General features: G+C 41.3%; 7 protein-coding genes and 1 long non-coding RNA gene across 17 annotated transcripts; 4 read left to right on the forward strand and 4 right to left on the reverse strand.

Annotated features, from left to right (window-relative positions):
* Positions 1–16750: 16750 nt before the first annotated feature.
* cdx1a (caudal type homeobox 1a) lies at positions 16751–23684 on the reverse strand. Of its 4 annotated transcripts, none has more exons than XM_037779652.1 (4): positions 23537–23684; positions 22992–23468; positions 21052–21200; positions 16751–17356 (listed from the first exon to the last, which is right to left on the reverse strand). In XM_037779652.1, exons 2-4 carry the CDS (start codon positions 23320–23322, stop codon positions 17171–17173), a joined length of 666 nt encoding a protein of 221 aa, XP_037635580.1. In that variant the 5' UTR covers positions 23323–23468; positions 23537–23684; the 3' UTR covers positions 16751–17170. The 4 variants fall into 4 exon arrangements, with proteins under 4 accessions (XP_037635580.1, XP_037635582.1, XP_037635581.1 ...); XM_037779654.1 differs by having other exon boundaries at positions 23548–23674; XM_037779653.1 differs by having other exon boundaries at positions 22992–23478; positions 23537–23668.
* Positions 23685–30133: 6449 nt separating this feature from the next.
* pdgfrb (platelet-derived growth factor receptor, beta polypeptide) lies at positions 30134–58654 on the forward strand. 4 transcript variants are annotated; one of them, XM_037779559.1, is made up of 23 exons: positions 30134–30720; positions 40780–40857; positions 41344–41667; positions 42824–43081; positions 43679–43809; positions 44525–44690; positions 45553–45733; positions 47518–47633; positions 48482–48605; positions 48744–48955; positions 49181–49275; positions 49420–49552; positions 50080–50184; positions 50466–50576; positions 52337–52493; positions 52613–52779; positions 53182–53297; positions 54001–54123; positions 54339–54450; positions 55114–55213; positions 55293–55398; positions 55707–55996; positions 57806–57956. In XM_037779559.1, the coding sequence occupies exons 2-23, from the start codon at positions 40809–40811 to the stop codon at positions 57954–57956; spliced, it is 3327 nt and encodes a 1108-aa protein (XP_037635487.1). In that variant the 5' UTR covers positions 30134–30720; positions 40780–40808. The 4 variants fall into 4 exon arrangements, with proteins under 4 accessions (XP_037635487.1, XP_037635489.1, XP_037635490.1 ...); XM_037779561.1 differs by having other exon boundaries at positions 41347–41667; XM_037779562.1 differs by having other exon boundaries at positions 40783–40857; positions 41347–41667.
* LOC119494065 lies at positions 57161–67273 on the reverse strand. 2 transcript variants are annotated; one of them, XR_005208093.1, is made up of 4 exons: positions 67119–67273; positions 61307–61404; positions 57799–57983; positions 57161–57290 (listed from the first exon to the last, which is right to left on the reverse strand). It is a non-coding gene; the product is annotated as an uncharacterized LOC119494065 (long non-coding RNA). The 2 variants fall into 2 exon arrangements; XR_005208094.1 differs by having other exon boundaries at positions 61271–61404.
* Positions 60570–72521, forward strand: csf1ra (colony stimulating factor 1 receptor, a). 2 transcript variants are annotated; one of them, XM_037779571.1, is made up of 22 exons: positions 60570–60957; positions 61241–61346; positions 62820–63101; positions 63258–63545; positions 63632–63768; positions 63850–64015; positions 64109–64310; positions 64605–64720; positions 64810–64921; positions 65028–65227; positions 65519–65610; positions 65738–65864; positions 65967–66071; positions 66157–66267; positions 66405–66567; positions 66678–66763; positions 66873–66976; positions 67938–68060; positions 68182–68293; positions 68993–69092; positions 70195–70306; positions 70635–72521. In XM_037779571.1, the coding sequence occupies exons 2-22, from the start codon at positions 61295–61297 to the stop codon at positions 70788–70790; spliced, it is 2946 nt and encodes a 981-aa protein (XP_037635499.1). In that variant the 5' UTR covers positions 60570–60957; positions 61241–61294; the 3' UTR covers positions 70791–72521. The 2 variants fall into 2 exon arrangements, with proteins under 2 accessions (XP_037635499.1, XP_037635501.1); XM_037779573.1 differs by lacking the exon at positions 60570–60957 and having other exon boundaries at positions 61222–61346.
* A 2480-nt stretch (positions 72522–75001) lies between these two features.
* On the reverse strand, positions 75002–86740 carry hmgxb3 (HMG box domain containing 3). The gene is made up of 21 exons (XM_037779538.1): positions 86480–86740; positions 84810–84968; positions 83990–84164; positions 82773–83261; positions 82538–82645; positions 82252–82386; positions 81905–82149; positions 81538–81650; positions 81367–81453; positions 81077–81159; positions 80701–80811; positions 80421–80561; positions 79889–80196; positions 79654–79781; positions 78975–79106; positions 78641–78825; positions 78176–78398; positions 77706–77839; positions 76950–77069; positions 76512–76721; positions 75002–75895 (listed from the first exon to the last, which is right to left on the reverse strand). The coding sequence occupies exons 2-21, from the start codon at positions 84947–84949 to the stop codon at positions 75299–75301; spliced, it is 3864 nt and encodes a 1287-aa protein (XP_037635466.1). The 5' UTR covers positions 84950–84968; positions 86480–86740; the 3' UTR covers positions 75002–75298.
* Positions 86741–87532: 792 nt separating this feature from the next.
* On the forward strand, positions 87533–88994 carry LOC119494055 (SLC35A4 upstream open reading frame protein). 2 transcript variants are annotated; one of them, XM_037779682.1, is made up of 3 exons: positions 87533–87601; positions 87901–87999; positions 88769–88994. In XM_037779682.1, exons 1-3 carry the CDS (start codon positions 87587–87589, stop codon positions 88964–88966), a joined length of 312 nt encoding a protein of 103 aa, XP_037635610.1. In that variant the 5' UTR covers positions 87533–87586; the 3' UTR covers positions 88967–88994. The 2 variants fall into 2 exon arrangements, with proteins under 2 accessions (XP_037635610.1, XP_037635609.1); XM_037779681.1 differs by lacking the exon at positions 87533–87601 and having other exon boundaries at positions 87805–87999.
* A 303-nt stretch (positions 88995–89297) lies between these two features.
* Positions 89298–90905, forward strand: slc35a4 (solute carrier family 35 member A4). The gene has a single exon (XM_037779635.1). The coding sequence runs from the start codon at positions 89538–89540 to the stop codon at positions 90513–90515; it is 978 nt and encodes a 325-aa protein (XP_037635563.1). The 5' UTR covers positions 89298–89537; the 3' UTR covers positions 90516–90905.
* A 60-nt stretch (positions 90906–90965) lies between these two features.
* LOC119494904 lies at positions 90966–92248 on the reverse strand. The gene is made up of 3 exons (XM_037781128.1): positions 92014–92248; positions 91202–91346; positions 90966–91039 (listed from the first exon to the last, which is right to left on the reverse strand). Exons 1-3 carry the CDS (start codon positions 92116–92118, stop codon positions 90966–90968), a joined length of 324 nt encoding a protein of 107 aa, XP_037637056.1. The 5' UTR covers positions 92119–92248.
* Between the last annotated feature and the right edge of the window lie 10594 nt (positions 92249–102842).

The raw sequence follows: 102842 nt of genomic DNA on the forward strand, positions 1-102842 counted from the left end.
GAGATGAAGGTGTCCTGCTACTCTAAGGGAGGGGACAGTCTTCAGTACAGCTGGACTCTGGATGGACGCACACTGACGGACGCTGAGCTCCTCTCTGGAAATCCTGAGACTAACAGCATCACTCTGAAACAACACGTCTCAGGACTCCTGGTCTGCTCAGTCAGGAACAACGTCAGCAGGATGTCTACCTGTGGTGAGGGAGAACATGACGATAAATAAACAACTTCATAATTATACTGATCAATAACTGTACATCAGTCATTGATCTGTTTCTTTCCAACAGGTTTCACATTAATTGAGTGCACCTTATCCAATAAGTTGCACTTATCACGCTGGGTCCTTTCAGGCAATAATTCCCTGTGTGAGTCAACAGCCTCGACCCCCATCACTGAGGCCTCCACTGCAGGTAAGAAGAGTGACATCAAACTGTTGCTTCCTCCAGCAGAGAGTGAAAACTAACTCTACTGCAACACAGCCCTAAGTTGACATGTGATCTTTGTATCTCTATCTGAGCAGATCACTCCCTGCTCATATGTGGAGTGCGAGCAGCTGTGGTGACTCTCGCATTAATCGGGATCGCGGTTTATTTTGCTTGGAAGAAGAAGAAAGACAAGAAGGCCGTCCGTCGACAGATGGAACAAGAGAATTCTGTTGTGATGGTTGACATGAGAAGTGCTGTTGCACGTTAACTTTGTGAAACCAACAACTTAGACTCTCCGACACTCGGTCACTTCAGTTGTTGATCGGTGAAAGTACGATCCTTTAAGTAGAATTAACTCAAGTGGAAAGAGTGTCTTGTTGTGAAATGTTCAGAGCACCAGTGATAAAACATTCAGGGGACCACAGCTCCACAGTGATAGTGTGAATACATTATATATAATGATATTGTCATATTAGCAGTGCAACTCATTTTGATGCCTTTTGGAAATTATTGTACTGTAGATTTCTACATCGTCGTTCTCTGGTGAAAACAATGAATCTCCAAATGTGACTTTAATTTTCCAGGTAAATTGAAGGATTAAGTGTTTCTTTGTATGTCGAGAACATTCTCCTACTTCTTCACGTGAATCAGATATTTAAAACACTTTTAGATGAGAAATGCATCGTCACAAACCTGCAAAGTTGATGTTTTGGAGATAATTGACTTAGTAGCTTTGCATAGTTTAACATTTTTGGGGTCTCGCCTTCAAAGCATGTTTTTAACATTGTGTATTTAAGCCCAAACTGTTAGGTAAGTAACAGTTGTTTATATTCACCTTTAAATATAACTCTGTTTAGTTTTCAGCCTGGATATAAGAGACATTTGTGTTTTCATGTTAAAGTTAAAGAGACTTCATGGTTGTTTTTAGAACCTAAAGTAGATATAAATGTTTTGTGTATATAGAAATGATGTAGCAGAGTTGAAAGTTGTAGTCACAGTAAAAATACTTTGCTTAGTAGCTTTGCATATTTTCAAAATGGTGATTTTGCATTCAAAGCATGTTTTTGTTAACAGTGTATTAAAGTATAGATAGATGAGTGTTTTATCTCTTAAAGAATAAGTTATGTAAATAACAGTTTTGTGTTTTTGTCATCTGATTAAATAAATATAGGTCTGTTTTGTTCCCATGTTCACAATAAAGCAAAACCTTTCAAAAGCATTCAATGAGCACATTCATTTAGTGGCTTTCTAGTTTTGTTATTATGGTAAAGAGTGGTGGGGACAGGAAGTTGAAGTGGACTAGCCGACAACGCCACCGGGGGACTTGCAGGAAATACTAAACAACACCTTGAATACTTTTCTGGTAAATGGATGAGACACACAGATTAGTTACTGAGGAGGCAGAGATGCGTTTGCAAAAGAAAATCAAATATTTTATTGGAATTAAACAAAGAAAAAGCACTAAATAAAAAGATGGGACTGGAGCTGTAGGGAAAGAAAAGATGATTATGGGGTTATTAAAATGGTTCTTTATTTTAACAATATCTAAAAAGGCCTAAAATTAAATTTATAATCTAATGTGACCAAAATATTACAGCTGCCAGTCCAAAACTAGACTAAACTTAAAGCTGAGGCCGCTGTTGGAGAGGCAGACTACACTGAGGAGGGTGCTACCACTTACTCACCTCGGGTGCAACACAGCAAACCTCACAGTAAAACTATGGTGCAGTCTATTAGTGTCCCAGTGCTCTTTAACTCAACATGCAATAGGTGGAGGTACCTCACTGTGGGTGACCAGCCTCCCAACAAAGATAAAAAAAACTAACACAAAAAGAATTAAACAATCAAACAGAATAAACACAAACAACCCAGCTGGTTAAAAAGCAAAATAACTCCAGCCAACTAATAAACAAAATGGTCGAAGCCAATACTCAAATCAACAAAACAGTATAAACAAACCAAACTAATAAACTAGGGCAAAAAGAACAATTACTCAAACAAAAAGTATTTCTAAAAGGGACAAAACAATGCGTATAAATAAATAAATAACCTGATCATAAATAAGGGGGCAGAAACAGCAGCAGTGTAACTTCGGTCAGCCTAAAATGAAAAACAATCAATAAAACAATAATACTGCAACTTAACGCTAGTGATGTTACGTGCTGTGTCGAGACTTAGGAGCATGTGTCGAGTAATCCAGGTAGTTTCCTGTGAAGCGCGTATCGAGGCTCGTATCGTTTCAGACAAATGACGTCATTGAAGACGCCTGAAGCCGAAATACAGTTGAGAACTTATTATTCCTGAGTAAAAACAAATAATGTCTCCCATCTATCATTTTCCTTTAGTTACACATTCACTGCCCTCTGCCCGGTTAAACCACTGCCACACATCTGGAATATATGTCCCCTTTTCTTACTCTTTGACCAACAGGTGGTTTCGTGTTCACATGAAGTCCAGATGAAGCCTCTGAAATTAACCCTTTTCAAACCAATTTACTGGAGAGCTTCAGTGCTTCATGAAGCTTCATCCCACCATCACTACTCAACGCTACTCAATACTGAGCCCCCCCTACATCACAAAGAATTGTTCAGCAGAAGCAGTCGAACCATGCATGGACCAGGGTAAGGAATGTGTCACAGGTCAAAGTTATAAACCAAAAAGAGCAAAGATCTCACTAAACACATGATTTAAAAGACAGTTTTAACCAGCAGATTCACAAACCTGCAGCAACACTGACTCTACAACAGCATGCCAGGCAGAAAGCGAGAGGACTTAACAGGCCCCCAGGTGTCTTATATAGCCTGGAATGATTAGTGGGTTGGTGGAGGAGGAGTCAGGTAAGAGGCTGCGTTCAAGAACTGCAGACACTATTAGGAGGAACCAAAAAAAATGCACCTTACTACATTATCAAAACCTGTCAATCAATCAGTCATGTGTCATCAGTCAATTTAGGTAAGCTACCCTTTGGTGGATCACAGACTGTACCTTTAATTACTGCTGAGAACTGAATAAAGCTTCCAGAGTCATCATCAGTATTTATTACTCTAGTTCAGGGGTCAGCAACCTGCAGCTCTTTAGCTCCTCTCCAGTGGCTTTGACAAAAACATATATGGAAATGAATAACGGTTATTTTTTAACATCATTGCTGTCGGCCTAAAGTGTTTCTTACATTCTCCAATTGTAAAAAAATATGCAGCCTATACACCGAATAAGAATTATCATCATTTCAATCTAAAATGTGCGTCATAGCCTATGTTTGTCTTCGGCCCGGCGCCTTATCCTCTAATTTTGCCGAACCTTAATAGCTTAATAGGCTAGCTACGGATTCCAAATCCCAAAAAAGACAAGTCTTTGAGTAATTTAATAGTAACTGGACAAATTCGACAACAAAAAAAGTAAAATTGAAAGACATTTTCAGAACAAGCACACTGCATTTGCCGAACAGCCAGAAGGAGCTTCCAGCCAAATGTCCTGAGATGTTTCTTCAATGTCCTGCCTCTCATTTGGACTCTGGTCCTCACTGCATTACACTATAAACTGTGTTACCTTCATTATGAGGCTCAGATGTGTTTTGCGGCTCCAGACAGAGTTCTTTAATTTTCTTTGGCCTAAAAAGGCTCTTTTGATAGTAAAGGTTGCTGACCCCTGCTCTAGTACATGTGAGGTTTCCCTCTAGTGGTTCACAGGCGTTACTGTGGCTTATTGATAATTCTGTACTCAGTTAAACTCTCTGTTGACAACATGTAAACATCAATAAATAAATAATCATATAGCTTGTTACTAAAACTGTCTCACTAGATATTGAGTGGAACAATGTGACTGTTTATTGCTGCAAGTGTAATGTCAGAGAAGTCTTTTAATATCAAGTCACCAGTGGAGGGCGACAGAGTCTGGAGAGAGAGAGAGAGAGAGAGAGAGGATGACATGAGGAATTGTTCAGGTGTAGAGGTGATTGATTTTTAGACCACAGTGTGCATGTACATATTTGAGTTCAAGATTCAAGATGCTTATTGTCACACCGGTTATACAAGTACAATCGTGTGAAATGCTTTTTGCTGGAAAGCTCCATTAAAGTTACTGTATATAAAATAAATAAAAGGAAATACTAAAGGCAAGACAAACGCATATTAAGAACATATATATACAGTATAAGGAGGCATTGAGATAAATATAAAAGCATATAAATATATATATTTGGGAGCAGTGAGATTATAAAAGTATTGCACTTCTTTATTGCACCTTTGTGAGTACCTTGGGATGGCCTTTTGTTGGCCTTATTATTATATTTACTGTACATCTGACAAAAGACAGAACACTTTTGTCATAGGAATAAAGAGTATAGGACATTTTAAGTGGTCTTACAGGTTTAGTTTTGCAAAGACTTTAAGTAGAATAAATGCAGGAAACAAAAGCATTAATTGGCCAATAATACAGTCAGATGCTCTATAATGCTGTTCTACCACTGAGGCTGATAAATGTATATATAATATCACTGTTACTGCAGTATTCAAGTATTCAAAATCACATGATCAAAACTCATGTTCATTACATTGATTCAATTTGCTGCAAACTGTGTTTTCACTATAACCGTTTAACCTTCAGTGTCGTCTGTGTTTATCTGAATATTCTCTTTTAAAGTTGAACTGAACATTTTGTCAATCCAATAACACAATATTCTGGATGTTTTTCATGTAACTTTATACACATTTCTTTGTAATTTAGAATAGTTTGTGTATACATCTGAAGACTTCACTGTCTAATCAGAGTTTAAAATCTATAGTTTGGTGTATGTAAATATTTTGAATGTGCTCAACATGCTCTCATGATGACGACGACCTGCTGCCGGGTTAGAGGCAGTTTGAGAGGTTGAGGAAATGTCTTGATTAAATGATTAATATGCTTATTTTCTCAGAAATGATGAGATCATGGAGTGGTGACATATTCCTGCTGTCAGTCTCAAATCCTGTTTCAGTGTAAAGGAGGAGTGTGTCCCTCTCTTCCACTCCGTCCATCACATACTGAGGTCGTCTCGTTGGAGACTAAAAAGGGGAAGTGAAACCGATATCACTTCCTTTTTTCTCCTCACTGCCTATAAAAAGATGAATACAACAGCACTCTGGTCGGCTCAAAGTGTTCACACCATCTCCTCCGAGGCTGATAACGGGAACACATTTCAGGCTCATGTTTTTGTACTTTTTGGGGTGAAGTTAGGGTGAAAAGTGTGTCTGGGGAGCTGCTGACTGACTGACTGACTGACTGACTGACCAGGTCAACAGAGCTGAACACTGAGGAGACATGGAAGCTGTGGTTGGACTGTTAGTGATGATACTCGGAGTCTCTCATGGTGAGCTGTTTAACTTTATTTTATTGATTTTTTGCAGAATATCTTCTCATAGCTATGGTTTCAAGTATAGGGGACAGTGGGGGGTGGGCTGGGGACAGTTGACCTTTTTACTAAGTTAGAAAAGAAACTATGACATTCACCGCTCGTCCACACCCTCTTCACTTTCAACCTCAAAGTAGAGCCCTTCTGACTCTTCCTCACATTTTATTCACAGTTTTAAAATATACATGAGAGTAAACGTCGGGCTCTTTTGTTATTTTTCTTCTACCACAGCTGTTTTTTAATTATGCCACATATGAAAACAGGAAACATATCGTTGGAAAGTTTATTTTATGGCCTATCAGTTGATACTGTCTGAACTTTTGTTGGTAGTTTTAGCACAGGAGTCCAACGTGTGTCTGCTCTCCCCGGGACGGTTGGGATTGTTTGTAGTTCCTACTTCGTTACAAATCAACTAAAAGCAGACAAAAACAAGACGTTTTACTAATTGAATCTGACCCACTGAGTGAATGTTTACTCAAGTAGCAGCCAGTCGGACACCCTTTTTTTATCTCATTAATTTATGAAAATATAATAATTTTACAAATGTTTTCTTTTTCTCAGAGAAATGTTTGAACAAGTGACATTGTAAATATAAGGTTTTATAATTTTTTTCAATTTAAATGATATTATTTTTAGCCCAGAACAAAGTGTCCGAACCGTCCAGAGGAGGCAGAATTTTAGGGAAAATGCTCTCCTTGTACATTTAACAAAACTGATTGGATGCTTGTAAATTGGATTAGACCATGGTGCAGATGAATTTAGGAATATGTATTTGATTTGTCTCTTTTATTTTATTTAATTTAATTTTTTGCATTTTATTTGTATACTAGGATTCTGTAGATTTTTTAAATATATTAATTTATGTCTTTTATTTATTTATTATTATTTTTAAGATAATATTATTTTTGCATATAGGAATTTGATTTGTGGACCAAAATGTGACAATGTTCATTTACAAAATTGTGCTTTTCACTTTTGGGTTTGGCTCTAAAAACTTGATAACTTGTTAGCAGACATCTGTATCTGTTCAGGGATCAAATTATTTTCATTACTCTTCAAGTAGTCTGTGAGTAACGGAAGTTAATGTGGTGACCCCAGCAGGCTGGAGACGCCGGTTGGTCCTGAATAAATTACCACTTTTATTGATAAACTAAGATATAACAATCTATTGTATAAAACTGAACTTTTATGACATTCAGTAGCTTTAAAGAAAATGTAGTTATTTCTAATAGCATGATTGTGCAATTATAGTAAGCATTATAATTATCATCCCTGAAAGTTCAGATATTTAATTAATCCTATGAACCCTGATTTTCCCCTTATAGTCAATTGAAAGTTTAAGATAAAACATGTTATATCATGCTTTTACTGTATTTTTATTCTCAATATGTGCATCATTTTATACATTTTCCCTGAATACAGCCTGAAATATAATTTGTTGTCTCTGCAGAAAGTTTGGATCTCCACTATAATTTAAATTAAAGTTGAGTTGGATGAGGTTAACTACTAAATAATAAAATGTAGTATACATCAATACACATCTGTTAGCTGACGCTCTGTTTTGCAGTCCCAGGCCTGTGTAACGCTCAGCTACACAACAATAAACAGCTGTTTGCATAATGTGGTCTGAGAGGAGACACAGCTGCACCAAACCTACTATTATTTGCTTTAGATTATATTTACATATGCCCTAAAACACTTGTTCTTTTTTTCCAAAATGTTCAGGTGTGGAGACCTACTGTGATGGCAGACAGGATGGAGCTCAGTGTTATGGAGCTTTAGGAGGAACTGTGGTCGTCCAGCTGATGGACAGCGCTTTAGAAATACCTATATACCACTGGTTAAAAAACATCACAAAGATACTTGATGGGAGAAAGAATACCATTGTGACTAATCTGACAGGAACCAGATTCTCCTTTACTCCCAGTGATGGAACATTCAGGATCAATAAGCTGAGCCGGACTGATGGAGGTGAATATAAACTTCAAACCTTTGATTCAGCTGGACAGAGTTCAGAGCGTCGGATTCTACAGTTGACCATTCAAGGTAAATAACTCATTTTTTAACTACTGGTGAATTTAGTAATATTGATAGACGTCATATTCTATTGCTAAACTATCTCATATTCTACATATATCTGTATCTATGTCTGGCCTGTTCTGTAGTAGAAACTGTACAGAATGATTCTGTTAATATGAAAAAGTCACCTGAGTGTGTTTCCTTCAGCTCCTGTGTCCCCTGTCCTGCTGTTCACTGAGTGTCTGTCCCAGGGAGAGATGAAGGTGTCCTGCATCGCTGAGGGAGGGGACAGTCTTCAGTACAGCTGGACTCTGGATGGACGCACACTGACGGACGCTGAGCTCCTCTCTGGAAATCCTGAGACTAACAGCATCACTCTGAAACAACACGTCTCAGGACTCCTGGTCTGCTCAGTCAGGAACAACGTCAGCAGTGTCTCAGATAGAGAGAAGATATCTACCTGTGGTGAGTGAGGACATGAGTAGTCTGATTATTGTGATGATTAACTGTACATCAGACATTAATCTGTGTCTTTCCAACAGGCTACAAATACATCAACTGCACCTCAGAGAATGGGACGCACATATCACAGTGGGTGTTTGCAGCCAATAATACTCTGTGTAATGAGTCAACAACAACTCTTGCTCCTACCACGAATACAGAACCCTCCTCTGCTGGTAAGGAGACTGGCATCACAGAGTCTATTAGCCCCTGTACTAATATCACATCCTCCAATCAAACTGTGACTCCCCTCCCCAGAGATGACCCATGGTACATTAGTAAGTGAAAACTAACTCTCCTGCAGTGGATTCATTCAAGTCATTTCCCCCCTTTTCTTTACCCGTCTCCATAAAAACACCTGAAGTGTTGACTGAAGATCTGTGTGTCTCTTGTGTCTTTCTTTACTGAAAACAGACAACTGGCCAATAATGGCTGGTGTACTCTCTGCACTGGTGCTTCTGGTAGTGGTCGGTGTGGCTGTCATCATCCGCGCTCAGAAGAAAAAGCAAGGTGGCAGAGGTAAAAAAAAAAAGAAAACTTCCTTTTTCCTGACCCATCATTGCATTCACAGTTTACTTCTCTATTTATAGATTTAACAAATAGATTCACATTTCGGGAAATACACTTTATTTTCTCTCTAGCACTCTGCAAAACTCAGTGTTTTATTCTAACTCTCGGCAAGAAAAATACTTCTCTTTTAACAGTCCACTGTACCAACACTTAGCGGTGGAAGAAGTATTCAGATCCTTTAAAAGTAAAAGTAAAAGTAGTAATACTAATAATAATATCTTTTTTTTTCACTAAGTGTTATGTTTGATTACTATTACCCAGAAGTCAATGTACTAATCATGCACACTCATGCACATTTGCTTATTCACATCATGCACACTTCCTCTTTTTCTTTGCTATATTGTATTGTTATTGTTGTTATTATATATATCTTGTTCTGTTTGTCATCACTATTATTATCTCTGTATATTAATCTTGTCTCTAGGTGGAAGCCCAGTGGGTTTTTCGCCTCTTCCTACACTTTATATTATTATTATTTTTTTGTTTGTTATGTTTGTGTAGTCTTAATTAGTGCAAAATATATAAACATAAACATACCACAGTCACAAGTCCTGCATTGAAAATGTTACTAAAAGTACAATCAGTAAAATGTACTCAAAGTATTAAAAGTATTCAGTGCAGAAACATGTCTGTTGTTGTACTGTTATACCTTTAGATTATTATTACTCATGCATGAGTGTAAAAGCAGAATTGTACTATAGTTGGTTAATGTGGAGCTCATTTTAAGTGAAGTAAAGTAGAACAAAGTGACATAAAAGTAAACTCAAGTAAAGTTGTTTTTTTTAATATAAAACAGTCACGAAACAGGTATATGGTGACAGTAGTACATGAGACAGGTAACCTGAAATAAATCCTGTTCCTCCGGTGTCCTCCGGTGCTCTTAACGGCATCTGCAAGATTTCACAGACCGGAGGAAAACAAGCAGTAAGAGCTGATCTGAGGTCTGCTCTCCGTCTGCCGTCTATGAGAGCCGCCTGTCAATCACTCATGAACTCCGACCAAACGGTCAAACTAGGCAGCGCTGATCAAATATGAATCAATATTCTGTTACGTTAATGTCTATTTCTCTCCTCAGATGTTTTCAGAATCATCTTGTAGTGCACGGTTTAGCTGGAAAATGAGAACGTTTGTGACCCGGCCGCCATTGTGAAATCTGGTGAAGGAACGCCAAGTTCTGGTCACATGATCAGAGCACAGCCAATAGGAACGCTCTCTCAAATGAAATGACCTGTGATTGGTCAAAGTCTCCCGTCACGGGCTAGATGTTCTAAAGCCTGAAAACAGAGCCATGAGGAGGAGCAGAAGTCTAGTTATCTCTCAGAACACTTGAATTACAATATGCTGAAAGGTTATTATGGAGTTTTCTTGCCAAATGATGCCAAATATTTATACTGCCTTCTGCCACTTGAGTAAATGTCAATTCAATTCAAATCAAACTTTATTGCAGACTCAAGGTCCAGATAAGAAAAAAGAAAAAACAACAATTACATATAATACATTGCAATACAGGAAGCATTATAAAAAGTCATGATTAAAAGACATTAAAAATATAAATATTAATATAAATATATACATACATCAATGCTTTACATATAAAGAACTATACCAGTGCCTCCACAGCTGTGATTGGTACCGTGTAGTGCTAAATCTTATAGACAAGATGATGTCATTCTCAGAGTGATTTAACCGGCATATAAATGTGTACATGAGATTCCTTAATACAGTTTGAAAAGTATTCATGTCTGCAGACACAAACATTTCCCTTGCACTGCAACATCTTGGTCTTTTTAGTAATATTCTCATTGCATCACAATCACATGTCACATTCCACAAACACTGAGTATAACTAGTCACTATGTATTATGATATGTTTGTGACACTTATTCTGTTCACTGCAGCACCAGAAGAAGACGACCAGGAGTTAACCTACGCTGATGTCAATATCCTGCAGCGGCCCGGGAGGCAGGTGCAGCAGAGGGCGGAGACTGAGGTGGAGTACGGCCAGATCAGGTTTTCAGAGCGACCCCGGCGGCAGACTGTTGAACCACCAGCAGATGACTGTGTGTACGCCATGGTCCGTAAGGACAGGTGATTCACAGAGAGTGCACCACTGGAGGCAGATGTTTGTCTTTCACAAATATCTCATATCACTCTTAGATATTATTATTATTTTCCACCGCTTTTACTGTTTTGCTGGGTTATGACTGGACTCTGAGGTATCACCTCAGTTTTGTAGAATATTTAACATTTTCTTAAGGAAATATATATATATTTTTAAAGTATTCTAATTACAGTATTACATTACATTATTATTACAATCCTCCCTTTATCTTGTTTTTACTTGTTTCTAATTTATGAGCATACACTTTTTTTTTCTATGAGCAATACTCTAATGTGCTCTGTGAAGATGTCATCAGTACGTTCATGTTGGTCTCCGTTTACATGTCATCTAAAATGGCTACTTTTCAAAGTGATGAAGTTTGCATTTACTTAGATTAAGAATGTATTTATCAACCAGGTGGATTAGTTGAGGGGGCAGAGTATATGTTACTTTAGTAGTGTAGATTTATTGTGTGCGAGTCGATCTCATATTTGACCCTGCATATCTTCCTTTGTCTCTCTTGAACATAAGATAAAGTCAGTCTCGTTTCTCAGGAAGTTAACCACATATTTGTTTCCATGACGTAAACACTTCTGCTTCTTTTCAGGCGTGTGCATTTCATTCTTACAAAATCGGTTTATCATTTGCAGAGGGGGATTTTTAAGACCAACTTTATTACACTTGTGTTCTTAATACAATGATAAATATGAGTGGGTTGTGTAGTTTTGTCTATTTTAATAGATGCAGACACATATACTGTAGCATACAGTCTAATTACATTATACAACTACAGTACATGCAGTTGTTTCCTAATAAAGAGAGTTAGCAGCAAAGGAGGAACACCTTTTAAAAGAGGATGTTGCTCTCTTTCTTTTTCTCCTTTACTGAAACCAGGGGAGAACTGAGAGAGACGAATTTGGCGTGAGGAACTAACAAGTTGTCTCACTGTGAGCACGCAATGTGTTTATCATTTAACACCATCGGTTTGACACGTTTCCTATGTAATTGTGGCTTCGCTTGAACGCACTCGCTGCTGACATTGATATTTCATGATCTCGTATTAACCAGTTGGTCAATTGTCAAAAAGGTTTATCGTTAGAAAACAAACACTTGCTTGGAATCGAATTGAACTAAATGCATTTTGAGGACTAGATCAAGTAGATCAATATGAAATCTATAGCCAATTTCTTTGCCATGAGCCGGTGACAGAGGGATAAAACACAGAAGACATTCAATGATAGAATGTAAGCTCACACAGGACCAGTAACTCTCAGTAACGTTCTGCTTAAAAGAGTGATTTAATCATATAAAACAACATAATATAACATTTTAACAGATTCAGAGTCAGTCAGACGTAAAGAGACAATGATACACAAGAAAATGTAAGTTTTTAAGTATTGGCTACGACCCTGTACTCTCACTGCTCGGTGTTTTCTGCATCAATGTCTCAGCATGAACTATTAAGAATGTGAGACCACAGACATCATATACAGTACCCATTAGATTCCTGTAAGATACTCTATTAACTAATGTAAATCTCCCTCAGACTCTTGGTTTTCATGCCTCTTCTAAAAGATCCAGTCTGGATCCACGCACAAAACGTAACAATAAACACGGACAGAAACAAATAGTGATCATTTCTATATCAATATACTGTAAACACCCCGTGTTTATTTCCAATTCTTGAAGAAAACTTTCTCGCATGCTTCCACAGTTCAACGGAGAATTAAAAAACAGAGCAAAGTCTTGATGAATTGAAGTAAATGGGGCGTTTAATGACAGCAAAACTATATCAAAACATCTGTTTTTACAAGCTCTCACTGAACTCATGCAGTATAAACCAAGCCTTATTATAATACTTCCACACAAACAGTCTCACGTTTTCACAGGCGTGAAGTGTTTCAAATAGTACGGATTTAGTGGAGATGCCTGTGTTTGGAAAAGTAGTGAGCATACGTGAGCATAAATGAGAATTGGATTATACTGCAGGAGTTGCGTAATGTTTTGATCTAGTTTTTGTGGTTGTTAAATGCGGCCCCCATTTAAATTCACCAAGACTTGTCTCCGTTTGTGGATTCTCTGTCGAACTGTGGATGCAAAAACAAAGTTTTCTCAGAGAATTCAAAGTAACACGGGGTGGCTAACTGATATACAAATGATCATTTTGTTGGGGGAAGTATTCCTTTAAGCTGTTATCAGATGCTATTGCATCTGTTGGTATGGGTGTGGACTGTGTCAGGAAGTGTACAGCCAGACCTTTGATCCTCAGGGCACCCTTCTTTTCTCAGCTTAGTATCACCCTCTGAAACACTCAAGGACCTCTTTGTATGAAATAACTTTTTACAGTGTGATTTTATTATTTATGCTAACTTCGTTTTTACATGAAATATATAAAGAAGCATCCATTATCAACAAGATTTTCCAATGTTAATTTTGTATATATATATATATATATATATATATGTATGTATATTCAGTGCAACCGTGCAATTTTTTAGCTGTTTACTTGCTGTGCATTTAATAAAGAGAGAAGTTACATGATTGGTTTGGTTTGATAGCTTGAGGTTAAAGGTCGGACTACCAATCAGCTGATCAGCTGAGCCATAAAATTGCTGTTTATGGTTCATGATAGTTGTCCTCAAACAACCACCTGAGATCCCTTTTTTTAAAGTTGAACCCTCTCGTTGAAACTCAGTTGAACTTCTGACTGACATACTGAGCAAATAATTGACAACACAGGAAAAGTGCAATGAAGCTGCTCCAACAATCCGGTATCCTTTATAGCACATCTGATCAGTCAGTCCTTCGTTCAACACAATAATCATAATGGTACCAAATTGTTCAGTGTTGTTGAAGCTGGCAGCCCTTTTAATACTTATATAATATGGAAATCTAAAGAGATTATACTGTTGCACCTCAGCTCTTGATAGGTTTGGTTGAACACACAATTAAACATTTATTTTTTTCCTCATAAAAACCAGGTGATTTTTATCATTGTCGTGACACATTCATGTGATGTTACTCTGCCGTGCCAAATTTATTGAACTATAAAAACCAAGACTGATGGCTGGTTTCAATTCTTCAATCCTGGGCACGTCAGATATCCTTCAGATATCCTTCATCCGCCAAATATGTGTAAAGAAAGTAAATACTTTAAGATTGTTCAGTACATGTTCAGTATTTGTACAGTACATCTCTACTGCGCAACAGTGTGAATGTAAAGAAGTGTATTAAGGTTTCTTTGAAAAGATCATCCTGTAATGTGACTATATTATTGTATAGTACAAAACGGAGGTCATCTCAGGTTATAATTTCATTAAATCTGTGTATTATTTAAGTCATTTTGAGGGCAGGTAAAGCTTTAAACCATCAGTTCACTCCTCACTAGCAGCATGAACTTATTAAGAAGCCTTTCTCTTAAATGTATGTTGTCTGAGTAAGAGGAAAGGAAGGAAATGTGGCAAATGTGGCAATGTAAATTTAGTACCGAGCAGTCGGCCGAGGATTTTCAAAATAAACCACTGTACCACCAACGTTGTGCAACTATCTGTCAATCAAAGTGTGCAGTAAAAGATTTCCCGTTTTCTCTTTCAACATACATCTCACTAGTGTGCTTGTATTTAGTAAGTTTAAGCTGATGTTGGTTTTGCCGCACATTATATTAAAAGCATGCTCAGTGCATACTGTTTGTTTATCGATGTGGTTTGTGTTTTCTGTTCAGCAGCACAGAGCGTCTGCTTTCACTGCACCACAATCGTCTGAAACATTTTTAGGGAAAACTGAGTATGGGTTAAAGGGACTGTTTGTAACTTCTTACTCGTATAAATCAATCTGGGTCGGTGTAACATGCACTCGGTCGTGTGGCTACGCTGTTCAGACTCAGACTCCACAAAGTTGTATCTAGTGAAGCCCGTCTGTTAAACAGTGTTGGCCGCGGTCGGAGGACGCGGGGGAGACCGTAGCTTTGGTCTCCAGGGCCGGGATCTCTGCTGTACTCTGCTCCTCTGCCTGCCTTCACTCACACACCGCGCTCGTTCTCACTCGCTCTCTCGCTCCACCTCTCACGTGCATGCTGCTCACTCCACACTGCAGAAGAGTTAGTTTAGCTCTGAGAATATCTAGTGAATGTACAGTGGACGTTTGTGCAGAAATAACTGCTGCAGCTCCTCCAGACCAACAGAGGTTTCCCGTGTCTTGTGAAGTGACGGGGCTCCGCAGAGAGAAACGTTATCGTCTCCGACCTAAACTCCGGTGTCTCCCCTGTTCCCTCCGGCCGCGGTCGGGAGGCTGAGGCAGGTTAAGCCAACACTAGGATCAGCATCGATTCATGGAGAGACTTCGTCTGGTCAGCTAACATTACTGCCAAGTAACAGAAAACAAAAAACAAAAACCACATCGATAAACCTACAGTATGCACTGAGCATGCTTTTTATATAATGTGCAGCAAAACCAACATTAAACTTACTAAATACAAGCACACTAGTGAGATGTATGTTGAAAGAGAAAACAGGGGAATTCTTTTACTGCACACTTTGACTGACAGATAGTTGCACAACGTTGGTGGTACAGTGGTTTATTTTGAAAATCCTCGGCCGACTGCTCGGTACTAAATTTACATTGCCACATTTGCCACATTTCCTTCCTCTTTAAAGTGTCTTACAAACAAGAGCAGTCTGAAAGCGTGTGAACATTTCATGTACAGTGTCCACTAACATTTCATACATACTATGAGTCCCAGAAGGCGAGATAAGCAGTGACTTTTTTCACTTATACAATACTGTGATAAAGCTGAATGTGTGTATTTAGCGTTACAGTGTCGGTCGACAGTCGTGGGTCATGAGGCAGCTCTTTTTAAGGATGTGGCTAAACTCTGCTGTCTGAACATGTTAGCCACACGGTCATTTTTAAAACACGTTTTTGTTCTCAGTTCCTTGCTGTTATCACAATGTTAGAACTAAACTGAAAATAATATTATATAAAAATATATTTTAAGTCCAAGTTTCTAAATGGAAAATGACAAATGAGTGTTTTCATATCAAAATCACCCTGCTTTTATTTCCTTTTTTTCTTTTTTGACATTTCTGTGTGTTCACTGTTACGCCATACACAGCTGCCTTCCTGCCTTTCTAAAACCCACTGGTTTATACTTTTTAATGATCTATTCCCATAATAAATCCTGCATTAATATTTCAACAGAAAGAACATTAAATGAACATCTTGTTTAATGTTTTATCCCCCGTTCTTTCCTTCGTAGTAACAAACTCTTTGCTCTATTTATATTTGCTGTAAATTCAAATGCTAATAAAAAGATGAATTAGCATCATTTTCACTGTGCAATATCATATTTCCACTTGTGCAATTATGTTAATCGTCTGTTTATTGTCAATATTGTTCCTATTTGTTATATTTGCTTCTATTTAAATTGTTCATATTTTATATGTCTTGTCTACTTTTGATTTGCTTTTTGCACCGTGTTGTATCTTGATTTTTGATTTTTACTGATGCTTCTTGTTTCTGCACTATATACCCTCTTTGCTGCTGTAAACTGCAAATGTCCCCACTGTGGGGACTAATAAAGGAATATCTTATCAGATCTTATCTACTTACGTTTTTTTACATGTTTGCAGAATCTGCATTCATTTTTATTTTTAGACCGAGTGTGATTTTGAGACGCATTTCCTCCTGCAGTTCCTGTACGTCAAATGGGGTTATGGTTAGACCTTTTTTTCTTACTCACAAAGCAGACTGTAAATAGACAGTGTCACTTTTATCCAACAAGATTCAGACGAATTTCAACATTAAAGAAACGTCAAAGAAAGAAGGACTACTGAAATGCTTTTTCATTGTGGCTTTAAACAACTATTCTTGAAGAAGGAACTCAAGTTATCCAGTCACTCTTTGTCCTTTAAATCAGTATCTTGGTGCTGAAAATGATCCATATACATATATTAAAACATTAAAGTCCTGTGATTGGCAAATGCCCATCAGAGATGATCAGTGCAACAGACATGTTTCAGTGCTTGTCATTGTGAAAGGCAGGAGGAGGTGCAGCATTAAAACATCATGTTGATGTGAATCATCTTCATTCATTCTGTGGTATATAAAAAACAAAAAAAATAATGCTATGTACATATTTCACGCTGTATCAGTCTTCCATAATGAAGTCCCCCCCTTAGTATTCTTCCGATATCGTATCAGACAAAATGTTGCTGCTGGGGCTGGTGTTGATGTGGGTGTCAGCGGGTCCACCCAGCGCCGGTGGGGTGGGTGTTGTTGTGGAGGCCTGCTGAGAGTTCTGCAGCTTCTTCCTGGTTATCTTCCTCTCTTTAGCACGTCTGTTCTGAAACCAGATCTTCACCTGAGATAGCAACATCAGAAACATATTTATTAGGTATACGGGCTCTTAAATATTGATCAGAAACAGCAAACTGTGATGCATCATCCGTTCTCATGCTTTTGAGCCTTTTCTGTTATCAAGTGGATGACGACTTTTTTTTGTGTACATTGTCTCGCTCTCTGCATCACGTACTTCTGCTTAAGTTGAGCAATTTCCTTCTTTCCCAGAATGGATTAGTTGCACTCAACTGTGGGTTCGACAAGCAGAATGAGTAGTGAGATAACAACAATAGCATCATGACATGAGAGCGAGAATGAGGGATTCACCATTAACACTACTTATGCGAGACGTTTTATGGCCACATAGCATAATGGTTTATAGAGGTTTCTGCTGTTTCTTTCTAAAGAAGGTTTCTCCCAACGGGATTGTTGAAGAACGTTCTGTTAATGTGTGCTGCGTTAAAGCTGCAGTAGGCAGTATATGTTTTTGGCATCATTGGGCAAAAATCCCATAATAACCTTTCAGCATATTAAAATTCAAGTGTTCTGAGAGATAACTAAACTTCTGCTCCTCCTCATGGCTCTGTTTTCAGGCTTTAGAAAAGACTTTGACCAATCACAGGTCATTTCATTGAGAGAGCGTTCCTATTGGCTGTGCTCCGGTCATGTGACCAGAACTTGACGTTCCTTTAACAGATTTCACAATGGCGGCGGCGTCACAAACGTTCTCATGTTACAGCTAAACCGTGCACTACAAGATGATTCTGAAAACATCTGAGGAGAGAAATAGGCATTAACGTAACATCATATTGATTCATATTTGATCAGCGCTGCCTAGTTTGACCGTTTGGTCGGAGTTCAGAGTGATTGACAGCCGGCTCTCATAGACGGCAGCTGGACAGCAGACCTCAGATCAGCTCTTACTGCTTGTTATCCTCCGGTCTGTGAAATCTTACAGATGCCGTTAGGAGCACCGGAGGACACCGGAATTATTTCAGGTTACCTGTCTCATGTACTACTGTCACGATATAGTGACCGTTTTATAAAAAAAAAAAAAATATTTTAATCATATTTGCACCAAACTCGCCTGGATTTTAGGTACTTTACTTGAGTTTACTTTTACATCACTTTGTTCTACTTTACTTCACTTAAAATGAGCTCCATATTAACCAACTATAGTAAAATTCTGCTTTTACATTCATGCATGAGTAATAATAATCTAAAGGTATAACAGTACAACAACAGACATGTTTCTGCACTGAATACTTTTAATACTTTGAGTACATTTTACTGATTGTACTTTTAGTAACATTTTCAATGCAGGACTTGTGACTGTGGTATGTTTATGTTTATATATTTTGCACTAATTAAGACTACACAAACATAACAAACAAAAAAATAAATAATAATATACAGTGCAGCAAGAGGAGAAAAACCCACTGGGCTTATCTGAAGCCTAGAGACTAGAAATAATATGACTACATAATAGTGATGACAAACAGAACAAGATATATATAATAACAACAATAACAATACAATATAGCAAAAAAAAAAGAGGAAGTGTGCATGATGTGAATAAGCAAATGTGCATGTGTGTGCATGATTAGTACATTGACTTCTGGGTAATAGTAATCAAACATAACACTTAGTGAAAAAAAAGATATTATTAGTATTACTACTTTTACTTTTACTTCTAAAGGATCTGAATACTTTCTCCAGCGCTGAGTGTTTGTACAGTGGACTGTTAAAAGAGAAGTATTTTGATGTTTTATGGCCACATAGCATAATGGTTTATAGAGGTTTCTGCTGTTTCTTTCTAAAGAAGGTTTCTCCCAACGGGATTGTTGAAGAACGTTCTGTTAATGTGTGCTGCGTTAAAGTTGCAGTAGGCAGTATATTTTTGGCATCATTGGGCAAAAATCCCATAATAACCTTTCAGCATATTGTAATTCAAGTGTTCTGAGAGAAAACTAAACTTCTGCTCCTCCTCATGGCTCTGTTTTCAGGCTTTAGAAAAAGGTTGTGTGACCGGAACTTGGTGTTCCTTCAACAGATTCCACAATGGCGGCGGCGTCACAAACTTTCTCATTTTACAGCTAAACAGTGCACTACAAGATGATTGCTTGTTTTCCTCCAGTCTATGAAATCTTACAGATGCCGTTAGGAGCACCGGAGGAAACCAGAGGACACATGATTTTTTTCAGGTTACCTGTTTCATGTACTACTGTCACGATATAGCGACCGTTTTATAAAAATAACTTTTTTTAATCATATTTGCTCCAATCTCACCTACTGATGCTTTAACTATATCCATGACAATAAGAAAAATACAGCACCAAGCAACTACATGGACCTGAGGTTCTGTACCAATAGCTGTATTTGAGTTTAAGTTGCTCCTCTCACCTCACAAAAACATATAAACAGAAACAAGAAGGGTCAATCAAAATAAGCCAGTGGGTGTCTAAGATATCATTCCTGAAAAGAAGGAGCTCTTTCTTGCAGTTCCTTTGAGTTATTTGCAGTCTATTTCTCAATGTTTTCTGGGCCCAGTCATTAAAGTGTGACTATGTGACCTTATGTGAAAGAAGAACTAGCACATTATATGTCATATCTTCATAAACACGCCCCTTGCTCAATCCAGTACTCTCTGGGGTTTTGGTGCTATACAGCCTTAGAAGAGGCCTGTGCTACGAAGCAGGATTTGGCGTTAGCGAGGTAACTTCAGGGTTAACCCTTCAGAGCAGGTTGTGTTCCGGATAAGAGATCAACTCATATAAAAGCACCGCCTACTGACCAATCAGAGCTCGGTGCGCAGATCGTATGATAATATTACACACATACGAAGAGCCATAATCAGACTGAAAACAACACAGTTTAAACTGATAAATGCAAGAAGGACAGCTGGATTTATGCTGTGGGTGATTAACGCTTTGAATTATGTTTTTATATTTATTTTTTTGACTTGGTCTTGAGTCCGTTTCACACCGCCGGACGCTGCTGAAAGAAGGTTGAAATAGTCATAGACGCCACATCTTTCTTACTTGGCATGAGGAAGTGTAATCCATTTACCATAACACATCTAAAAGCTATTTATATCTAGACGACTATATCTGACTTTTGAGTTTTCCGTTATATTAATAAGTCTGTTAATTTACGCATTCACACATCAGGAGTTTTTTCTTTTGCCAGCTGTCCTTCCTGCATCTGGCAGCTTCAACTGTGTTACTTTTAGTCTGAATTAAGTGTTTAACTTCTTCCTATTTGTCTGATATAGTTTACTCTTCCTTTGTAAAATGTGCCGCTCTGCCTGTCTGTCTGTAGTCTGTGGACTTGTCCATGTCTGTGATTGGTCAGATGCTGCAAACACCGCCTCGTACATGTGAATGCGCTCAGACTGAGAAACCCTGGGTTGATTTACCGAGTTGATAACCAGCGTCGTGGGACCGTTTAGTGTGATCTCGGTTGTCAGGGTTAGTGAAGCCAGAAGGTGCCAGCCAGCCTGGCTGATGGTGCGTTTACAAATATCCTGAGATTGCAAACTTGTGTCCACGGTGGCCGCTGTTCAGCAAGATTCCTTAACTCCACTTACTAGTATTTACTGGAGCTTTTAGCTGCGTCTCACTGTATTCCTCAGCAGATGGAGTCAGGAAGATCATAACGGTGTATCTACACTTGCTTTCCTTTCTAACCACTAACTTTAATTGGCTCCAGCCTCACCTGTCTCTCGGAGAGGCCCAGTGCCAGCGACAGCTCGGACTTCCTCCTCATGGTGATGTAACGGTTGAACTGAAACTCCTTCTCCAGCTCCAGGCGTTGCTGGTCAGTGTACACCACCCTGTACTTGTCCTTAGTGCGAGTCTTCAATCCTGAATCACACAAAAAACAACACCTGATTTAGTTAAACAACTTAATACCAGTTTCGGTGATTGACTGACTGAGTGACTGATTTAGGGATTAAATAGGTGTGTTAAACATGATTATGTTGATGTCAGTGAGTCACGTGCACCGTGAGCTGTGTGCAAACAGATGACTAATTTGAAGACGTCTGGTGCCACGTTCAAGTTCAGGCGCCACTTAAAGCCTCATCAACTCTATTAATCACGCTAACTATAACTAATGTAAAGACTCCCCGCTGCATTGCATCAGCGGGTCTCCTTATCACTGTGAGTGGTGTTTACATAGGTGTTTACACAGGCAGCTATTCATGTTCACACAGGGTGAGCCAAAGTTATTGATTTGAAGTCTTGACCATGTGACAGCATCGATCGAGGCGGACCAACACACACACACACAGAGAGACATAAGAAAGGCCCGAGGGTTCGACCTTAACAGGAGACTCGGTGTGACTCCTGCAGACTTCCTCTAGTGCCCCGCGTTATCTAGGCAGGCTGTCACCCTTTAGCACCCACCCAGTGGACAGAGAGGGTGGGGAATGACATGTCTGCCGCCACTGTTAGCTTTGCATTGACATCTCAAGCCGTGCTGGCGGAAGGGAGAGGTTGAAATAAGCTTGATGAATGTGTGTGTCTGACTTTACTCTGTGTCGAAACTGTTCCTGTCCATGAATATGTGTTTTACCATATCTGTCATCTGTAACACCCACACGACGCCTGCGGTTTAACTTGTCATAGTCATCTTGTGACTGAACCAAGGAAGTTACGTTCATTTGAGCATCCTCAAGTGTTTTATCTAGATGGCCGAGTCAAGTCGATTTATTTGCCTCAGTGGCCTTTATAATCTGTGCAATCTGATATACGACACCCTGGATACATCGGATGAGGAAAAACTCCCCCCCCAATAAACCCTTTTGAAAAGAGCAACAGAGGAGGGATCCCCCTTCCAGGACAGACAGATGTGCAATAGATGTCGTGTGTACAGAGTAACAACATAATGAAAATACAACATAACACAGCATGGATAAGAGATAAGAGATTTTAAAAATAAATTATAATTCTTTATCATATCTTAACATAGACTATTTATCATAGGTCAATGTTGGGTTTAATCTTCAGCCTATAACAGGGGTCTGCAACCTCCAGAGCCTCCTGAGGCTCTTTAGCTCCTCTCCAGTGGCTCCCTGTGGATCTTTTTAAAAATGGAAATGAATAACTGTTTGTTGTTAACATTTTCATTTTTATGTATGACAGAGTATTAGGGCCACATTGGGGGAAAAAAAATAAATCAGAGATTTTGAGAATAAAGTCATAATATTATAAAGTAGTAATTTTACGTGTTATTTTCTTTTTTTCTTGTAAAGTTATGACTTTATTCTCGTCATATTACGACTTTTTCTCTTGTAATATTTTCACTTTATTCTGGAAATCTCAGATGTTTTTTCCTTCAATGTGGACCTAATACTCCGTAGTACATTGTCTCTTTGGCCCTCACTGCATTAGACTTATATACTATATACTTAGACTATAAACTGTGTTACCTTCATCATTTATTTATTTATATATATTTATATATATTTATATATTTATATATATTTATATATATTTATATATATAAATATATATTTATATATATATATATTTTTGTTTGTTTTGCCTGAAATGTCTCTTTTGACAGTAAAGGTTGTGACCCCTGACCCCTGACCTATAATGATATTAACCCTATGGTGACCTCTGTGGATGTCTCCAGTGTGTGAAGCCCACCTGAGACGGCCGGTCTGATGGGTTCATGGTTTCTCCTCCTGGAGCTGAAGGGGTCCTGACCGGTCATGTAGTTGAACGCTCCTCCAGCAGCAGTAACCGGAGGACCGCTGAGCTCCGGGGAGGAGAAGCTGAGCTGCCCGGCGGAGGGGCTCGATCCCGGGAAGCCGTACGGATACTCCTCCCGGGGAGCGTACACGGAGCTCCAGGACGAGTCACCGACTCCCGGGACGTGATGAGGATAACCGGTGAAGTCATACGGAGCCGGGAAGTACTGACTGTTCAGAGACAGCGTCTGAGCCGGGTGTCTGGAGGACTGTGAGTTGGGGTACATCCTCAGGTGTCCTGGTCCGACAGGTAAGGTGACTCTCAGGTAGATCCGACTATAGCTGGATCATGTTATTAGGCCTCCTTGTTTATCTCCAGCAGCCTCTCTCTTTCTGTTTCCACTCCAGTCGAAGGTCTACCTGAGCGGTGAGACTACACACACCTTTATAGATTTACTGCCGAGGAGAGTTCAAAAGTATCATCATGACGTCACGCCTTACCTGAGACCCACCTGCAGCTGCCTACCTGCTGCTCGTCTTGAGGCGACGTGAGGGCATTGACCCTGATTCACCCAGCATGCCCTGCTGGATCAGTTTGATCAGGCCATCATGTCAGGTGTGTGTGGGTGTTTGTATGTACGTGTGCGCGCGCACGTGCACGTAGATGTGATGGGCTCATGTGACATCCAGCACAGAGATTGTAAAATCAAGATATGAGCTCAGTGGTGAGTTTATTAAACATTATGCAGAACCATAATGTAAAACATATTCACAATCTTAAGTTAAAGTATTAGTAACATGAAAAGTAAAAGTATTCATTAGATCAACAGGTCAGTAAGCCAGGAGTATATAAATACTGAGGTCATGAGTCCAAATGAGTCCCATGCAGATTTATTATTACATTTAACTTCTCAATTGTGTTTTCTGTAAATGCATTATCTCCACATTAAAGCGACTCTATGTAAGAATCAGAAATGTCTTGTTAACAGCGACACCTGTGGCCGTTAAGTCAACGAAAGTCAGCGTCCTGTTGCTCGCGCTTGTGCTCGCTCTACATAGACATGAACGAGCATCACTCAACACAGTGAGGAGACACACGTCAGCTAAAAGCACAATATCACTCTATAATTCAGCTGCTTGGCAGTAATGTTTTGGTCGGAGACGATAACTTTTTTCGCTGCGGAGCCCCGTCACTTCACAAGACACGGGAAACCTCTGTTGGTCTGGAGGAGCTGCAGCAGTTATTTCTGCACAAACGTCCACTGAACATTCACTAGATATTCTCAGAGCTAAACTAACTCTTCTGCAGTGTGGAGTGAGCAGCATGCACGTGAGAGGTGGAGCGAGAGAGCGAGTGAGAAGGAGCGCGGTGTGTGAGTGAAGGCAGGCAGAGGAGCAGAGAACCGCAGAGACTCCGGCCCTGGAGACCAAAGCTACGGTCTCCCCCGCGTCCTCCGACCACGGCCAACACCGTTTTGCAGGACGGGCTTCACTAGATACAACCAAGAGGTTTTGATTTATCCACAATGATTTATACGTGTAAGAAGTTACAAACAGTACCTTTAAGATTTAAATGTTGTTTTTGTACACTGCCATTTAAAGTATTTACACTATAGGAATATCAGAACCAGCCTTAAGAAACCCAACATGTGACATTATTTTGTAATAGTAGAATATAAACTTGAATTCACAGAAATATTAGAGAGAATGTGACTTTCTTGCCCTCAATGGGACCTATACTGTCAGTGGTATATACATTGTATTTAGTATTAGTATTATTAGATTATTATACTGAGACATGACTGTGTGGGCAGAATCTTCATGTTGTAGCTATATTGAGGTTGAGGGGATTTTGATGAATCTATATACAGATGGGTAGTTTAAAATGAGCTAATCATATATTTGAAATGTAAAATGTCAGTCTATAGTAGTAGTAACTGTAACTGTCAGATAAATGTGGTGGTATGAAGAGCACAATATTTTCCAGTGAAATGTAGAAATATGAAGGGAAACGGAATAACATGAAAATAATGTCATCTTAACTGTAGGTAGTTGAATAAAAGGCCAAATGTTCCGTGTTCATCGAGAATAGGTGTTATGGATGAAATTGAACCTCTTATTTGTTTATCTTAAACAACATAGCAAACTTCCTCTTATTCCCAATCAAACAGGTTCATTTCAGTAAGATATCTTTTGAGTTATTTTCCTTCAGATAATTGTTCAAATTGCAGGAAGACAATTGTAATATGATTTTATGACGTGACAGTGAGGTGGGGAAACACATGGGTGAAAAACAGACACCAGTGAGCTTATAATTATCTTTATTTCCCTTTTATACAAACCCTATCTTCAGTACTATCTGTACTGTGTAATCGGCTACAGATGCGTGGCAAATAAGTTAAAATTCAAGTTTAAAGTGATGTTAAAGTTGTGTAGGTTGACGTAGTCCGTGCTTAAAACCGCCACATGAGGGCAGCAAAAACCTAAATAATGCACAGTGATTCACCAGGTCTGGAGTCTGCTGACATACAAACCTGCAGTTTCCAAACATAATGATCAATATGGGCTTATTGTATACATTCAGTTGATGTGCTCACGATATCAAAGTATGCTCCACATGTTGAGCTCATCTTTCTGTGTCCGAGTCTACCAAGTATTCATAAAAGATTCATGTTGGTGTCTTGGTCAGAACACTCATTATCAGCTGGTAGCATAAATCAGGCACATGTTAATGGAGAGGCCTGAACATTATGGAAAGTGCAACATCAAAACACATATCGCAAAATGATTGACATACACTAATAGATCACGGCCGACTTGGATAAAAATAATGTGGTTTTTAGCACTTACAGTATACATTAGAGCATGTGTTGATTTGCACACTGGACTTTTAAAGATTTACTGGCACTAACTTCTTCAAACATTCAGAAGAGTTTAAATTTAAAGCATTTGTCTGCAGCTGTGAGTCAATATTATTTATCTAAAGGACGGCTTACTGTAGAGAATGAGATTCAGTTTAAAACAATGCTGCACAAACAGCGTTCCCGCTGGTCTCCTTGTAGTCGTTCAAGTTCATTGAGGGGGAACTAATAAGAGGCCACCAATTCTAAAAGCTCACATGTGTTAGAGAGAGAGAGCTGCTGTAAAGGTGCCCAGACACACCCAGAGCTTTTATCTTCCACAGTCTAAGAGCCATTACAGCAAAGCGTACTAAACACGTACAGCATGTCTGGAAGATTCTGCTTCACGTGACAGTCAAAACATCGAAATGTGGAGAATGATATAAAATGCTGTGCAAGAAACATCTTTTATCCTGATAAACTAAACAACGGAATAGTGGCTAATAAAAGAGTGGTCATTAAGTTGAGTAGTTTACTCAGTACGACAAATCACCAGCCCAGTTCCAGTTTTATTAGATCATATGAGGCGGTCTGTATACCCACTCTGTCCGTCTGTGTTGCCACATTAACGACACAAACTTTAGTATAAGTGAGGACTATGTTGCGTGACTGAATCAGGTCACTGTTCAGGATGCACAAAAACGTTTTGTACATTTTTTTTTAGCTTTAAAAAAAAAAAGAAAGTTGAATCAGATTCTGTTTAGTCTGAATGCAACCCAACCACACACACAAAAAAACAGATAAAAAAAGTAGCACATGTATCTTTAACTTATGCATCTGTTGACTGTCCCCAATTTTGTGTTTCTCTTTTTTTTAAAGTATATTTGTTTCTGCATTTTATTAGACAGTATGCAGCAGAGAGCTGACAGGAAATGAGACAGAGAGGAATGACCTCAAACCAGACTCAAAACCAGGAATGTTGTGATTACATGCTCACCTTTAGTTTCTTCAATTTCTCATGTTGGGCTTGGTTTAATCTCTTTTATGATGTTCTGACTGTAGGTAATTGAAATATTCATCATTGTTTAATCGGCCAATTATTTAATTATTGACGTTTATTAGAAACATCCCAGTGTTTTCTGAGTTTCAGATTTGGACCTGAACATCTGAATCAAGTCTTTAGGAGCCACCGACTATTACATCCTTTATCGGTACAATCTATTATGGATCTATCTGACTCCAGACCTACTGTTGTATGGCTCCATCCATCTTCATCTATCAGAGGTATGTTGGGTTCAGCTCTGCTGTTTCCTGCTTCTAGCTCCCCCCATCAGGGGCCTCTGCCTGCCAGACACAGATAACTTTAAGCTTTATCTGAAATCCAGCAAAACACAAATACAGGACTGTGTCCCATTCCCTCTCCCTCAAACCCATCCACTGCCAGTCTCTTCTTGTCCCACCAGCTGCCCTTGACTTTCCGTCCAGTCCCAGTCACCTGACCTTTCCCGTGTGTTAAAGCGTGGTAGGGACAGTAAGTTGGAAGTAGACAACACCACCATGGGGACTTGCACCCCAGGAAACACTAAACACCTTGAATACTGTTCGGGTAAATGGAAAATGGATAAGACACAGATTAGTTACAGAGGAGGCAGAGACGCGTTTGCAAAAGAAGTCAAATATTTTATTGGAATTAATCAAAGAAAAGCACAAAATAAGAAGATGAGACTGGAGCTGTAGGGAAAGAAAAGATGATTAAACAGATTCAAAATTACACAAACTAATATGGGGTTATTAAAATTGTTCTTTATTTTAACAATATCTAAAAAGGCTCAATACTAAATTTAAAATCTAAATGTCACCTTAAAATATTAAAGCTGCCAGTCCAAAACTAAACCAAGCTGAGGCCGCTGTTGGAAAGGCAGACTACACTGAGGAGGGTGCTACCACTTACTCACCTCAGGTGCAACACAGCAAACCTCACAGCACAACTATGGTGCAGTCTATTAGTGTCCCAGTGCTCTTTAACTCAACATGCAATAGGTGGAGGTACCTCACCGTGGGTGACCAGCCTCCCAACAAAGAGACTCTCAGCTTCTGAAAGAACAAACTAATACACAGAATTAAACAGCCAAACAGAATAAACACAAACCAAACTAATAAACTACAAAACAATTACTCAAACAGAAGTATTTTAAAAGGGACAAAAACAATGAGTATAGGTAAGGGGGCAAAGGTCAGCCTAAAATGAAACAAATGTTAACAGGGCTAACAATGCTGCAACTTAACGCTATACTCGATACTGAGCCACCCTCCATCACAAAGAATTGTTCAGCAGAATCAGTCGAAGCATGGGCCAGGGTGAGGTTAAGGGTCACACGGTCAAAGCTAAAACCAAAAGAGCAAAGATCTCACTAAACACATGATTTAAAAGACAAACAGCGGTTTCACAAACCTGCAGCAGCACCGACTCTACAACAGCCTGCCAGGCAGAAAAGAAGGACTTAACAGGCTCACAGGTGTTTTATATAGCCTGGCCTGATTAGTGTGTTGGTGGAGGAGGAGTCAGGTAAGGGGCTGCGTTCAAGAACTGCAGACTCTTACCACTCCCGCTCACCTGTTCCCACTTTTTCCACAGCCATTGACACAACCCAGATCAGCAGTGATGAGAAACCACTCTGTAGCTGTTCTGATAGGTCGGACAGGCTCGGTATTGTTGTGGCAGAATGATTCAGAGTCCAGTTTATCACGTTGGTTGGCCGCTTTGTCCGGCTGTATGAATAAACAAGGATATAAAGCCATAGACACCCTCTTGTATTCTCCTTCTCCACCACTCCATTGTAACAACATGCTGCAATTATAGATGATAACAAAATGCCACATTAGACATAATATCTGTTTAGTTAAAGATGCAGCATGTATGCACATGTTATCTCTAGCTGATACAGGATTGTGTGCATTGCTTAGGATAGGATAGGATAGGATAGGATAGGATAGGATAGGATGGCACTTTATAAGACAGGGCATACAATAAATATAAGTTAAAAAATACCCAAGCGATAAGAGCACTAGTAAGAGTTATATGTTATAATAAAAATAAATAAATATGTGCATTATAAGTTATGTGCACTGGTATGCATCAGCATGATGTTAATGCTGTGTATTATTGCTGCACAATTGAGGTAAATAAAGTCAGTCACTTAACTGTTTTTGTTTTCTTTATATTGTTGCACTGTGGTTGCATATTGTTGAGCGATTATTTTATGCACAAGACGGTGAAATATTAGGACATCGCAACCTGTTAACCTCTCCCTTCATTTACCTTTCCGTCACTTTTAACCCCTATATTATCTCTCTGTCTCCATATCTATCTATATATCTATGTAAATATCTCTTGTAAACATTTTAATTGACATTGCAAGCACTATAACGTACAAAAAAATAGATTCGCTGGGCTGAGGCGGTGGAATTTGGGGGCAGATTTATTGCAAGAAGGTGTTGATTACACAGTTAGAAATAGATGGATGTGAAGGTGGGACGGTCCTGTGTGGTGTTGCTCCCCTCCTATCTAATAACTGGGGCTTCGCTGGCTCTCTAATTACTGCTGGAGCAGGGCTTTTAGATTTATCCTCACAATTAGAGGAGAACATGGTTACTGTCCAATTTAGCCCCTGTTCCCTCCTCCTCCTCCTCTTCCTCCTCCCTCCCCCCGTCTGCCCCCTTGTTAGAGAGAAAAGGCCTTCGTCAGCTGCAGGGTTGCGTTATGAATTTCAAGCCATCCCCCTTCATATCCTGGGAAAGGAAGAAATTAGGGAGAGAGCCAATGTCGACGGTGTGTGTGTCTGAAAGGGAGGAAGGGGGGTGAGGACAGAGAGAGGATTATTTAATGTGGGATGAATATAAAAAAGAGAGGAAATTAAAAAAAAGACAAGAAAAATGTGTTCACACGAGCTAAACGTACGTGTTTATCCTCTTTTACACCTGATTCGAGCAGTGTGGAAGTTATTTTCCTGAGAAACTGAGATGTTTGTTTCCAAAGCAGGCCACCCTGAGCTCTGCCAAAAAACCCTTTGCACCGCTTGGACCTCTCACTCTTTCTCTCTCTCTCTCTCTCTCTCTCTTCCTTTTTATTGTGTTTGTTGTTTTATGAAGGGGTTAGATGCAGTCCAGATTGCCAATAGAGACTGTCTCAGTTCACCTCCAGTTGCTCGCCACTCCATTCATAAACAAATCAGCCCGAGACCTCTGAGCCGCTACCGAAGAACAACAAGCAGAACTCAACCTGTAGTTTGAAGTTTTTCCTCCCTCTGTCTTTTCTCCTTCTCCTTTTATTTTTTTTTTTTCAAACTTCCCTCTATTGCTTCTTTTGCTCAACTCCCACTCACTATTCCCTCCCTCCTTTCCCTCTCCAACCCACTCTTACTCTACTTCGCCAGGGCTCCCTCCTCTGTGTGAATCTGTCAGGGAGGCAGTGTGTGTGTGTGTGTGTGTGTGTGTGTGCGCATGTCTCCATTGGGAACACTTCTTTTAAACTTACAGCACTTCTTTTGGGAGCGGTGGGCAGGCTTTTTTCCAGAGTGTGAGAGAGGAGACCCCCGTGGTGCTGTGATTTGACTAAACAAACAGCCGGGCTCAGAGCCGGTACCTCCTCCAGTGGACTCCCGGGACAGCAGAGATTAACCTCAGACTCTGAACATCTGAGGGATCTATACATCTGAGGCAGCAGCCCCCCGTAGAGACACTCTCTCCTCTGATTTCAGAAGGAGGAGACTGACCGGTGGCCGGCAACCTCCTCGGACAGAGAGAGGGAAGAAGACCTGTCTGTATGCTTCTAGGACCACTCTGAAGGTAAGACGTCTCACTTCTCTGTCAAGGATTTTTAGTCACGGCTGCTTGGCAGCTGTTGACAGATGTGAAGATGAACTGTACGAAGTGGGGAAGATTCACTTAGCCAGCATGGGATAGCCCGCTGTGACAGATTCAATTTCATAGCAGTCTGTCAGAGAGCGAGAGGATGCATCTCATCCTTCCCCACAACACTGGTTCATATAATTTTGATTCGAAACTGATAAAATAATCAGATTTAACACCTCAGTGTCTGGTTTTGTTGTGTGATGTTGTTGCTGATTAGTTAGATGTTATGTGTATGTGTTGGTGGTGTTTGTCACCCACATACTTGCATGTGTACACACCAGGGATTACAATGTGAAAGAGTGTGAGCAACCTGTTCAAACATCAGCATGGTGACGGCTTGCATCTCTGCACATAGACACCTTTTCATTCTTTACACTTTAACAATGTTTATCTTCTCGCTAAGAGAATGACGAGGTATCCCAGGGTCTCACACACACACACACACACACACTGGGCTTTATAGCACAAGCTGTTTGTATGTGCTCCACTTTGTGCTCCACTGCTAAAGGGGCTTGTTTATACAGCTCTCTTCTTCAGTCACCCTGAGTGAACCGGCGGTCCTCACCGCTACACCATCAGTCTCTTTCCTCCCTCCTGTGAATGGCCCTAACAGAATCTATCTTCTCTGCATTGCCACACGGAGAAGCTCATTGAAAAAGTGCGATGACTGTGCGTTGATATCAGACCTGGCATCGGTCGCTGTCACCAGCATCCTCTGGATGGATCTGCTTTTAGTGATAACACATTGAATTTACAACTTAATGCCTCCAGCTCATAAAGCCGTGGTTCGAGTCTCGTCTGAGGAACGCAGAGCCCGGCAGACATAAACAGTCAGTTGAATCATCTCCTCTCATTCATCACCGGAGAAGCTTTAAGTACCTGGAATGAGTTACATTACAGCAATGTGAGCTATTTCATGGAGGACACGTGTGGCATGCATGTCTTTTCACTCTAATCCGCCATATGTTTTGCACCTGAAAGTCCCCCCCCCCCCCTCACTTCCCTGCTATGTACAACTGTTTAGTTGTTGGGTTGGTTAACTGCACATCCATCTTCTTTATACAGATGACCTTTCTGATATGGGGGCATCTGAATTAGCATCAGCTGCAATCAAAACAACGTTGGCATGTGTTTTGAGTCTCCTCCTCTTCAGTCAGGAGTTTCCTTTTGAAGTTTCTGATCTTTGGCTCTGTGGATATTTTGGTCTAAAGTACTGTTGTTGCAGATGAGCTGATGGAAAATTGCAGGCATGTCATAGTTTTACCATCAACGGTGCTAGACTGTTTTGCATTCATGTCATAGTTTTACCATCACTCAGATGTCTCCTGCTGAACATTTCATAGCAACAACTGTTAAAAACACTCTGACAAATCTTTAAAGCATGGATTTGTAAAACATAGTGAAGTTTCATTTGTCTCCTGACGAATGGGGATTTCTCCCCCCCGTGTGCGTCAGGCTGCTGGTATGTACTGGTATGTACTGGTATGCACCGCAGCACTGCTCTTCTCCCCGGCCCCCTGATGCAGCGCGGCCCCGTCGGCTCCACTCCCCTGGCCCAGACCTAATCCTTCGTCATCAGCTGTTTCCTGGCTCTCATGCATGCCAGTCGCTCTGAGAAGAAAATGTGCTTCACATTATGACCATGCAGAAAAACATGCCAGGAGGAGTCTGATTCAGGCTCGTATGTGTTCCGATGTGTAACAGCCATTACAAAAAACCCACATTGATCCCATTCTGTCTGTCCTCTTGATGATTTATCCTCCGTGATCCGAACACACAGCTGTTCAGCCGTCGGGGCTCTGAAACACTAGTGTGACGTTCTGGATGGAAGTATAGAGTTTGATTCAGAGTCATATTATCACATGATTATTGTTTTTTTTTTTTAAATATTTAAATATAGCAGTCTCTGACTCAGTCATTTGTTGGGTGATTCATTATTCATCTTTCATACTTTTGAGCTGAGCTGTTTCTTTGGAAGTCCATCAGTCTCATGCCCTCGCCGTGCCTTTAGGTCACTGCTATACTTTAACGTTGTACTTAGAATCTTATCTGACTCCTATAGCATTAATGATCAGAACTAAGTGGTGCTGCGATACAGCATCCTGTACGGCTGCCCGTCCATCTGGCCTCCCCCCTCGTTCCCTCCTCTCTCTCCCTCCCTCCCACTCACACAGAGCTGACAGGCAGCTGCATCTCATCTGCAGCCAGAGAGCAGCCACTCCTACAGGACGACTCCTGGAGGAAATATCTGAGTTATAATGCCAAAACTTTTAGAAGGAAAATCAGCCTTAAAATGCAAAGAGGTCATTTTCAAACATGTAATAGAGAAGCTGCACAAACATATCGGCACAGTGGTGGATATGGCATACATCTCCACTACATTGAAATCATGTTTATTCCACTACATGTACTGTATGGGACGACAATAGTTACGTCTTTTATCACATTAATAAACCAAACGCCTGTTTATGTTTCCAATCCACCGTCAAGCTCAGCTGATCAAACCACAGCTGAGTTTTTGAGTGTTGAACTCTTATAACTGATATATAATGGTGTTTTTTCCCACCCATTAACTTGAGTGCAGCTTGTTTAGTCATAAATATTTAATGATATAGAGAAATACATAACAACCAGCACCTTTTAAGATCACTAATTAACATTGTTTTATCCTCTTTGTGCTAAGCTAAGCTATAACTGGCTGCTGCTTCATGTTATCAATCAAACATGAGAGTTTCCATCTTCTCATGTAACTCTCAGCAAGAAAGCAAATAAGTTTCCCAAAATGTCGAACTATTCCTCCTACACGTTTTGAAACAATTTTCAGAGGCTTTAAAGGGACTGTATGTAAGTTTTTACACGTAATTGTTTTTTTATTGCCAATGTGTGAACAGGTTGTAACCTAACATAAAAAACAAGACCTTCCACGACATCTATGGGTTTCTTTCCTCTAACAGCCTGCAGTGAACTGCTTTAATTTGAAGAATGCAGGCTGTTTTTTTCTGGCAAAATCCAATGTATTTAACGCTAGATCTAACGCCTACAAACGACCAGCCCCCCACCTCAACTCAGACTCCAACACAAACTCCACGGAAGCACCAAAAACACAACAACAAAGTTATATCTAGTGAAGCCCGTCTTGCAAAACAGCGTCTCGCCTTACCGTTTTGACCGATGCTTGCGTCTACGTAGTGTGAGCGTGAGCGTGAGCAACAAGACGTTGACTGTCGTTGACATAACGCGCACAGGTGTCACTGTTAATCAATTTCTGATTCTTATTCTTCTTTTTTTACATTACTACCTTTACCCAAGTAAAGGATTTGACTTCGTATTCCACCGCTGTATGTGTTTAACATCAGAAAGATATTACAATCTCTCTGAATTCACTGCATAAGGAAAGCAGGAAGTTTTGGTCTCCATCAGCTTCTTTTAAAGCAAATACTCTTTCTCTTCTCTGGAGTTTGTGCTGTCCTCAGTCCAACAAAAACATGCTGGAATTGGTGATACAGTGCAGTCAAGACAGGAGGACGAAAGAAAAACAGCCTTTGCTTTCACAAGATACGAATATTCCTCACAATGGAAAATGGAGACCAGTTTGGATTTCTCTCAGTTTGTCTCATGAAGCTGCTTTCAGAGAAAGTTGTAACATCATTGAGCTTTACGGGGATATTTATCTTATGTCAAAGATAACAAAACCAAAAAGTGCACACGTTGTATGAATTATCACGCAGATTGATGCTTCTCTGTCACTCTTTCCCCTCCTCTTTCCCCTTCCTTCCGACATTATCGTGTTGAGGGAAACGAGTGGAATTTAAAGCCAGTCGGTCGTAATTGTATTCAGCTGTTTCTGTTTCTTGTGTAGGTGTGTCAGAGTGGAGGGGCTGGAAGTGTGTGTGTAGGCGTCCTCCATTTCTCACGGGGCAGGTCGGGGGGCTTATACCTTCAAGTGTTGGTGTGATGGCCGGTGTGCAGGAAAAAGAGGAGGGAGAGGAGGAGAAAACGTGGGCGGATGTGGCGCTGCTTATGCTAGCAGATATATCTGATATCCCTGTATTCCCTATATGAGCAGTTTGAACTGGGGCTGGGGCAGCGCATACACACAATTACAGCCTAACTGGTTGTAACCTAAAGATTTACTGCTCAAGAAAATGGACTTCAATGACAACAGCTGCTTTAGTTTTTGACATCTTAATCATGTTCTCCCTCATTTAGGTTCATTAAACTGATATCAAACACAAGCCACATCTGAGGCTGTCGTTCTACAACCGTCAGTTTTACCCAGAAGCCGCCACTACAAACAGCATTTACAACTCTGTTTGAGAGGAAGCAAACCAAAATCCACCGTATCCCAAACATGTGTTGCCTCAGAGTGAGTGCAGAGTCACTTTGGTTGCTGAGGTGAGACCACTCACAGTCACTGAGTCCCGACGCTGAACGCTGAATAGGATGACACCAGAGGGGGGTTTATGAGCGGGAATAACAGTAAGGGGATTTTTTGCACCAGAATCTGATCTTGCAAACTTGAGATGGCTTTAGTGCAGCTTCAAGCTCGAAAGTTGCAGCATACAAGCTGTTTTTTTTTGCTGATACAGAAGTTTTCAAAGCCCTGTGTCCAGCTGTGCAACTTCTTGTTGGGGGTCAGTCTAACTATAACTATTTCTGTCAGTCACTGCAGCCATCGCAATAAAGATTTAAGACCTATTTTCAGCCTCAATCTGTTCTGCAAATACTTACTCAACATTTGCCAAAACTATTACAGACACGTTTCTGTAGTGTAGAAATATGTGACACGTTTCTATTTTGGTGGTGTGCGTTTTTAATTTGCTTGTGGTGACGAAACTACAGAGAATTATCACCTGACTTTGCAGCTCCCCTCAGAGCGTTATTTAGCATCTTTAAGATCATGGAAACAGAATTAGCAAATACATCACAAGTTCGTACATGAAGCATGTGACATGACGTCATCAAATGCTGCGGTGTCTTCTTCTGCGATAGTTTAATTAATTCGACTGGAAGATTTAGGGCCACTAGCTGTTTATCTTGATGTAGCTGACTCCTTATGCATAGACTGTATGTATAAGAAGTGGACGTAGTCACCGTGACGTCACCCACTGGTTGGTGGACTGCAAGTTCAGCATTTTGGCCGTCACCATCTTGTTTTTTTGCAAGTGACACTAGAGGATGGAGCTAAGTGCCACAGAACGCTGAATAAGACATTTTTAGACGACCAAAATGTTATGATTAACTTTAAAGTTGTAAGACAAAAACACGGACAACTCCCAGACCGGACAACGCCGTGGTAGCGACCTGTCAATCACGTGGTAGCCACCAAACCCATAAAGCATCCCCTGCTTTATGGTCTATCTGACTCTTAATGGGACCATAATTTACTAAATGAACATCATGCTGTATTGAAGAAGACTTGAAACTAGAGATTGAGACCATAAACTCATGTTTACAATGTTTACTGAGGTAATAAATCAAGTGAGAAGTAGGCTCATTTTCTCATAGACTTCTATACAATCAGACTTCTTTTAGCGACCAGAGGAGTCGCCCCCTGCTGGCTGTTGGAGAGAATGCAGGTTTAAGGCACTCCGGCACTGGCTTGAAGCATTTATTTTGGATTTTCTGTTAAAATTTACGTCACATTTGGATGGAAACTTGTGTTAAGTTCACAGCTGGTTTCCACACTGCCCCCCAAAGTGGCAAGGAAATCCATTATTGCAGCTTTAAACATGGTCGTGGAGAGTGTTTCAATAAAACAGATTTGTGTGGCACTGATATTTCTGCATAAACAAAGATGTCCGAGGGCCTCAGTGTAACTTTCTTCCTCTCTTCTTTTACAATATGAAAGATGGATTATTATGATACAAACACAGGCTCCATAAGCAGACTGCACATATTTCCTGTTTACAGTATAACTCACACTCTGACAGCATGTTGATGACACGTGTCTGCTCTCCCGGCTGAAACCGCCTTTTTACTCAAGAGCCCGCAGTCTATCCGTCACTATTACAGCTCTGGTAATGTACAGTATGTGTATTCACCATGTTGGGGGTGGCTGCAGTGCATTGTGGGTCTGCTGCCGAGGGACCAGAAGGTTTTCCTCAGGGTCGGGGGGGTTGGTCTGTTCAAGACGAGTGATAAAAATGGAGGTTTGTTTTGACAAAGACACACGGGGTCATTTTCTTCCCACAGAGCTCGCCAGCCAAAGTCCAGCTGTCCAGAGATACGTCATGAAAAACCTGACATCCCTCTAAAAACTAAAAAAGAAGAGTACATTTATTCTGCGCTGCAGCTATTCCGGTGACACGATGGAGCACATGTCCTAATAAAGCGTTCGGTGTCAGTGACGGTCTCGTCTTATCTGAGCTGTAATTGTTTGCGTTGGAAAGAAGCGACCTCTAAATTGGAGATGTTTGTTTTGCAGATCACATCTTCCTGTACGGAGTAAACATCAGTGTGCGTCTGTGGCGTCTCCCTCCGCCGTCTCACTCCCTGCTTTGATGTGGTGTTTCCCATAAAGTGTGTTCTGTACGTCTGCGTGCCTCCTTTGTCGTCTTTTCCACTGTCTGGTGCTGTGTGCATGTGTTCTTGTGGTGTGTCACACTTTGTCATCACTTTAATTGGTCTGTTGATTGTTTTTTCTTTGTTCTTGTTTTTTCCTCATTCCTGATTTCCTGATTGGGAGTTTAAGTCTTTTTTTTCTGTGCTTATTTAAAGCAGTTTGTCCTCTTCTCATTGTGGTGTCTCTTGTTGTCTCCGTGACTATTTGGTTAATGTTTGCGGTGGTCTGCTGTGTCATTGATGCATCACAGCCTTACACCCACACACGGCCAGAAAATTTCCCCGTACAGGAAGTCGGAGCTCTCCAGCTGCACTTTGGCAGGCTTTTTGGACATCTTTCTCTCTTTTATTATAGATCCCCCCCCCTCCTCTCTCCTTTTCTTTTTCTAAATGCAACCCCCTTGAGACTCACTCGAGCAAACATTTGGCTGCAAATGCGGTTCACAAAGCAGTTCCCACCTCATCGAGGACTGCTTCATCACTGCCAGATGTTTAACTAAAACACGCAGCTATACAGTATACATATAGATAATCCTGCAGAAGTGGGATTACAGGCTGCCGTGGGGTTTTTGCGTGGGCCTCGTGTGTCCCGCTGAGCATTCTTCCTCATTAGCTGGTGACACTTTTTGAGTGTAGCAGCGTTTGTTTATGAAAACCAGGAGGGGGTCAATCAGCCACCAAATTCCCAGCATCTGTGGGAAAACTTATACAGTGTGGGATAACAGTTTATTCGCCACGGTGATTACGGCGCCATCGCTTACATAAACACGGTTTTGTTTTTTTGACCTCCACGATCATTGCGGGAACGCGAGTATCTCATTTCGAAAGATTAAAAAGACAACAATAAACATCTGTGTTAGAAAAATGTTTTTCAGATCCCTTAAATCATCTTTTAAGACCCTCCACGAGATCCTCAGATTGAGAGCCACTTCACTGGATGGATGTCATGGATGTTTCTGACAGTAAATTGCCTCAAACACCACTCGGTTGTCTCCATGATTCAAACTAAGAGCTACTTTTTGTTTTAGGGGTCCAACTGCTACCAAGTGTTTTTATTATTAAGTGGGAAACAAAGTCACTGAAACGTTGCCAAACCTTTTCTGGCAGATTCACTGGTGTCCTGACCCCTTTTAACACTTCACTGTGTGTATATTCCCTTTCTTCCATGACAGAGATTAGCACAAAAACAGCAATGTTTTCAACTGAAGTGTCTCCTCGCACCAAGACTACGACTTTGATATTAGTGTTGCATGTTCTTAAATCTTGAATAAATCTTGTTCTAGTGTTTTTGAAGTGGTCTTCTGGCTCCCTTTGGCCCTCTGATCCTAGTCAGCACATCCTATCTTGAGGGTCAGCATAACATAAAACCTCATCGTGTTGCAGTAGCCAAACATTATTTTTCCGTCCTTTTCCAAAGAACCCCCAAAATTAGATTTGAACACACCGAGATTCTTGTTCAGCTTTCTGCTGATGTAAAGCCATACCCTGCAGTAGCCCTAATGTGGCTTGTTTTAACAGAAATAGCCTCAGCAGCCGGTCACGATAACATTTCTTAGTCCTCCTCTTCCATGCTGCCAAGTGACACATGCCTTTGGCGTCACCGCGTTTGGCTGTTGTCGCTCAAAGTCATCGCCGCTGACACTGTGGTCACTGCTTCTCGTAAGAGCGCTGATGTATGGCTTCCTCAGTGGATGGTCCCCTTGTTGACGGTTGCTCGGGGGCCCCCAAGGGATGAGGTCCCGCCGTCATCACCACCAGCAGCAGGGTCCCAAGGGTATCAGCGGTCCTGGGAAAGTTCCAGAGGAACACTGTGGGAACGTGAACTGTACGCAGCGACCAGTGACACAGAGGGGGAGAGGTCTGTGTGTGTGTGGATGTAGGAGACGGTGGGGTTGTGATACAGCGTGTGTGCATTACGTGCTACTAAGGGTGTGTGAATGTGCACATGTGTGTGAACTCTCTCTCTGCGTCTGCTTCTCCTTCACCCCTTTTTATTAGAACCAGGAGGCCGGGGAGGAAATGGACCAGTCATGTTTTTGGAGCAACTCAAGAGCTCTTCGTTTTGGGAGCGGAAGTGCCAAAGGCAGTTAATTTACAGAGACAACGTGTATCTGTGGTTTGAGTAACGGGGATTGAGTTAGTCATGGAACTTCTTGGACATCACCACGACCACAACCACCACTGCCAAAGTGATCTTTCATCTCTTTTATGTCTCAAAATATAGCAAATAAAAAATATTGATACACTTATAGATACAGTCTGAAAGGTGTAAAACTCCCACTGAGATAAGATGGAGAAATGTAATATGTTCTATTACATAATGCGTAAAGATAGTCCAGTTTCTTAAAATAGAGATTGTAAAACGGGATTGCATTATGGAGTAAAAAAGTTAAATGGGGTTAAGATTTCTCAAGATACATTTCACAATCTTTCCATTGCCTCCCTCCCTCCCTCACTTCCTCCTCCACCCTCGCTCTTCCCAAGCCTCGCTCTTCCGCCCTCTCTCTCTCTCTCTCTCTTTCCCACCGTCTTGCGTATGCAGGCCTGTGATCCATCCTTAACTGTTTCCAGACGTCTGTGTGCTGCAAGGCTTAACCCCCATCCCAAACATAATAACAAACCATTCCATCCCGTCCTCAATCTTTCCTTCTGCCTTCTCACCAACACGCTTAATGTTCAGTCTGGGAGGATGGTACAGTTTTAGTATTATTCACCTTTGACCCCAATAGCTCTAAATAACGATAATATTATGTTGGTGTACAACATGATATCCTATTAGTATTACACAACCAAAGCAACCTTTCAAAACTCCTCAGTACTCTCCTGTGTCAGCAGCTTGTGTGAATGCCCTCATTTTCACTTTTGTTTACACCAAAACCAATTAATGGCTCAGCAGCACGGCGGCTCTGGAATAGCTTGGACGCAGCATTGTTGCCAGAGAGAGAGAGAGCGTGTTGCAAAAGCTGCACACAGTGACCTGTTTGTCAGCGGGCAGAATGCCGGTGAACCGGGAACAAAAACAGCCGGACATTGTCGCTCTGTCCCGGTGCAGCGAGGCGTCAAATAACCTCCATGAGCGAGCTGCATCTGCACCTCTCTGTGTGTGCCGGCCAGAAAACCATTAAAGAAAAGCAGCCTGACAACGCACTAAATAATTTTCTTTTCCTTAAGTATGAGCAGAGCATTTTTCTATGATTGGAAGCAGATTTTTTTGACATGCAATGTGATTTATTTTCTAAACTCTTATGCTCATGAGGGCAGGAATCAATCCATCATGATATGAAGCCAATATGAATGCAAACTAGCTTTGCCAGCTGAATTTTACTGAATATTTTGTGGACAGAATGATCTGTGTTTCTTCATGCAATGCGTTGGCATAGTATTATATTGTATAGTTTATCGGCATTGTTATCCCTTCTGTTTGTCCAGCAGAACCAAGTGCATTGAAGGCGTCCACAATGAGGAGGGTGATGGCATCCACGCTCCATCTGACAGTCACAGTTACAGGTGAGAACTCAATTTCAATAAAAGGAACACGGGTTTCTTTTGCCGGGGAAGCGAAGAGCATGATGCCAAACTAATAGGGAGAGATCTTTACACTTCTATCCAAATGAAACTTTATACGACTGAAAGGGTCACACACTAAAGACTTGCAGTCATGACAAAGTTGCACTTACTGAGGGGGTAGGATATTTCCAGAGGTTTCATTTAGTGTATATACAGTTACTTGAAGTATAGACACTTACTCTATTGGATTATTTATGAGCCGTCCAGCCTGTGAGATAACAATACTTTGATGTACTGATGCATTCAAACTGACCTCTGCCATTTAAAATACATCTATCACTGACGAGGCATCATTACCCTCCCACATAGCCACTCCAGACAACTCATATCCTTCATCATGTAGAGATAGGACAGGATCTGGCATGTATTGTTGATTTAACCTTTGACCTCCGACCTGACCTTTTTTCTTGTTGTGCCAACCACCAGCAGCAGCTCTCCTGTGTTTCTGCACCGAGCTGAACTGTCTGGAGATCACACCCGACGACAGAGAGCTCGTCCTGGTCGAGGGCTCCTCCTTAACCCTCACCTGCTCCGGCTCAGGGGACCCGACGTGGACGTTCAAGAGGGACGACGTGCCCTACTTCCAAGCAGAACAAGTTCAAAGCGGCGGTCAGAGCTACCAGATCGTGCAGAGCAGCGACACATCCAGCGTTTTGACCTTGTGGAACGTGAGCTGGAAGCACACGGGGGTGTATCAGTGCGTCGATCGACTCACTGGAGAATCTGAGGAGGTGGCTGTTTTTGTCCCAGGTGAGGCCTGGTTTGTCATTTAAAGGGACTCTATGTAAGAATCAGAAATTGCTTGTTAACAGCGACACCTGTGGCCGTTAAGTCAACGAAAGTCAGCGTCCTGTTGCTCGCGCTTGTGCTCGCGCTACATCGACATGAACGAGCATCGCTCAAAACAGTGAGACGACACACGTCAGCTAAAAGTACAATATCACTCTATATTTCAGCTGCTTGGCAGTAATGTTAGCTGACCAGACGAGGGTCTCTCCATGAATCAATGCTGATCCTAGTGTTGGCTTTTCCTGCCTCAGCCTCCTGACCGCGGTCGGAGGGAACAGGGGAGACACCGGAGTTTTGGTCGGAGACGATAACGTTTCTCTCTGCGGAGCCCCGTCACTTCACAAGACACGGGAAACCTCTGTTGGTCTGGAGGAGCTGCAGCAGTTATTTCTGCACAAACGTCCACTGTACATTCACTAGATATTCTCAGAGCTAAACTAACTCTTCTGCAGTGTGGAGTGAGCAGCATGCACGTGAGAGTGGAGCGAGAGAGCGAGTGAGAACGAGTGCGGTGTGTGAGTGAAGGCAGGCAGAGGAGCAGAGTACAGCAGAGACTCCGGTCCTGGAGACCAAAGCTACGGTCTCCTCTGCGTCCTCCGACCGCGGCCAACACCGTTTAACAGACGGGCTTCACTAAATAGAACTTTGCGGTTTTGGTGCTTCCGTGTAGTTTGTGTTGGAGTCTGAGTCTGAACAGCGTAGCCACACGCGAGCGCGCATGGGACACCGACCCGGATTGATTTATACGTGTAAGAAGTTACAAACAGTCCCTTTAACATTGGTAACAATGTTGACATAAGTGACAAAATAAAGTACATTTAGAGAAGTCACTTATTGAGTGAGGTATTGATGCACATTATCCCACAATGCAATGCACAGCTGAAAAAAAAATGTGAACGGTGGTGAGAGAGCACCACAACAAAAATAAGTATTAAATCATTGGGAAAACATTTTGCTTTAAAGTTCATCTGAGACCTTATTATATCATTTTCTGTTAGTATAAAGTGCTAATGTCATGTATACTAACTGTAAAAACAGGATACTATAAAGATGAGTGATAGAGCTGTACACAGCACCACCATTTAGATATTAAAACAAGTTGTGTTTGTGTCCACAGACCCTGATGTGTGGTTCATAGAGAGCTCCCACGGCATGGTGACAAAGACCAGCGAGGAGACCACCATCCCCTGTGTGGTCACCAATCCCAACATCAACGTCACCCTGTACGAGAGGGACACCGAGCTGCCCATCAGGGGGCTATACGTTCCCAGCGAGGGGTACAAGGCCCCGCTGGAGGACAGGACCTACATGTGCCGGGGAGAGCTGAACGAGGAGGTGAAAGAGTCGCAGGCCTTCTACGTCTACAGCATTGTCGGTAGGTGTTACGTCTTATCCCAAAATAAGAAATGTGGTCATTATCGACTCACCCGTGTGTGTGTTGAAACGCCGGAGAACTCAACAATGACACACTCAGAGTCGACCCCTTTAATTCAATCTCAGCCGACACCCAAACTATTAAAGTTAATGAGTCTATCTTTTTAAAGTGTCATAAAAAAATACCCATAAAATGTTCATCACATCTCTTCACACAGCTTATGCAGCATAATCTACAAGTTCGGTAGCCAAGTCCAGAAGTATAATTCATTCTCATATTATCACATATGCTTTGGTCACCATACAACTCTCTGGTGGAGGTCTTGTGTGTGCAGAGAGAGGAGATAATAAGGTAAATACTGGACTTTTTGGTGTCAGAGTGCAATAATCTGGCTAAAAAAACACATTAAAAAGTGCTGCTGCACAAGCTGTAACACTGATGAGATTAAAATATTCATGTCAGGGTTTATTTTTGAACTATTCTGTGACTGATTAGTAGTGAAGGAGACTTTTTTCTTACATATTGTTTTGATAAATCACATCATCGCCACCTCCTCCTCCTTCTCCTCAAACTCTCTCTCTTCTCTTCCCGTCCCAGTCCCGGAGGCCATCGACGCCTACGTCAATGCGTCAAAGACTGTCCTGAAGCAGGGCGAACCGCTGACGGTCAACTGCACGGTGCACGGAGTGGAGCTGGTGTATTTCTCCTGGGATATCCCCAACAGAGAGGTGAGTAGGAGTGGAGCAAGAACAAGCGCTTTTGTTCAGCTTTTTCCCCCTGCGTGATCACTCTCAAGGCCTCATGGCCGAGCCCAAATCGCATCAAGATGTAGAGACACACCTCAATTCTTTATCCCGCTGTGAAACTCTACTGATAACATGCGTTGTTGGTATTGTAATAATGATGAAGGAGGAAAAACTCACCTACGCATGCCATCAAGGGGAAGATAAATATCCTTTTTCAAATAAAAAATGACTTACTCCCATACACACTTTTCTCTGCTTTATTAGTCAACGTTTTGGTCAACAAGGACCTTCATCAGGACATTAAAAAGATAAAATGGTGGTGTGTGTTCTTTTAAACACCAAATCAATGTGATTGGATGATTGGAAGTGTCTGCCATCCCTATTGGTTGAGGAAGTGACATCATCACATGTCAAACAAAGAACATCAAACATGCATCACTATTGAAGGAAAACATTAATAATCTTACCATAAGTTATCAGGGCACATGATCATAAGTATATAAAATGACACATTAAAAACATTGCTTGGTCAATTTACTAACAGCAACTCAAACTACAAGATCAAGCTCTGTTATCCAAAAGGCTTCTCGAAGATAAATATCCTGACACATTTCATGAAGCCTCGTTATGCAGATGATATCATATTCAACACGATAATAAAAATGTCACCTCCTCGTCGTTCCCCTCTCTCTTCAAGGTCGTCGAGGTCGAGCCGCTGACAGACGTCCTGTCCGCCATGCACATGCGCTCCTGCCTCATCTTCCCTCGTGCCACGGTGGCCCACAGCGGAAGCTACGTGTGCCATGTCCACGAGAGCGTCCAAGACCAGATGGCCTCTGCCAGCGTCAACATCACAGTGCTCGGTTAGACTAACCCACACACACACACGCACGCACATACACGCACACACACACACACACACACACACACACACACACACACACACACACACAGAACTAAAACAAACTGATGCTGGACAGATTATTATTGTGTTTCGCTGTCAGAGGGAAGACTGCTTATTATGTAAACCTTTACAACTCAAGGTGAAAGAGGTGATCCTTTTTGAAGGAAATGAAGACGACTTCTATTTATTTCTGTTCAAAGTGTGAAATAAACCGTTCGCATGGTGTGGATGCCTTAAATAACTTCATACTGGGGGATACGTCAAGTTTATATTTAGACTTTTTTTGGGAATAAACTCCAAATACACAAGAAATAACGTCAATAAGCCCAACAACGCAGTGGATTTGTGATCTTCTTGAGCAGCAACTTGAGGGCCGATAGAAGCAGGATTCATCGTGCTGAACTTCTCTTCCTCGGTCGCTTGACAGTCGCTGAATGCGTTCTGGTTGGTGAATGCTTATTCTATCTGCAGCGAGGTGTGTTATGTTTATAAAATCCTTGAATAACTTGAACCGCCACGCTCCATGGAGACTAGGACAGTTTAGTAGCTCTCAGTGGAAAAGACAGATAGTGTCTGGCAACAGAAGGTCAGCAACCGACCGGCAGCAGCAGCAGCACGGTACTGTCTCCAGCCTGAAGTAATATAATCAATTATATATAATTAGGCTATAATCAATCATTTTTATATTTTATATAACAATGTATCGCATGACCACTTGTATATGAAAGAGGTCGCTTGTAGTGAGGTAATTTTATAATAACATTTGTGCAGACGATCGTGCGCATTATGTTGCTGATGATATTATTTTCTTTCCTCCTCAGAACGAGGCTTCGTGGACGTGAAGGCCGCTCAGCAACAGAACATTTCAGCCAAGCTGCAGGAGAACGTGGAGCTGAGGGTGGAGATAGAAGCCTACCCTCCCCCTCAGGTCCGCTGGAGCAAAGACGGCGCCACCATCAAGGGAGACAAAACCATCATAACCAGAGCAGAGCACGAGATCAGGTGAGACATACCAACCAAAGCCCATTAAAAAACAAAAACACCCTACATACCATAAAGCAATTGAAGATATTTAAATAATTAGCTCCTGACCTCTGTTAGGGTGACGTCCAGCTCTTGTCAGTCATCACCAGATAAGGCCTCCGCAGAGAGAAACACAATCCTCTCTGGAGGGCAGGACTCCAATCATTCATCACACGGGAACCCTAAACACAGAATACCTGTCACAACTCACAAATGTCTGTCAGTAAAAAGGCCAAACAACGTGGTAATTGCAGGATCGTGTTTTCACATTTTTGCCAACACACATTAAAAATCAAAAAGACAAAGTGAAATATCGTCGATGTGCTCGATGCACAGATGGAGAAACAAGCCTTCTGTTAACAAACACCACCGAGCCCCTCTCCCCACTCTATTCTTTATAGTAAACTTAATACTGAATTTAAACAAAAATAAATTAGTGAACAGTACATGACGACATCGGGTGTTTCTTTTCTTAAAGCTGAAGTTGGCAGATTGGAGCAAATATGATTTAAAAATATTTATTTTTATAAAACGGTCGCTATATCGTGACAGTAGAACATGAAACAGGTAACCTGAAATAAATCATATTCCTCTGTGTCCTCCGGTGCTCCTAACGGCATCTGCAAGATTTCACAGACCGGAGGAAAACAAGCAGTAAGAGTTGATCTGATCTGATCAGCTGCCGTCTATGAGAGCCGGCTGTAAATCACTCACGAACTCCGACCAAACGGTCAAACTAGGCAGCGCTGATCAAATATGAATCAATATTCTGTTACATTAATGCCTATTCCTCTCCTCACGTTATCAGATCATCTTATAGTGCACGGTTTAGCTGTAAAATTAGAAAGTTTGTGACGCCGCCGCCATTGTGAAATCTGGTGAAGGAATGCCAAGTTCCGGTCAAATGACCGGAGGTCAGCCAATAGGAACGCTCTCTCAATGAAATGACCTGTGATTGGTCAAAGTCTCCCGTCTAAAGCTTGAAAACAGAGCCATGAGGAGGATCAGAAGTCTAGTTATCTCTCAGAACACTTGAATTACAATATGCTGAAAGGTTATTATGGGATTTTTGCCCAATGATGCCAAAAAAATACTGCCTACTGCAGCTTTAAATATCCCGCTGAGTTCCCTGGAAATAAATCGCGAACTGATTTTGTACTCCCAGAAGGAGTGGAGATACGTCACCAGATAAAGAGAGCATGATTCATTTTGTACAAGATAAGAAGGGTGATATGCAGCCTGTAGAGAATCTTGTACTCCCTTTGTTTCCCGTAAAAGTAGATATAATCAACTCTTTGGCCTCCTGAAAAACATCTTTGAAATATTCATTACTCAAATCTCTCATCCCTTTGTGACAAATATTTGTTAGCTCATACATATTGTCATCATCAGCGTGATCCAACAAGCCGTAATGCCAGTTTAAATACTTCAGGTGAGACACAGACACCAATCAGGAAAAGGGAACTACATAATTACCTAATGGTAATCATCTGTGGCTGCACCGTCACGACACATCAGCTCAACAGAGGAGTGGCCAAAAAACAGTCAAAGACAACCAACAATATAATGAAAGAAGTATATATACATATCTTGAAAAGCCCACATGGCAAAAGCCACTCCATAAAATAGTGACACACTCATCGATAACACATAATTGATATACATTTTCTACTGAGGAAAGACATAAATGAATTCAATGCAAAAGAGCAGTGAATAGTCATATATATATATCTTACCTTTTGTACACGTGTCTTGTACCTCAGGTATGTCACTATGCTCACCTTGGTGAGGGTGAGGACGGAGCAGAAGGGCCTCTACAGCGTCCTCGTCACAAACGGAGATGACACGAAGGAAGTGACCTTTGACCTGGAGGTCCAAGGTGAGAGGCTGTTTCTTAGACTGCAGTCTTGGGTTGCGTTCGAAAAGTCAAAAAATTACGTCCTAACGTCTTTTTCCTAACCTTGATCTCGATGGAAAACGTCATGAGGTCAAGGAAAGATGAGAAGGAGAATTCAGAAGGACTTCGGGAAAGACAATCTCCGACTGTTCTTTCACTGTAAGCTCTGTAATTATGATGCGACGGCGGCGGATGTTGGAAGATGGACTACAAAAGGTGCTGCTTCCTTCGTGCGTTGTTCAATAGGTCTTTCAATGACAGACTCCTTCACCCGTGGTGTGTGAAAGAGAGATACCACAGGTCCTCCTGCTGCTGTAACAGTCTACATCAACATATAATAAAGGTTATCTGACCTAACGTGGACAAGCGGTGAAAAATATCACCTCATTGCCGAGGTTGGACCTGAAATAAACAAACGAATATATGATAAATATTGAGTTGATTGTTGGAGTTATGGAGAAGGTGTAGGTCGCTTTAAATGCTGCGGCCGCAAGGAATTGTGGGACGTTATTCTCTCGTTTCCTTTGGTAAAGGATGCTCCAGTGTATCCTCTGTTAAAGGAGATAATAAAGGAAGCATTGAAGCTCCTTTCCGTAACATTTAGAGGATTCAAACAGCTCTTATCACGGCTGCTGCTGAGGTACTTCGGGGTCATTTCACTCCGTTAGGAACCTTCCTGAGAGAAAAGGACTATTCGAACGCAACCCTGGTCTTGAAGGAGAGACAATTTGAAAGTAATGTTTTTGCATAAGAAAAATCAGGTGACAGACTTTTGTTTTTATGCATGTCAGTAATGATTAATGGCCTGCTGCACCCCCCCCCGTGTGTAGTTCCCTCTCAGATTAAAGCGCTGACTGACCACCACCTCCCTGGGAAGAGACACTTGGTGACCTGCGTAGCCGAGGGGGTCCCAACCCCGACCATCCAGTGGTACAGCTGTGACAGCATGCACCAGTAAGTCGCCCATTCATCACTGAACTGTCACATAACACCCCCCCGCCCGGTGTTTGATCGTACACAGAAACAGATTTGACTTTCAAATTCTGTGTGTGTCTGCTTTGACCGCTGATCTCGTGTCCTCTCTGTCTGCAGGTGCAGCAACCAGACGGCGGTGTGGCAGCCGCTGACACCGGCGCCAGAGGTGCTGAGCATCCAGACCAACGTCAGCTACAGCGAGACTCTTAAAACCAGCCGGGTGGAGAGCAAGGTGACCTTCCACAAGCCCCAGCAGGTCACAGTGCGCTGCGAGACCAGCAACCGAGCGGGACTCCTCGACAGGAGAGACGTCAAACTGGTGTCCAGCAGTAGGTGTCACAAGAAAATCTCCCATTGTAGTTTATATTCCAGAGCCATTTGAAGGACATGTCTGACATTATAGTGTCTGTATGTTTACCATAGATCTGTCTAAGTATAACTTTCTTTAGAAAATCATCGCCAACATGTTTATAAAGTGAAGATTTATGTGAGACAACTTGGTTAAATGTTCTGTTTGAATTCACAACCTTTCCTTCATCTCTTGCCTGTTGCAGCGCTGTACTCCCAGGTGGCAGTATTGGCTGCTGTTTTAGCCTTGGTGGTCCTCATTATCATATCTATCATCATCCTCATCTTTGTGTGGAGGAAGGTGAGAAACATTTCTTTCTTTTAGTCCCTCTCTTCACAATCATATGTAAATAAAAAGTATAGTGAATCAAAATGTAGAAAAGAAGCCTTTTTGTGTTTGTTTTGGTGTTTCAGTTTCGTTCTCGTTGTGTGTTTTTGTTCTCAGAAACCTCGCTATGAGATCAGGTGGAAGGTGATAGAGTCGGTGAGCCAGGACGGTCATGAGTACATCTATGTGGACCCCATCCACCTGCCTTATGACCTGGCCTGGGAAATGCAGCGAGACAACCTGGTGCTCGGTGAGTCAGAATGGAGAGCTGTGAAGCCCAATGAGACACTTTATATGAAATATGGCTGTAAGAATGAACTAAAAAATAAAAGACATAAAGGTTGTTAGTTGCAACTAAAATGTGTCTGTATCACTTGTTAATATCAGACTTTAAGAGCAGAGAAAGGATTACGTAGCACCAGGTGACTGTGGTGCTGTGGGTGGTTTGGGTCGTCTGAGCGTAGTCGAGGCCAGAATACTAAGTGAGCTTTGTTAGACTTGTCTTCTTGGCTCTAATCCCACCTCGTCTTCAAAGCTCTTTGTTTCTGATGATGTGTCGTCGGTAGTCAGCTGCTCATTACAAACAGGAAGCTTCCACGTTAGACCACTTCTTAAGAAATGTCCTCTGGACCATCTGTTAGAAGCTGCTCGAGCCGGTTACCAGAGAAATGGGTTGATATTTTACTGAGCAGAGACGGTCGTCCCCCCGTCTCTGTTCAGGTCTCACCATGTGCTCCATTCACACTCCGTCCCACTGAGCCTCTCTTTGTGTTTCAGGTCGCACTCTTGGATCAGGAGCCTTTGGCAGGGTGGTCGAGGCAACTGCTTACGGTCTCACGCATTCCCAGTCCAGCACTAAAGTGGCCGTGAAAATGCTGAAATGTAAGACATACGATGTAAAGAACACAGTGGAAAGCCGTGTGCGTATTTGTGTGGACCACAGCAGAGCCCCCCCCCTGCATACATTTATTGTGACACCAGTGCCGTATTCCTGCAGCAGCCTGCTGAGCTGTAGTTTGGTTGCCAGCCTGGTTTGAGTTTCAGCCAACAGGTCATTGAGCAGTTTGGCAAGGAGGCAGTGTGTCCTGGTCTCAGTACGTTTAGTCCTCCTGTTCTCATACTGCCCTACACCTTTATTTACCTCTCTCTCTGTCACCATCCAGCTACAGCCAGGAGGAGTGAGACTCAGGCTCTGATGTCAGAGTTGAAGATCATGAGTCACCTGGGTCCTCACCTCAACATCGTCAACCTGCTGGGAGCTTGCACCAAACATGGTGAGCATCACATCACAGTGAGCACCAGAGCTACGCCAACACCTGTGATAGTTTATGCATTAACAGTATCTTAGATCAGCTGTGAGCATTTTCTTCAGTTGGCTGAGGTGCCTACTTTTGCAAAAACACATTTTTTTCCATTAAAACGCTCTGAAAAAGCGAAGTCCCGTCTCTTCACAGTGAAGATAGTTTAGCATGCTCTTAAATGTTACTGTAAAAACTCATATGCTCAGTATAAAATATAAATAGATTTACATTTGATTTCTTCCTCTGATTAAGTAACAGACATTTCTTACTTCTTAGAGAAGAATGCGAGACAGTTAAGATTTCATGCAAAGGGTTCAAACATTCACGTGTCTTCAGAGGTTGTTGCACACCTATGCATGATCTCAACTATTTATAACACGTTTATTTATTAACCACAGTTATGTAAAGGTCAGTGTTAGATTTAATAGCAACACACAGAATGTTTACTTCAACAATTATATGTGGCAAAGAGTGGTGGGGACAGAAAGTTGGAAGTAGATGAGCAGACAACGCCACCGTGGGGACTGCTTGCACACCAGGAAACACTAAACACCTCGAATACCGTTCTGGTAAATGGATAAGACACACAGATTAGTTACGGAGGAGGCAGGGCGAGTTTGCAAAAGAAGTCAAACCTTAACTTAGGCCTATACAATATTATTTAGGTGACTAATGTATAAACTTAATTAAATAAAATGTCATTCTCATATGTAATGTTCATTCTATATAGTATTAATTTAGTCCCGATAACCTCTCCTGTATATATATATCTCTAACTTGTGATTCCACCCGTATATATAAAAATTATAAATTTTCACTTAGTCCCATATGCATATAGCTCTATGTACATAACCTCTCTGTGTATATAGATATAAATGTTACTCCACCTTTATATACTATTTTATTCTTTATAATACTGTTATACACATTTTTTTTTTATCAGCGTGTATCTTATAGATAAACTCTTATTCATCATAATATAACACATGTTGATTCTTTGCACCTTAACTACAACCTGTATATATGTATATGTACTGTACATATACTGCATATATATATATCTTTATTTGTATATTTCATTTCATTTCAAAATGTATTTCGAACATGTAGAATACAAAAAAAAAGAAAGAAAAAGAGAAATATCATACCAACAAGTGGACAGCCAGAAATAAATAGTATTTACATACAATGAAAAGCATAAGAAAAAGAAATTGTCAAACACTTGATGCTTTGATTTACATATTCGAAAAGAAGTGAGAAGAAGTACAATGTATTTAATCCCACCCCTTCTCCATAAGTCATTCATTAATAATAAACCAGCTTCCTTATTGAGCCATACATATACTCTAATTCAATTTTATTAAATTTGTCTAAATATAATTATCTTTTATCTCTGTCATACAGAAATATAAATTAATTACTGATATAATTATCCTTGTAAAAATATACATGTGTTATATATTGTCTTAATCAGCACTTTACTAGTTTGCACTCTGCATTTTGTTGTACTTGTACTTGTACTATGTGCAACGACAATAAATCTAATCTAATTTAAATAACCCCCTTTTTTTAAGTTCATATTACTGTAAAGGCTTTCATAAATATTTAACTAACTTCATCTAGATTAATATGTGCTTTTTTAGTGTATATTTTTGCTTGTATGAAAAGTAAATGTGCCGTGCCAATAGTGAAATCAATGTTTTTATTTTGATTTCTCTCCTTCCACCAATCAGGCCCTCTGTATCTGGTGACCGAGTACTGTCGCTATGGCGACCTGGTGGACTACCTGCACAGGAACAAGCACAGCCTCCTGCAGAGCTACGCTGAGAAGAACCAGGACGACGGCTGCCTCATCTCTGGAGGAAGCACTCCGCTCAGCCAGAGGAAAGGGTGAGAAAAAGAACACACAAACCAATGTGTAGAGATAGAAACAGACGTCTTCCTCACATAAAGTTTGATATGATGAAGACACGTGACTAAATATGGATTCATGTGGTGTATCCCTCCAGCTACGTGTCCTTCGGCAGTGAGAGTGATGGAGGATACATGGACATGAGTAAAGACGAGCCCACCATCTACATGCCTATGCAGGAGCAGATGGACTCCATCAAGTACGCCGACATCCAGCCGTCTCCGTACGAGTCTCCCTACCAGCACGACGTCTACCAGGAACAAGGTTTGATTTGTGTGTTGATATGAATCTGTAGACTTCGGTTGTGTGGAGAATTCAGTACACAGGAAACAAGGAAGGATGATAAACACTGGTAGTGCAGTATGATGCGAGGCCAACCAATAATGCATGTCACGAACACATGAATTGTTTTCGCCTCTTAAATCAATACATCAGTTCGCATTCTCTCTGCTCTTTGATCAAAAAGGACTCACAAATGTCACAGCATATGAAGGGCATGAGCTTAATTTCAGCCCATGCAGTCACAGGACATCTGTTGGAGTTCCCCCAACAACAGCAACACAATGTCTTCATTCATGAGATGCTCCCCACCTTCTTCTTCTTCCTTTCCTCTTCTTCTTCTTCTTCTCATTGTTTGGTCATCTCACCTTGTCATCGTGTGTTCAGGTGACGGAGGCAGATTGGACCTGGCCATCAGCGACTCTTCCGCTCTCACCTACGAAGATCTGTTGGGCTTCAGCTACCAAGTGGCAAAGGGGATGGAGTTCCTCGCCTCCAAGAATGTAGGATATTAAAAAAATAATGTTGCATGAGATGTAGCTGCTGATATTCACTGGATTCTGTGAGTTTGTTTACATTTAAAGGGATAGTTCCACATTTTGGGAAATCTCTCAGTTTAGTTTAGCACAGGGGTCAGCGACCTTTACTATCAAAAGAGACATTTTAGGCAAAGAAAAAAACTAAAATCTGTCTGGAGCTGCAAAACATTTGATCATTGTGATGAAGGTAACACAGTTTATAGTCCAAGTATATAATATATAAGTTTAATGCAGTGAGGGCCAAAGAGACAATGTACTACGGAGTATTAGGGCCACATTGAGGGAAAAAACATCTGAGATTTACAGAATAAAGTCAGAATATTACGAGAAAAAAAGTTGTAATATTACGAGAATAAAGTCATAACTTTATGAGAAAAAAAGGCGTAATATTACGAGAAAAAAGTCGTAATATTACGAGAATAAAGTCATAACTTTACGAGAAAAAAAGAAAATAACACGTAAAATTCCTACTTTATAATACTATGACTTTATTCTCGTAATCTCAGATTTATTTTTCTTCCTCAATGTGACCCTCTCTGAAGACAACAAAAAGCCACCTAGCACCTCCACAACTCACTAATTAACACTTTTATATCTTGTTTGTTTAATCTGTACAAAGACTGAAATGTGAAAGCAACTATTTTAATAGAATTTAATTCCACCACAGTGCGTCCATCGTGACCTCGCTGCCAGGAACGTGTTGATCTGCGAGGGCAAACTGGTGAAGATCTGTGACTTCGGCCTGGCCAGAGACATCATGCACGATTCCAACTACATCTCTAAAGGCAGCGTAAGTATCAAATCAGAAAGGATAAAAAAATATATATATATATTGTTCCTATAAAGTTTGACAGCGACAAAAGCGAAATGAATGTAATGTAATTTAGCTAAATATCACAATGCAAATAAAATCATTAGTGGGGCCGCAGTGGAAGCAAATATAAGTGCAAACTGGACTCTTTAAATCTAATATCTAATATGTAATGTCTCATTTCTTTCATTCAGACCTTCCTGCCCCTGAAGTGGATGGCACCAGAGAGTATTTTCCATAATTTGTACACCACCCTGAGCGATGTGTGGTCATATGGCATTCTTCTTTGGGAGATTTTCACACTTGGTCAGTAAAAAAAAATAAAAATGTACGCACATTAACACGCATAAAAAAGCCAATAACCCGAACTGGTTTACACATTAGAGGGATTAATCTTCTATATCACATTGTACAGTTTTTAACCCTTCTTGAAGCCACACAATCATTCCCGGACTCCCCCCTGCATTCTACTAAACTGTAAATTATGTGTTTCAAGGTGTCTGAAATGACAATGAATGCAAAGCAAATTTCAAATTCCACGTCTGATTGAAAGCCCATACCAGTTTGTTCGAAGACCCGTACGACGTCTCTCAACCTCATTAGGCACAGTCAAGCTTTGAAATCAGCATTTCCTCCTTTTTTTTTTTTTTAAACCCCCCCTTCTTGCCACGTTTTTTTGGGACCTACCATGAAAACAAAGGACACAATTTATTTCGTTCTTAAACTTAAGCCCAAGTGGTGAAAAAAAACAACTCACAATCCAGCCTCTGTAAGAGATAACCAAAGATTCTCTGTGCTTCCCCGTCTTAATCTGACTTTCACTGGACCTTTTAGAACAGTTTTTTCTGGGTCAGAACAACAACATCAGTTGGGTGTGATCTTCCCGGAAAATAAATGTGCATGACTTCAGATTTATGGTTCAAGATAGACGTCTAGACTGTGCATTAACTTATGAAATGCATTCTGCAGGAGGAACCCCCTACCCTGATCTGCCCATGAACGAGTTGTTCTACAGCGCTCTGAAGAGAGGCTACCGCATGGCCAAACCTGCCCACGCCTCTGATGAAGTGTGAGTGTGACCTCTCCACTAATGTCACCTCTCCAGTAACTCAGACATGAACATGAAATGAATTGTATTTGTGTTGCAGTTATGACATCATGAAGAAGTGCTGGGATGAGACGTTTGAGAAAAGGCCTGAGTTCTCCTTCCTGGTCCACAGTGTTGGGAACATGCTGGCAGACAGCTATAAAAAGGTACTTTGTTTATGTATTATTATATAACTATGTGCTTGGACTCTATTCCACACATTTGGGTGAGTTTATCTACCAATTCATCCGTCCACTCGACCACTCAGAGTCAGCCTATCTGCCCCCTAGTGGCTGCTTGGAGGAGACTTGCAAAATAAACTTCAGTTCACAGTTTGATTCCTCACTGATTCTTAAAGTAGAAAGTTTTTATCAGCTGTGATGTAAAATCTTTGCTGCTCAATGTTTCCTATCTTTAACCTCAAGCACACATCTGCTGATGAATTCCTCACCAACTATTGTCCCCTCGGCAACAGAAATACAGCCAAGTGAACGACAACTTCCTGAAGAGTGACCACCCGGCAGTCGCCCGCACCAAACCCAGACTGTCCTCGCCCTTTCCCATCGCCAACCCGGCGTTCGGCTCCCCACCGCCCCCCCTCTACGTCCCCCCGGACCCCTACAGCCAGAGCCCGAGCCCCTCAGAGTTTGGACCGGAGGCAGACACGCAGGAAGTCATAACTTCATACAACGAATACATCATCCCCATCCCAGACCCCAAGCCGGAGGACGTATTCACTGACGTGCCGTCAGAAAGCCCTGCAAGGTACAGAGCTGCTGCACATGTTTGCCAAATGCTGGCATTACAAGACAGATGAGGATGTATTTGCTTTACAAGAGCAGTTTTTTTTTTCCACCACACACCCACTCATCCAGATGTTGAGCTGAGACAATAGCTGCATTATGGAGGCAGATATAAACATGCAGCCGAGCAAAGGTTGGCCAAATAAATGTTTAACTGCACAAAAATCCAGATATATTTACAAATGTAATCACAGTTTTAGAAGAGGATTTAGTTGTTGTTTAGTAGAAGTCAGTTTAGGGAGTATTAGCAGATTCCAACCCTTTGTTTTGAATCTTGGCAGTGGGGCGATAGTTTTGTTTTACATTTCTGGATCATAGATTTGAGTTTAAACATTGTGGTTTTGGTTTGAGGTGTTTGGCCCGCTTGAGCGATAGAGCAGCAGCGTTGGACACATCAGGCAGCAGCTTCAAAATAAAATAAGAAATATTCACTACATAGTTCAATCAATTTGGGATGCACCGATATCGGATCAGATATGGGGCCAATACTAACTTAAACAGCTGGATCAGGTATCAACAATGACAATCTCCATCGATCCGTTATCTGTAACTGCTTATCCCATTCGGGGTCGGGGGGTTGGAGCTGATCCCAGCTGATATTGGGCGAAAGTGGAGTACACCCTGGACAGTCTACCAGACTATCACAGGACTGACACATAGAGACAGACAACCATTCACACTCACATTCACACCTACGGGACATTTAGAGTCAACAATGAACCTGCATGTCTTTGGACTGTGGGAGGAAACCGGAGAACCCGGAGAGAAGCCACGCTGACACGGGAGAGAACATGCAAACTCTACACAGAAGGGCCTCGAGCCGGATTTGAACCTGCGACCCTCTACCGTGCAGCCCACAATGACAATCTATTCAATTCAATTCTATGTTGATATATATTATATACATTATATACCTCGATTTGAATTGTAATTCCTCTTTATTTTGAAGATTTTGTTACCAAGTTGCTGGTGCATGATTTATTATTCTAATAATAACAACTCAATAAATGTATATCTATGTATTTATTTGTTACACTTTGTTTTTACAAAGTTAGGAAAATAAAGTTTAAGTCAAGCCTGATGTTTCCTTACACATAAAATAATGATTTCAGTCACTTCCACACAGTGAGGTATACAGTTTATTAATTAAACACTGGTATCGGATCGGTACTCGGTATTAGCCGATACCCAAAGCCCAGGTATCTGTATCGGTGTCGGTATCTGGACTGGGACTGAAATGTTGGATCGGTGCATCCCTCCAATCAATAACAGGATTATTCAACAGTCATCCTAATAATTGTCTTAAAACTTGCACAGTTATGGCTAGAGATGTAGAAATTAATTAATTAGTAGATTGACCAATAATTAGTTGATTATCAAAATAATTATTTGATGATGATGATCAAAAGATGCATCCCTATTTATGGCCTTTCAAAGTTTCATCTCTAGTCGGCCGGCTTATATAAAGTCTTCTAACCAGTAGTTTAGTACACGTGTATGAGTACACAGGGAGTACACAACATTTCTCATGAAATTCTGAAATACTTTTGTTACTCTGAAGTTTACAAAGCATTTAAATGTTCTAAGTGATTTCATTTTTTGAGTTGTGATTTGCAGTTGCTGGAAGGAAGAAGTGAAAATTGAGGGAAGATGTCAGACTTTATTATTAAAGTGAATAAACACAGACTGCGGGTGCGTGTCTCTCTAAGACTCCTGTGACCGAGTGCACAATGTGAAGTTGTGTTTTGTTTTGTGTCGTCCCACCCCTCAGCTCTCTGGCTCTGGAGGAGGAGGAGACGGACTCCATGTCGCAGGACGATGCCGACACTCTCCCAGAAGAGGACAGGCTGGAGGAGACCAGCGAGAGAGACGCTCTGCTCGGCTCCTCCGGGACGCCCGAGGTAGAAGACAGCTTCTTGTAGCCGCCCGGAGAAAACATCCTCTTTTTTCTGGGAGTTGAAAAAAGGGAAGTAAACTAGAATGTAGCATAAACGGAGACTGAGAAGGAAATCTTTCTGTTTCCACTAAGCACTCGGAGCCCTTCTTTTGAGTTTTGTATCAAACTTAGTACCTCTGACACTAAACTGCGTACAAATAATGAGCATGATGTTATCATAGAAGCTCTTCATAATATGAATACGGTACTCTCCTCGCTCTCTAAAGACAAGTAAAGATGTATTTTCTAGAGATAATATGTGCTTTCTTTCTTAGACACATTTAGCCAGAATGTCCCTGTTCACAACCAGCGTAGATTTTTAGAAAAAGTTTTAATAACACAAAATGATCAACACGACGATATAAAGAAATATACTGTCCAAACAAGAACAATATTCACAGGAATCATTATAGCATTATGTCCTAAACCATGATCAGCCATGGAAAGGAAGCAATTGAACTTAAAGGTGTTTTTGATAACATTCAGCCCACCCCCCCCTCCCGTTTCATTGCATTTACTTCACAACAAGTCGTTGCCAGACACTGACCAATCAATCTCAGACATTTATCCGTTTTTTTCCGCACTAACCATGGATGTATTAAAAGCAGGGACGCACCGATACCACTTTTCTTCAGACCGAGTACAAGTACTTACATTTGGGTACTCTCCGATACCGAGTACCGATACGAGTACTTCTCTGTACCAAAAGACCCTCGTTAACAGCCAGCTGGAGGGTGTGAGCGACACATGGCAGGCTGGGGAGTACCGCATACGAGGTCGGCTTGGAAAGGCTCGGGGCGAAGGTGGCTCGCGGCCGCAGCTTTACAGCGCTCCCCGCCCGGATCTCGCTGCACCATGGACAAAGGGCTCGCTGCACCCTCTCTCCCCGCCAGGGACGGGGCCCCCTGCTCCCGGTGCGACTGTCGATGGTGGCGGACTGTCCTCAGTGCGCCCCAACCGCGTCGTGCCGCCAGATCGGAGCTCGGCCCACGGAAAATGGCGCTAGGGGTCTGCGGCGATGAATCCAACCCACCCGACCTGTCTTGAAACATGGACCAAGGAGTCTAACGCGTGCGCGAGTCAGAGGATACATGCAAAACCCCGTGGCGCAATGAAAGTGAGGGCCGGTGCGCGCCGGCTGAGGTGGGATCCCGGCCCAGCGGGGTCATGACAGTTTGGCGCTCCAGCCTCGGTCTGGATCTCACTCACATGAACGGAGGAAGGGAAATAACTCTGGATTCAGCTATTAGTGCGTTTTACAACTTTAAAAACTGTTTTTTTTTAAATAAGGGCTATTAGAGCGTTCGTACTGGGGAGTTGATTCACCTAAAAAAAAAAAAATTATCCGCCGAGTGACAGACATCTCTTTCCCAATGTAAGTCTGTGGGGAGTCTTTTTGGGCCCGATGGCATCACGTGACGGACACGGAAGTTGCAGTACCGCCGTTTGGCCGCTACGAAAGTCCAGATCGACGATCGGGTTAATTTTAAAATGATTAATACACAATCATAATAATTATTTCAGGAAAAGACATACTTTTATGTGGCACTTTTCCAAAAAGAAAAAAATATTTGTCTACATAAAAATGTTATCAAAAGACCTTTAAACTTTATGTTGCATTTTTCTTTAAGTGCGACCAACAGCTGTATTATAATATTTTTGTAAAATGTTATTTCCAGGACATGAAAGATTCTACGTGCACTGTTTTACTACGACAAATACTTTCTTTTCATTTAGTCAGACGTTTCCTGTTTTCTTTTTTTTTTGGTGAGAATTATATGAAATGTCATTTTGTGAATTTTGAATACTTGTTTTGTATAGGTTTAATTCATAGATCTGTGCCAGATTTGCACTTTATTTAGAACAATGTGGATATTCATAAAAGAAGATTATAAATATACTCTAAAAATAATGATCTAGTGTTCAACTGAGACTCAACTTTGGACTTAAACATGTGACAGTAAATCAGTTTCTGTGGTGACAGGTGACCGTCTCAAAGTGAAAAGATACTAAACACAGCGTATCACTGCCTGCACACATGAGTGCCTTTGTATATAGACTGACTGATCTTTGCCTCGCAGCTATTGTTGCTCGCCGATTACGGAGCGTTTTAGCCGATATGAAGGGCTACTGTACTCAAGGAGATAAATAGCCATTTATATTACATGTAAAAAAAGATTATGCTTTTAGTCTTCTGCTGCGTTGTATAGCATTCACTCACACAATGTTTCCTACTGTCAGTACACTATAGCATTGACAAATAGTCCACCGTTTAAAACCAACATGTCGTTTTTTTCTGTAGCAATTATGCACAAGATCACTGTATCACAAGCTATGGTACCAAAGCTCCTCTTAACGTTTACAAATGTATTTTTTTATATGTGCCATTTTATATATGTTGTAAATGTGACAATAAATGTGTATTATCATAGTAACACTGAGTCCTGCATCAATGTTTTCATACTTATGTTATTACTTAAATATTGACACCCTCAGTGCCCTTTTTTCTGATTCCTAGGTCAGATTTCAAAGAGCCCCTTTGACTCTCCTTCCCGCTCCCCATAAATCCAAGCTTGAGAAGCCTGGCAGCCACGGTCCGGCAGTGGTGGTGGAGGTGATTAGTCTCACCTCAACAGATATCTCGGTAGAATCGGGGCCTTTCTGTGGCAAATTGGAACTGCTTCATTAATTTGTTGAGCGTGATGTGCTGATCCGCCTCCTCCACGCACACACACACACACACACACACACAGTTCCCTCCACCCTCCACCACTTGCTGTCTGAGAGATTTCATGTTTGCTGTGTGACTTCAGTGACTGTAAACAAGCAGAAGGGAGAAGAAGAAGAAGGGCAGAGGCAAACAGAAAGGGAAGAAGGGACGCTTATGTTGCCAGCTCTGGATGCTGGAAACATCAAACCCAGTGATTATATATAAATATATAAACATATATACCCCTCCTCTGTTAACCTGAAGACATCTGCAGCAGGTGAGTACTTCTGGAATAAACGAGTGATGCTTCCATAATGTGTAATACTGTATTTTTGAAGTTGAAGTGACTCATCGATTCCCTTCATTGTAATCATGAAAACGCTTCCTCAAAGTATTTTGTGCTGTTTCCTGATTTTTAATGTATACTTAAGAAGATTGCATGTAGAGTATGCAGTTTTTTATGGGCTGCTCTGACCAGTCAGAAAAGAGAAGTGGATGAGGGGGATGAGTGATAACACAACTTCAGAGGTGGTTTTAACTAATTTCTCCCAACGCCACAGATCCAAAGAAGAGCACATCAGCATTCAAACCTGCAGGTGAGGAGTTGATCCAGGATGCAGTCCTACCTCGCTCTGCTGCTGGGGATCGTGGCCTCTGCTGCTTCAGGTAAGACGGCTAAATCTGTCTGGTTGCTTTTTGAACAGCTACTGTAGATTTAAACAATCTGAAATGAAACAATGAGGCAGACAAAGCACACAGAAGTGATTTTTCTTAATCATGTTCATGTTGATTTGAAAGATGTAAAGTCAAGATGTAGGATGTCAAAAGCTCTAAAATGTTTGGATTAAATCAATGTTTTGAACACAATGACAACAAGATATATATTCTCTCTCTGCACCACAACTGATGTGTATGAAATGTATAAAAATACATACTCTATATAACATGACTTCTATTATTGTATTACGCTCTAATTCTAACTCGCACATTTCATGGCATAAACTCGTGGTCCGTGCAGCGGAGAGCTGAGAAACACTGCATGCTTCTCCGTCTGAGATCTAACACACGCCTTCTTTCTCTGCTTTTTTTTCCATTTTGGGTTCAACACATATGAATATCACCCGCCAAGCATTGGAAATTGCAATTTCATGTGTTTGCATTTGAGCACATAAAAGCTTCTGTTGTTTGGTTTAAATAATGGCTGAATGAATCAGTTTGGCTTTCTGGCGCGTTACTGTATGAGGTGTGATTGGGGTCATTTTACGGTTGGATGAACTCTTTGAAGGAAATGCAACTGTTTACGCTGATGATCAGGAGGTTTAGAGCTAAAGTGCTGATTAGTTTCATTCCTAGTTCTCTACATTATCTGGTGTGTTGTGGTGAATAAAAAAAAAATTGCTGAGTGTGGAATCTCAGTTCTGCTTCGAGCTTCATAACACACCGTCCAAACCTCTAAATTGACACTTTTATAACCTTTACCGAAAGTGTAGAGTGAACACGAAATGAGAGGAAAGTCAGGTCAGTCCCTCTGGTGTTTTTTACAGAAGTCGTCCAAACACCCCAAAAACAATCTCAGATGCGACGAATTGTCCAGTTGGGCTTCTACAATTTTCCAAATCCTGAACAAGCAGTCCTCAAAGGGAGCTCTGTTCTTCATCACTAAACCGTCTACGCTCCCTGAGGGTCGGGGTCTTTTAGAGCTCCCTCAAAGATTCCCGAAAGATATGACTCCTTTTTTCCATGCTTATGATCTCTTATTTGTGGTGTTGAACATGAGGGCCCAAAGTAAAAAAAATTACATCAGTTACAGATTTGGAGTTTTTCATATTTACAGTTTCTTACATCTCCGGAGCGACATTTAAAAAGAAAGCAGAAGTGAGAACGGTCGAGGGATGTTATCCGAGTCCTCAATGTGTTTCCTGAATTCATGAAATTACTTCAAAAATAGATCTGAATCACGGCGCCGGCGAGACAACTCTGGGTTCTCAAAACAGAAACAAAGTCTGGATTATCAACAGTGGAACACATAATAGAACAAACATACTCTCTGAAAGTCTATCTATGATTCATTTGTTCTCACTGTGCCTAAAGAGTCAATAAATGCATTCATTAGTTTATATTTTCTTTGTTCCTTCTCAGCGGAATGGAGGCGTCCGGTGATCAAGTTCAACTCTGTGGTGGTGGCGGGTTCGGAGGTGGTGGTCCGACCCGGGACCCTTCTGGATCTGAGGTGTGAGGGTGACGGGCCCGTGAGCTGGAAAACCAGGCTAGCCAAACACAAACGCTTCGTGTCTAGGGGCAGCGGGAATGTCCGGACCTTCAGGGTGGAACGTCCCTCCGCGGAGTTCACCGGAACATACAAGTGTGTTTACACTGCTGGGTCACCGCAGCTGACCTCCTCAGTGCATGTGTACGTTAAAGGTGAGCTCGGATAAATGAGAACAGAACAGTAGGACGAGCTTCCTAATGTTGACTTGGATGGATCATCGTCCACACTGTGTCTGTGATTAGACTTCCCTCCCAGTGTAGATCTCACATTATTCTCTATAATCTGATGAATCTGTTTTTCTTTATCAGATCCAAACCGCTTGTTCTGGACCAGCAGCACGTCCCTGCGGGTGGTGAGGAAGGAAGGTGAGGACTACCTGTTGCCCTGCCTGCTGACCAACCCAGCGGCCACAGACCTGGGCCTCCGTATGGACAACGGCACCTCCGTGCCGCCGGGGATGAACTTCACAGTTTACCGCCAACGCGGTATTCTCATCCACAGGCTCCACCCCGGCTTCAACGCCGACTACGTCTGCACGGCCAAGGTCAACGGAGTGGAGAGGACCTCCAAGGCCTTCTCCATCAACGTCATTCAGAGTGAGGCCGCTTGGTCGTCAGGAATGATCACCCCATATAGAGTCATTGTAGTGATACTCATTTATGATTTTCTCTTCTTGCTCCAGAGCTTCGATTCCCTCCGTATGTCCTCTTGGAGACAGAAGAATACGTGCGCATCGTTGGGGAGGAACTCAAGATTCGCTGCACGACACACAACCCCAACTTCAATTACAATGTCACCTGGCAATACACCACCAAGTCGGTCAGTATTCATGAGGCGTTTTAGGAGTTTTTCTCAATAGTCGTCACGATTTCAACTCTGATTTCCTCTTTTTGTCTTCAGAAACCAACGATAGAGGAGAGGGTTCGCTCCAGTGGAGAGAACCGCCTGGACATACAGAGCATCCTGACCATCCCTGCTGTGAACCTCACAGACACGGGAAACATTTCCTGCACCGGCACCAATGAAGCCGGGCTGAACAGTTCGACGACGTACCTGCTGGTTGTAGGTGAGCCACAGAAACAATCACTCCTATTAAAAAAAGCCTGCATGGAGCATTATCAACCACTAAACGCAAACTGTTGTTGATTCTTGTGAACAGACAAGGCCTACATCAGGCTGCTGCCCCAGCTCTCCCCTAAACTGGCCCATAAAGGTCTTTCAGTGGAGGTGAACGAGGGAGAAGATCTGGAGCTCACCGTGCTCATCGAGGCGTACCCCCACATCACAGAGCACAGGTGGCACACCCCGACGTCTCCCAACACATCCACACAGGAGCACAAGCTCATCAGATACAACAACAGGTACGACACCACGAGAGCTGGTCTCCGATTGTTAGTTTAAATAGAAAAACAAATGTATTATAGGAAGGGGAAGCTGGGTTTGAAACATGCTGTCGGTGCATTTTTGGTTGCATTTGACACGGAACTCCAAGGTCATATTTGCACAGGTCGGTCGAGAGGGAAGAGTGGTGTTCTCTTTTTAATCTGTTGACGTACTCGGCGATGAAACATCGGAACTGTCTGAATTCAGAATGAGTCACTCCGGATTCCTCTTTTTCTCAGTTTAAAGATCCTTTTTTTTGTTGTTTTTTTTAGATACCATGCTACTCTGCAGCTGAAGAGGATGAATGCACAGGAGCAGGGCCAATACACCTTCTACGCCAGGAGCAACCTGGCCAATGCATCCATCGCGTTCCAAGTCCAAATGTATCGTAAGTGACGTCGTAAACACAAATCACATTCATGGTGTTGTGGCATGATTAAGTTCCCTGAGGTACATTCATTTTCTCCTCCCTGGCAGAGAGACCTGTTGCTGTGGTGAGATGGGAAAACATAACCACACTCACTTGCACCTCGTTCGGCTATCCTGCTCCCAGAATCATCTGGTACCAGTGTTTTGGGATACGGCCCACGTGAGTACCACTGTACAGGGAACAGTAGAAGTTTGGTGTATTGTGTTTTACGTTTCAAACAGTTGGGGCCTTTGTCTGACTGTGTATTTTTTTTGCAATGAGGCAGGTGTAATGAAAACACCACAGGGCTGCAGCTGGCGATCCCTCTCCAGGCTCCCACCGTGGAGGTCCAGAGGGAGGAGTACGGGGCCGTGGAGGTGGAGAGCGTCCTCACCGTGGGGCCATCCAGCCGGAGGATGACGGTCGAGTGCGTGGCCTTCAACCTCGTCGGCGTCAGCAGCGACACTTTCGCCATGGAGGTTTCTGGTGAGTCTCTCAGATCATTCGATTATCATTTGTTCTTTGTCAGGGATGTGATCACAAGTGCTGCACTCCTCAATATGCTATTGTACAGTCACATGGTGCTCAAGCTAAATCTAATGTCCCAGTTTATGAAATTGCGTTGTCACGGTCAGCAGATCCCTTTTTATTTGTTATTTAACTGCATAATATAACTCTTATTAACAACTTATGACATTAGAGAATATCAGCTTTTATGACAAACAGTCAGTCCGTATAAATTTAATAATTCATATTGATGTTTCTCTGATTGTGCAGACAAACTCTTCACTTCCACTTTGACTGGAGCAGCAGGCATTCTGGCGATCCTCCTCGTGCTGCTGGTTTTTCTCTTATACAAATATAAGCAGGTAAGATGTACTTACATAACAGCAGTCTAAAATATTGTTTCAACATTTTCCACGGGCAATAGCACTTAGCTGCAGTGCTTTCTTTGTTGTGGTTTTCACTACAATTTGCTCCTGTTTTCATCTTCAGAAACCCCGGTATGAGATCCGTTGGCAGATCATCGAGGCCAGAGATGGAAACAACTACACCTTCATTGACCCCACTCAGCTGCCTTACAACGAGAAGTGGGAGTTCCCAAGAGACAAGCTGAGGCTAGGTCTGCACCGTGTCATCCTGAATCGACTCAAATGCACGAAAAATAGAATAGAGTAGAATCAGAAAATCTGAATCTTCTCGTTGTATTTTTCTGTCCCACCAGGGAAGATCCTGGGTGCAGGAGCTTTTGGAAAGGTGGTTGAGGCCACGGCCTACGGTCTGGGAGTGGAAGACAAAGTGTTGCGTGTAGCAGTGAAAATGTTAAAAGGTGAGCCGACGTTAAGACCTTCGATTAAACATGATGTGCATGATCAGATGAAGGTGATAATATGATCTGTGTTGTGTTTGTGCAGCCAGCGCCCATTCAGATGAGAGGGAAGCTCTGATGTCTGAGCTGAAGATCCTGAGCCACCTGGGACACCACAAGAACATCGTCAATCTACTGGGAGCCTGCACCTACGGAGGTCAGACAGCAGCCTGGATGCAATTTGAATATTGTAAAAACATGTTTATGAAAGCCACTGAGTTCATGACACATTTGCATGCAACCGATTGCATAACATGGTGTGTGTCTCCTCCTCCTCCTCCTCCTCCTCCTCAGGACCGGTGCTTGTGATCACGGAGTACTGCAGCCTCGGTGACCTCCTGAACTTCCTTCGTCAGAAGGCAGAGACGTTTGAGAACTTTGTTATGAACGTTCCCGACGTTACGGAAGACTCAAATGACTACAAGAACGTCAGCAGTCAGAGAAAGTTCATCAGGAGGTACGTCACCAGACATGTAGTCAGATGATGACGGAGGAGGATTTGTAAAAAAAAAACATTCAATCTCTGACATCTGTCTTTCTTCTCTTGTTTTTCTCTCCATCCAACAGTGACAGCGGGATCTCCAGCACGTCTTCAAGCAGTTACTTAGAGATGAGACCAGCCAGCCAGGGGCCCAATATGGAATCATCTCCAGGTAGAAACTCTTTCTCCACCAATCCCAGTTTGAATGAACACAAATGCATCCATAATGCAGCAGCATCTCCTTACTCCCTGTAACATTACTGCCGTCTGATCCTCCCCAGACTCTGTGAGCGAGGAGACGGGTGACTGGCCGCCAGACATCGACGACTTGCTGAGGTTTTCCTTTCAAGTGGCTCAGGGCCTGGACTTCCTGGCTGCCAAAAACGTGAGTGATTTTTACCACTAAATAAAAACGATCAAAGTGAACACACATCTAAAACAGGAAACATTACTGATAATTTAGATTTAATCTATTTAAATTTGCACGAAAAAGTTTATAGAATATGACGCATGTGCCAGGTACTCACAGGGAAAACAGGTTTGGACCCAAATGCAGGTAATGAGGAGGAGGACGAGGCAGCAAGCAGAGTTCAATGATTTAATCAAAAACTAAACTTACAAGGAACAAAAAAAAGCAGCTGGTCCGACAGACAGATTCACAATCCGATGGAACAAACGGAGGAAAAGTCTCTCATTGGAGACACTAAACATGAGGAGCGACGGGTTAAACGGGAGACGAGGCAGGACGAGGCAGGAGCGACAACGAAGTGACAAAGACAGACGGGGAACACACAAGCTTTAATACACTCAAGGGGGATTAGACACAGGTGGAACAAAATCAGGGCGGGGCAATGACAATCAAAAAAGGCGGGAAAACAAACAAACAAAGGCAGGAAGTAAAACTAGACATGACACAAAAAGGTGAGCAACTTTCAAAATAAAACAGGAAACAAACTATGACAAAAACCTCAGGACCGTGACAGGAAATAAAACTAGACATGACACAACAGGTGAATTTCAAATAAAACAGGAAACACTACAATGCAGACAATATAACAGAAAACCCAAATCACTAAGCACAGAACTAATAGACTAAAAGGAGAAACATAAGATCTAAACAAAAAGGGAAAAACTCCAATGTTCTCTGGTACGGTGCCAGACCATGACAGCCTGAGGTGTGAACTCATTTGTGAGGCTATTTCCCATTACATTCTTCATATTTACTCATCATCATAGTTTGACAATGTATGGATCCTGATTCTTCATCACTGAGATATACAGTTCAGTGATGTTTTTTTGTGTGTGTGTGTGTGTGTGTGTGCGCGTGTGTGTGTGTGTGTGTGCAGTGCATTCATAGAGACGTGGCTGCCAGGAATGTCCTCTTGACCGATCACAGAGTGGCCAAGATTTGTGACTTTGGCCTGGCACGTGACATCATGAATGACTCCAACTACGTGGTGAAGGGCAATGTAAGAGCACAACAGAGCTGACGTTTACTTTAACATTTACACTAACCAAGTTATAGACTACATATTCAAAAATTTGCTTTTTCCCATTGTGTGTGTGTGTGTGTGTGTGTGTGTGAACTAGGCCCGTCTGCCAGTGAAGTGGATGGCTCCGGAGAGCATCTTTGACTGCGTCTACACCGTCCAGAGTGACGTCTGGTCCTACGGCATCCTCCTGTGGGAGATCTTCTCTTTAGGTCAGTGTACCCCTATACCAGGGGTCAGCAACCTGCGGCTCCGGAGCCACATGGCTCTTTAGCTCCTCTCCAGTGGCTCACTGTTGATGTTTAAAAATGGAAATGAATAACTGTTTTATGTTTACATTTTCATTTTTATTTATCATTGTTGTAAGTCGATGGTACGACGGAGTATTAGGGCAACATTGGGGGGAAAAAAAAATCTGAGATTTTGAGAATAAAGTCATAACTTTACGAGATAAAAACTCGGAATATTACGAGAATAAAGTCAGAAGTTTACGAGAGAAAAAAAGTCGTAATATTATAAAGGAGTAATTTTACGTGTTATTTTATTTTTTTCTTGTAAAGTTATGACTCTCTTCTCGTAATATTACATCATTTTTCTCGGTATATTATGACTTTATTCTGTAAATCTTAGATGTTTTTTCCTTCAATGTGGCCCTAATACTCCGTAGTACATTGTCTCTTTGGCCCTCACTGCATTAGACTTATATACTATATACTTAGACTATAAACTGTGTTACCTTCATCACAATGATCAAATGATTTGCGGCTCCAGACAGATTATTATTTTTATTTTCTTTGCCTAAAATGTCTCTTTTGATAGTAAAGGTTGCTGACCCCTGCACTATACATTTACACACGTCATTTCATGATTCACTTGCTAACCCTTACTGTGTGTGTGTTATTCTCCATTAGGAAAGAGCCCCTACCCCAGCATGGCTGTGGACTCCAGGTTCTACAAGATGATGAAGCGCGGCTACCAGATGTGCCAACCGAACTTTGCCCCGGCTGAGATGTAAGCTCGACCCCTTCAGCAACATGAAGTCTGGTTCATACTGCTGCTTTCCCTCCCCCCCCTCCTTCCTCTTTTAAATAACACTGTACTTTGTCCAGCCAATGTTAAAACTGTCAGCTGATTATCAGTTGAGTTTTAATAATGGTCTTCTTTTTATCAGATGGTGAAATGTTCTCTGAGTCAGAGGTGGTAGCCTAACAAGCTTTATCAATGACTGATTTATTCAGAACATCTCTGACTACATGCATGCTGAAAATTAATATTTAATTAGATATTTAAGTAAAAGTCCCTAGAAGTGTATGCATTAAATCGTAATATTGAATCGACACCCGAGTATGGTGATAGTATCGAAGCCGGAGATAGGTGAATCGTCCCGGCACTAAAAAGCAGTTGATCCCAAGTTTGACTTCAGCAATAAACAGTTCAAGTAGGGTGCTTTCCAAATGTTCATCAGGACAGAACAAAGATCCCTTATTCCTTTGCCAGTCTTCCGCTCTATCTAACATCTAAAGTAACTGACACATGAGGTAACCTTATGAAGTACTTTCATTATTCCTGAATTGAATCATATCGCTTCGGGTTATCTCCTAACCCCAAAACATAACAAGCCTTAACTCCAAACTTAATAAGCCCCCAAATGAGAGAATAAAAGGAGTGTTTTTTCCCCAGTCTCTAACATCTGTGTGTGTGTGCTGATTTAGCGTGGCTGTCACACCACCCGGAATAACTGTGGAAACAGAGGAGACTGAATCTGAGTCAGGGCCTAATCATCTGTTGTTCTGCTGTGTGTCAGGCCTCAGTTCTGCCTGTTAGCCACATGATCTCAAAGCTAGGAGGCCATGTAACTGCTATTTCACAGCAGTAAAAAAGAGACTGGAGGGGCAGGGGTTCTTATGAACGGGTCTCTCTCATCAAACTGCGTCACCACCTCCATAAGCCTCTCCTTTTTTCACCAAATCGGCGTGATACAGCGGCCTGATTTTTAAGCCACAAAAAGTCTGAGAAGGGAAAAATGGAGTTTGGGTTATAAAATAACCTCCTTAAATGTATGCCATCGGTGTTTTCTATTCTCTGAAATCTGTTTTCTAACTTCTTGTTTCAGCTACTCGATCATGAAGATGTGCTGGAATCTGGAGCCGACAGAGCGTCCGATGTTTAGCAAGATCAGTCAGATGATAGAAAGACTACTCGGGGACCAACCTGAGCAGGAACAGGTGAGGAGCTTTGACAAAACTATGCATGTTACAAAACAAGTGAGGCTCCCGACAAACTGCCCTCAGGAAATCCACATTCTTTATCATTTAATTCACCGTCAAACAACAACAGATTTGGTTGAGCTGTGAAACCAATTCAATTCAATTAAATTAATTGGATTTTTTTTGTTGATAAACATCTTATTTGGGTTCCCAAAGCGAGATACGCTCATTTCAAAGTGCAAAATATTGTTTGCAATTGAAGAAATTCGTTCACCATAATATTCAGCTGAAGCTGAGATTTTGGTTTTGTTGGATCAAGAAGCCTGAACCATCTGCTTCTCTGCAGCTAATCTACCAGAATGTGCAGCAGCAGCAGCAGCAGGTCACGGAGGGTGAAGTGTGTGACAAGCCCAAATGCTGCGACGGCCCCTGTGACCGGTCTTGTGACCACGAGGAAGAGGAGCAGCCTCTGATGAAGACCAACAACTATCAGTTTTGTTGAAAGGATCCTGATCAATCAGCAAATCAAACAAGCATCAGGAAAAAAGTGGGAGCAGCTGGAGCCCCTTAGCTCGTTCTAACCACCAGACAGTCGCAGAGATGTTGCTTTCACAGCTATTTTTCCGCCAGATAGACAAGCAGCTGCAGCGAGCATGTGACTTGCTTCTTTGCAGACCATGACCAGAAATTGCCACGTCTAACACCGACTGCAGACATGAAAGGAGGAAACATGTCAACAAAACTGCACAAGCATCCAAAGCTGTACCTAACGGACTCTTTTATCGCTCTCTCTCTCTCTGATTATGTATCTAAGGTATAATCTGTTATCCAAAGGAGCCTCTGTGTGTCTTCTTAATTATATATTGTACACTGTGTTTATTGTTATTTTATTTTTATTTCTGCCCCCATGACACTGAATGTCTTTGTAGAGATTTCAGCCACGTTAGTCAGCAGGTTTTATTGCATGTATGGTTTCCTCAGAGGAAGCAGCACATGAACAATCACACAGAACGTTATGTGACTACCCATCTTTATATGATCTCCAGACAAGTCGGGTTTTATTCTCTGATCACCTTACTTTACAGTAATTGAACGTCCAAACAGTGCAAGCGTTTTTCCCTGTTTTTAACTCGCTAAATCGAGCGTGGAGGAAGGCAAAGAATGGCCGTGTTGTTTTCCCCCTCTCTCTCTGTGCTTTGGTCATAGCTGTATTTCTTGTGACACACTTACAGCAGCTGTCAGTTGGTGGCAAAACATGTGATTGTTCCACTTCAACCTGATTAATGAAGCTGTGTTCGGTGTGATTTAGGAGCACAGAATATACAACTGAACTGTGAGCAGGGACAATGTGTGGATCCGTTACGGATCAGATGAACAATGTGTTATGTTTGACAATGTGAAATCTTTACTTTGTTTTATTCTTTTCTGCGTGGCACAACTTAATCTTTCTTATTTCCTGTAGAGTTAGACGAGTGTTAGTATGATGTAAGCTTCACTGATGTCTATATGTAGCAGTCAGCCTACACTGCCAACTGTTTTAAAATAACATATAAGCTAGCTATGTGAGAGATAGACTGTGTGACTTCAGGCATTTCAATCATGCATCTGAATGAAACACGAGTCAGATGTCTAATAATGTATATATATACAGTATATCTCATGATGTAAATCAAGAAGTATCTTTATTTTCGCTGGAATGTTGTAGAGTAGATAGTAGTACATCAATATGTCATATGTTTTGTGTTTGACAATCAATGCAAAAGCTGCAAATTAAATCACTGAAAACCTGCAGAAGGCTTTGAATGAAGCTCCACAATGTAAAGTTTTTATACGAGATTATGATGTGGTGCCAGATGTTTTCTTTTGTTGGACCTCACTGAACTGAAACTGTGCTGCCGTCTCTCTCCTCACTTCTTATTTCTTTTGTTGGACGACGTCCACTCTGCGTTTCCTCTGGAACATTTCCCACAGTATCTGTCAACATTGCACATTCTGAAACCTTTTGTAGGGAAGTACTCGTCCCGCCGCTGAGACTCTACGGAAAGTCTGAATGCTTTATTCTCCTTTGTGTGCTTTCAGCTAAAATCATATTTCTTTTTTTTTGAAGTACAGTTCACCACTTTCGGACACTTTACGGGGTGCCAGACTCTCCGAGGTACATTTTGAATAACAGTCTTTGTTCGGTTGTCTATGGAGAGATATCACTGAGTTTGAGTAAAGCATAATAATCTCATGTCTTTGTTGCTCTGCCAGTGTCCTCCTCTATTCTTTTCCTTCAGTTGCAGCACAAACAAACCCCCCTGAGGCTTTATGTGGATGTTTCTCCTCAATAAGCTTCTCGTTAAGGTTTAAAACTCTGGATTGTAAAGCATAAATAATGAGCTCAATTGCACCGCTATGCAATAAGTGAAGGTTTTAACTGTAACATGTCTGTGTTGTGTTGATTGTTAACCTTTATTAGACTGATATAAATTTTTTCAAGTTAATTACTACTTAAAGTAAATTCAAAGAGTTATTGGCAGCAGAATGTACTTAAGTATTTTAAAAACACTTAGTATTCATTATGAAAATGTTTTTTTTATGTTGTAATATAGCACTGCATCATATTTTGAAGCTAATTTTGCATGCAAAAACATGATTCTGCAAAGAACAGCCATGTTATTGAAAGACACGGTACTTCTCTTTGAAACTTAGTGGAGCAAAGTTCTTCTATCCACGAGCCTGACAACCTTGCGTAATGGGAAAACCCCAACATCAGAAGAGAAAAAAGAAAAGGGGTTATTCAGGAAGTCAAAGCTTAAAAAAAACCTCTTCACACAATTTGGTTGTTTTTTTTCACTCTGGATATCTATAACATCGATGACGTTTAAAGCCTCTTTTCAGACCACATGACCGGGAGGAGAATGATGGTAATTCTGGCGGGTAGTTTTGATGAAGACATGGATGCAAACCTTCACCGTTGTTATGTGTGTAGTAGCGTACATGTCTGTTTAGAGTTATAAAAGAGGATTAGAAGTCACAGAAATTATCCGTCCTCAGGACTTTATTGTTTCAACTATTGCAATATTTTCTTATCTACACAATATAGGCGGCTGCTGTGGTGTCTTCTGACCAACAGGTGTCCCTATTGAACACTTGAAGTCTTGACAAATGAACCCATTTTGAAACACTTGGGACAGACGAGTCTCGTCGGCCTTTCATCATTTTAATTGCTAAGCAAAGCATCAGAGACAATCTCTCTGAAGGCAGATCTACTAAATACCTTCAGATCATTCTCAGAAGCTGACTGATGATTGGTTCGCAGGAATTAAGACGACCGATTGTCCTTGAATGGATCTCCATTGAGAAGAAAATCCAAACTAAAGTGAAGGCCACGAGGTCCATCGTGATTCAGTTCAATATGCAAACACACATTTATCATCACTGTTAAAAGCAAACTCCGGTTCAAAAGGCAACGAGTGGTAGGGGAGAGGTAAGAGTGTAGAAAACGTTCAACAGAAACATCTCTGGACATCAAAGGGAAATAAATACAACAAACTATATTCATGGTTAAATACAGAACATTTAGGCTTCAATTAGCCGAGTTAATAAAATCCTGTTTACATTCTTTAAAGTCACAGGAAAGATCTCCGTCACTTCTTTTAACTCTCGGGACCCGATTACACAAAATATTACATTCTTTTAGTCGTTTGAAATATAATAATCATCTTCAATTGACTTTTTATTAAAGATAGGGTCGACGATGTTGGAAAGCTAGCAGAATTACCTCCACCAAGGAGGTTATGTTTTCACTGTTGTTGGTTTGTTGGTTTGTCCGTTTGGAGGATGACTCCAAAAGTCTGCGGTGGATTTGATGACATTTTTTGGAGGGGTGGTGTGTGGCACAATGAACAATCCATTAGATTTGGGTGGCGACGTACATGAAACCTGCCTTGGCGGAGGTCTGCGCTCTCCGAGTGCACTTCTAGTTTGAAAGTAGCATCGCCTCAGGAGATCCGTCTAAACCCCCCCAACTCATCAGTAATGGATCGCTGTCGGGGTGTAAAGACCATTTCAACCAATAGAATGAATAGTGTAGACTGAAGAACATCGTCAACCCTGCCTTTAACTCTCACACTCGCTGTTACTGGAGTTAGAGATGGTTCAGAATATGACCTTGGAACTTGTAATTTCTTTTCTTAGCATATTCACAGAAAACACTACTGATTATTCTCGTCATTACCTACAACAGCAACCCTCTTTATCCATATTCAGCCTGTTTCCTCACATCAGTAAAACAATATTTAGCAGATTAAATGTGCTGTTGTACAGGTTAGTGCAGGGGTCAGCAACCTTTACTGTCAACAGAGACATTTTAGGCAAAGAAAAAATTTGTCCGGAGCCGCAAAACATTTGTTCGTTGTGATGAAGGTAACACAGTTTATAGTATATCAGTCTAATGCAGTGAGGGCCAAAGAGACAATGTACTGAGGAGTATTAGGGCCACATTGAGGGAAAAAAACATCTGAGATTTACAGAATAAAGTCATAACTTTAAGAGAAAAAAAGTCGTAATATTGAGAGAATAAAGTCATAAACACGTAAAATTAATACTTTATAATACTACGACTTTTTTCTCTTAAACTTATGACTTTATTCTCGTAATATTATTACTTATTCTCAAAATCTCTTTTTTTCCTCAATGTGGCCCTAATACTCCGTCGTACCGTCGTACCATAGACCTACAACAATGATAAATAAAAATGAAAATGTAAACAGAAAACAGTTATACATTTCCATTTTTAAAAGTCCACAGGGAGCCACTGGAGAGGAGCTGAAGAGACGCAGGTTGCTGACCCCTCTACTAGTCTAAGAGTAAGGTACTTGTGTTTAGCACCGTGTCACTTCCATCTTCTCGGGTCCTCCTGGTTGCATCTCTCCTCACGGCCGTCTCTTATTATCTTTGCATGCAGCCATCTTTACATTCAGTCCGTCCCTCTGCCTGCATGCTGATCGTCTGTTCTCAACATTTCTATTCAGGAAGCACAACCTCATTCGTCTCCGTCCCTCCGTCTTGTGTCTGCCACTCCGCCCCGCTTCCCTCATCCTCCTCTTTCTCCGTGTTGATCTGTGCCACTCCCAGTCGGTAGAGAGCATCCCTGATCACCACCTCCCCGGGCTGGCAGGCCTTCACCACCTGGTTGATCTGCTGGCTCACGATGTCTCTGCTGGTGAGGAAATCCACTAGACGGTTGTAAAGGTAGTAATAAGCTGTGTTGTTGAAAACCACGGGTTGCCGCCGCGCACGGCTCACTGAGTAACAGTCCTCCGAGTTCTCTGCAGAGTCGTTCTCGGCTCCGTCCGTCTGCTCTTTCTGCTCCGCCTCCTCGTCATCCTCCTCCTCTTTCTCCAGCTCGGCCGTCGGGCTGACGTAGGGCTCCAGATCTCTGCAGAGGACCATCGAGTGGTGCTCTGAAGGAAGAGCAGAGGGCTCCTCCTGGGCTGCTCCGGGAGGATGAACCAGCCAGCAACTAGATGATTTGGTGATTGGGTGGACCTGCTGGTTCTCTGCCACCAAAGACAGGTCGGCGCTGTACGGCTGGTCTTGTAGCTCAGCGCACGATACAAACTAAAGACAGCAACACACTATGAGTCAAATATACAGTATGTATACAGCATATATGAGACATCCAGGTTTCTTGATCTAAACAGATGTGCTGTATTACAGGTTGTATCTGTGAATCAGTGGACACAAAAGGCTAAGGCTAAGCACAAACATTCAGAAAACAAGACTGAAACCTGCGATCACTGTCTCAGCTAGCGTGTTAGTTCCTGCTTCAGGCCTCAGTACGTTCTGTGACTTCTTTCCCTGTGGTGTTGGTGTTGGTGTTGGTGTTGGTGTTGGTGTTGGTGTTGTTGTTGTTGGAGTCTGTGATTAACTGCTTTCCCTCCCTGTGTCCCGGGATCATCTGCCCTCTGCCTCAGCCAGCCATCCCCTCCTCCCCACCTCCCTTCTCTGTGGTTTTACAATAAATAACCTACAACTTCCTCTTGTCAGTGTCCTGTGTCTGGATCCATGCTCTCTGATCATAACACTAATTAGAAATACAGAGAAACCTGTGGTTCATATTAATATTATAATCAGTTGAGAAACACAGAACATTCTCTGAACTCATATGTGAATATACCTGTAATATTTTATAATAAATAAATACAGATGATTGGATTCCATTTCAATCACCCACCTCTGGCTTCTCGAAAGGGTCAGAGAAGCAGCCCTGGTTCCTGCCCCACATCTGGGTCGCCTGTTCCGGGTACTGCATGTCGGCACAGAGCGCCACCTGACGGGCGCAGTCGCTGACGTAGACCGGGGGCCAGTAGCGGGAGGACAGTAGAAGGTCTACGTGGTCTCGAGCCGTCTCTCCTCTCACCAGGCACTTAGAGCCGCACACCACCTGGAGACACGTACAGGAGAGACACTGAAACCCCTTTCAGAGGTCTTAACACCTGCAGGGGACATTTGAGTTTGGATTTTCACTTTGCTTAGCTAACATATTTGTTTTTCATTTATAACCAGGGGCCACACGGTGGTGCGGTGGGTAGCAACCCTCTTTGCAACCCTGAATAGGAACAGTGGTTACAGATAATGAATGAATATATGACCAGGCTGTTGTTGTTTTTACCTTATGGGGGCAGACCTTGGACAGCTTGCCGGCGGTGGTGTGTGGAGGGGGCTGTGGGGCCGTGGAGAGGCCACCATGGACGAGTGTGTACAAGGAGATCAGGGAGGCCAGCAGCTCATTCTGACACGGGGCGGGGGGGGGGGGACAGAAAGGAGGCTTTTATCTAATCAAACAGTAACACTCGTATTCTAGCTACTGCAGGGGTCAGCAACCTTTACTATCAAAAGAGACATTTTATGCAACAAAAAAAAAAAAAAATCTGCCTGGAGCCGCAAAACATGTGATCATTGTGATGAAGGTAACACAGTTTATAGTCTAAGTATATAATATATAAGTCTAATGCAGTGAGGGCCAAAGAGACAATGTACTACGGAGTATTAGGGCCACATTGAGGGAAAAAACATCTGAGATTTACACAATAAAGTCATTACTTTAAGAGAAAAAAAGTCGTAATATTACGAAAAAAAAGTCAGAACTTTAGGGGAAAAAAGAAAATAACACGTAAAATCACTACTTTATAATATTATGACTTTATTCTCGAAATCTCAGATTTCTTTTTTTTCTTCAATGTGGCCCTAACACTCCATCATACCGTCGTACCATAGACCTACAACAATGATAAATAAAAATGAAAATGTAAACAACAAAAAGGAGCTGGAGAGGAGCTGAAGAGCCGCAGGTTGCTGACCCCTGGTCTAGTACTATAATGTCAACATGTTTACATCCAGTCATTAACACTCACTCACACATGCCTACCTTAGTGGAGTCTGGGGTGATGCTCGCCCCGCAGCGCTCCAGTATTGTTCTCAGCTCGTCCTCGCTGTGATCTTCAATCTTGTCGAGTCTCAGCTGACCATCATGGATGAGACGCACCAACGCTGATGGATCTCCTACAACAGATGACGAGAACCATAAGTTTTTATGTCCCACATAATGCCCTGTGACCAAATTAAACTTGTTATATATAAAACATATTACTCGTAGAATTCATGAAACAATGTAAATCTGTACTGCATGGGAGGATAACTTAACAAGTGGAACACTCGCATGACATCTGCATCATCATACCATCCATAACAAACAAAGCATATATAATCCCTCTGAATTAATCGTCTTCTTCCATCTCATTCTCTGTGGAGCCACATCTCCCTCATTTCAGACTCAGAAAGAATATCCTCCACATTTGCTACTGAACATTTCCACAGGATGAACACATCGTGGCGTACCTGAGGGCTGCTCGGTGTGTGACGGGACCTTGTCCTTCTCCGTGTTGATGACGGTGGGACTCCTCATCAGTGGGGGAATGAAGGGAGCGATGATAGAAGCGTCCACTCGTGTGATCGGGATGTCGGTGGGGAAAGTCGCTTGCTCGATAGCCTCGCTTTCCATGGTCAGCCAGAAGTCGTCCACGTGCACCTCATCGGAGACTGAAACCTCAGGCCAGGTAAACTGTGGACAGGATGAAATGTGCGTAAGCATGTAGAGAGGTGGCTCGACTCTGGATAGCACTACTGGAACTAAAACCCCGTACTCCTGCAGCATAAAATAAAATTGAGCCAACCATTGAATCATAGAGTTTTGGAAATGTTGAAAAAGCAAAGTCAGGATATAGTTTCAGACATACTGTATGATACTGCCCCTGCTAAACAGCTCTAAGTATGATGCCATACACTGATTTTTCTCGCTCTCACCTCCACATTCTTCAGCTCCAGTACGTTGTTCGCGTATCGCTGTGCAATCTCCAGTTTGGGAGCAACGCCACAGACGCCGCAGATCATGTCGTTGTAATCACGCACAGTCAGACACTCAAAGGCCCAGTAGCCACTCAGGAGGAGCTCTTGAATGTGAGACAACTCCTCCGGACTCAGAGCGTGGACTGATGCAAGAGAGGGAAGACACAATGAAATTCATGAAAAACACAACATACTGTAAAAAAACAGGAAGATGTTCATAATACCAGATTAAACTAGAACACAGCTGCAGAATTCATATGTGTGTGTTTAGAGTTGAATCCAGTGTTTTTACCAGGGTGATTGGGGGTGTGGTCTAGTACGGTCCTGGCTGCCTGAGGAGGGGGTTGGCCCAGTTTGATACCAGCCCTGATCTTCAGAAACAGGTCGATACTAACTAGCAGTCTGTTCCCAATGTTGAACAAACCTGGAACAAAAACAAAAATCAACATCTTAATTCACAAAGATGACAACGGGCCAAATGAAGATTATTGGCTGGTCTTCATCAAACCTCAAACATGTAAAACATTTAGAAAACATGTTCCTAATAAATGAGTCTTAGAAGGCAAAGGGGTGGAAAATGAGTGACAAATGAATAATGCAAGAAAAAGGGGACAAGTGCTTTTTACTGGAATCTTAAGATATTGTATATGCACTCATAATTCATAGTTGTGGTGCCCCCTTTAGGCCAGTCAGAGAAGTACTGATTGTAATTGATTGAAAGTCTAATCAGCAACATTTTTGCAAATGCAGAAGCTTCCACCTTGAAGCAATCAGTGAATGATACCCAGAAGTACACCCATAATTTCATCTGTTGTGTTTGAGATATTAATATAACAAATACAGAGCAGCTTCTGACATGGTGGAGGACAATGAACCAAGAGTAATGAGAATGTGTGAGGATTCAGAAGTTGACGCTTGATGAAAAAGCAGCTGAATAATGTATAGGTTGTTTGTAAGTGGTGGCGTTTTACCTGGATGCAGGTCAGTGAAGCTGTGCAGAGCCAGACACTGAACGTTGAGACACACCTTGAGCTGAAGAGTGGCTGTCTGGATCAGCGTCTGAGTAAGCAGCCAGCAGTCCTCCTGTCCTGCGACGGTACTAGGATGTACACATGAGAGCATACATTAGGGAACTGGACATCAACACAACACGCCGTACTAAAACCAGAAGCAGGATCGTTAGAACAGAGACACCCATCTCCTCACCTCTGATCTCCTTTGAAGAGAGGGAAGTTACACAGGCCACAGTGAGTAGCCGCTGATTCATAGAACTGAGGCCACCCAGACTCTACCAGCGTCTCCGTCTCCACGCTGCCCTTGTGCTCCTGGCCACACGGCTGGACCAAGATGATCTGGAGGCTGTTGAGCTCCTGGATGAGGGTCAACGTTTCCTGGAGCTCAGTCTCGCTCTCGGGAATCTGCAGGGAACGGTGCAGCAGCTGCAGGGTATTTTGGCGCTGGACGTCCTTCTGAGCGGGACTCAGGGCCTGGTGCGGATCGAGCAGAGTTCCAGACTGAAAAAAAGGAAAAAACGAAATCCACATTAAATGATATAAAAAGAGAGTTTTGGACAGATCTAGATGATGACACCTGGAAGCCTTGGAGAGAAAAATGTAACTCGACATGAAAGGCCTGCTGTCATCAGTCTTGAGTCGAGATCTATGGATGCTAAGAAGCAACTGCTCAGGGATCCGAGAGGTACAAGATACAGCTGGAAACTACTCCTAAGAGCCTTCACCTTTGCTCCCTTGGCGTTCTTCTGGGTCAGCTCACAGCCACATTTAGGGCACACTGCCGGTTTGTGTCTGTTCTTGTACATGTAGTCACAGGACGGGTTTTTACACCGACCCCTTCCTCGTGCTGTAGAAAGCCCCAAATCCTACAGAAATAATAAAAAAAATGACCCACAAGTAAAGAAAATAACCGGATATTCAGAAACAAATTTACATTAGAAAGGAACATTTTGTGTAATTTAAATAAATAAATGTAAATTGCACAGAGAATAGTAGTATACTGACGACAAAGCTGGAGACGGTGTGTTGTTTGAAAGGCACGAATGACACGATATTGACTCTCTTATCAGCCAGAGAACACACCGGCTGGTTTCCATCTGCTGGGACAGAAGAATCCTACGGAAAGACATGCAGAAAGTCACGATATTGGACGAAATCTGCATCTTTGTTGTATTTGCGTGTTTCCCTAGGTCAGGGGTTCAGCAACCTTTACTGTCAAAAGAGACATTTTAGGCAAAAACAGTTATTCATTTCCATTTTTAAAAATCCACATGGAGCCACTGGAGAGGAGCTGAAGAGCTGCATGTGGCTCCGGAGCCGCAGGTTGCAGACCCCTGCTCTAGGTGTTTGTGTTTGCGTGTGTGCGTGTGTGTGTGTTAACCTGCTTGGCTGCGGTTGTCGGGACTGTCTGGCCGAGCTGCTTCAAAGTGCTTGGTTTGAGACCTGAGAGACTGTCTGGAGGCACTGTGGTTAGACAACGACCACATGAGAGGAGAGCAGAGACCTCAGAAAGTGCAGCCACTTGTATATATATTACATATCACTTCCTCTCTGTATAATAAAGGTATAATAATAAGCACTGACTGATCATACAATATCCAAACTGAAAGGTTTAATTTAAACATTTAATCAATATAATACAAATAAATATAATCAGATGATGCACAGTACCGCCGGATGATTTGTTGTTGTTGTTGTTTGCCGTCTGAAACTTTCCTTTGTCAGGTGGGACAGTTATGATCTGGAACAAAGCACGGCCTAGAAACACAAACACAAGCCAGAATGTAAACCCATATAGTAGTAACACTGACAGTAGGATATCGCCTGTATGTTTTATCTCACTTGTGTTATAGTAGGCAGGAAGGATGGGCCTCACAGGCCTCTTCTGAACACTGGCATGGCTTCTGTCTTGACCTTGGACTGTCGCGCCCTGAAGGTCGTCGTCTTTCATCAGTCTACTCAGTGACACAGGGAAAATCAAAAAAAAGTCAGATACACTATTATACTTCTTCATTGTCATGTGCAACATTCCTGTTCACTGTGTAAACCTGATATAAACCTACTGCACTTAAGCACCGATCTGCAAATGGTGTATAGCACAGTTTTCACACACCTGTCACAGTCCACATGGTCAACATGCTATCATGGTCCATGTAGCAAACAGAACATACTTAAAACAAACTGGTATTAAAAGATCACGGGTGCTCACTCTGTTTGTTCCTGCTGCTTGGTGCTGCTGCCCTCTGGTGGCGTTCCAGCTGGAACTGCACGCTGCTTTCTGGAGCGCCGTTGAACGTGGCCTTCTTTTTTGCTCCCGGTGGTGTTTGTTTTACCGACATCAGCATTCCCCTCCTGATCCGGGGGAGCTGTGGGTCGGCAGCTTTCATCGGTCTCGGTTTCAGCTTTCTGTGACAACTGTTTAGACGCAGCTTCTTTCTCTTGTGTCTTCTTTGCCTGTTATATACATGCAGCCATGGTTAAACAGTTCAAATTGGATATTCATATATATACGATTGAACATCCAAACTGTTTGTGCAGATATTGCTCGACACTTACAGCAGGTATCCACTTTCCACCCAAGTGGCTCCCACATTCAGGACACTTTGGCGGCTTGTGGCGGGTCACATACACAAACGAACATCCAGGATCTAGACACCTCCCTCGACCTCTCCGGGTGTACGTCTTCACAGACTGCAAAAAAAGAGCAAAACATGGAGGTTCATGTCTCCTATTAACCCCCCCCCCCATCATCTTAAATCTATATAATAACATTCTCTGCATGCTATGCTTGCCAATCTCAGTATTGACATTTATAAGGTGGATGAATAATATGGGTGCTTACCATTTTATAGGAAGGTTTGGCACTTAGTTCTGTGCTGGCTCCTACAGAGACCATCATCAGCGGGCCCACAGAGCTGACACCTGGCAAAGACTTGGGCTCTAGCAGGTTCTGAAGTGATGGACAAATGGCTTCACTGCATTAGTTAAAACACTTCTTTTCGTGATTAAAATGGTCAACAATTCATGAATAAATGAAGCTCATTCTGCTAAGTGGTAGAGGGACATTTAAGTCTCACCTGGGTGGGCACGATGGCGACCACCTGTGTCGTTTCCCCCTGTATCTGCTGCACCATCGCCCCACCGTAATAACCACTACCGGCAAGTCTCGCCTCATTTCCTCTCAGCGTGACCCCGTTTGCTGTGAGGCCAGCAGAGCCCTGTGAGACGCTGGCATCTGTGGAGGCAGAGGAAGAGGGAGGGATTCCTCTGGGAGCCGCGGGATTAGACGTCACTTCCGTTTCCTCTGCTATGTCGTCGACAACAATGGGCTCCTCAGAAAGCTCCACCTCGCTGTCCAACCCGAGAGTTGTGAACTGGGACACTTGGGTGAGAGAGACGGAAGGCAGGCCTCCCTCCGCCGGAGAGTCCAGAGACTCCACGCTCACCTCTGGCTGAGAGCCTCCCAGCTGCTGAGTTGAGGAGCAGCCTTTAGACACGAGGAAGTAACTGGCTCTGGGGAGGATTTTGCGGAAGCCTGGCAGGTCTTTGGAGGGGCTGGGAGATGACTGCGGAGAAGCACAATCGAGAACATTGTTCATGGCCATCCACATGTCCATCACTTTAACACCAGTGAATTAGGCTTTATCCCTGCTGTGGTACTTGATACTAACGGGTCATTCCGTTCTGACTTTATCTGTCGTTACATGAGCCAAATGTATTAATACAAAGTCGACTACATGAGTGCTCTGCAGTGCATAATGATAAAGAAGGACTCTGATATACTTAACAGCCAATACCATATCAAGCACTCCATCGTGGGCAAACCTTTTAAAAAGATTGGCTTAGGCTGTCATCAGTAATTTACTGCTGCAGGCTGTACCGACGCAACAGAATGTACATTATTATCCCTGCAGGTAGCAGAGCTTATTAAACAGGAACATTCATGTAACATCTGACTTGTTTATCATAGTAGGTTCAATTTATCATTTCTGCAACTCATTTTGCAATCTTTGATCATTTAGGTCAGGGCTCAGCAACCTTTACTATCAAAAAGAGACATTTTAGGCAAAGAAAAAAAAAATAACCTGTCTTGAGCCGTAAAACATGTGATCATTGTGATGAAGGTAACACAGTTTATAGTCTAAGTATATAGTATATAAGTCTAATGCAGTGAGCAAATGTACTACGGAGTATTAGGGCCACAATGAGGGAAAAATAAAGCCCTAACTTTACAAGAAAAAAGTTTTAACATTACGAAAATAAAGTCAGAACTTTACAGGAAAAAAAGGCTTACTGTGTCTATGCCCTCCTTCTCAGACTTGGCCTTCTCCAGATAGTAGCCTTTCTCAGCCACGCTGAGTCTTCTCCAGCTCTCACTGATTCTCTTGTTGATCTCGGACTGTGGTAGATTGGGGATTTCCTGTTGCATAATCTGATGGACATCAAAGTAGTACAGCAGGTAGGCAGACCTAAGACAATCAGTACATGACAATGGGGGAGACATTTTAGATTTTTAAGAGACCCCGATCCCTGTTTAAAGGTCCCATATTGTAAAAAGTGAGATTTTCAGGTCTTTAACATTATAAAGCAGGTTTAAGTGCTTTATAAATACTGTTAAACGATCAAAAAGCTCAATATACGGAGAAATACACACAGCCCGTATTCAGAAATTGTGCGTTTGAAACAAGCCGTCAGGATTTCTGTCCATTTGTGATGTCACAAATATACAATATTTAGACCATTACACGGTTTTAAACGTAAACATTCTAAATGTCTCCCAGTTTATTTCCTGTTCCAGTGTGTGTAAATAACATCAGCTGACAGGATGTAAACATGGACCCGAGCTGTTGCCTAGCAACGCAATTATGTTGCAATTCCATTGCAATTCCGTTGAAATACACTAAATGGAGCGTTTCAGACAGAGAGTAAATACAGGTATATTCAGACAGACAGTATGAGGAAAAAATTCGTTTTTTGAACATTACAGCATGTAAACATGTTCTGGAAGAAACACAAAATACAAGTATGAACCTGAAAATGAGCACGATATGGGACCTTTAAGAAAGGGTCATAATTAGTGTTGTGATATTGTAACAGCTGTGTGTGTACATTACCTGGGCTTCTTGGGTTTCTCAACACTGTCTTCTTGAGCTTTGCTCTTCCTCTTTTTGGGGGTCGTCCCCTCCATCTGGCTGTAGTAGCTCTCCACCTCCTCGGTCACTTTCACAACCTCAAACACCTCCACCTTCTCCATGATCTCTAAAGATCTAAAACTTAAAAAATATTGTGAGATTAGTTGGTTTTTCATGTTTGAACCTTCATTAAAGATAGAGTTTATTGCAGGGATGTTTCATTGCATTAGTTTTAAAGGGACTGTTTGTAACTTCTTACACGTATAAATCACCTGGGTCGGTGTCCCATGCGCGCTCGCATATACACGCTCGCATATGCACGCTCGCATATGTGGCTACGCTGTTCAGACTCAGACTCCAACACAAACTACACGGAAGCACCAAAACCGCAAAGTTCTATCTAGTGAAGCTTGTCTGTTAAACAGTGTTGGTCGCGGTCGGAGGACGCGGGGGAGACCGTAGCTTTGGTCTCCAGGACCGGAGTCTCTGCTGAACTCTGCTCCTCTGCCTGCTTTCCTTCACTCAGCTTACTCCACCTCACGTGCATGCTGCTCACTCCACACTGCAGAAGAGTTAGTTTAGCTCTGAGAATATCTAGTGAATGTACAGTGGACGTTTGTGCAGAAATAACTGCTGCAGCTCCTCCAGACCAACAGAGGTTTCCCGTGTCTTGTGAAGTGACGGGGCTCTGCAGAGAGAAACGTTATCGTCTCCGACCAAAACTCCGGCGTCTCCCCCGTTCCCTCCGGCCGCGGTCGGGAGACTGAGGCAGGAAAAGCCAACACTAGGATCAGCATTGATTCATGGAGAGACCTCCGTCTGGTCAGCTAACATTACTGCCAAGCAGCTGAAATATAGAGTGATATTGTGCTTTTAGCTGACGTGTGTTTCCTCACTGTTTTGATTTCGATGCTCGTTCATGTCTATGTAGAGCGAGCACAAGCGCCAGCAACAGGACGCTGACTATCGTTGATTTAACGGCCACAGGTGTCGCTGTTAACAAGACATTTCTGATTCTTACAAACAGTCCCTTTAAGTGAAGTTAGGTTTATTAAATATATATATTTTTGTTGCATAATACTATGCTTTCAACACCCTGATATGTAGATGTTTCAACAAACACATGATTGTGCATGTAGTTTAATGACAGCACTGGATTTCTGAAGTTTATTATAGCTCAGTGGGTAGCTATGCATCAGCTGATGAGAGGTAAACAGTTTGTCTAGTAAAAGTCACATAAAGTAGGATAGAGTGACTTTATGCACAGAGAACATAGCACTATAGTGTCTTAGTCTAAATAATGGAAACCTGTCATGCATTGGGCTCTTATGGAGACTAATAGAGCTCTAACATGTTAACAGCTCTGCTCCTCTCCTGCTCCAGCAGCAGGTTTGATGCTCTCCTGCTCCAGCAGCAGGTTTGATGCTCTCCTGCTCCAGCAGCAGGTTTGATGCTCTCCTGCTCCAGCAGCAGGTTTGATGCTCTCCTGCTCCAGCAGCAGGTTTGATGCTCTCCTGCTCCAGCAGCAGGTTTAATGCTCTCCTGCTCCAGCAGCAGGTTTGATGCTCTCCTGCTCCAGCAGCAGGTTTAACGCTGTGTGTTTATACTGCCTCTCAGTTATCCAATGAAATGCCTTCTTATTGAAGCCTTACCTACGACGACCCGAGGCTCATCAAACCGGCTCCGAACGACCTCTAGGAGGCGCTGACAAAGTCAAGCGATGAGTCGACTATAATTACTGCTGTAATCCGTCTATACTTCATATTAAAAACAAGGGTTTTCGGTGTATTAATGTCGTAAAGAAGCTTCAGATTCTAGTCGACTTGTAAAAATAAAAACAACATGGCGTTTGTTGCTATGGTCTGCAGCCAATCAGAGAACAGAATAAACCAGAACGGACCAATCAGAGAGGACGTTTTTGACACGTGAAAGCAAAGCGTGCGTCCGTAGCCTTCTTCTTCTTTGGTGTTTATTGGCGGCTGGCAAACCAGCTTAGAGGCGCATTACCGCCGCCCTGTCGGACGGGAGGGGAGCAGGAAAAATAATAATAATAAAAAAATAAAAAACTATAATTATTATTAATAATAATAATGATAATAATAACAATAATAATAATTAAATTCTCTCCATTATTCCTGTTGCTCTTCAGTAATTAATCAAAAGATTGTGTACTTTCTTAGATGTCTTTCCTAGCAGATTCCCCATTCCATCATCTACTCCTGATAGCAATTCCCTTCTTTCTTTGTCATATATATATTTTTTTTTTGTTTCAAAATGTCAGTATATATAGTAAAATGTAATATAAAATTTAAAAAAAACAAAAAAAAACAGTGTTTATTTTTTAATTTAATTTTGTTTTTGTTTCATTTCTGTTGTCCTTTTATGTTTGTCACAGCTCTTTGTTTATATTTTCGCCATGCTTCTTTTGTATGTAAATGATTTTAATGTTTTCTGCTGTTACTATGTATATAATAATATAATAATATAATAATATAATATGCTTTCATTTTGAAATAAAAAAAAAAAAAATTATATTTCCCCCCACTGATGTTACATTTATTTATCTAGCTGACGTTTTCATCCAAAACGACTAACTAGCAATTTACCTCGAGATGAATACAGTTATATTATATTATATTAGTTTATCTCCTAAAACAGCTCAAATTAACAAACACTATAACCCAGACCGAACCAATCGAGCTACAGCAGATATGTGTCCCAGGCTTATGAGCCGAACACCGATCATCCTCTGAGCAAAGATGGCGAATGACAAGGTGAGAGAGTTACTGAGCTGTCTGCCTTTAAATGTGTTTATCTCAGGTGTTTCTTCAGATGACAGCACCTGCCAGACAAGGACGAACAAAACCGCTTCTAAATCAGTGAATCGATCCCCGAGCCGGTTCAGTGATGATGCTGTTATTAGATAACTAGAGAGCTGTTTTGTTATGAAAGCTTCTGCGTGGTAGATTATGTCAGTAACTAACTTTAGTCTGTGTTGTACAGGAGCTCAGCTGCATTAACGTTGTATTTGCTGCTCTGTTTCCTTTAACTAAATGTGATGCTTTTATTTCAGGATCCTCTGAAACAGCTGAAAGACCTGACGCAGCTCAAGAGTCAGCTGGAGGAAATCCAGAGGCGAGTAGAGAACGAGGTTTCTGTAGGAGTTCCTCAGGTAAGGTGTTATTAAAGGTCCCATATTATAAAAAAGTGAGATTTCCATGTGTTTTGATTATTATAAAGCAGGCTTAAGTCTTTTATAAATACTGTGAAAGTATTGAAACACTCAATCCACAGGGAAATACACACAGCCCGTATTCAGAAATTGTGTGTTTGAAACAAGCCGTTTGGATTTCTGTCCATTTGTGATGTCACAAATATACAATATTTAGACTATTACTCAGTTTTAAATGTAAACATTCTAAATGTGTCCCAGTTTATTTCCTGTTGCAGTGTTTGTAAATAACATCAGCTGACAGGAAGTAAACATGGACCCAAACTGTTGCCTAGCAACGCAATTCCATTCAAATGCACTAAAACGGAGCGTTTCAGACAGAGGGTAAATACAGGTATATTCAGACAGACAGTATGAGGAAAATAAAGTTGTTTTTTTTAACATTGCAGCATGTAAACATGTTCTAGTAGAAACACAAAATACAAGTATGGACCTGAAAATGAGCACGATATGGGACCTTTAAAATGCATTTCTCCGCTCTGAAGGTGATGGAGTTTATTTGTTTAGTTTTGTCTCAGGACTTCCTTAAATATCCTCTTATGATTATCTTGTGTTATATTGTTGAAAATATTATGTTTTTATCTTGATAAATATATATATATGTATATATATGTATATATATATATACATATATATACATTTTATTTACCCATCTTTATGTCCTTTTTCTGTGCTGAAAATGTATGTTATTATTTCCTTGCTCTTGCAGGGAGGCTCAGTGTTGGGATCTCCGTTTCTGAAGGGCTTCCTGGCCGGCTATGTGGTGGCCAAGCTACGTTCCTCTGCCTTCTTGGGAGTGCTGCTGGGAACAATCACCGGCATATACGCGGCACAGAACTATCAAGTGCCCAACATTGAAAGGACCGTGAAAGACTTTATGAACGGCTTGAAAAAAGGACCAAAATAATTTGGTTTGCTCTTCGTCAGTGACACAACGGGAACAAGAGAGAGAAAGAAATACTGTTGCAGCTGCTGTGTTGTCAGTGGCTCGTGACGGACCAGCCTTCAAGGTTTCTGATGTTCTGAGGATATGATGATAGAACTGGACTTTCATTCGGGACTCAAAAGTAAATGACTGCCTTTTTATTTGCATTTTTTTCCGGGTTCATTTCCTCTTGTTTCTGTGTGATGTTAACACAAAATGTAAGACTTTGTGCCTACAAGGTTTTAATGTTTGGTCCATTAGATTTCATAAGTTGTCCGCTGCCTGGAGCAGTTATCTAAGCATGTTAGATTTTGAACTGGTCATTTGGAAAACAGGCAGTAATTCCTGCAAATGTCTCCTACACTCGTATTATTCCTTTCAGAATACATAGTTACACAGAGAATAGTGCATCTAAGTATTTTATAATAGACATTTAAATGGTTGAGATGTATAGCTATTTATTTTTTAAATAGCCAAACAGCCAGGGTTGTTTTGCACTATAATTAGTATTAAGATTTGTTAGAAATTAAGTGTTTATTTTGCGTCATTGAGGATGATTGTGATCCAGAATGTGGGGCCCAGTTCCCCGGCGAGGATTAGGAGACGGTGGGTGAAAAGGGTTATGTGGGGAGTCCTTTTTGGGCTGATGGTCCTCATCTACGGCTCTCATGCGCCACTCATCGCTCTCACCAAGGTAGACGGTCACGTCCCTTTCAACCCCTCATCATGTGTTGTCATGACTGAGTTATCTAAACTCTTGATTTCTCTAGCGACTCTTGTTCTAACTGGGGGCACATCCGCCTTACGCGCTCCTCCACCTCTAGTCCGTGTGACCCCCTACGCTGTCCCCGCTGTACTCTACGCCCTCAACAACAACCTGGTACTTCTCATGCAGGCCTACATGGACCCGAGCTCATACCAAGTCCTATCGAACCTGAAAATTGCCTCCACGGCCCTGCTGTACTCCTTCTGCCTGGGCAAGAGACTACGGCCTACTCAGTGGTTCGCTCTGGGGCTCCTCATGGGTGCGGGGGTGTGCCACAGCTACAGCAGCCTGGATCTAGGGGACCCCGAGAGGGCCGAAGCTGAGGGAGCTCCCAGGCTTCACATCACAGCTTGGGGGCTTTTCCTTGTGCTGGTGTACTGCTTTGTTTCAGGGCTGGCAGCAGTTTACACAGAGAGGGTGCTGAAGAGCCAGAAGCTGCCCCTCAGCTTGCAGAATCTCTACCTCTATGTGTTCGGCGTGGCCATCAACGGGCTCTCCTCCTTCTCCTTCGTTACAGCTGAAAAGAGCTTTCTGGAGGGATACTCGGGGGTGGTCTGGGCCATCATAGCAGGACAGGCAGCCAACGGCCTCCTGATGTCTGTGGTGCTCAAGCACGGCAGCGGGATCACCAGACTGTTTGTCATTTCCTGCTCCATGCTGGTGAACGCTCTGTTGTCTTGGGCCATCTTAGGGCTGCAGCTCACACCTTCTTTCCTCCTACCCGTCTCGTTGATTGGACTGGCAGCTTACCTTTACTACAGATAGTAAATAACTCGACCACATTGAACTCATTACAGTCTACCTGGACTTCTGTTTCCTCGTCTTTCAGATGGGATTTGTTTTCTGCCTTATATCTGTTTGCCTTCAGAAATCCAGACTTTTGATTTGTTACCATATACCATATTATGTTTGGACATTTATGTCAGCTGGAGGCTAATTTGACATCATATTTTAGAATATAATTTATAATTCTGTCACACTGATGAAAGTCAAATAATAATGCAAGTCAGGATTATTATATCTTCAGCTCAACATTTCTGAAGAGTGCTGCTATTACCGTTTTGTTTTGTATTTCATTCTCTGCCAAGAACAACGTCAAAGACAATATCAGTGTTATAAAGTGTTTTAATGATTACAAATAAATTGTCAAAACTATTTTTTATTTCTCATGATCTACATTAAGCACACTCATTCATAAACATCTTCTAGTCATATTCATGGCTGTTGGGATAACCGTTCAGCCGTAGGATCACCTCGCACAGCTAGAGCATCCTTTAACTCTCCCAATGCTGTAAAAGAAAAATAATATGTTTTAAATGTTGGTGGGAGGAAGAATCATGTCTTTTTTACTTCTTAGTAAAAATACAGAGGTTAGGAAAAGTCCTATCTATAAAATATAGTAACAGCCAGTCTGGTAGAGGTTAAGGAACAGACAGTATGCAGACCTTTACGGAGTTGTTTGTTGTCAGTCTGCAGCTCCTGGTTCTGGGCAGACAGGTAGACGGCATCCTGCACGGCTTCCAGCAGCACGCTCCTGTATCTGCCCTCCGACATCCTCCGCTGCTCCTCACTGACCTGACGAAACACTCGGAACACCTGGAGAGCAATAAAACAGACACCTATTTAAATATTTGTATTCACTTTTTTCTTGTGTATCCCTGATATGAGGTGTTATTATTTTTTTTATTACATTCATTACTGTTCCAGTTTTAGATTTCATTTTTGAGAAAGACTTTGCTTTAAAGATTTTTTATCAGAATTAAAGTGTGTTCCTTAAATACAGACTGCAGTGAAATGTGGACTACAGTTATGACCTAAAATGCCCTCCTTCATGCTCTGAATCAGCCGATAGCAGCCCCCCAGGGGGGACGAGTCAGTGCTGCATTACATCAATCATCATAGTTAATACCCATCATCCATTGTATTCAACATTATAAATGTATGTATATATTGTTTTCATATAAATCTGAAATGAGAAAGCGATATAGTAATTATTTTAAGTGAGAACCATCTGGACGCCCAATTAAATGTTTGTGTAATGTGTTACACATTTAATAGATTCAGTTTTGGGTTATGATGATTTGGGTCAAACAAAAAGTGAAACATTCCCATAAAAAGTTTACTGGCAAGTTTATGTAGAATCAACGTTTGCATATATACTGAATCATTTATTCATCTATTGGTAAAAGAGACTAGTACACACTAATAGAATGAAAATGTGACATTATCTGAATCAGTGCTCTCTCTCACTGACACAACAAACCTGCAGGCTCTCCTCTCGGAGACAATGCAGCTCTGTTTGGTGTTTGTGATATTGATCCTGCAGGTCTCTCTCAGCCTGCTGGGCTTCAGCGCGCAGGGCCTCCATCTGCAGCACCAGGACCCGCCTCTCTCTGGTCAGCACCAGCAGCTCTCTCTGGGGGCCTTCTGTCTAGCGGAGGAATGGATGAAACCATAAAATATGCAAGGGGAATAACAGAATTAAGTTGCAAATGCAGTAGTTTCCCACTGCCCCTGCACCATAAATCCAGCCCTGCATTAATTCAAACTGACTCAGCATCCTCAGCTGAGATAGATCACAAACTGAATAATGTTAAACAACAGCGTATCTCGTTATCTCACCGGTAGCTGTTCCTGTGCCAAGTCTCTCTCCATCTTCTCCACCTCCTCCTGAATTAATCTCCCGTGGTCCTCCTTAAGTTGCCTCCTCCGTTCCTGAGCCGTGCTGTATTCCAACTGAGACTTCAAATTGGCAAAATAAATGAGTGAGTGTGAGTTGCCCTCTCTCTCGCACATATAAATCTTGTTAATATTTTAAATGGGGTTGTTCACAAAGCCTTGTAAACACGTTATACAATCAGATGTACAGGAATACAATATCATGTTTATTAGATGGAGTGCATTACTTGTTGGCAGAGGTCAGATTTCTCTGCAGCAGCCCCGTTCTTCAGCGTCTCCTCTCGGAGAGACTCTCTCAGCTGCTGGATTCTCGCTACTCTCTCCTGCACTTTCTCTACGCTCCCTTTTCCCTCTGTGGATATGAGAAACACACATTATCATTGATGTCCCCTATATATATTTATATAAACATATTAATACCACAGCAAATTACCTCTGATGTGTTCTCCCATTTCCTGTTTCAGTTGGGACTGTAAATATTTCATTGTGTCTGCGCCCTCTCTGCGGTCACCGCTATGTTGGGTCCGACCACTCTGTGGAATCAATGTAAAACATGGTGCTTCATTTCATTATGTCTGGAGCAGAACACATAATCTGTCATCATTGTATTAAACTTGTGTGGAACAATTTAGGAACCTGTGTTTTGCCTTTAATCTTCTTTGACTCTTCCCTCCTCTTCTCCCACGACTGATTTTTCACAATCTGTTGGAGATGGAGATCACAGATCTATTAGTCCCTACAGAAGATGCACTGTTTCGTTCTAGGTTTATTTAATGAATTACCTGCAGGTTTTGGGTCAGCTCTGCTAGCCCGACGGTGTTGTGAACTTCACTGTCCCCCTGTGACATCATCGCGGCTCTTCGATCCACGATGTCACCTCTGATCTTTTGCTCGGTTGCCCTTGGACACCAGCGATCAACAGCGACCTTGGTTACCAAACTTCTGGCTTTCTGGGCCAACGCTAGAGCGGAGGGGGTCTCGTCATCTAGAAGACCTGATGGATAAAGACAGTCATCTTCTATGCTCAAAGGATTATGGGTAAATTGGTGGTGTGGCTGGGCCCTGCAGAGGACCACTTACCTTGAGGGTGGATACAGTAGATGAGGACCGTCCTGCTGTTCCCCGTTAAGGCCTCGTTCAGGAGGAAAGGGAGGATCTTGTCACTCGTCGTGGCTTCACATTGGGGTTGATCCACAACCTTCAGCAGCGGGCTGACTCTGGAAAAGTATTTAGAAATATGTATTAGGCATGAAGGAATGTAGGATTTGTGTGTTGTCATGGTTTGGTATTTTGAGAGGCCTCAGAGTCCTTCACATTGGGCGTGCTTCGTGTGAGGAGGCTCTGGGTTGTCTGGAGGTTAAGATAAGACGAAGACCTTGTAGATGCTCCCGACTCCCATGAGAAATAATCTTAATACACATCGTTGTGCCTCCCTGGTGGCGTGATTATATGTGATTCTGCATGACGTGCCGTAAAGCTTAGCTTATGTTACTTAAAGCTATTGGTATAACTGTGTCCATGCAAATATGCTGTAACTAAATCCTCTTTAATGTCAGATTAGTGTTTTAATAAACTCAAGCACAAGTTTTCCATATCAGTATTTAACTATTACCTTTTTCTAATGCCACAAACTATACAGTGTCTACTATATACTAATCGTTTTAGTACTGTAGTCTTGTTATTTTGGCCGATAGCACACAAGAAATAACTTTACTCTTTTAAACTGCAACTTAAAAATGCCACAACTACACAAACAGTGAGGAAAAAGGTTTTGCCAACTTATTATCATTATTTCATTTGTTTATAGTTATGGCTTTATTCTGTAAATCTCAGATTTATTTTTTTTCCTCAATGTGTTTCTAATACTCCACAGTACATTTGCACTTTGGAATTTTGGAAAAAATAAATCTGAGATTTCAAGAATAAAGTCATAATATTATGAGTAGTAATTTTACGTATTATTTAATTTTTTTCTTGTAAAGTTATGACTTTATTTTTCCCTCATTGTGGCCCTAATACTCCGTAGCACATTGTCTCTTTGGCCCTCACTGCATTAGACTTATATACTATATACTTAGACTATAAACTGTGTTACCTTCATCACAATGATCACATGTTTTGCAGCTCCAGACAGATTTTTTTTTTTTTTTTGCCTAAAAATGTCTCTTTTGAGAGTAAAGGTTGCTGACCCCTGACCTAGGCCCATGTATGTATATGAGTATATGACTGACCCTCTGAGGTCAGTCCTGCTGGCTCCTCCTGCCAGTCTGAACAGCTGCAGTCTGCTGCGGCAGACCTCCGACTCCACCTCCTCTGGATGAAGTTTCCACTCAACAGCCACCGAGAAGAGTGAACTACATCTGAAGGAAACATGTAGAGACAATAACAAGTCCATTCATTCACGGGGCGACTTGAACGACAGCATGTACGACAACCTATAATGAGGAAACACAGAGATAAATCTGCTCCGTGACAATCCACTCCATCATGCGGCTAAGACACTTGACTCCATTATGAACAACCGCTGTAATTAATCCATTCAAAGTTATTTAGTTAATGGATTGCATTATTTGATTTACCTGCTGGAAATGGAGCCTGCATTGACCTTCAGTGTCTCCTTGCAGGTTTCGTACAGAGTGTAGGCTTCTTCTGCTGAGCACACACACACCTCACATAAGCCTCCTACAAGACTGAGAAAACAAACAAAGACTTGTCCTTTGGTTTACACTTCATACAGTTAAATGTACAAGAGAGTATATATGTATCAGTGGTCATCAGCTGGACTCACCTTCCAAGGTCGGGGTGTGCCACAAGTTTCAGAGTCCGTCTATCGGGGCTCAGGAGATCCATGGCACCGCCATCTGGATAAAACTGACATTGACAAAACATCAGAAGTGACCCTGCACCATAGCGATGCTATTAAATACACCCCAAAAATTTTGACCAATGGTTACTTAAAAAAAAAATAAGGCAACAAAGTGACACGTAATATAATTGAATCGATTTTACTAATGCAAATTTGATTAAAAAGTACTGAATAAATTAATTAAATTTAAATAAAAATAATTAGTAAATCCAAATTAATTTCTCAAGGAAAAATTATTTATATTTCCATAATATCTGGATGAAATTGATTTAAATTTATTAATTATCTGGGTGAAATTGATTTATATTAATTAATTATCTGGGTGAAATTGATTTATATTTATTAATTATCTGGGTGAAATTGATCTATATTTATTAATTATCTGGGTGAAATTGATTTATATTAATTAATTATCTGGGTGAAATTGATTTATATTTACAGAATATGTGGGTGAAATTAATTTAATCAGATTTATTAATTATCTGGGTAAAATGAATTTATGTTTATTAATTATCTGGCTGAAATTGATTTATAATTATTAATTATCTTGGTGAAATTAATTTATATTCATTAATTATCTGGGTGAAATTGAATTTGATTTACTAAATATCTGGGTGAAATTAATTTATTCAGATTTATTAATTATCTGGGTAAAATTAATTTATGTTTATTAATTATCTGGGTGAAATTGATTTAAATTAATTTATTATCTTGGTGAAATTAATTTATATTTATTAATTATCTGGGTGAAATTGATTTATATTTATTAATTATCTGGGTGAAATTGATTTAGATTTATTAATTATCTGGGTGAAATTGATTTATATTTACAAATTATTTTGGTGAAATTGATTTATATTTACTAATTATTTGGATAAAAATTATTTGGATTCACTAAATTAAATACATTATATCTACTAATATTTTAGCACATTGTTGTTTGAATCTATTCAATAATATTGATTGTCACTTTGTTGCCACACATCTTCTATGTCTAATCTACTCAATATCGTGTCTTTTTTTGGTGCCACAGTTTACTTAAGTTGGGCCAACAGATCACAATGTATAAGTGAGTAGGACAAACCTGAAGGAACGACACAGAGATGAACAACTCCTCTTTCACTTGTGACAACAAACGACTGAACAGATCTGCCAAGAGCTGAGACAGAGTCAGGGGGGGTGAGAGGAATAGTGATGTGATAAAACAGCCAATATTAAGTGCCGTTTTGTTTTTTTGGGCTCCACCTGTTTGATGATACTGTGGTCGATCAGAGCGCTGATCTTCTCTGTAAGGGCTCCACATATCAGCAGCGCTCCATTAAAACCGGCGGATGTGGACTCAGAGAGAGGCTGCAGGAGCTCAGCGTGGAAACTCTGCACATTTAGATTCACTCTTTAGTTTCCCAGAAATTTAGTGTTGAAACAGTCACATTGGTGTAAATCAGAGGTGTCTTTTGTACCTGTATGTTGTCAACAGTCTCAACTTGGTCAAAGCAGAAGGACTTTGCTTCCTGATTGGAAAACACGTTACAACAATGAGAGAAAGCAAATTCCTGAATGTTGATTGAAGTTCAAATGTTTTACCTCATCCTTGCCCGATTTGTAGTCCACACCCCGCCCTTCTTCACCGATAACCACACAGTCTTTAACCCAAACACAAAAAAACCTTTAAACACAAATCTCCAGCGACAGCACGGTAACATTTTTACATTTGTGTCCTTGCTTTACCTGGGACTGCAGTAAGTACAACCCCCACTCTCACCGTTCCAGCTCCCTCACACAACTGGAGAAACATGGTGAAAAATGATCAAATCAAGCAGTCTTAATTCACCTATTTTTTTCCCCATCTTTACACATTAATTGATAAAAGAAGGTACTTACAGGTGCGTTCATGTTCACAGTGGCCATCCCCATGCATTATGTGTTCCACAGCCACCGGGCCACCTGGATCTCATTACACCGCACTGAAATATTGATGAGCCCAGAATCTACTTTCACTGGTCCGGGTGCAGTCACCGTGATAGACACACACACTAATGAACTAATTACCTTCCAACATCTTTATTATGTCATTTTTGAACATGTAACAGAAAGAGATCAGACTGATATAATATTAGTAACAAATATGAAATTGTCAGATTTATTTGATCCGTTATATACAAAGATATTGTGATATTAAACAAAAGTGAGATTTATTTATTTATTTATTCATTTTCCATTTTATTACTCACAAGGTTGCACTCTTTTAAATGTGATTATAAGTTGTAATGTTAATTAATGTATTGGTAATTAAAGGTTATTAATAGTTTAATTATCTATAATGCTTGATAGATAGATAGATAGATCATCCAGTAGCGTAAACAACACATCCAACACCAATACACCTTGAAATGAGATGAAAACGAATAGAATAAAGTAAAATAAAATATAAATAAGATAACAGTATTACAGCAGTGAAGTGACAGCGTGCCAATGGTAGTGCAAATAGTGCAAGAGTACTGAATATAGTAGTGTATATTATAGCGTATGATACAGTAGTGTAATGTAATAGTATAATAGTAGTATAGCTGTATAATATGATAATACAAGAAGATGTAGGAAATGATATGAGAAGATATAATAATAATATATAGGTGTAGTATAGGTTAATACAACAACAATAATAATACTAATGATGGTACTATATATATACATATACATATATAATAAATATATATATATATATAATTTAAAAAATATATATATATATATATATAATATGAATGAAATACAGTTTCCAGCAGATTATTATATATATATATATAATAAAAATAATCTGCTGGAAACTGTATTTATTAATAAATGCTTAAAGACACAGAAGTCACACACACAAAATTAATATCCGTCTCCCGTTCACTTCCATTCTGTGCGAGTTAAGGAGCAAAAAAAACCATTCACTTCCAGTTACAAAGCAAATTTTTACATCTTCGCATTCGAAGTTCAACTTTGGTGAACTTTTAGGCGAATGTCGCCTCAGCGGGCCGATGGTCACTCGCCTGCACGTGACCGAAGTATCCAATAATGCAAAAGGGATTTTCACAACCCAAAAGTTGTTCTTGCTTATAACTGATATAAAAGTTTTAGTCTATTAGTCAATAATAAAGGCGTCGGTTAAACCTTGTATGGATTATTAGAAAGTGGTACCCAAACAAAGATGCTGTAAACATCAGTAACAATAAATCAGGTGAGACAATAAACCCATACAGAGAGTCAAGCAGAGAGGAGAGCCGTGGCGTTGCGTCCCACATGTTTCAAAAGACAGATCCGTGATCCGAGTCCCCTGCTTGTCCACCGGTGAGGCGCACAGGTACTCTTGAGGGAAGTCCTCCACAGACACACGGTCTGAGTTGTTCAGGAAGAGGACGGTCTCCTTCAGGTCACAGTCACACTGATAAGGGTTCCCCCCTGCATGGAGGATCTCAAGCTTCTCCAGCGTGCTCAGACCGACACCTGCCTCCTTTATCAAGATGGTGAGTCGGTTACTGTCCACCCTTAGCTCCTGGAGCTGAGACGGATTACCCAGAGGGGGGAGACGTATGAGGTGGTTATTGGACAAATTGAGCTTTTTCAGGGTCTGCGGTGGGCTGTTGAACACCTCCAGAGAATTATAACTTAGATCCAGTTCTTCCAGAGATGTAAGGAGCAACGAGTTGAACTCTGTGATCCCCGAGTTGGACAGATTGAGCCTCCGGAGCGGCTTCACCTGGGGGCAGAGTGGGTAGGAGTGGACGGTGGACAAATTGTTCCCGCTGACATCAAGGTCGGTGAGGGCAGGGGTCGTGCTCAGCAGCGCGCAGAGAGGCTGGAGGGAGGTGAGGTTGACGCGTCTCAGACGAAGAGATTTCAGGTCCTTGAATGAAACACCGGAGCAATGCGAGATATTCTGCAGGCTGGTGAAAGAGACGGGGTTCTCTGACAGATCCAGCCAAACCAGGTTTTCTGCTATTCGAGCCAAGTAGCGGTCGATCTCAACCAGGCCAGAACGGACAAGAACTAGAGATTCCAGGGAGGCAAACATCCAGCCATGGAGCCCCCCTAAGGAGGACTGGAGGAGAGAGGGGTCCACTTTTACGTCATCTAGTAGAAGGTTTGTAATTCTACTAGGTGGTATCTCAAACCCTATAGGCTGGTTAACTTCCAGACTAGATGAAACAATGCTAATTTTGTTCAAATTTGACTGGGACAGGGACAGAATATTGATCACTACATTGATGAATGAAGAATAGATTGTGGCGTTATTGAAAATTAGTTTATCAATCTGATATAGGAATGAAGTAAAATTTCGATCAAAGGGGCTCTGATTATAAGATACACCTACATCTATATCCAGTCTGCCATCTCTCAGCTCCAGCTCCAACGCATTGGAACAAGACAGACTTTTTGGGCTGTGGATAACCATGACGTTGCACACACAACGAGTCTCATCCAAAACGCAAAGAGGAGCTCCAACAATGGTTTTCTCTTCTTTGCCCATCACATCCTGTTAATATAACGTCATTGATTTCATGATAAGCATGGCCGCATTTAAACTTCCAGCTTGTTAACACTATTGTTGTAGGATCCAGGACATCTAGTTAATTAGGGAGAAGTGAGAACAGGTGTGTCAGTGGGAAGTGCTTAGATTAAAAAAAGAAGGCCTCTGTGTCTTTCACTTCCTGTTTGAGGGACACACTGAGATCTATAGAGACATGCAGGGATTATCAGTGAAGTCAGATAGGAGAGTTATCTCCATACTTCTCTTAGGAAAGCTGATTTAACAACACAGCCCTCTCCTCTCAAATATACACTTGTAGTAATTCAAAGTACCTTAGGTAAGTCATTGCTTTATACTGTAATGACATCATAATTACTACAAGTATTGGGAGTGGTTTTAAAATGATAATCTTCCCTGATTAAGTGAACTACAATGAAAACATTTTCTGCTGATGTATGCCATGAAATGCTATTTACTAAATAGTGGTTGGTAGTTCTGTTTGTGATCCTGGAGTATTTATTGAGAAATGTCTATAAAAAGAGGATGTAAAATATTTTACATTGATGATGAGGGTAACACTTCATTTTACATTATTGATCCGTAAATGTCATGGTAATTGGGTGATAATTAGCAAGTTGAAATTTCTTTGAAATTACTGGAGAAAATCCGGTATACTATTAAAGGGTCAGCCGACAAGTTTTCATTGATTTGGCAACCTTTCCTTAGTCGTGTTGATTCCTTAGACTCAGGTAACTTTGTGGCTGATTAAAGTTTGGTGTATGTGTGTGTATATATATATATATATATATATATAGGCCTCTATATATACAGTATATGTATGTATATATTTGACCAGGAATATTGCAAACGAAGCATTGGAAGGACCCCTGATTTGTCGTTGTATTCAACTCTTCGGCTTAACTCCTGTGCTTGTTTTATGCATGTCAGTGCCCTAGAGGATAGGGTGTACTGGCCTAGACCTCTAACAATTTATCATTATTTATTTGTTTATTTTTTTACCATGACTATTTATTTCATTTGTATATTTGTGTGTATTTATTTATTTATTGTACACTTGTTTTTTTTTGAGTGCCCTAATCAGAAATTAATGCCAAATTACCCCCAATATTTACCTCAAAATGTATCGAAAATGACTTTATTATAAACATTATTTAATAATTATATTCCTCTACTTCCCAATAGCTGGTAATTTATTTAATACAAAGTGTTTTTATGAGAACTAACACTGATCCCTGTCCCCCTGTAGGGTTTCCCTTTTGGCAGTCAGCGGCTGCACTGGGGATGGTTTCATGGTGTGGCACCTGGATTTGCAGTGTAGTGGTGGTTTATGTGTGGTCATCTGGGGTTTCCTCTTTATTAACCTGTGTCTCACGTGTTATGTGTAATCTGGTAAACACCTGGGTCCACTGTTCCCATGCAGTTTACTTCTCTGCAGACATATACCTTGGGTTTGGTTATGTTTTGATGCTTTGTTTTGCTTAAATGTACCTTTACAGCACTCCTCCCCTCACGTTCTCCACGCATGCATCACCCACACTACTGATGATGCTGATTTTCACACCCCATACCTATTAAATATTCAGTTACCTCTTTAATTTGGCTTAATTACTTTTGTTTAAATATATTTTGTTAAATGTTCATATGGCGTCTTTAACAGATCACTGTGGTGTATTTTGGTTTAGTGATTCTTTATTTCCATCCGTCTCTGGTGCTGCCTCCTCTGATTCTTTTATCTCCCTTCAGGCTTCCTTTAGTAGGACCAGCAGATAATGGTTTCATTCATTTTAATGACAAATAAAACTGCTTGAACTGGTTAATATAACTGCTGTATGTATTCTGAACTAGATGTATTGCATTGTTAGATTTTGTCACCATACCACCTCTGTCTCTCTCCTTAATGATAGAGGGAGTGATGGCTGGTTGTAAAATCATGTAGATAATTAAAGGATGATTAAATAAGTATCTGCTATACCTTAGGCTCTTGAAAAGTGAATTTTAGTAATTACTGGTGACTGCAGAAAAGAAAAATATAGCTACATAGGTACACATGGGTTAGCACGCATGCACATATACATGTGACTGGAATGTATATGTATTTTTTTTCAGACTTTTTTTGTCTGACATTTTTCAGATCTTTTATTTCAGACTATTTTTGTCCAACATTTTCAGATTTGTTTTTCAGACTTTCTTTTCAGACATTTTTTCAGACTTTTTTTTCAGACTTTTTTCAGATCTTTTTTTTCAGACTTTTTTTGTCCAACATTTTTCAGATCTTTTATTTCAGACTATTTTTGTCCAACATTTTCAGATCTTTTTTTTCAGATTTTTTTTTCAGAAATTTTTTCAGACTTTTTTCAGATCTTTTTTTTCAGACATTTTTCAGATCTTTTTTTCAGACGGTTTTTTTTCGACATTTTTCCGACCTTTTTTTCCGACTTTTTTTCAGATTTTTTTTCAGACATTTTTCAGATATTTTTTTTCAGACATTTTTCAGATTTTTTTTTTCAGACGTTTTTTTTCTTACATTTTTCAAATCTTTTTTTCAGAATATTTTCAGACTTTTTTTCAGAAAAAAAGTCTGAAAAAACAGATCTGAAAAATGTCTGAAAAAAAAGATCTGAAAGATGTCTAAAAAAAGAAAATCTGAAAAATATCTGAATTATTTTTTTTTTTTTCAGACTTTTTTTGTCCGACATTTTTCAGATCTTTTTTTTCGGAAATTTTTTTCAGATCTTTTTTTAAGACTTTTTTTGTCCGACATTTTTCAGATCTTTTTTTTCAGACATTTTTCAGATATTTTCTTTCAGACTTTTTTTTTGGACATTTTTTTCAGACTTTTTTTTCAGACTTCTTTTGTCCAACATTTTCCAGATATTTTTTTCAGACTTTTTTCTCATACATTTTTCAGACTTTTTTTTCAGACATTTTTCAGATATTTTTTTTCAGACTTTTTTTGTCCAACATTTTTCAGATATTTTTTTTCGGACATTTTTCAGATTTTTCGGACAAAAAA

Source organism: Sebastes umbrosus, chromosome 9 (genome assembly GCF_015220745.1).
Source record: "Sebastes umbrosus isolate fSebUmb1 chromosome 9, fSebUmb1.pri, whole genome shotgun sequence".
NCBI lineage: Eukaryota > Metazoa > Chordata > Actinopteri > Perciformes > Sebastidae > Sebastes > Sebastes umbrosus.

Excerpts from the sequence above, each read along its gene's own strand:
- cdx1a (XM_037779652.1), bottom strand. The coding sequence starts at position 23,322 with ATGTACCCCAACTCACAGTCCTCCAGACACCCGGCTCAGACGCTGTCT. Across the intron at positions 21,201-22,991 it reads CATCAGACCGGCCGTCTCAG|GATTGAAGACTCGCACTAAG; the intron begins GTGGGCTTCACA and ends TGTGTGATTCAG. Across the intron at positions 17,357-21,051 it reads TGGGCCTCTCCGAGAGACAG|GTGAAGATCTGGTTTCAGAA; the intron begins GTGAGGCTGGAG and ends TTGCTATCTCAG.
- pdgfrb (XM_037779559.1), top strand. The coding sequence starts at position 40,809 with ATGAGGAGGGTGATGGCATCCACGCTCCATCTGACAGTCACAGTTACA. Across the intron at positions 55,214-55,292 it reads GCCCACGCCTCTGATGAAGT|TTATGACATCATGAAGAAGT; the intron begins GTGAGTGTGACC and ends TTTGTGTTGCAG. Across the intron at positions 55,997-57,805 it reads CCGTCAGAAAGCCCTGCAAG|CTCTCTGGCTCTGGAGGAGG; the intron begins GTACAGAGCTGC and ends CCCACCCCTCAG.
- csf1ra (XM_037779571.1), top strand. The coding sequence starts at position 61,295 with ATGCAGTCCTACCTCGCTCTGCTGCTGGGGATCGTGGCCTCTGCTGCT. Across the intron at positions 66,072-66,156 it reads AGCAGTGAAAATGTTAAAAG|CCAGCGCCCATTCAGATGAG; the intron begins GTGAGCCGACGT and ends GTGTTTGTGCAG. Across the intron at positions 68,061-68,181 it reads ACTACGTGGTGAAGGGCAAT|GCCCGTCTGCCAGTGAAGTG; the intron begins GTAAGAGCACAA and ends TGTGTGAACTAG.
- hmgxb3 (XM_037779538.1), bottom strand. The coding sequence starts at position 84,949 with ATGGAGAAGGTGGAGGTGTTTGAGGTTGTGAAAGTGACCGAGGAGGTG. Across the intron at positions 84,165-84,809 it reads GAGAAACCCAAGAAGCCCAG|GTCTGCCTACCTGCTGTACT; the intron begins GTAATGTACACA and ends TGATTGTCTTAG. Across the intron at positions 79,782-79,888 it reads CTCTTCAAAGGAGATCAGAG|TACCGTCGCAGGACAGGAGG; the intron begins GTGAGGAGATGG and ends TGTACATCCTAG.
- LOC119494055 (XM_037779682.1), top strand. Across the intron at positions 88,000-88,768 it reads TTTCTGTAGGAGTTCCTCAG|GGAGGCTCAGTGTTGGGATC; the intron begins GTAAGGTGTTAT and ends TTGCTCTTGCAG.
- slc35a4 (XM_037779635.1), top strand. The coding sequence starts at position 89,538 with ATGATTGTGATCCAGAATGTGGGGCCCAGTTCCCCGGCGAGGATTAGG.
- LOC119494904 (XM_037781128.1), bottom strand. The coding sequence starts at position 92,118 with ATGGAGGCCCTGCGCGCTGAAGCCCAGCAGGCTGAGAGAGACCTGCAG. Across the intron at positions 91,347-92,013 it reads TCCGAGAGGAGAGCCTGCAG|GTGTTCCGAGTGTTTCGTCA; the intron begins GTTTGTTGTGTC and ends ATTGCTCTCCAG. Across the intron at positions 91,040-91,201 it reads GACTGACAACAAACAACTCC|CATTGGGAGAGTTAAAGGAT; the intron begins GTAAAGGTCTGC and ends TTTCTTTTACAG.